The sequence below is a fragment of the Lissotriton vulgaris genome, unplaced genomic scaffold (genome assembly GCF_964263255.1).
Source record: "Lissotriton vulgaris unplaced genomic scaffold, aLisVul1.2 SCAFFOLD_300, whole genome shotgun sequence".
Taxonomy (NCBI): domain Eukaryota; kingdom Metazoa; phylum Chordata; class Amphibia; order Caudata; family Salamandridae; genus Lissotriton; species Lissotriton vulgaris.
This window is the reverse complement of record NW_028250131.1, coordinates 1596164-1740342: the sequence shown is the minus strand read 5'-3', so window position 1 is coordinate 1740342 and position 144179 is coordinate 1596164. Positions and strand designations below refer to the sequence as shown.

Sequence of the window (144179 nt, the reverse complement as noted above, 5' to 3'; positions counted from 1 at the left end):
TCCCAGGCCGGGATCGCACATGGCAGTGGCCAGGAGGATCTTGGCCCCACCCGCGCATGTGGCGGATCACCCGGGAGGCCCTGGACACATTGCGGCCTCTGGGATTGACTGCCACATTTCGGCTCTGTAGTGCCGCCTGGAGAGAGAGGCACGGAGGTTAAGCCGGGTGAGGAGAGCGGGGAAGAAACGAGCGCTGTGGCCTGTGGTGGAGTCTTCTGGTGTGGGCGAAGAGACGGCTCGTTGCAGCAGTTCCCCCATACGTAGGGCTGCAGGAGGGGATCAGCAGCGCAGCCTCGCAGCTGGGATCGGCGGCACAGCCGCGCCGCGTGGGGTGGGACTGGGTGCTCCGCAATCACGCCCGCAAAACACAAGCACCCCCCCCCCCCCCCCCCCCGGCACACCAACATCAGCGGTTAATCAGGCCACAGGGCCCTGGAAATTGGTGGTTGCTGTGCTGTGATCAGTGGGGGCACGCGGCCTGGGATATGCTTGGGCCCCCTCCATCACCTCATAAGCATACTAATATTGGCGGTTTGTCGGACCGTGCACACATTGCGGGGGCCCCTAGCGGACTCGAGCCCCAGGGGTGACTCAGCAGCCCTTGTCCGCAGCGACCCTCATAGGCACCAAACGGGCATTCAGATTGGACTGTGTGGCTTGCCCCGAAGAAGCGCTTCGTGTTTGTGCCTGGCCCAGCTCTTCCCAGGTCTGCGAGAGGACCCATGGGCAGCTATGACAAAGGACAAGGGTGACAGCGGCTCGACCAAGCATGGGCCCATTGACAAATTCACCGGTCTGGGAGCGGCGGCTGGTGCTGCCAGGGGGGTCATTCTGAGGCTGTTCCGGACAACTCAGCCCTCATGGCGGCTATCACAAAATCCAGGGAAATGCTGGATGCTAAAATCCAGGCAGTAGGGTCGGATGTTGTGCTGCTGTGACAGGACTTACGTAATGCAGTGTCCCGTATCACTGAAACTGAGACTCGCATCTCGGAAGGGGAAGACGAAGTCACGATTCTAAAGCAGAAAATGGCGAATATGGAGACGGCTCAGAAGAGTCTAGCACTCCGCGTCGAGGATGCAAAGGGGTGGAGCTAGCATAATAACCTGAGATTTCTGGGATTTCTGGAGGGCTGTGAAGACGGCAATGTGGAACGCTTCCTCACGCAGTGGTTGGAAAGTTGGCTCCCTCCAGAAGTTATGTCATTGTGTTGGATGTATGACGGTACAACGCGTACCGTCCCAACGCATCCCTTTACACCGCGTCCCTTAAAACGCAAGTCGTTACCATGACTTGCGTTGGGGGCGCGGATTTCGAATAGGATAATTTACTATTCTAACACCAGTCCCCATGGACCCTAGGGAAGGTGTTGGGATAGTAAATTTACTATTTTTAATCCTTTAGCGCCCTCGAGCGCAAGTCGTGGTAACGACTTGCGTTGTAAAGGCCATGCGGAGTAACATCCGCGTGGTGAAGGATGTTTCCCCATTGTGTTTTGTCGTGGAGCGGGCCCACAGAGCACTCATGCAGAGAACTCCGCCGGGGCCTTGCCCACGGCCAGTGATAGCAAAGCTCCTGAACTATCTTGACTGCGATGCCATACTGAAGCAGGCCTGGGCCAAGGACCCTCTGCTCTATGAAAATGTGCGCATTTTCATTTTTCCTGACTACATGTGGCAAGTGCAACAACAGCACCAATCGTTCATGGCCGCGAAGGCCCGCCTAAGAGACCTTAAGTTTCCATACGCCCTTTTGTTTCCTGCTCGCCTGCGGGTGGTATACCATTCCCGCACCCACTTCTTTGACACCCCCGGGGAGGTCTTCAAATTGACGGATGAAACAGTACTAGTGAGGGCCCACATGTCGCCCGGGAGAGAGCCGGATTACTCCTCCAGCGAGGTGGCCCGGAGGGAGACATTAGACGGTCGCGATCCCGGGGACGCTCCTTGTGTTGCGGGGCCTCCCCTAGGGGGGCCCTACTCCTGGGCGCCAGACATTGGAACCCTGACATCCGGGGCCGATGTAGTGCTGTGGAGTTCTCTTTGGTTCAGCGTGTATACTCATGTATAATTGTCGGGGGAATCTTAATGTGGGCTGGATCTATGCTAGTCTCGTGCTGGTCGGGGTCATGCCGAGGAACATGGGCTGTAAGTTGGGTATCCATTGGCTGGGGCGGTACTCGTTCCCCCGTTGGGAATCGGGACCTAGCCCTGCCACGACAGATACTTCAGTGTTTTGAGGTATAGGGTTGGGGGACAGTTGTTTGAGGTTCCGCGTCACACTTCCGCTATGGGTCCGTTATTCTACATACACACGTCGCCACGGTCTTCTATCGGTGCTGCAGGAAGATTCCCTCCCCTATGGCTAATGTGATTCATAGAGATTGGCTAACCCTGGGTACTCTCCACATTATAAGCTGGAACATGCGAGGAGCTCTGGACAAAATCAAACGTGGGGCTATACTTCATTAGGCAAAGAGGGCTAGGGCCGACATCCTTATGTTGCAGGAAACGCACCTCATGGGCACGAAGGCGCTCTGCTTGCAGCGTTATGGGTTTCAGAAAGTCTTTCATGCTGGGTTCACGAGGGGCTAAAGGGGAGTCGCGATTCTGGTACACCGCAGGGTCCCATACATACACGCGCAACAGTGGACTGACACACAGGGACGGTACCTGTTTATCTGGGGCAGGATTGGGGAGAACCCCCTGGTTTTAGGCTGTGTATATGCCCCCTCCCCCTTACAGTGGACTCTCGTGGAGAGGTTTCTTGCCCTATAGGCTGATCTACCCGATGCGTTCTCCGTGGTGCGTGGGGACTGGAATGATGTTATGGACTTGGCCATGAACAGATGTGGGGTTGGCCCAGGGAGTGGACATCCCACAAAATTACACTCGCTGGTGACTGCCTTGACTGGGTTGATATTTGGCGGCGTGTCCACGGTGGCAGGCGGGAGTACACATACCTCTCGGCGGTTCATATGTCTTTCTCCAGGCTTGACTAACTCTTTATTCCCAGGGCGATGGTTAGTAGAGTGGCGTTGGCTGAGATTCTACCACGCTGCCTCTCGGATCACTCCCTGGTGTCTCTTGAGCTCCATATGGGCAAGGGGCGACAACCCTTTAGGTGGCGCCTCTCGGTGTGGCAACTACAGAATGACGAGTATGAGACGCATATGAGGGAGGCTACTGCTCAATACCTAACCTCAAATGAGGGTCGGTGTCCATCACTGAGATTTTATGGGAGGCTCTGAAGCCAACTCTGCGGGGTGTAGACATATCATGGTGCGCGGAGGCCCGCAGGAATCATAAGGAAGAGTGGACTCAGGTGGAGGCCGACATAGAGACACTTGAGCCCCGGACTAAGGAGGAAGGGGGAGGACGGTATGTGAGACAACTGCTCCTAGCTCAACAGTCCTGTGCCGCTCTCCTGATGGATGAGGCTGAAGGACTGGGTTCTTTTGGACCCAGCGGTGCCAGGGCACAACACCTGAAACCTTCGTGGGTAACCTGCTCCGGCGTACAAGTCACAGAGACACGGGACACTTCCTTCGGCGTCAAAGAGTCAAGGTTTATTTGCTGCAGGGAACACAGAAGTCACAGGAAGTACATCGAGTGTAGTTCGGGGAGACTGCTTCAAATTGGTTCTGTGGATCGCTCCTTTTATACAGTTTTTACCCATAGGCTAACATTATACACAAAAGTTTACAACCCGGTTCCCACATTTAGCTCCCAGAGGGGTCGCTTTGGTCACTTTGAAACACACAAGGTCCGGAACATAATTGCGGAAACATTTGGCGGTTCCCAACTGTAAAAACCCATCTTCCCACCATTAGCAAATTCCAATCAGCAGTAAAGTAGATCGAAATAGGAACGAAGACAGGTGCAGAGGAAGACGGAGACAGTGGGGAGATCGGAAAGGGTGTAAAAGGGGAGGTATCGAGAAACACGAGATACAGGCATCAAAGGGACGTGCCTAATGAGATGCACGGCTGAGACAATAAGCCCGTGCGGCAAGATGGGCCTCGAGCGGCGCCATCTGCCTTACAGCAGCAACCCCCTCGTCATAAAGACACTTTCAAAGAACATGTGTCTTCCGCCAATATCTTGGGAGTCCCAGGGTCGCGAAGCGGACAGCGTCCGTTCGCTGGCTACTTGAGGGCAAGAGACAAAATGGATGCCGTATCTAAGATGGAACCCGTGGGTACAGATGAAAAACCCACATAACAAACGAACGGTTTAAGTTAGCACAGCGAAACTGCGCACACTTACTAAACTCGTCATTTGCGGTTCATAGATACCAGACTCGACCATATTCGTGCGAGTCGAAAACACCACTTACAATTGTCACGGAACCTCAGACGCTCCTTTTGCCCTCATGTAGGCAAGCACTAGTCGGAATCATATTCGATATTCATCAGACCATCGAGATGTTGTTGTAGCATAGCTCTGTCCAACCGAGTCCCCTTGGTAACAGATGGTTGTCTCATACACGTTGTAGCACAGAGGCCACATAAGGCAGGACCACACTGCACGCAAAGGCAACACGTGAACAGGAACACTACCACAACCCCGATGATCATCAGAATCTTCCAACCCCAAGTCGACATCAGGCCCCAAAACCACCCAAGTAGCGTCCAATCCCCTACATCCACGTGTATGGATTCGGAGATCTTATGCAACTTCGAGATGGCTTGATAGACAGTAGGAGCATTATCTGGAATGAAAATGCAGCAGCTCGAATGGATCACCTTACATACCCCACCGCGATCTGCTAAGACGACATCTAAAACCATACGGTTTTGTAACGTCATAAGTCTCTCCGCCTGAAGTTCTGTGGTGATATTACCAAGGGCACTGGCAGTAATATTAGCTGTCGATTCTACCACTCGAGTCAACTGTCTCAGGTTCCTACTATTAACCATAGGTCCCCAAAACGGGAGGAAACCCTTGAAAAAGTCTCCTGCCTCTTGACCGGCAGTATCCTCTTCGCTAATTACGCCTCGTACAACTCTAGTCTTATGATAATCGGCATCTACAGTGAACGTCGGAGGCAACAGATTTGCAATGAAACATGAGCCCATGAAGTCTGCGGGCAACCATGTGTATGCACGATCATAACAGATAAAGTAGGTACCCTTGGCGGCCAGAAACACAGGGGACGAGAACATTGGCAGAACGTAACTTTCAGTGCAAGCACTTGCTCCAAGTGGGGCGTGCGAGCCACGACCCATAAGACAAAGATTACCAGTGTGGGGTACGACCCATATTGGAGGCGAGCTTTTAAGCTGCTTTTCACTAGTGAACATACTATATTCCCCTCTGCTTAGTACCCTATAGGCTTGTACCTCTTCTTTAGGGATAAGAAAAGGATCATGGATCTCATCTTCCATATCCTCTATTGCCATCGATAGCAGCCTCTGATACGAGGCAGGACCAGAGTAGGGGGAACGTTGTTCTTGAGTGGGGTGGAAACCCAGTGCGCTTCGAAACATTGTTTGGAATGCTCGAGCTGACCCTTGGGAACTATACGGTAATACCAGATATGGAATTCCCTTACCCGTAGTATGTGGCATCAACCCACACACCCAACAATTAGTAGTGTTAACCACTAACTGATGGTGATGGAGGAGCTGAATAAAGGAATTGTTGCGGAATTCTACACGTCTAGCCTGCTCGTGTTCCGGTAACATGTGAAAGGAATGAGGAGAAACAGTAGAAGTAAGGTTAGGGTAAGGAGTAGGAGTAGGGGTAGGAAGTAAAAAGTAAGACATAGTGTAATACACCCCACCCGTCAAAAATGCAGAAGCAGTCAGAAACAACACAAACAATTGAAATATAAAACATTTGGTACGACTGAGTTGCTGCAGCTTGACTCTATACGCCTGAGCTCCTTCCAAATCATTCAGCTTCGAAAATGCCATTCCCTACGACCGTCCGCAACGTTTCTTGACGCACTTCGTTCTGTGCAGCAATAGTCAATCCCCAGGAGTTCCTAGGAACCGACGGCCTTTAACCTAGCGTCAAGACCTACTGTCCAGAAGGAAGTACGCGCGCGGCCCTACGGCCCTCAATACACAATATGTATATATATTAGCACAATTTTTCTCAGCTGTGGAAGGAAAAAGATACAAGGAAGAAGCTTGATATATGTACAAAAAATTCTCAATGATACGAATGTTCAAAATTGATCATGGGAAACGAGGATATTGCAGTTGTCAATTTTAGCAAAGCAAGAAAATTTTATTTGTCCTTAGTGTGAGATCGCAAAGAATATCGATGTTTCCCGGGACGTGTCTGCTCGTCGAACAAAGGATCCGTTGAAGAGACAGCGTCCTGCTGATCAGTTGGTTGATCTGGTCTTGAGTCTTTTGCTGACAAGTGTTCAACGGTGGCTTTCTGCTGCGCTGAGGGTTCTCCAACAAGCTGTGCGTCGCTAAAAGGTACAAACGCCGGCAATGTTTCTGTTTCTGTTGACGCAATGCCTTTCCTTACCCACGGGTCTGCCGACAAAGGAATAGGGACTCGCTTACAATGGGTAGCATGTACCCAATTTTTCCGCCCCTCAAGACGAACGGCAGTCCTCGTGGCCAGGAGCACCTGGTAAGGTCCGGTGAATCGGGGGTCCAGATTGGTCTTGCGTGAGAAGTTACGAGTAACCACCCAGTCTCCGGGCTGGAGCTGGTGGCCTGGACCCTCCGTCTGCGTCGGCAAGGCGTCGTAAACCTGTTGATGAATTAACCTCAGTTTAGCAGTCAAGTCATGTAAGTAGTCAATCAACATCGGATACTCAAGATCAGAGAATATTCCTGGCCTAGGAACCCCCCACACATTCGCAGGACGGCCGAACACTATCTCATAGGGACTAAGCCCTATTCGGGAGTGTACAGTCGCCCTAGTTGACAGTAATGCTAGAGGCAAAGCATCAGGCCACGAAAGTCCAGTCGTAGCCTGAATCTTCGCTAGTTTTAGTTTAAGGGTGCCATTGTACCCCTCAACCAAACCAGCTGACTGAGGATGATTGGCGCTATGGAATTTTTGATTAATTCCAAGGCCCTTACACACATTCTTCATCACACTTCCAACAAACTCACTTCCGTTATCTGACCACACGACTCTAGGCATTCCATACCGAGGAAAGTATTCCTTCAGTAGGATTTTCGCAGTAGACAAAGCAGTATTGTCTTTGAGGGGATAGGCCTCGATCCATCGGGAGAATGCGCAAACCACAACCAAAACGTATTTCAGGTTATTGCATCGCTCCATATGGATGAAGTCCAATTGGATCACCTCAAAGGGATACGAAGGAGGAGCAAAACTGCCAGGGGGAGTTGGGGTTCCTTTGCCAGGATTGTACATTATACACACCATACAATTCTTCACCAGACGTTCAGCACACTTTGTAATGCCATTATTCTTCCACACATCAGCCAGCAACTTGCAAATGCCTTTCGCGCTAATATGTGCTAACCCATGTGCCATTGTCACAACGGCCAGCACATACGCGTCCGGTAACATCCATCTTTTCTGATCCGACAAATCAATCCAGCAACCATTCGCATCCAACTTTCCCGTACTTTCTTTCCACTTCATCTTTTCAGTGTCGGTGGCCTCATTCTGAATTGCTTTCACGCTCTCTATGGTATTTTCACACATACTTGATTCTGCAGGCCACCTAACCGAACTCGCCACGTACATTCGAGTGCTAAGGTTCCGGGCAGTCTCCTTAGCAATCTCATCTGCAAACGCATTACCACGACCAACATCATCCGTCACTTTACGATGCGCACTACACTTAACAATTGCAACTTGTGCAGGCAAAGTCAATGCATCCAAAAGATCGTTCACAAGCTGGCCATGCTGTATTTTCGTGCCATGCAACGTCAAGAAACCACGTTCTCGCCACAATCGTCCGAAACTATGCGCTACACCGAAAGCGTACTGGCTATCGGTGTACACATTCACACGTTTACCTTTTGCTAATACACATGCTCTAGTGAGAGCAATCAGCTCTGCAGCTTGGGCAGAATTCTGATTCAATCTTGCAGTCTCAACAACAGTATTCAACGTTACAACAGCATAAGCAGTAGTCACATCGCCATTCGGCAACTTAAAACATGACCCATCCACATACAGAGTGCCATCCGAGTCTTCCAATGGGGTGTTTTTAAGGTCCACACGACCTTTTGTTTCCTCTTCTGTCCGCAAGTAACAGTCATGTTCTACTACTTCATCTGACTCTGCACTAATTGGTAACAAAGTTGCCGGATTTAGGACATTACAACGTTTTATCTGAATGTGGCTTGCCAAGAGCGTCAATTCGTACCCAGATAACCTCGCACTCGTCAAGTGCTGAGTTTTCGTGCGATTCAAAAGAGTATCGACTGCATGCGGAACCATCACCGTAAGCATATTATCCATGACCAATCCTGCTGATTGTCGGATGGAGACCGCAGCTGCCGCAGTTGCTCTCAAACAACTCGGCAATGCTCTAGCTACTGGGTCTAAGGTCGAGGAAAAATATGCACATGGACGTTGCTTACCACCAAAAGGTTGCGTTAAGACACTCAAAGCACAACCTTCCCTCTCGTGAACATATAACGTGAACGGTTTGCTGTAATCAGGGGTACCTAACACAGGAGCCGAACACAATGAATCACGTAATTCAGAAAAACTTTTCTGACATTCTTCCGTCCATGGTAAAGGAGTTGAAACATCCTTGCACGTAAGAGCCACCAATGGTTTCGCTAGCAATGAAAAATTAGGAATCCACTGCCTGCAGTACGACGTGATACCTAGAAAGGCACGCACATCTCTTTGGGTTTGTGGCACAGCCATGCGCGCAATTGCTGCAATTCTCTCTGGGGTCAATCTCCTTCCCTCCTTTGACAATAAGTGACCTAGATAGGTAACTTCTTGACAACAATATTGGAGTTTAGAAGGTGACACCTTGTGATTTAACTCACAGAGATGTTGCAGCAACGACACTGTAGCAATTTTGCAAATGTCCTGAGTATCGGCAGCCACCAATAGGTCGTCGACGTATTGGATTAAAGCCGCACCAACCGGCAACCTAAACGCATCCAGTTGACCCTTCAAGGCTTGACTGTAAATTGATGGACTTTCACAGTAGCCCTGAGGAGCGCGTTTGAACCGGAAGCTACGTCCACCAAGAGAGAAACCGAAAAGGTCCCTACTCTCTTCGGCAATCGGGATGCTGAAAAATGCATTTTTCAAATCAATCACTGAAAACCATGAAGCAGTAGCTGGAATCAGAGTCAGTAGCGCCGTGATGTCAGGCACAACAGGGAATTGAGGAACCACAATTTTATTCACCTCCCGTAAATCGATAACAAAACGATAAACAGGCGGTTTGGTAGGATCAGTACGTTTAAGAATGGGCAGTACAGGGCTATTGCACACGTTTCCCCGAGTTTCTTCAATGACATCTTTCTCGATCAAGTCATAGATGATCGCTAACAAAGCTCGTTCACCATCAAGGGAGATACGATATTGGGGAATACGTGGCAATCGCACATTAGACTTCAACTGAACAACATAAGGGGAGATATCAAGTAGGCCCACATCATTTGGACCCGTCGCCCACAAAGACGCAGGAAGAGAATCCAATTCCGGTGGAAGCTTATCGAGGGACAAATACATGGGAGAGACTACCCTCTCTCCTAACGTAAGCTTTACACCCGCAGGAGAACAATACAAAGTTGCATACAAACGTTTAAGCAAATCCAGACCCAAAAGATTTTCGCCACAACCAGTGGTCAAAATCAACGGAGCTTCAAGCTCACGAGGCCCAATTTTAAGGGGCAAAGGGCGCGAAACTGGATTGCTAACGGGGGCGCCAGAGAATCCAACGGAAACATTTGTTAAGCCAGACAAAGGTGCGCCAGGGAGTTTCGAATGCATGATAGAACTTTTCGCTGCACCAGTGTCCAACAGAAAAGGCTCAACGACGCCCGATGTAGCAACTGCGACGTAAGGCCCTCTCTGATCAACCGGAACTGATACCACTCCCTCTCCTTGTCTTTGGCTGTCCTAGTAATTACTATCGTCAGTTCCCTGATCGACGTAATAATCGTCTACATTGTACTGCGCAGATCGTCCTTGCGATGATCCACGTTGATCGAAACAGGTATTAGAATTTGATGAATGGTCAGAGCGATCATTCTGAGCACCACGACCTCTACCACGTGATGCGTGCTGCGAACCACCACGGCCTCCTTTAGACGAGTTACCACAAGTACGTTCATTTAAAGCAGGACAATTGAATTTAATGTGTCCCTCCTGTCTACAATAAGCACATTGATTGTACCCTAATAAAGATCTTTGGAAAGAGGAATCATTACGCGGCTGCGATCGATTCGATTGCGACTGCGATCTATTCTGCTGAGGCGCATTCTGATTAGAACGCGGCGGATACGCTTGTTGTAACAACACTTTAGTTTTCAGCTCTTTCGTTTTTTTATCAGCACGGTCGTTTTCTTCTTTCTCTCTATTCTCGTAATATTGTGCCGTAGCCAATATCTGAGCTGAGGTAGAAACGGCCCACGCACTTTCTGAATTCTTCAATTTGTTGCTCAAATCGGGCAACAAGTTCGACACGAATTTATCCACAAACAACCTCTGTCCACCCTCAGTACCCATATCCTGTCCACTATGATCAATGAATGCTTCCTCGAACCTCGTAAAGAAGTCGGAAACACTCTCATCTTTCTTCTGCTTGCAAGCGGACAGCTTGTCCCAATTTACCCTCATAGCTGGCATAAGCGTTTTCATTAATGTTATTATCCGCTGAGGAAGATCAGTAATCAATTGATCGGGTTTAGTAGCAGCCACTTGTCCAGCGTCTGCCGCTGTAATGGCAGCCCAATCACCACCTAATTCATTTGCGTGGTCTTGGTGACGAATCTTAGCCCATACCGGTTGCGGTACGACGTTGCCAAACAACATGTCGATATCGGCAAGATTCATTACCGTAGCATCTACGAGCTGCGATAATTCCTTATAATACCCAGTAGGATTTTTACGAGGATCGGGCAAAGATTGTTTCACCTGAAGCACTTCCGATCGTTTCCATGGGAGGTGTATCCACACTCTCTGGAAATGTGCCGCTACTGGCTGGGCACCAGTATTATCAGCTGGTATCCAAACCGGCGGAACTTCACGCATAGGATATTGGCCAGACTCGTCTTGTTGTTCAATGTCCTCAACAAACAATGCATGAGGAATAGGAGCGGGACGAAGAGATAGCAACCGCTCAATAGCACGTCGGACATTAGTATCGACTATCAGTCCAGTTGCGAACTGAAGCCGAAGTTCAGACAGGGCGGTCAGCACCTCGTCAGGCGCATCGGCCACTATCAGATCATGAAGGAACTTGCACATTTCGTCAAACACATATCTCTGAGTTGGTATGTTGAATTGATTAAACGTTTCGAGGACAACACGAGGTGGATTTCTAAGAGGGTTTACCATCCAACCCATCGCCATATTATATAGCGCAACACGTTCTCTGCTACCAGGAAGCTGACTACGTCTCTGAGGACCATCAGAACCAGCGGACCCAAAAACAGGTCCGAGCGACTGAAAGAAGTTTGTCGCAAGGGGAGAATTACGATTACGAGTAGAAGGAGAAGAGTAAGACACAGGACTAACAAGAGAAGGAGTAGAGACAGTAGCAACAGCAGGGGTTAACAACACAGGAGCAGTAGCGGGAGCAGGAGTATGTGGAAGCGGAGGAGCAGTAGGAATAGAAACAGTCAAAGGAGCAGGAACAGTCGGAAGAGCGGGTGCAGGTTGAGGAACTGGTGGAGGAATAATAGGTGGAAGAACAGGTACGGCAGGGACCACAGGAGCTGCGGTACCCTGTACGTACGGAGGTGGCGACTTCATAAGATAGGACATTAAAGGATCCTCAACTGTCTCTTCCTTTTTATCCGACTCCGTAGGCAAAGCAGGATAGCATTTATCTATGGACATACGTTGTAATCTCTCAAACACTTCCTTATCCTTATCCTCCTTATCACGCTGAAACTGCTCAGCTTTCTTCACTATAGTAGCAACATTATCTCGCTGACTACGTTTATTCTGTCTGATTTCTTTCTGTCGGGCTTCTTTGCGCCACAACCGAAAGGCATCAAACATGGCCGGCCTTGATTTACGTTCGAACAACTTTATTTCTAAATTATCTAAGATCGACGCCTCGAAGCTACCGTGAGGTGGCCAACGAAGATCGCCGTCTTTCTTTGTATATTTAATCCAATAATCGTTAAAAGCAATCGGGCCTAGCCCATGTTTGCTATATAAGTCATAAGTAGGAGTTCCAACCGGAGGTATCGGACATGAGTCCTCCAGCAGGGAATCCGCACCACAAGGTCTGAAACAACTGAACAAAGTACTACGACCAGGCATCTTGCACACTAGCCGAGTTTCACAAACTTCAAGGGTTACGGGATTTACCAAGTCCCAGCAAAGAACAAAACCCTCGGTTTTTGGCGGCTGCAGTCGTCAAACAATACAACAACAAAGTACGCTAGCAAAGTGTCACCGACAAAAACACTCACACAGCGTGTACAACAAAGACACTCGCTAAAGTGTCAACAACCAAGAACTCTGGGAGCGACCCACAAATACTTAACTCAAAGATCAATGGCGTCCTCAGGAAGGCCCGTCAATCGTCTCGCTATACCAAGGTCTACGCCAGGCGCCAAAACAGGTCTACAGTCAGGGCAGCAGTCCGTCGCAGCCGTCAGGAGGCGGGAATCTTCGCGGGAAAAGTCTTCGGGCCACTTATTTCGACAACAGGATCGATGAAGCGGAGTGCACCTTCCCTCGGAGATTTCACACGAAGTTCCTCACGATCGTCGGGCTTGGACCGGTACCACTGATGCAGCCCCACGTTGGGCGCCAACTGAAGGACTGGGTTCTTTTGGACCCAGCGGTGCCAGGGCACAACACCTGAAACCTTCGTGGGTAACCTGCTCCGGCGTACAAGTCACAGAGACACGGGACACTTCCTTCGGCGTCAAAGAGTCAAGGTTTATTTGCTGCAGGGAACACAGAAGTCACAGGAAGTACATCGAGTGTAGTTCGGGGAGACTGCTTCAAATTGGTTCTGTGGATCGCTCCTTTTATACAGTTTTTACCCATAGGCTAACATTATACACAAAAGTTTACAACCCGGTTCCCACATTTAGCTCCCAGAGGGGTCGCTTTGGTCACTTTGAAACACACAAGGTCCGGAACATAATTGCGGAAACATTTGGCGGTTCCCAACTGTAAAAACCCATCTTCCCACCATTAGCAAATTCCAATCAGCAGTAAAGTAGATCGAAATAGGAACGAAGACAGGTGCAGAGGAAGACGGAGACAGTGGGGAGATCGGAAAGGGTGTAAAAGGGGAGGTATCGAGAAACACGAGATACAGGCATCAAAGGGACGTGCCTAATGAGATGCACGGCTGAGACAATAAGCCCGTGCGGCAAGATGGGCCTCGAGCGGCGCCATCTGCCTTACAGCAGCAACCCCCTCGTCATAAAGACACTTTCAAAGAACATGTGTCTTCCGCCAATATCTTGGGAGTCCCAGGGTCGCGAAGCGGACAGCGTCCGTTCGCTGGCTACTTGAGGGCAAGAGACAAAATGGATGCCGTATCTAAGATGGAACCCGTGGGTACAGATGAAAAACCCACATAACAAACGAACGGTTTAAGTTAGCACAGCGAAACTGCGCACACTTACTAAACTCGTCATTTGCGGTTCATAGATACCAGACTCGACCATATTCGTGCGAGTCGAAAACACCACTTACAATTGTCACGGAACCTCAAGGCCCGCCAAGTTTGGCTAGCGACGCGCAGCAGGATATATCAATGGGGGACAAGTCTGGCAAGATGCTTCATCGACTTTGTCAGGGCAACTTTCACTCCCAGGCGCTTCCGGGTATTCTAGATGAAGTGGGAACACCAATTACTGACCCTACCGCTGTAGCAGAGAGCTTCGCTTTGTATATGCCCCCCGAGAATGTTTGCCAGCGTCCACCGTTGATACATTCTTAGCTGATCTACTGCCCTAAGCGGTGTCGGATGAGGTGCGTAACCAATTGGAGCTACCCCTGACTGACGAGGAGCTGGGCATGGTCCTGGGGGAGCTCAATTCCGGGAAGGCGAATGGGTTCCCGAGTGAATTCTTCAGTTGCTATAATACACAGCTGGCCCCCTATTATCGAGCGGTGGTAGAGGAGGCCCGGGAAAAGGGCCTGCTCCACCTGGAGGCTAAAATCTTGGCCAATGTGTTGGCCAATCGCCTCCTGCCTCACATCTTGACGCTTAAACACCCTGATCAGGCAGGGTTCATGCCCTAGAGGATGACCAGGCATAATATAAGGTGGGCACATGTGGCGTTATTAGCTGTTCGACAGACAGGGGAATCAGCGGCACTTCTTTTGGCCGACATGGACAGGGCATTTAATTCCCTAAGTTGGGTATATTCATTTGCATTACTGTGCAGAATTAACCTTGGCCCACATTTCCTTTCTTACCTAATGCTTCTATATACTGATCTGATGGCGACGGTATGGGTGGCAGGTGTGGTCTCTTCCACCTTCTCTATTCAGAGGGGCACACGGCAGGGATGCCCCCAGTCTCCATATTTATTCGCCCTAGCCATGGAGCCGTTGGCGGCATGGGAGCGCATTGATGCTCAGGTCTGGGGTTTCGAGTGGACTCCGGGTCTGTTCGACAGGATCGCACTATATGCAGATGATGTCCTGTTTTTCCTTACTGCTTTGGAAAAGGCGGGGCAGCGACTCCTGCAGGTCATGCAGATCTTTGGAGAGACGTCGGGATTATATATGAACCCCCACAAATCTACACTCTGGGTTCTGGGAGCTCGATCGAGGGTGGGCGACTGGGTGAGCACGATCCAGTAGGCTGTTGGGGGTCTGAAATACTTAGGGGTGTTCCTCTCGGACGTGCCAGCCATTTCCTGGGAGCGGAACCTGGCCCCGGCATGGGAGTTAGTCCGTGCTGATCCTAAGTCCTGGGCGCGTATACCCTTGACATTATACAGCAGATCAGCAATTTTCAAGATGGTGGCGCTTCCTCGGCTGCTTTACCAGCTACAGAATCACCCATACCCGATCCCGCCCAGATGTTTCCGGCTGGTGATTTCTGTGCTTGGGCAGTTTCTGTGGGAGGGTGGCAAAGTGTGTGTGGCTCTACGAACATGCTTTCTATCCACCTATTGTGGAGGACTTGCGTCCTCAGACATTATCTTGTATTACCAAGCCTCACACCTCCTTGTTCTCAATAAACAGAAGAGACCCGGCATAGGCACTGGAATGACGACTCATGGGGTCCAATACACTGCATACTATCTTGTACCGTCAGCCACGCGTGTGGTATTCCTGATCTGGAGACAGGCACTGCGCCGCATGGGTTGGTGGGATACCCTGACTAGGGAGACCCCCCTTTGGAACAATGGGTACCTGCCCGAGCTGGCGGCCTTGCATGGGACGATATTGGGATTTCAACTCTGGGGGATGTTATGAGGGGCATGACACTCAAGTAATTCCGGGACCTACAGAGGGAATTTCTTATGCCCCAGTCACAATTCTACTGATACCTCCAGTTTCGCCATGCTCTATCCCCTAGGCTTGGACTTTTGCATGGGGATAGAACAGCCTGTTTTTGTATCCAGGGGATGTCCACGTAAACATTGCGAAATATCGAAAAGATGGGCGGATTATCGGGTCTGTGGCAGGAGCCGCCAACTGTTGTTGAGGCTCATCCAATGGGATAATTTCTGATGTACGCAGGGATGTGGTGGTGCAGGGCGGGGGGGGATACGGGGAGGTGTGTGCTATTGTGCTAAGACTCTGTTGTTCTGTGTAAAGGCTATGGCCAGGACTATGCGGACTCTGTGCGGCTTCAGGGAAGGGAGAGGGAGGGTGGGGGGGGGACTTTGTTGCATTACTTTGTTTACTTTCATTATGTATCTTGATGTCGCTCACAAAAGTTTTGAGTAAGGCGGAGGTGGGTGGGAAGTGAGTTCCAGGTCTTGGCAGCCAGGAAGGAGAAGGATCTGCCCCCATGGTGGATTTTCGGATGCGCGTACAGGGGAGCGCAGCAACAGGTTTACTAACAGTTGCGTTTCTGAGAATAAAAGACCAGTACATCTTAGAGTCTGCCCTGGATGAGATACAACCTGCACTAGCGAGGAAACTGTGTATTCAGTTTAGACATGAGGTTCTCCCGCTGCGCGCTTTCTCTCCAAATGGGCATGTACACTCTCTCCAGGTTGTCCGGCCTGTAACAATGCAGTGGAGTCGGAGCTGCATGTATTCTTTTTCTGCCATGGCTAAAGAAAATCCAGAAGCCGTCGGCTGGTCCAAATATGTAGAAACCTCGGGACCAAACACTATGTAGAGGCTTTTAGATTGCTGAAATACAAAACTCTATCCCCAATTGTATTTGCGATGTCACGGTTCCTACTAGCTATGTGGTGTATGCGCAAGTCACTTCCGAAAATTAGTGCACAGGATTAAGCTGACAAGACTCTCTTTTTCTATTTTTAATCGGGCTCTCTCTATATTTCTTAAAGTAATTTTTATATGTGATTTTAAAGAGTGCTTTTTAATGTTTTATTATTCTGAGATGTATCAGATCTATTTCTGTGTATTAACTGTATATTTAATTTATAACGCACTACGTCCCCCCCCCCTGCCCCATACTGGCCAGACTCCTGAACTATAGAGACAGAGACCTAATTTTGCAAACGGCCAGGGTGGCACCTCCAATACGGCTTGAAAACTCAGAAGTCAGCTTCTTTCCGGACTTCACCCAAGTGGTACAAAGACAGCGTAGATCATTCTTGAGATCAAGAAGCGTCTGAGAGACAGAGGCCTAAAGTACGCCATGTTGTTCCCGGCGCAGCTTCGAGTGGAGGCCAGGGGACAGGCTAGGTTTTTGAAACTCAGGAGGACGCTGCTGATTGGCTGGACGGATGGAAGGATCCGGCAGAACAGGGTTCCCAACGTGATTAGGAGGGACAGAGGCTCTGCTGATCGACTTTGGGATCATTGGGTTCCGTCCCGGGTGTCTCCCAGTTGTACTCCATATGTGGAACGGGACAAACAGGAGAACAAATGTAACCGAATGGTACAGGGTATCCATTTCATAATCACCATGGGAGGGGGGGGGGAGAGATGAAAGAGAGTCTACCCCCGATTTTCTTCAGTTAGTCTTCGTTAAAGGGCGACAGGCACTCTGCAGAGTTGGTAACAGGGGCAGTTTGGAGCCCTGGGTGCCGGGGAGTAGGGAGTCGGGCAGTTGGGCGGGGTTCATGTTTAGTATTTGTTTTTAAGGAATCATCCAGGCACCGCAATCCAGCGACTTAAACACGTAGGTGATACGTGAATGTCAGGAATGGCGCAATGGGATAAAGGGTTCAGAATGATGAGCTGGAATGTTAACGGCTTAGGGGACAAACTAAAGAGAACGGTGGTGCTACAACACATCAGAGGACACGCCCCTGACATAGTACTCCTACAGGAGACACACTTGGTGGGTAATTCCTACAAGGCCCTCAACAGGTGGGGGTATAACCTGGCAGCACACGTGGGCTTCACCTCAGGATCGAGAGGCAGGGGCATACTATTGAGAAACTCCTTTCCCCTCACGATCAAATTGACATGAGTGGACATGGGGGGAGATACGCAGGCATCACGGGCCAATGGGAGGGGAAAGTGCTCATGTCGGTCTACTTACCGCCAGCCCTCCAGGAACTAGCATTCAAGGACCTAGGATCTATGTTGATAACGATCCCGGAGGGACTGTTGATAGTGGGAGGGGACCTGAACGCATTGGTAGATGGCACACAAGACAGACACCCGTTTAGAAGACTTCGCCCATCTAACAGCTGGTTGCCTAACTTTTTGGGGGCGCTGGGGCTACAGGACGCATGGCGCTCACTTCACCCAAGCACCACCCAGTACACTTTTCATTCAGCTGCCCACAACTCACAATCCAGATTGAACTACATGTTGGTCCCCCCTGACCAGATAAAATATGTCCAAGAGGTCAAACACAAGGTGAGAGGCATATCTGATCATTCCCTGTTGTGGATGCAACTAGTGGTGGGCCAACAGAGAGTGGGTAGAGTGGCACCCATCAACCCCTGGCAGCTCCGTAACCCAGTGGTTCATAAAGCGGTCCATGCCTCCATCAAGCACTACTTGAGAATGAGGGATCGGTAAGTTCATACCAGACACTGTGGGAGGCGTTTAAGACTCCCAAATAGCCGGGGTGAGGAAGGAAAGGGTCAAGGAGGTGGAAGCACTAGAGACGGAAATCTGCAGACTAGAGGAAGAACAGGCGGATCGACCTAACCCAGACACCGTACACACCTTTCAATTAAAACAGGATAGCTACAGGGCCCTGGTAACTGATCGGGCCAAAGATCTGGGGAGAGACACGTTGGGCAGAATCTACGATCAAGGAGACAAAGCCGGGAAACTACTTGCTTGGCTCGAGAAACAAAAACTGGCAAATAGACTGGTTTCAGAGCTAATAGATAAAGACGAACACATAATTACAGACCCCCAAGACATAGCAAACACATTTGCCCTACACTTCTAGGAGATATATGCTTCCCACAACCCATACTCAATGCCAGACTCTATTGCCCTTCTACGAGATGTAACACTTCCTAAACTCTCAGAGTCAGAGCTTGAGTATCTGGAGGGGGCCCTCACACCAGATGAGGTAGTGTTAGCAATCAGAGGTTTCAACTCAGGGAAAGCGTCGGAGCCCAACGGGCTACCGATAGAACTCTATAAACTTGGGTCAGATATTGTTGTTCCCCCACCTCTGCAATATGTTCAAGGAGTGTAGGGAAATAGGGGAACTGCCAAGGGACCAAAGACTAGCCACTCTGGTGATGATCCACAAAGAAGGTAAAAGCCGGACAGATTGCTCCTCCTATAGGCCGATCTCCCTATTAAACGCCGAACCAAAGATCCTAGCAAAACTCCTTCCTAATAGGTTAATTAAGGTCATCAATTACATCGTACACCCAGATCAATCGGGCTTCATGCCTCAGCGCAACACGGCGCTGAATTTGCGCAGTGTACACGGTGCAATGGGGCGGGCGACTACAATCCAAGAAGGGGCGGTCCTGGTCTCGCTGGACGCCTCTATGGCGTTCGACATGCTTGAATGGAAATACCTATTTGCAGTGCTAGAGAAAATGGGGTTTGGACCCCAATTCATCCAGTGGGTATGACTCCTTTACACAAAACCACTAGCCCAGATAGTGGTAAACAATAAAAAATCTGACGTGTTTGAACTAGGCAGAGGCACGAGGCAGGGTTGCCCGCTCTCCCCCTCCTGTTCGCCTTAGCCCTGGAGCCCCTGGCATCTTGGATACGGGGGGATCCGATGATCCGCGGATTCAGATGGGCATCATCCTGGGAGGACCGCATCTCACTCTATGCGGAGGACATACTGCTGGTCCTAACTTCCCCGAAGGTCTCGCTCACAGCAGTACTTGACATCTTTGCCACCTTTGGCAGATACTCAGGGTACACCATAAATTGGCTCAAGTCAGTTCTATATGCCCTCAAGGGACCCCTCACAGGCTTACCCAGGGGCTGCCCGATACAAATCAGCACTCAAAGCTTCAAATACCTTGGTCGCTCCCCTGTGATTGGTATCGTTGTGCTTTCATTGCCTGCATTCTGCCTCGCCTGCCGCTTTTTACTTTGCTGATTTCAAACGCGCCGCTTTTGCTCTGTTTAGATTTCATTATATTGTACCTGTGTAACTTTGTCAGTGTTAGCGCGTTAGCCCCCAGCGCTCCGCTGCCATTTTGTTTGTTGTTGTGCTGCTCTTTGTAAACCCGCCCCGCCTCCCAGCTGAGCCGCCCTCGCCCCTCCCCCTCCACTATCCATATATGACAGTTGCTCCCGCGCACAGCGTTCACGCGCAGCGTCCGCGCCCAACCCGCGCCGAAGGTGCGCCAAAGGTAAGCCCGTCTACGCCCGTCCGCGCCTGGACCGCGCCCAGCGCCAGACCCCCTGCCCCTCGCGCTGCCCAGCCCTCCCGCATCACCTACGATGCCGCCACCCTCCTAGCCCTCAACCCCGGTCGCGCCCCCAACTGCGTCCAAGCCGCTCCTGGACACACCCATGGACCTTTCTCCTGCTACTCCTGCAAATTCAGCGGCACCGACAACATCTCCGCTACGACCACACCACAGATTCCCGACCCCAACCACCTACAATGCATCCTTCTCAACACCCGCTCGGTGCACAGGCACGCCATTGACCTATGGAACCTACTAGACACCATCTCTCCAGACGTCGCCTTCCTAACGGAAACATGGATGAACGCTTCCTCCGCCCCAGACATCACCATTGCCATCCTTGAAGATTATAAGATCACACGCAAGGACCGTACCAGCCACACAGGAGGAGGCATCGCTATCGTCCATAAGAAATCAATCCACATCTCAACCAGCTCTGACACCAACCTCGCCAACTCCGAACACCTTCACTTCCAAATACACATCGACCCCAAGACCACACTCAGAGGCACCCTCCTCTACAGACCACCAGGACCCCGCGCAAAATTCAGTGAAGACATCACAGACTTCATCACTCCACACGCGCTCCCCTCCAAAGACTACATCCTTCTGGGAGACCTCAACTTTCACCTCGAAAAGATCAACGACCGCAACACCACCACCCTCTTGGACAACCTCGCCAACCTCGGACTTAAACAACTAGTCACTTCCCCCACCCACATCGCAGGTCACACACTCGACCCCATCTTCACCTCCAGCAATCATGTCTCCTTCAGCCACACTACGGATCTCCTCTGGACTGACCACAGCTGCGTTCACTTCACCTACAACAAGCCAAAACCCACTAACCACCTCCAACCAACTCTGCAAAGAAACTGGAACAAGATCACCACCGACCAGATCTCCGCATCGCTCCTTCTAAACACCCCAGCCCACTCTTCTAACCCAAACCAAGCCGCCGCCAACCTCTCCCTATGGCTATCCAACACCGCCGACACCTTAGCACCACTGAAAATACGTCAAAGCAAACCTGGCAGCAAGAAGGCCTCATGGTTCAACGATGATCTTAAGAAGTCCAAGAAACTCTGCCGCTCCCTTGAAAAGGCCTGGAAAAAATACCCAACCACTAGCACCAAGGACGCCTTCAAAAACGCCACCCGCACTCACCACCAACTAATCCGAAAGGCCAAGAAAACAGCATTCAAGATCGACTTGACAACAACGCCCACAACAGCAAGGAACTTTTCAACATCGTCAAGGAATTTTTCAACCCCTCAGCCAACTCCAACGACATCACCCCCTCTCAAGCCCTCTGCGACTCCCTAGCCTCATTCTTCCACAACAAGATTGCAGACATCCACAACAGCTTCGACAACCAACCCGGAGACCAACCCACCCAACCATTTGCTGAACACTCTCCCCCTGTGAACACCCTCAACGACTGGAACCCAATCTCTACTGAGGACACAATCCGCCTGATGAATTCCATCCACTCAGGTTCCCCCACAGACCCATGTCCTCATCACATCTTCAACAAAGCAGACTCCGTCATAGCACCGCACCTCCGAGACGTCATCAACTGCTCCTTCAACTCCGCCACCTTCCCGGAAAGCTGGAAACACGCTGAACTCACCGCCCTTCTGAAAAAACCCACAGCGGACCCCACCGAACTCAAAAATTACCGCCCCATTTCGCTCCTTCCATTCCCGGCCAAAGTCATCGAGAAAGCCGTCAACAACCAGCTCGCCGCTTTCCTCGAAGCCAACAAATCCCTCGACTCCTCACAGTCCGGCTTCCGAGCAAAACACAGCACTGAGACCGCCCTCATCGCAGCAACAGACGACATTCGAACTCTATTGGACAATGGAGACACAGTCGCCCTCATCCTCCTCGACCTCTCGGCAGCATTCGACACAGTTTGCCACAGCACCCTGTTACAACGCCTCAATAACATCGGAATACAAGGAAAAGCACTTGAATGGATCACCTCGTTCCTCACCGGAAGAACCCAGAGAGTCCGCCTCCCACCATTCAAGTCCGAGGCCACTGAAGTCATCTGTGGCGTACCTCAAGGATCCTCACTCAGCCCCACCCTCTTCAACGTTTACATGAGCCCCCTCGCGGCCATCGCCCGCCAACACAACCTCAACATCATCTCTTACGCGGATGACACTCAACTAATCCTTTCTCTCACCAATGACCCCAGCACCGCCAAAACTAACCTACACGAAGGAATGAAAGAAGTTGCCGAATGGATGAAAGAAAGCCGTCTGAAACTGAACTCAGACAAAACAGAAGTCCTCATCTTAGGTACATCCCCCTCTGCATGGGACGACTCTTGGTGGCCGGAAGCCCTTGGAAAAGCACCCATCCCGACAGACCACGCACGGAACCTAGGCGTCATCCTGGATTCTTCACTCTCAATGAACAGACAAGTCAGCGCCGTTTCCTCATCCTGCTTCAACATTCTTCGTATGCTCAGAAAAACATTTCGCTGGATCCCCACCGAAACAAGGAAAACAGTCACCCATGCTCTAGTCACGAGCCGACTGGACTACGGAAATACCCTCTACGCAGGTACGTCCGCTAAACTCCAGAAGAAACTCCAACGAATCCAAAACGCCTCAGCCAGGATCATATTAGACATCCCGCGCAACGAACACATCTCTGGTCACCTGAAAGACCTCCACTGGCTACCCGTCAATAAGAGAATCACCTTCCGACTGCTAACCCACGCACACAAATCACTCTACGACATCGGACCAGAATGCCTCAACTCACGACTATCCTTCTACACCACTCCTGCAAACTTCGCTCTTCCAGCCAAGCCCTCGCCACTGTACCTCGCATCAACAAGACCACCATGGGAGGCAGATCCTTCTCATACCTGGCTGCTAAAACATGGAACTCACTCCCCGCTTACCTTCGCCTCACCCAGAACCACCTAGCATTCAGAAAGCAACTTAAAACGTGGATATTTGACAAGTAATCCTCCTCCCATTTCTAAGCGCCTTGAGACCCTCTGGGTAGGTAGTGCGCTATATAAATTATCTGACTTGACTTGACTTGACACCAACCCTGCGGAAAGATTCACGAGGAATCTGCTCCCACCTCTGCTGCGACTTAAAAGAGACTCTGAGTGCTGGTTGCAACTCCCACTCTCACTGCAAGGTAGAGCCTCCCTGTTCAAAATGATGTCCCTGCCCTGATTCCTATATATCCTACAAAACTCGCTAGATTTGGTTCCCACCAGCTATTTTAAGGAGATCGAAACCCTACAACGGCGTCTGCTATGGAATGGGAAACCGCGCATCGCGCTATCCAAACTCAACCTCACCTGGTACGACGGAGGGATTGCTCTCCCTGATCTCATAAAGTACTATTGGGCTGCCCATCTGGTAGCTATCAACCATGGCACATATAGGCAAACTGGTGACCCGGACTATTCAATGGATCGCTGGATACTACCGGGAAGGAACTATAACCAGGCGTTTTATTCAAAGACCGGGGGGGCACCTTCTAACCGGGCCGACTATTAGTACTGGTGTGGAGAGAAGCCTCCAGGAGCATGGGATGGGACAATAAAGTAACCCTTGCAACACCACTGTGGGACTTCCAAAGACTGGGGAACCTATGGTCCACTAAAGGCTTTGACAAATGGGACCTCATAAGCATCTCGAAAGTAGGCGACCTATGGGTGAAAGGGGAGGTCAAGTCATTTTCCACGTTACAACGAGAGTATGAGCTTGCCACCGCAGAACATTTTAGGTACATGCAAGTCCGCCATGCCCTGTACTCATGTCTTCAGAGGGGAGATGCCCCTCCTGACACGGCACCCCTCGAAGATAGGCTCCTTGATGGATACTTACCGACAAAGGCAATCTCGCTCACATACAAAAAGCTTGTGAATCACACAGGAGACCCCTTAGTGAAATTGCGAGAAAAATGGGAAGGGGCGGCATAATTCTAAATGATGAGGACTGGGTGACGGCACTGTCTTCGCCACGAGAGGTAGCCATCGCAGCAAAGTTGAGGCTAGTACAACTTAAAATATTGCACCACATCGATATCACGGGACCTGGGCTGGTGCTCATGGGTAGGGCAGCTGATGGTAAATGCAGAAGGGGTTGTGGAGGCGAAGGTAGGTTGCTTCATATACTATGGGGCTGCCCGTACGTCAATACATGAGACTCTGAGAGAAGTGTTAAATCAGATACTCCCCCTGGAGATGTCTCCTGAACATGTGGGAACCGACAGATCTGAACAACAATCGTGTCACCTGGGTTACATTGGGGCTTATGATCTCTAAACGTAACATAGCCCAGAAGTTGGGGGCAGCGCGGACACCGGCTGTGATTGGAAAAAGGATATGGACTGGTGCATGTTTCGTGAGAAATATGTCTATATGCCCAGGGGATGTCCCAGGAAGTGGTCCAGAATCTGGGAGGGCTGGAATGAATATAGGGGGATATCTGTACCCCGCCGCTGGTGCCAGCTCAAGATGAACCGTTGTAGATATGACATGTATCACCAATAACTACATTGGGTATTTGTAAACGTCAGAACACCTTGATTCAGATAAGCAAGGCCATTGTACTATGTATACTGCCTAGTGGTTGATTCCTATGATTAATAAAAAGAATTCAAACAAAAAAACTGCACTACGTATGTGTTGTTATGTACCGTGCTTATTTATTGGGGTGCTGGATAACTTGCAATAGTAATATAGGACCCTGGGGCCTTGAGTTTAGGCCCTGGTGGATGCTTGTATGTATTATCATTTTTATGCACTTGCGTTTTTATGGTCTAATGACCACAATAAAGTATTTGAATGGAATTGAATATCAAGTTTCTACTAATTAACCAAATGTTTCACCAACGTTCTGTGTTTCTTGCCTGAAGATATATTGCTCATAATAAAATATTTGGCATTGGATTGAATTTTATATTGAGCCCCTCTTTGATTTGATGGTAAGAAGCCTCTTTAGTTTGTAGAATTTTCCTTGTCCGTTGCTTCACTCCTTCACCTGCAAGGTTCTTGAGGTATTCGATTATCCTTTTGTTATCTACTTCTTCCAGTGCATTAATGAAAACGTTTCAATGCAGGCAGTCCACAATGCGCCAATATTGTTTCTTGGCTGTATGAAATGGAAGCGGTGGTTTTAGGAATGCATATGCTGTTCAGTGTAACCTGGGACTGCCGGATAAACTAATAATAAGCATTGAGGTTGGAGGTCGACGGATATGGAACCAAGATGATGAAAATCACACAAGTACCAGTCAAAATGACAATGTATGGTTGTGGTTACCAAACAATTTAAATGGACACACACAAGAAAAGACTGACAAGCTTCCTTTTTTTTTGTTCAAAATATTTATTTTCACAGTAGTACAGTGAACACAGCTTGGTGCCTACAACCATTGGGGCCGGCAGCATTTTAAAGCATCTTCAAACTCGTCGTACACAGCCGTTTTGCTGACATCCCTGAGGCTCAGCGGAGGTTCAGCCCTCCTAACATTCGAGGATCTACATAACATGCAATGTAATAGTTTCTTTGAGTCACTTCCACTGTAACTAACTTATGATCTCAACAACCCCATAGTAACCTCCCTTACCCTGTCCTCCTGATATTTCAAATTTCCTACTGATGCTACCTGCCCACCTATCAATCTCCATACGTGCACTGTAAACTTCCTGTATATGTCAGTGTATAGTCCTCTGCCCTCACAGTTAACTGGGTCAATTTGGCCATTCCCCCCGCGATCACCCTGCCCCCCCCCCAATTTGTGTACTTTGTTTTTAAATAGCGTTCTGTAGGTCTGCGTCCCTGGATTGCAACCACCTTGCAAACAGCTCCCATATATCTACCGGTCTAGATCTTACTGGTGTTAGTTCCCAATAATTCGTCAGCTGATCTCTGCAGTACACGGCTGCATGTAGCCATCCCGCTATCGTGGGGGGACGGTGTTTCTTCCAGTGCATAGCCAACTACATTTTGCCAGCAACAGCAACACCGCAAGCTTTTTGGTGTTTCCGCTACAAAGCCCAACAATGCAATCAATGGGGTCAGGTGTAATTGTGTCTCAGTTATCTCTCCAATGTGCCTGCCAACCTCCTCCCAATAATTCGCAATCGGCACGCACATCCAGGCTAGATTGAGGAACGTAGCCTCCTGCACCCCACATCTCCAGCATCTCGTGGCAGCCTGTAAACTCATTCGGTGTAGCTGTATCGGTGTTCTGTATATCCAGTTTAAAAACTTGAAGTGTATAAGTCGCCAGCTGTAATTTGGTGATAAATGTTCTAGTTGCGAGCAACAAAATTGCCACTGTTTTTCGGTTATAGTGGTCTCTGTGTCAGCCTACCACTGCCCTTTAGATGTACTCGTAGTGATAGGGGACGAATTCTGGGTGGTACTATATATACGAGTTATCAATTTGTGAGGAGATGCATTAGATAGTACGTCTTCTAGTGCTGCCTGAGTGGGGGGCGCCTGCGGAAAGCTTTCATATGTGGCTCTACTTGCTGCCCTTAGTTGATAATAAAGCAGCATGTCTGATGCCGATGGTGTCTGAATATAGCCCCCCCCTTCGACAAGTCATGTGCCTTTGCTCTTAGTAAGGTGGCTCGGTCAGTTAGCGGCGCCAATAGTGGGTTGTCTCCCAGCGGCATTGATGGTGCGTACAGTTCGCTATAACCTGCCCTTTTAGCTATGTTTCTCCAGGCCCATCTCGTTACTTCTACTGTGTTAATTTCATCATGAGGCCTCTTGTATGGCTGGTATACCGCCGTGCCGTAGGCGCAACTCTGTCAAGTTCTATCGCTACATGTGGTTGGTATGGGGTAGGACGTTGCCAAAAATGGAGGTATTCTGCCTGTGCTCTATATGCATAAAGCTCAAATTCCGAGGACGCCAGACCCCCCTGAGCAAATGGCAATGTCAACAAGTTCCATGATACCCTGAGTAGTCTACCCGCCCAGATTAGCTCGATGTTATTGGTATGCAGCCTTTTAAAAAAGTGTACATTTAGCGGCATCGGAATGTTTACAAAGAGGTATAGGAGTTTGGGGAGTATTATCATTTTCGTTATAGCTATGCGGCCCGTTAATGACAGTAGGAGCCCCTTCCAACACCGGACTCTTCTTTCAATCCAGTCCATCACCTTCCCATAGTTAGCCAACCATATCCCCTGTATGGACCTACGCATCCATATGCCGAGATACCTTGTAGTGCCTTCCGCACATTGAATGGATAATTCCGTCTCACAGGGGGTAGTGCCGTCAGTGAGTGGTAACATTACCAACTTCTCCCAGTTTATCCGTATTCCCGTTAAGCCTCCAAATCGCACCAGTTCTCTCATAATTACATCAAGGTTTTCACTTGGGTTCACAAGATATATCGTCGTATCATCAGCGTACATAGAAATTAGTAAGCCCTGAGACGTAAACCCTATGCTTCGTTGGGTGTGATGTTGGCGGAGTCTGGCAGCCAGTGGCTCAGTGGCGATCGCAAATAATAGTGGCGAGAGTGGGCCCCCCTGACGTGTCCCTCTCGTGATATCAAACGAGCCAGACATTCACCCATTCACCTTTACGCCTGCCATCGGGTTGCAGTAAATTACATGTATCTGCTTTACAAACGCAGGGCTGAACCCTAACTGGGGCAACAGAGTGAAAAGATACTTCCACTCCAGTGAGTCGAACGCTTTGGTTGCGTCCAGAAAAGCAGCCACTGCCTTCACATGGGGGGCCAGGTAGTGCAATAAACCAAATATAGTTCGTAAGTTGTGCGCCATTGACCGGCCTGGGATAAAACCAGATTGATTTGGCAACGCTATTTGTGGCAGCATCGGCTGTAGTCTGTTTGCACGCAATTTGGCGTATATTTTGGAATCTATATTAATCAATGATAGTGGCCTGTAGAAATTCGGTCTAGTGGGGTCTTTGCCAGGTTTCAATATCGTAAATATTGTGGCTTCCCTAAGGGTGGATGGCAGCACACCTGTTTCCATTGCTTCCATATATACCCGCAATAGATGCGGGGCCAGTATCTCTGCGTATTCCTTATAAAAGGCTGCTGTCAATCAGACTGCCCCAGGGGATTTATCTGCTGGCATTCCACTTATCACCTGCCTCACATCTTCAACTGTTATCAGTAAATCCATATATTCCCGGGCTCCCCTATTAAACCATGCTATTGCCACTGTTTCAAGGTATTCTACAATGGTGGAGTGGGCGGGATTCATCTGCGAAGTGTACAGTTGTTTATAGAATGTGGTCATTACGTGCAATATGTCGCTGGGCATTCTTTACCTCACCACTCTCCGTCTGCAGCTCAGTGATATAGTTAACTCCTCTTGGGCCTCCTAGCAGACAAGCCAAGGTTTTGTCTGCCCTTTCTCCCTCACCATATCGTCTCACGTGTGTATATTTACACATGTACGCGGTTTCTCGTTCTGCCTCTGTCTGATATTCTGTTAGTTTGGTTCTCAAGTGAGCGAGGGCGCCGGGAGACGGGGCTTGTCGGATTGATCTCTCAGTTTCGCCTATGTCGCGTCTAGCCTATGCATTGTGTTGCGTATGTCCCTAAGTACACCTGTTTTAAGTGCCATACAGTTCCCTCTGATAACCACTTTAAACTCCTCCCGCAGGGTACCCCGGAGAATCTACTGTTCCCTCGTTCAGTGTGAAGTATTCGTGTATTTTCTCTCTTGGCTCCTCACGAAAAACCTGATCTAGGAGCGCTCTTGAAAGGGAAATGCCAGCTAAAGGGTTGGCGATATGGTGTTGGTATTTGCAGTGTTATCAGTGTGGGTGTATGATCAGACAGTTTGGGGGCAATGTACAGCATCCAGTAACCATGCGTGTATGTCTCTTGACGCAAGCCAGAAATCCAGTCTAGACCAGGCATTACGATGATACGTCATGCATGTGCCTTCCCCATCTGTCGGATGTAACCTTCTCCAGACGTCCACTAAACAGTGTTCTTCTATAAGTCACAACAGAACTTCAGTTGCTTTCAGGTGATGTTCCCGCAGTGCTCCCTGCCTGTCCACACCCAGTGACAGTACCAGGTTAAAGTAATCTCCCCATAGGATCGCCTTGTCGCCTAAAATCCTTATCTTTTGTCCCAGCTCGTTAAAGAAAAGGGGATCGCCTGTGTTTGGCCCATAGGTATTTATCATCACTACTGGGGTGTTATACAGTGTGCCTTGTAATAATATATACCTCCCTTCTCTGTCAATATATTTGTGATGTGTCCACCACTGTAGCCCTCTGCGAATCAGTATCACTACCCCCCTTGAATAATTTGAATACCCAGCTTCCACCACCTCCCCCATCTTGTGTGTTTAAGTGCAGTAACTGCTGTAGTCGTCAGATGGGTCTCTTGCAGCAGGCATATGTCTTTTTCGTGACTTACTAAATATGAGTGGATCAGCCTGACCTTTCTACAGTCTTTCAGACCCCGCACATTCCAGGAGAGGCATTTTAACACCGACATATGAAACCCGTAATTTCAATATCTAAGCAACAGGGGGCATGCATCATACATTTGTGTTCCATTAGCAGTGACAGTTGTCTATGCAGGAGGAAATTGTCGAACGTTACCCCCGTACTCCCCCCCCAACCCACACCAACCCCCCCCAAACAGGTTGTGTAGTACCCTCCCCCTTTCCCCAAAACTGGAAACAAATGGTCCACAGTAGTGAACACACGGGAATCATCCCAGTGGGGTGCATGAGTGTGCCGGCAATACTCCCCTGTATTCATGACAGGGTTGCTGGTGTAGCACATGCATCCACGGTCCTAATATGTACACTATTGTATACAATGATTATCGACCATCAGGGAACCTATATTGTACAATAGTGTCCCAGCCATTCTGCCGATCTTCCAATTCTACCTTTGTTATCAACACCCCGCCACTGCATAACCTTTGCCCCAGAGTTCAGGACTCAATACTTATCTACGTGATCTGCTCCAGTTGTCCGCTCTCAGTCGTTATCGCTCATACAGTCTGCAGGCAGCTAGTCCCTTCCTGTTGCTTGTGGTCTTTTGCCATTTGCTTAGCATACTGTAGCGCTGCTTTTGCGTCTGTAAAAAAGGAGGGTTTCCCTTTCCAAATACTAATTCCCCCATGGACCTCCCATCTGGACCCGTCAACCCAGATTTACCTTTGCTTAATGCTTTCCTTCCCATCTCAACCGAGAAGCTGTTGGATACTCTCAACCGGGTGAAGAGCGGCTCACCAGACGATCCAGTCCCCATGAGCAAACTCAAATTAGTAGTACCCATTATAGCCCCCCACCTCTCGACGCTGATAAATGCCTCGCTCACCAGCGGCATAGTTCCCATCAGCTGGAAAAACGCGGTAGTCCGCGCACTCATAAAAAAACCGCATCTGGACCCCCTGGACCCCTCAAACTTCAGACCCATTTCCCTTCTTCCGGGCATTAATAAAGTGGCGGAGAGAATCGTCAATGAACAACTCTCAACATTCCTGGAATCTAACGGTCTTCTCCGTCGCTCACAGACAGGATTTAGACCTGGACAAGGTACTGACACCGCCCTTCTGGCAGTGATAGAGGAGGCAAGGTCTATTCTAGACGCAGGAGGATCAGTGGCAGTGATCCTCCTCGACCTGAGCGCTGCCTTCGACACGGTGGACCACACCATTCTCTTACACCGTCTCCAAAAAACGGGCATCTCAGACCTAGCTTTGGCTTGGTTAAAATCATACTTGGAAAATAGGACTTTCAAAGTAGCCGACACCCATGGCCAATCCAAATCCCTCCCCTTGAACTGTGGAGTTCCTCAGGGCTCCTCCCTGAGCCCCACACTTTTTAATGTATACATGGCCCCCCTGGATGACGTCGTCACTCCATTCGGCATCAATGCGGTCATGTATGCGGACGACACACAACTAGTCGTCTCCATCAACCAAGCAGACCAATCAATGGACAAACTAGTTTCTTGTCTAAACAACATCTCCATCTGGATGGGCGACTCCAGGCTTAAACTCAATGGAGAGAAATCCGAAGTCATGCTTTTGGGCAACCCAAACAAACTACCCTCAACCCTCGCCTGGCCAGCCAGAATGGGCACCCCTCCCACGCCAAAACAAGAAATAAAAAGTCTTGGCTTTTGGCTGGACCAGGAGCTCAACCTCAGAACCCAAGCAAGAAAGACGGCCGGAACCTGCTTCGGGCTCATACGAACAACCCGCAAGATCCTCCCGCTCATTCCCCCCCAGTCTAGAAAAATTCTGTTGCAGGGTCTGATTTTGTCAAGACTGGACTACGGAAATGCCCTATATCTAGGTGCACCCATAGCGACCATAAAGAAACTGCAGCACACTCAAAATGCTGCAGCAAGACTACTTACGGGAACAAAATCAAGATGCTCAGCCAGACCCTCCCTCAAGGCCCTTCACTGGCTGCCCATCCAAGAACGTATCTCCTTCAAAGCCTTGTGCATCTCCCACAAGATCTTACAAGGCAAGGGCCCACCAATCCTGAGACCCCTGGTTAAGCGCCATAAATCCTCCAGAGAACTGAGATCAGACACCCTGTTTTTAGCAGACATTCCCAGAATAAGAAAGGCTTGCGCCGGCGGTCGCAGCTTCTCTTACAACGCCGCTAAACTCTGGAACAGTCTTCCCCTTAACATACGAAAAGAAAACAATCTCCTCGCATTTCGCAGACTGCTAAAAACCTGGTTGTTCCCCAAATAATTCCACCTACTAGAGGTATGTCAAGCTTTATGTTAGCGCTGGGACGCCCAATGGGTAGCTACGCGCTTTAGAAATCCCAAAATCAAATCAAATCGGTCCCTGGACTCTCAGTTCTGCAGGGTAAATTAAAGAGTATTAGTACCAATTTGTTGGAAGATCTTCCTGGCCGGTACAAATTCCCTCCGTGCCGCCTGAACCTGCAATGTGAAGTCTGGGTATAGCGGGATGTTGTTGCCTTGGTATTGTATTTCTCCTCTATCCCTTGCCTTTCGCAAAATAGTGTCTCGCAACCTGTAGTTTAACACGCGCGCCACGATGGGCCGTGCCGGCGCTCCTGGTCTTGGTGGTGGTCCCAGTGTGCGATGTGCACGTTCTATAAGAAACATAGGAGATAGATCTTGTCCAAATAAGTCCTTCATCATCAACTCTATATATTGCTCCATAATTTGAATGTCCGTAGATTCCACAATCCCTGTAATTCGTACGTTGTTGTGCCTAGACCTGGCTTCCAAATCCTCATTCTTCTGTTGTATCGCATACAAGACTCCGTCCATACTTCCAATCTTCTTGTCCATTTCCGTTTGGCCCTCTTCCATTTCAGTGACCCTTGTATCTAACACGCTCACACGGCTCTTCTGCTTGTCCATCCTTTGTGTGATCCTGTCCATCCTGTCCGCCAATGAGTCCATCTTAGTGTCAAGGCCCTGTAGGTTGGATTTGAGATCCCGAAACATTTCACGGATGTCTTCGTCCGGAGGTTGCTGCGACGCGGTGTCCCCCGTTTGGTCTTGATGGCTAATATCTGTATCCATTCCCTTAGCTTTTCTTTTAGCAAATAAAATCTTTGGTTGTCTAGTGTCCGGCTGTCCCATCTTGCTGTTTCAGCTCTGTGATGTATCTACGTCACCAAAAAACTAGCTTCTACATAATGATCCAGTCGAAGCACTCTTCTATGTGCACTGACCCGGATCTGCAGCAGGACACAGCTCACTCCATGTCACGACTCCCAAGGGCCGTATCTTGTCATATGCCTCTAATGGATGTTTCCGCTGCCTCCGTAGGCTGCCCACTTGTCACTTCTGCGAAGTCCAATGTGGAAGCTCTGCATCTGTATATTTATTTCCAGTGTACTTCTGTACGCCGCGAGGTGTTGTAGCCTGGACAGTTGTCGCGTCCTAGAGTGCTTCTCCAGGTGAGCAGCCCGCAATCCGGCTCTCTACCACTATGCTGCTTTCTCTACACAGTGTTCTGCACTGCCGCCTCCGCCTCCCTGTCACAACCGCAGGACGAGTGCGTAACTGTCCTCTCTGGCCCCTTCTCAATGCCTCAAAGTTACAGGAATGGCTCACGCACTCCATCACCTTCCGCTGGAGTCACCCACTTCTCTCTGTGCGGAGGCTTCCTAGTCCTGCCTTCAAAACTCCGTGCCTCCCAGGTTGCAAATCGCCCTCCAGTGCTCCCCGCTGTACTCCTCCTCAACCACCGAGTTTGGTCCAAAGGTGCTGCCACCAATAGCCAATATTCTACCCCCGGTGGCCATCTATCATTCAAAACACTTATGGGGGTATCACCAACATCAAATGTTCTATCTCCGGTGACCTTCTGTTGTACCAAATGCTCAGGAGGGTGTTTCCCACAGCCAATATTTTACCCCCGGTCTCCTTCTGCCGTCCCAAACACTCAGGTGGGGGTGTTCAGTGTCCTGACTGCCGGTAGGGGGCGCTGCACACCGCCAGTGCCCAAAATAACTCAAAATGGCGGCCCCCACTCCTCCACTGTCTCCCGGAGCACTTCCCCCTCTCACGCCTATCCCGGCAGCTCACCTCTACTCAGCCGGGGCCGCCTAGGCGCCTTCGATCACAATCTTGCGGCTCCAGCGGCGGTCTCTCCAGTCAGCACTGCCTCCGATATGCCTTCAATTAGCGGGTCTCACTAGGAGCCGATCCAGTCTCCTGGTCTCCGGCGTCTCCCTCCAGCAGCGCCACCAGCCCCCACCTTCCAATGCTCTGATGCGCCCTCTCACAGATGCGCCGTCTCGTCACCACACGGGCGGCATAGGAATCCAGTCCCCGGCCTCAAGCAAGCACAGCGTATCCATGCCCCACAGCGATGCGCAAGTCAGGCAGTCTTCGTTCGCCCGTTTCTCCCGGCAGTCGGGTCACCAATTACTACTGGGCAGGTCCCGAGACTGTTCACAGCTGGTGGACCTCATTTGCATTTGCATGTGTTCTTACGGATGGCGGAGCCGCTCTACAATGCGGCCATTCCGCTGCTCGGCCAAGCCACGCCCCCCCCAAGCTTCCTTTTTAGCAACAGCTCCACTATCGTCTCGTGGAACATAACCAGTTTAAAATTTGATAAAATATCTTGGTTGCTAGGTTTCCAACCTTCAATAGTATGCCTACAGGAAACTTGGTTAGTCGATAATTTTGACCAGAAAAAAACGACTTCGTCTTCAGACGAGGACATGCAAAGGGAGGCCTTGCTATCCTGTTATCAGAAGAATTAAGCTGGGACCAAGAAATAATTCCCCTAACTAGCCCTAATGTACAATGACTTAACCTAAAGCACTTAGATACAAATGCTCGTACTAAGTCATATGGCTGAGATACCCGCCACCCCCTCTCAACACAATCCCCAAATGAGGGAAACCGGAAACAGTTCTTGAAGTTTTTGGAAGTGGGAGGGAGTGACCCTCCCGGCCGTATTTATTAAAACAAAAAATTAAAACATTTAAACATTAATGTACAATTTCATACCACACTGCGATGTTTGGCTAACCTTAACAGATTCTCTAATACAGAGGTTCTCCTAGCCGATCTAACATCCTACAAAACATTTACTTGAAATATTGAAATTGTACATCCTAACGTTTAAGGGCCAACGGCAAGGTCGTAACCGGTGTCAAGATCCCTAACCAGACATACCCCGCCCACTTGGGAGGGGCGACAGCACTGAGGCGTACGCACGTGCAACTACTACAATTTCCCTTGTCTTGACGGGGGCACTTATCAACTCGACGCCATTTAAAGGTCGTTCGAAGACTCGTGTGAGGTATCTAGAAGGTATCGTAGACCTCCCCCCAACCCCACACAACTTACCGCATCTGCCGTCGCAGATGGCCCTGGCCCCGGGAAATTCCCCTTTAGGGGGCTGTAACCCCTCCTACATAGGAAGGGGCCTTGACCGCCTTTCCTCTTCTTCCGGCGACCCATCCTTAGAAGGGACCGCCTCCCCGTTGAGGGGCCAAAGGCCACCTCCCCCGAGCCTTCCCATCCGTGTTGGGTGACGCCCACTCATAGGGATCTTCCAATTAGTGCTCACCGATCATGACCTTACCGCCTACCGACTGAAATAAATACGACAAGTGCTAACTAAACGAAACTACATTGGCCACTATGACCGAAAAACCTGTGTCTAAATGGACTTTAAATCCGACATTCTTTAATCATCAACTTGTAACATTACACCAATCTTTATTACACATCAAATATCAACATAACACCAAAACAACCTGAAAACGAAATAGATTAACTGATCAACTTTCTTAAAACAACTAGCTGTCCTCAGGGGCTGGTGGGTGGGTCAAAATTGGCTCTTCGTTCCGTCTCGAGCTCACGTGCAGCGGGGAGGTGCAGCTTCAGAGCACAGGAACAAGAGGATGTCTTCTGGTCTTGCGTCTCTTTTTATCCATCTTCAGGGCGGGCGTAAACCCGCCCCTGCCTGCCCCGAGGGCGTGGCCGGCGGCGTCCGTGTCTAGGCCAGCCCACTCAAGGGCGGGAAAAAAGCGCGCCCCGGCTACGCCGCTTCGGGCATACCAGCCGAGACGCGCCTCCCGCCCAAAATGGCTTCCCGGGGGGATCGAGGCACTCTGCCATACGTTCGGGGGGACCGAGTGGTCGCCCCTTTCCATATGGCTGAGATACCCGCCACCCCCTCTCAACACAATCCCCAAATGAGGGAAACCGGAAACAGTTCTTGAAGTTTTTGGAAGTGGGAGGGAGTGACCCTCCCGGCCGTATTTATTAAAACAAAAAATTAAAACATTTAAACATTAATGTACAATTTCATACCACACTGCGATGTTTGGCTAACCTTAACAGATTCTCTAATACAGAGGTTCTCCTAGCCGATCTAACATCCTACAAAACATTTACTTGAAATATTGAAATTGTACATCCTAACGTTTAAGGGCCAACGGCAAGGTCGTAACCGGTGTCAAGATCCCTAACCAGACATACCCCGCCCACTTGGGAGGGGCGACAGCACTGAGGCGTACTCACGTGCAACTACTACAATTTCCCTTGTCTTGACGGGGGCACTTATCAACTCGACGCCATTTAAAGGTCGTTCGAAGACTCGTGTGAGGTATCTAGAAGGTATCGTAGACCTCCCCCCAACCCCACACAACTTACCGCATCTGCCGTCGCAGATGGCCCTGGCCCCGGGAAATTCCCCTGGAGGGGGCTGTAACCCCTCCTACACAGGAAGGGGCCTTGACCGCCTTTCCTCTTCTTCCGGCGACCCATCCTTAGAAGGGACCGCCTCCCCGTTGAGGCCCCAAAGGCCACCTCCCCCGAGCGTTCCCATCCGTGTTGGGTGACGCCCACTCATAGGGATCTTCCAATTAGTGCTCACCGATCATGACCTTACCGCCACAGGCCGGATAGTTGACCGGCTATCCGGACCCCCCAAAAAACTCCTACCTAAAGGTCATGTTTCAAAGATTTCAACCATGCTAAGAGGTCCCCTAAGAACAACTCATTCCCCACCCAAGACAAATGCACACCATCCCCCGAATACATCCTGTCATCATTAATACAGCTATGAGAAATAGAATGCAATGTCCTGGAACGGAACAACCTATTCACTTTATTATTAAGTTTTCTAACAGAGTGATTCAAAGCAGGTATAGAGATAGCCCCCCGCCACACCTTTCGTGGAATCAAATGGGACCATGCAATTGTGCACCCCGGAACTCTCCTCGCCAACCAACTTACAGTGGAAAGCATTGCCTCCAGGAGTAGTCGTCTACCGATGGTGACCAAATCATTGCCCCCAACATGCACTATTACTATAGACGGCGGTGACCTTGTCCGCCCTAACAAACCCTCAAAGAATGCTTGAAACTGGTCAATACAGAGACCGCCCCTTCCGTAGAAGGACATCCTGTACCCGTATTCCCCAGCTACGTGAATCATGTCACCTGCTTTGAATACGTCCGCGGCACGCCTCACGTATGAGTGGCCCACGACCCACACCTCCTTTTTCACAGCCGGTGATGTCTGACCGCTGGCCCGGTGTAGGGTCGACTGCATAGTCCGCCCCGCCTCGTAGGCTTGCGTAACTGAAACCAAACAAAAAACAAGAAGCGTGAGTACAAAGTACTTAATTACAGCTTCACAACATGTGCAACCGCACATATCTTTTATAACAATTGGAGGACCAACGCCCCATTCGTTTCACTTGCTCAACATCAAGACCCCTAGCTGTAGCTTCCGTAGCAGCCCCTATCCGAAAGGAATGGGTCCCAAATTCGCCCGGGTTCAAGCCCGCAGCGGCAACTGACATCGCAAGCACCCGCTGAAACTGAAATTTCGTCAGTGGGGTGGCGTCTGCGTGTCTTAACAACGTCCCCCCCCATGATGCCACCCTTCGTGCTAGGTAATCCTCTAAACACTTTACCGGACATATGGAGGACCCAGGAATCCTGCGTACGACGACGCAGTCACCCATCCCATCTTGGTCAGTCTTAGACCTAACAAAGGAGACAGTCATCGTTTCTCCCCTGATCTGAACATGTTCCCGGCACAAACCCCCCGCCACATCCAGTTTGTTCCTTGCAACTAGTTCGCTTACTCGCATTGCTCCGTGAAATGCTAGCGTAAACGCGGCTCGGAACAGTACTGCCTCAAACTGAGATGAACATGTGGCAGGAAGTGTAGCCAACAACTGGGACAATCTATCCAAACCTATCGGGCGCCTGACATCTACTCTGAGACCCTCAAGGCGTTGCCACCCACGCAGCGCTTTCTGTACAACGAAAGACGCTGTTGGGTCCTGGATAGCGTGTGCTCTGGCAATAAAGGAAATGGCAGCACGATGCCTCTGGGCCGTAGCCACCGATTTCCCAGCCTTACGTAAGGACATCAGGAAATTCACCACCCATTCCTCATGCCCCCAAAGTTGCTCTCTATCACTCCCCAAAAAGGCTAAATAGGCCCGAAACGCCCCTTCATATGCCATCCTCGTCCTTGGTGCTAGACTCTCTCCCACGAGGTGACGAAGTTCGGGGCACCGAGAGACCAGAGAGCTTCGGTAAAGGGTGCCGGCTCCGGGTCCGCTGAGGGAAGGAAACCCGAAAAGGCCTGCATTTGAAAACGAGACAGTGCGTCAGCTGCCTGATTCATCACCCCTGGCACATGTTTTGCTCTGAATAGCACGTTCAATTGCATACATAGTAACACAATTTCTTTAAGCAGTCTTAAGATCAGTTTACAACGTGCTGCCTGACTATTGATGCACTCGACCACAGTCATATTGTCCGACCAAAATATGACCGAGTGATTTTTGAACCCATCGGGCCATGTTCTCAAGGCCACCAAGATGGGAAACAGTTCGAGGAAAGCAATATTACTCGTCAGACCCCTCTCATGCCACCAAGTCGGCCATCTTTGTGCCGACCATTTCGTGCCGAAAATGGCGCCAAAACCTATGCTTCCCGCAGAATCTGTCCATAGCCCCAGCTCCTCAGAAGACACGGCTGGTTTATTCCAGACGATTCTACCATTGAAATCCGCCAAGAATGCTAACCAAATACGCATGTCCTGGCGGATCTCGGCCGATAGTCTCGTGCGATGATGGCCTTCTTTAAGGCCGACCATCGCTTGGGCAATTGAACGGGAAAAGGGGCGGGCCATTGGTATTACCCTCAGGGCAAAATTCAACTGTCCCACCACCTGCTGTAATTGTTGCAGCGCAACTTTTGATGCATTTATACACAGTTGCAGCGCAGCCCTGAACTTCAACACTTTCTCGGCTGGCAAACGGAAACACCCCTCAATGGAGTCCAACTCGATCCCCAGAAACTCGAGGCAAGTCGTAGGACCCACTGTTTTACCCGGCGCCAATGGCACACCTAACTGTTTCATCAATACACAAAATTCGGCCAAGGCCCGGCCACATTCAAGACCCCCAGCTGCCCCAAGGAATAAGAAATCATCAAGGTAGTGCATTACATCTTGGAAACCCGTTTTCTTTGTGAAAACCCATTGAAGAAAAGTACTGAATTTCTCGAAATAAGCACAGGATATAGAACACCCCATTGGCATACACCTATCCATGTAATAACAACCCTGAAACATGAAACCTAGGAGACGCTGGTCGTCTGGGTGTACCGGGAGCAATCGGAACGCTGACTCGATATCTGATTTCGCCATCAGCGCCCCGGGCCCTAGGCGATTCAAAATGGCTACGGCCTCATCGAAGGATGCGTACCGCACCGAACACACTTCTGGATCGATTGCCTCATTTACGGAAAGACCTCGTGGGGCTGATAAATTATGAATTAGTCGGAACTCTCCAGGGTCTTTCTTGGGGACCACCCCTAAGGGAGAACAAACAAAATTCTGCACTGGGGGTAAACTAAACGGGCCAGCGACCCGACCTCGAGTCACCTCTTTTCGGATCTTATCCCGTACTACGGTTGTATGCTGTAAGACAGAAAGTTGGTTTTTACACTTATCCACACCCTGAAAGTCCCCTACCGGGATGCGGAAACCATACGAAAAACCGTTCCGCAGCACCCCAGCAGAAGTACGATCCGGGTAATCACTGAGCCAAGGGATCATTGCCAGGGTATCAATGGGAGTGGGTAAAGGCGCCCCTCGGACTATATTAGACCTGTTTGGCACCTCCTCTCCCCCCGTTATCACCCGTTCTGGCTCTGCACGAGGTCTCAGGATGGGACGACCCACAACTACTACATTCATGTTTGAATTTACACGATCCCTGTGGTCTCGTACATTTTCCTCTGTTGTAATTAAAACAGAAACCCTTCCTTCCGGTATTGCCGGTAGGTTTCGAGTGATCCTCGGCCCCCGAACCTGATCGAAAGGGCGTCCCCGCATATTGTCGGGAGGATTCACCCACATTACTTCCTACCAACGGCATTTTTAACATCCCTGACTCCTTCATTTTATCCCAGGTCAAGGCATCATAACAATCCCAGGTTAAACTTGCATTATGCTCCTTTTCCTTTCTGAACATATTATCGTAACAAAACCAATGATTACCCTGGTGCGATGTCGAGTACCCCATGATTCGTGATTGGTAGATTGGGAACTCGGAAAGTAACTCAGGCCTACGTTCCCCCAGGATTGATGTAAAGATTCCCCAGGCATTGCCCCAATTGGCGATATTCTCATTCACTTTAAAGGCGGCCATCTTTGCGCGCCAAACACTCGGATGCATGAGGTCCTTCTGACTCTTTACATGCTCCACCTCATAATGATCCACAAGTAACGAAAAAATGTTCACATACTCCCCCGCCCAAATCTTCTCCTTAATTGCCAAAGGGACATGTTGCCCCAACTTTTCTCTCCGAGAGGGTGTTGACTCATCCCTCGCGATCGGCAATGGCCGCTTACCTGCACCTGACGCTGCCTCTGTGGTCGCAACCGTCCCTGGTGTCTTGTCCCCCACTTCAGCCGGCACGGGCACCTTGGCTGCTTCCCGTTTCTCACGCAATTGCTTAAACAGCTCCTGCGCTTCGACAGCCGTGGCGCCCTCGTTACCTTTTCCCAACCACGCTGCCAATTGTGCTGCCAACTCGGGCGGCATATCATCCTCGGACACGGGGGTGATCGGATTCCCCTCCTCTGGCACGGGAGTTGGAGCCTCGAGCGGAGCACTGGGACCGGGGATCTCCTCTCCCATTGCCCCCCTCCTGGGCCTCTTGTTTTTCCCTCCCGGGACTGCTCCCGCCAAAGGACGTTTCGGACCCCTTTCCTCATTCTTGTCCACCCGCTTCTTCAGCTCGGACATCTCTTTCATGATAAAACGCAGCATCTGATCGGTATTCATGCGCTTTTCAACCTTCTTCGGCATTCTCCAACAAAGTAACTGAAAAACAAACAAGAACGATTAAAACGCTCAAAATTGGCTCTTCGTTCCGTCTCGAGCTCACGTGCAGCGGGGAGGTGCAGCTTCAGAGCACAGGAACAAGAGGATGTCTTCTGGTCTTGCGTCTCTTTTTATCCATCTTCAGGGCGGGCGTAAACCCGCCCCTGCCTGCCCCGAGGGCGTGGCCGGCGGCGTCCGTGTCTAGGCCAGCCCACTCAAGGGCGGGGAAAAAGCGCGCCCCGGCTACGCCGCTTCGGGCATACCAGCCGAGACGCGCCTCCCGCCCAAAATGGCTTCCCGGGGGGATCGAGGCACTCTGCCATACGTTCGGGGGGACCGAGTGGTCGCCCCTTTCCAATATTTCTGTTTAACATTTTTGTTCCTCCTGGGTTTGAACACGATACAATACTCTTAAACATATTCTCCAAATAAATATTACCCTAGGTTCAAAAGAGAATGCACAGATACTCCTAACAGGTGAATTTAATGCAAAAATATCTAATTCTTTACTGCATGCATTTTGGAATTCCGTCCTGCTCTATCCCAGTGGCAGTTTTACCAGACCATATCTAAACTAATAACGGAAGGAAAATCATATTGGAACGAATCAATGAAATCAACAGAATAATTTTAAAGGGAAGAACGAGAGATGTGCCAGGTTCATATATGCGGAAGGGTCCATCAGGGCTATCTAGACTATATTATCAGCAGTTATGACTTTTTCAATACATTTTTCAGTTTATCAACACAATCTGTCCAAAGCAGTGACCACACAATACTTCGTCTGGAAATAGACCTCCATCTTCAGCCATTTTCTACATGGTCTCTATCACATGGTAGGGGAGAGGTATTAATCAAACAAAAGCCAGCCCGAATATTTTGGAATAGCCAGAATCAGAAGCAATTAATAGGATAATTGAGTTTCGGTCGCTTGAGCAAACCAAGAAGTGAGCCAATCCTATCTCCTAGTTTGAAAGTACTAAAATCTTGATATCGAGTACTATGCAGAGGAAGTCTCTTCCCATTAAAAGTAGTCCCTTAAAAAAGAAAGACTGTATGTTTGGGAACCAGGCAAAAATCGTACGCCTATGCTAAGAGAAGTGGTACGATTTGGGGGTCTTTCAGGGCTAAAGGTTAACTGGGATAAGTCCATCATTTTTCCACTTACCCCATCCACGTCGCCACCAGTATTGGAATCCCCCTTACGATAGACGACAGAAGCAGAACGATATTTGGGAATACAGATTCATACAGATCCAGCAATATTCATACTTGAGAACTACGGTAAGGCAATACAAATGTTAGAAGAAGATGTGAACCACTGGGTCGAACTACCACTCTCTCTCATTGGGCCCATAGGTCTTATGAAAATGGTAGTCCTCCCTAGATTTCTGTTTCTGAACATACCTATTCTCCTGCCTAAAGCTATTTTTGCGACATTATGCAGTTTTCTGACAAAATGAGCATGGGCGGGAAAGCAGCCAAAGGTTCGGTGGGAGGTCCTCACTCTACCTTATGACATGGGGGGTCTTAATGCGCCAGAACTAGAATTGTACTATAAAGTGGTGCAAAGCTCCTTCGCCTACTACTGGATTCATGGCCCACACGATCTGCCTAATCCATGGTTGGAGATCGACGCAGCACACCCCCACACACTCCCACAGAAACTTTCAAGGCTCCAACCCGCCAAATTGGAGTCTTTGATCTACTGAACACTACATCACATGCACGGTGGAGCTTGTGAGATAAACAAGGAGCACACTCTTGTATTCCCACATGTTAAACTGGAGCGGTGCACTTGGCTTTCGTTAGTACCAGTAACAAATATGAGAACTGTCCTGCAAACGCAAGGGGTAACAGAGATGGGAGATATTTTTTCACAAAGGAAAGTTTTGGAATTAGAGGAATATCCCTGAGCAAGGCACCCGCCATCAGCCCTGACTCGATATCACTGCCATGAATTGAGAGAACTATTAGGACAAGACTTGCAAGAGCCACTAGACATGCCGGCACGTTCTGCCCTGAAACAGAAGAAGCCCCAGACAAGTTAGTAAGAGGGCTCTATGCTTACGCACAAGCAGGCAGAGACCCAGTGTGACTAAAGCATTCATTCAAGCAAGCTTTATTCGACAAGTGTCATAAAAGCATAAGATACATAGAATGTATGTCAAATGTTAAAACCCTTAAAATACATAATATCTAAAGTGCAATTCATCTTAAAATTCGGCATAAAGTTCATAATAGCTAAAATATACAATATACCACAAAATACCACAGAAGCACAATATGGCCAAATGACCCCTTCAACATTTTACTCCTAATAGTCCAAGACCACCCTAGGAACTTTGCCACTGCTACATATACAGGAGGGTTAGTACTTGTGCAAATAATTCTAGTAGCTGCCATACCACTCCTGGTACCCAATAGTTTACACATTGGGCGCAGCCATGCCCTGCGTGGGGCAGAATACGCAGGGCACCCAAACAGCATGTGGCCGATTGACTCCAAGGGGGCCGGACAACAGGGACAAGATGCCTTTCCACCATTTGACCACCTAGATGTGAATGCTCTGATTGGTAAACTACCAATTCTAAGCTGGAAATAGAGCTTTCTATCCAGTGGTTTGGTTATGTCATCCCAGAATGTTTCTAAAATATTCTCATCTTTGAAATCCCGGAAGATCCCTATGAGCGAGAGTGGAGCAGTAGTCCTAAAAGCTTTCGAAGCCACTAACTCCCAGTACATACCCTTTAAGACCTTCTTCGGTGGAAACCTAGCGTTGAGTGGATCCTCCCACAGCTCTTGCATTCCTAACTCTGCCAGGATCCCACCAACGCCCGATAACCACTTGATTTTGTGAAAGGTGTCACTCTTAATTATATCCATGAGTCCTGCAGCAAATATTCTTAGTTAAGGGGTTGACCATAGGCGCCTCCAGTACAATATTGGTCGCAGGTTAGCAATAAGTTCAATTGGTCTCATTCCTAAATCATAAACCAGGATGCACAGGGGTACTCGGGGGTCGATTAATAAGAATGTATAGGAACCTATTTTCAGATACATCATTTTACCTAAATTCTCAAAGCCCCAGATCTCTACGCTGTAAAGGGCTGAGCTAATCACCTTTGCGTCGTAAACACATAGAGCAGGGGCAACTGGTTTTCTTAATGACTTAGCATGCTCTAAGCTCAAGGCTCCAGCCAGTTGGCGATGCTTGAGCGTTGCCAACTCAACCTGTTGCTTCCATCGCAAATCATGTTGAATACTAACACCCAAAAAGTTAAAAGCCTTGACTTGCTCAAGGGGTAATTCATTCATGAATATATTGCCCTTATATGATTTATGTTGATTAAAAGACATAAATTTGGATTTTAAAACATTTACTTCTAGACCTCGGTTGGTGCAAACATTTTCAAAAATACCTAGAGCTTTTTGCAACCCACTCGGGGTCTTAGCAATAATTAGACAATCGTCAGCAAACATTAAAATGGGTACTTTCGCACCTGCTAGAGTTGGGGCATCAACATTAGCTTCAATCAGTAGTTTGGCCGCATCATTAATGTATAGAGAAAACAGGGTTGGTGCTAGCACACAGCCTTGTCGCACCCCTCTTTCTACTGGAAACTGACTGGTAACGCTTCCAGGAGAACCCCATCTTTACTGCGCATAATTATGCTCATGGAGTCTCATAATTAGCGAAAGAAGGGCACGAGGCATACCCATATCATGTAGAACAGACAACAGGATCGAGCGTGGAACAAGATCAAAGGCTGCCCTTAGATCAATAAAGGCAGCATATAAACTACCCCCACCTAATTGCACAGTCTTCCAATGAAGCATTGCAAAATGCAATATTTGGTCGACTGTGCTAATATAGGCTCTAAATCCTGCTTGAAGGTGGGATAAAATATTCTGCTCGCGCTCCCATTCCTGCACTTTGTTCAAGATCTTTTGCATGGTATCAATCAGACTGATTGGGCGGTAATTACCGGGGAGTGACTTATCCCCCTTCTTAAAAACTGGTATAATTTCCACACCATTCCACGATTCGGGTATAGGTGTTCCCTTTGCTATTAGATTTGCCAACAATAATATATACCTCCCCCAAGATTCTCTATCATGCAAAAAGTTATCAGCTGGTACGCCGTCTATACCTGGCACCCTACCAGGTACCACAGAAGCTAAGGCGCAATTTATATCCCCAATATTGAATTGATCTTCCGAAAAGGGTGTGCGTATAACCTCTACACTTGTACTTGGGTCCACACTTTTTGCATATTGCGGCTTAAAATAAGCCACCCACTCTTCTTGGGCTACCCAGTTTTGTGGCTTTTCAGGTCGGCCCTCACAACACCACTTAAGTATATTCCAAAAACATTTGGAATCCTTGGGGGCGCTAGCTTCCTTGAGCTCTTGCCACCTCTTCTCATCCCAGGCTCGCTTTGATTTGGATATTACACTTCTATAGGCTGCCCTTGCAAGGCGTACAGCATTACTAGATCCAAACTTTATGGCCTGACCCAAATCATGACGTGCTTGCCTACATTCTTTGGAATACCAGCGTGGAGAGCGGTTAGTTTGTGCCTTATTCACCCTGCATGGTCTAATAAACAAACCCTTTAATTTGTCAAACAATGTTTCGTGTGTCCTAGTACCAGATTCTAAATCTAAGTCCGTACCACCACTACTGGCATGTACCTCCAACTCCCTTGTTGCTTGCTCTAGCTTGCTTGAAATAAAATCTATATGCTCCTGGCATTCTAGCAATTTTGCCCATTTTATGTGGCGCATATAATTCGCAAGAACTATATTTGGGGGAGACACTTCATTCGATCCCCTGGCAGCCGTAGGCGCCTTCCAATAAGACAAGAACATACATAGAGGATTGTGATCGCTCTCCAACCGATCAACAACCATCATATCCTCTATGTATTCCCACATTCCAAGACTCACTAAAATGAAGTCAATTCTACTTTCCCGTAGGCCGCTCTTGAAAGTAGTAGCACCCAGCTTATCCTGCGATGTCCTGCCATTGGTTGCCCTCAACCCCTTATTCATGCAAATTGAATTAATCTGAATTGTCGTCTCAGTCCACCTCTTTACAGGCTCCAATTCTAATTTAGGAACTCCCCACTGCTTATCTTCTTCATCTGTGAGGTTCCAGTCGCCACTTAACAACGGTTCAAAAGTCGTATTAAAATCCCCTGCTACAATTATATATGATTGCGTGGAGTATCTTTTGCCCTCTGTACTCCTTGCATATACATTGTAGATATCTACAGGTTTAGCCGGTCTATACTTAAGGGTAACAATCTGTATATCCCTGTGGTTTGAGGGGAGCACCTTTACACTAACTTCTAAGTCCTGCCTAATCCAGATAACTAAACCCCTTAAAGGTCGCCCTCTTTCGCCCTTTTTCGCGGGTATGATAACATTTTAAAAACCCGGGAAATACTGTACTTCAAGTAGCCAGGTTTCTTGGAATAGACAGATATTATACAGATTAATAAACGAGGCCCATTCCGGGGTTTGAATCTTCGTGTTCAATCCTGCGACGTAGACTGAACCAAATTTCTCAAGGCCATCAGGGAGGTTAGGGTTCATATTTAAATTTGGGCCTACTAGGACGCGGCCTGACATGGGGTTATCTTGATCTTCCAACAACCACGAGGTTACTGGTGTGCAAAGAATGCCTGGATTAAGATCTACATGCAGGCTCGGACTTTCCGCTACGATAGAGACTGAGAGGTCTGATTGGTCACCTTTATCTGGTAGTCAATCATTAGACTCTAAGCCCGAACAGCCTTGTTCACTTTCGAGTGCTCGCTTTCCTGTTTCAGCCAGGCAATGTTGGGGGTAGAAGATCTCATTTGTATGGCAGAATAATCTGGGGAGCAACTTCTAAATTTCAACAGTATTAAATTCTCTGCCATATTTTCCTTTTTAAAAACTAGTTCAATACAGTTGGTTTTGCCCCCTTGGGTAGAAAGCCTTTGTGCCCTAACAATATCATCTCTTATCACTAATCGACAACCCCTGGTGTGCCTAATCCAATGAATAGACTTATTAATTAGAGATTCACTTGATTCTCGATCCCTGCCAGGGCCCAATTTTGGAACATTCACCAAATAAACTTTCGGTGTTTCATTCATATCGGCATGGTGTTGTTGTTTACCTCTGTCCATTGTAGGAATGTTATTGTTAATTTGTTTGGACATGCTAGCTTGGTCACGATGTCTACCGCTCAGTTTGGAATCACCACTTCTTTCCCTTAGCTGTGTTTCCCCTAACGTTGCAATTGGTTGTTTGCCAACATTAGTGCAAGGGACTTGCGACAACCCTGTCCTTGCCCTAGCTGCTTCGCTATACAAAGCACCAGACTGGATCAAAACACTATCTCTGCTTGGGCGAGACACGAGGCGTTGAGTTGCCACATTGCCCTGATCTATAGGCATACCCTTTGTTTTCTTATTTGCTATGCAAGTAGAAGAGGGACTCCGCCTAATATGGTTTTATTTACTGAAGCGGTAAGGCTTTCGATCTCAACCAGTTTACATAATTGTTTGACCACAATGGTCAGGGCAGTGCTGTCTTCCTTAGTGGGAACGAGAAAGTCAAGAAGTCCCCCCAGTGTTGATTCACTAGCTCCTTGGGCAACAACAATCTCGCATGTACTGGGTAGGGCTCCTTCACCATCAATCGTAGAACTACAGCTATCAGTATTTGCTAGGGCTGAAAACCTATTTTTACAAATAATAATTGGATCAACCACAAGGGGGCATATTGCTCTATGTTCTATACCAGAATTACTGATCTCATTTCCCCCCTCAGCAGTCCCTTGATCTAGAACTCTGTCACCTTGTTTTCTCCCTAGGAACATGTCAGGGACCACTATTGGGCCTTGTTTAATCCCCCCCCTTAGTACTTCCACGGGGCTCTTACATCCACTTTCTGGCTTCTGATTAGGGAGGTGGTTGGTTGTAAGTTGTGCTCCACATTCCTCGATTAGCTCGTCAATACGGTCCATAACACAGTTCCCCCTGCATGCGTTGCTACTTTCTTAGACTTTTTTGACTTCTTCCCCTTTGTCAGTACACTTGGGCCCTCACCCCCTCCCTCCATACATTTTCTCTTCCCCATTACTTAAGTTCTCGTGCTATTAAGGCACTCTTACAATGTCAACAGTACCTTCTTGAGGCGATAACAATTCGGGTGGCCCAGCCCAGCCTCCGACGGCCCCCGACGGCCACAGACGCTCGCCCTTTGCCCGGGCTTAGCCCGGCGCCAGCCCGCACGCGTCCTGCGCAGCGGGAGGGACCACAGGCTTATGTCCTTCTGATGGCTAGGGGGAGGGGCAAGCTGTCCTCCGGTGTGCCCACTGCCTTCTGGGCCTCGCAGTTCCCAGCTGGAGCCTTCTGCAGTCGCGAGCGTCTCCCGCGGTGCGGGAGACGCAAGAGGTCTATGTAGCCCCCGGTGGTTAGGGGGAGGGGTAAGCTGTCGTCCGGTGTGCCCACTGCTTTCTGGGCCTCGAAGTTCCCAGCTTGAGCCTTCTGCTGTCGCGAGCGTCTCCCACGGTGCGGGAGACGCGAGAGGTCTATGTAGCCCCCCGGTGGCTCTATGGTCTATGTAGCCCCCCGGTGGCTAGGGGGAGGGGCAAGCTGTCCTCCGGTGTGCCCACTGACTTCTGGGCCTCGCAGTTCCCAGCTGGAGCCTTCTGCTGTCGCGAGCGTCTCCCATGGAGCGGGAGACGCGAGAGTTCTATGTAGCCCCCGGTGGCTAGGGGGAGGGGCAAGCTGTCCTCCGGTGTGCCCACTGCCTTCTGGGCCTCGCAGTTCCCAGCTGGAGCCTTCTGCAGTCGCGAGCGTGTGACTAAAGCAAGATCGGACTAGCCGAGAGACTTGGGTAGGCCCATAGAAAATAAGGTATGGCAGTCCTGCTGCGCTAGAACTAAGGAGGGATCTGTAAATGGGGACACCAGTTGATACACTTTAAGTACATAAACCGTGTGTATTATACGCTGGAAAGATTGTACCAATATGGCCGACGGGAATCTGCAAACTGCCTGCAATGCAGTGAGCAGGAAGAAGGGTTTATACATGCTGCTTGGTACTGTCCAGCGATACTTCAATTCTGGGAGGGAGTTTTCTCACACAGCCGACGCACCCCACGAACGCACCAACGCCCCCCACCACCACCCTCCACGCCTGGACACCGATCAACACCGAAGACATCATCCGCACGATGAACGCCATCCACTCCGGAACACCTACTGACCCCTGCCCTCACCACGTCTTCAACAAGGCCGACTCCATCATCGCACCCCATCTCCGGGACATCACCAACTCCTCCTTCAACACCGCCACCTTCCCAGAGAGCTGGAAGCACGCCGAACTCAGCGCCATACTGAAGAAACCATCAGCGGACCCCACCGACCTCAAGAACTACCGCCCCATCTCGCTCCTGCCGTTTCCTGCCAAAGTCATCGAGAAGACAGTCAACAGACAGCTGGCCGCCTTCCTTGAGACAAATGGATCCCTCGACCACTCACAGTCCGGCTTCCGGGCCAACCACAGCACTGAGACCACCCTCATCGCAGCCAACGACGACATCCGAGCCCTGCTCGACAACGGGGAAACAGCGGCTCTCATCCTCCTGGACCTCTCCGCGGCGTTCGACACGGTCTGCCACCGCACCCTAGTACAGCGTCTGCACAACATCGGAATCCAGGAGAAGGCACTGGAGTGGATCATCTCCTTCCACGCCGGATGAACCCAGAGAGTCCGCCTCCCCCCGTTCAGATCAGAGGCCACCGAAGTCATCTGCGGCGTACTTCAAGGATCCTCACTCAGCCCCACGCGGTTCAACATCTACATGAGCCCCCTCGCGGCCATCGCACGCCAACACAACCTCAACATCATCCCCTACGCCGAAGACACCCAGCTGATTCTCTCCCTCACCAACGACCCAGCCACCGCCAGAGCCAACCTACACGAAGGGGTGAAAGACGTAGCCGAGTGGATGACGAACAGCCGCCTGAAACTGAACTCAGATAAGACGGAAGTCCTCATCCTGGGATCATCACCCTCCACCTGGGATGACTCCTGGTGGCCCCCTGCCCTCGGCAACGCACCCAAACCAACGGACCACGCACAAAACCTGGGCTTCATCCTGGACTCCTCCCTCTCGATGACCAGACAAGTCAACGCCGTCTCCTCGTCATGCTTCAACATCCTACGCATGCTACGGAAGATCTTCCGGTGGATCCCCACCGAAACCAGTAAGACGGTCACCCAGGCCCTCGTCACCAGCCGACTGGACTATGGGAACACCCTTTATGCCGGAACCACAGCCAAACTCCAGAAAAGACTCCAGCGCATCCAGAACGCCTCAGCACGACTCATCATGGACATCCCCGACACAGCCACATCTCCGGACACCTGAGAGACCTGCACTGGCTCCCTGTCAGCAAAAGAATCACATTCCGACTCCTCACCCACGCACACCAAGCCCTCCACAACTAAGGCCCCAGATACCTAAACGACCGCCTGACCTTCTACACTCCCACCCGCCAGCTACGATCGACCACCTACGCCCTAGCCGCCGTTCCGCGCATCCGAAGAGCCACAAGTGGAGGAAGATCCTTCTCCTACCTGGCTGCCAAGACGTGGAACTCCCTCCCCATCCACCTCCGCCTGACACCAAACCACCTCTCCTTCAGGAAGCAACTCAAGACCTGGCTTTTCGAGCAGTAGAGGACCACCCAAGCGCCTTGAGACCCTCCGGGTGAGTAGCGCGCTACATAAATGCTTTGATTGATTGATTGAGTTTTCCAGGCATTGACGGCTAGAACAGCCTCACTATACAGATGGAACCAATGCTAGCTTTATTGGGATACGATAAGGACCTAGGAAAATCAGTCAGGAAGCTAGTAGCTATTGGACTACTATTAGCGGCACTCGGACATGGCACACTGTAATGAGTAGTTGGACACTTTTAATGAGCTTCAGTCTGTGCAGAACCGCCCTGGGGACTACTGGGCCCTTTATAAGGCATACTTAGTGGACAAAGGCAAAAATGCCGAGGAGGAAGGGCACACAGAGGGGCGATGCTGGACACAGAATACTAAAAGAGGATTGCAGGCTGCAGCGTGGTGGGCTATGGAATGGGGTTGTGGTAACACCAGACCCCTGCAAAGGACGAACGAATGTATGCAGTTGAAGAATGTACCAACGACAGGTCCTCTGGGGCAGATGTGTGGGGATAGGTCTATCGAATGAATGTCAGCAGCAGAAAGGTATACTGAAGAGCGCCACTTACCACTGAATGCTTTGTACTACTTTCAGTATCATACAAGAACTATGTTGTGCAGTGGGACTATGAGGTGGTCAAATGTGCACGTGTGATCTTTAAAATGTTAATAAAAAAAGAATTAAAATAAAAAAACAGCAGAGAGGAGTTGGACAAGAAAAGAAAGGAATCCCCTGAGAGTGTGAAAGATTTTTCTGGACTATACAGCTATTTCTGATATTTCAGGAATTACCTTAAATAAATGGAAGATCCAAACTACCTGCTTGTGGAACGGTGGAGGATGAGTGGAGCCTGCAACCTGCAACCTGCAACCAATTCTCAATTGCATTTTGTATTCGTTGGACTGGTAATGGTGAGCCGCAGCACAGTGAACATGAAATGCAAAGTGCAAAGTGCTAGAGAAAGAAAGTGCTTGTAGCTGCTAAACAAAAAGGTTTAGGCGATCCTCTAAACCAAAACGTTTGTTGATCCTCAGTTACAACTGACACACACACATCGTTGTTCTTGTGTCTTAGTAAGCATGTAAGGTAGCGCAGATGGTTAAGGCATCCACTGCGGACATCTGCAGCATGCAGAGCACAGGCTTGAAGCCTTTTAAGATGCAACACGTCCTCGACCCTTCTTTTGTGAAGCCGTTCCCTCCCTATGACGGGGAATGCTATACAACATGTGGAGTCGGGTATTATGGACATAAGGTGTGGATATTATTAAAAGGGTTGATGCGTGTGTGTGTCTGTTTTGTATTTCCAAAACGCTTGCAGGTATAATCCTATGTGCTGTTCGTCCCTCTAAAATCTAACTTTGCCATTGCATTTAGGAAGCAAACTGTGTTGTTAAATGAAACATACGGGAAACTTATTTTAGGCAGAATGAAGTCCTGCATGAACCAAGAAGAGGTAGACGAAGGGTTCCTGCTGCTCAGGCGTCGGCAGTGCAGTGACTCGTAATAATGATCATTTTATCTGAGCATGATCCTGAGAGATCGACTCTCCTTCTAAAGCATACAGCCCTCCATCAGTGCTAGCAGGAACGTCCAGCTCCGGTTTATGCATATTTGTGGAAAGACCAGGATGCCATGAGCTCAGGTGCAAGCAAAGAAAATCACCTATTTGACTGTTGTTGGGCTGCTAATATACAGTAATTTACAAGGTTCAACTGGCCCCTCACAGACCCGTGCCCCGTGCCACTGCACCTGCTGCACCAATGGTAAAGCGCACAGAAGCATGAAGAGTCACCAAGCACCAGCAGGAGTGTGTGATGAATGGACCAAGAACAGCAGGAGCATCTGCCGTCCGCTGGTAAAACACGAACATGGACTTAAAACAAAATATTATCTCCAAGCCTAAGACTGAAAGAGACATCTGTAATCAGCAGGAGCACAAATAAATGAATGCTTGCTGTGATTAATTTGTTTTAAAAAAAAAACCTGTGCCAGTGCTCATGCCACCGCTTTTGCTGCACACGTGCAAAGCTGGCGCTGCACCATTAGTGTAGTGCCCTATTGGCTAGTTTTGCTGCTGGGGGAGTAAATCATTAGGGGCCACTTGTACAAAGCATTTTTGCAGACGGAAACGTCCAACCGCAAAAATGCTTTTACAAATGTACCGAATACAAATTGTGATTCAGTAACACGCTACCTACTTGCAATTAGTGTTTGCGATTTAGTATTTAAAAGGGGCGTGTTTACGGCATTTCTTCCAACTACTGAATCTGAATGGGCTGTATGAAAGTTTTGCGGCAGAATTAAGGTCAAGTTTTACTGACTCCTTGAAGGAGGTGGTAACCCATTTGCAAATAGGTAGGGGTCCTTTGAAGAATGGAAAACAAATATTTTTGAGAGCAGGCGGCTGTCCCACGGACCCCACTGTCTACTCTTAAAAAAATAAAATAAAAAGCTTATTCTTTTTCTTTTTAAATGCATTCCATTATCCTTTAAGGAAAACAGGCTACATTAAAAAATAATAAACAGACTGCTTTATTAAAAAACAATCATAGACATTGTGGTCTGCTGACCTCAGCAGGTTGCCATCTCTGTGATGGTTGTGATTCCTAATGGGTCTCAAATTGCAACTTACCACACTAAAATGCATGAGGTAAGTCTATTTCAATCTCGCTAGCAATCGCTAATGAAACTCAAAAGAGTTGCTTTCATACATTAGGAATTCCGATTTCCAAATTGCGACTCATAGAGAATTGCAAATAGGAAATCGGTATTCCTGATGCTAGTACATCCTGCCCTAAGTCTTGTTGTATTTTGCATTCTTCGAATGAGATAAGCAAAAAAGAACTGGGATGAAAAAAGAAATTAAAAAAGTCAGTCTGGACACAGTACTTACTTCTTACAAGAGGTAAATCAAGTTATACCTGGCGGCACTCATAGATAAGGGGCTGCTCAGTGGGTTAGCTGCTTTGCAGTTGGTTGCGGCAGCACTCTTCACTACCGAAGCCTGAGCGCTGCAGAGCTTACAGAGTGACAAAAAAATAAAGCCCTAAAGGAGGGTATCTTAAATGCACAGAATGCGGACTCGAACCCATTGTAATGCAAGATACAGCAGCATTTATTGAGGAAAAGAGGTCTACATACACCTGCAATAACCACAGTTCAACTACTAACTCTTAAACATATGTGATAAAAGGTATGATGGGAAGAGAAAAGAGCCCATGTTTCTTTCTGCAGCTCCAACGGTGATCATGCACCACAAAGAGCGAGCAGCACCTGGGCTGAAGATGGAAGCAAGTCCAATCCGAGAGGCGAGTAGGGACTTTGGCATCTGTGAATAGGGGTCTGTGCTGAGAGCCCTAGCTGTGAGCTAAAAGTTGTTGTGACGTGTAAGTAGTAGTTCAGTGTGTGTTTTGTAAGACGGTGTGATAGCGTTGCGGCTGTGCCCTCATGTAATGGCATGAGCAAGGTGGTAAATGAATCCTATATTCGGTTGGTACAATAGAATCAACTCGCAGTGAGAAACGCTCTGGACATTTATAAAGAAATAACACAAGGATGTGATTGGTTACCGATAATATCTCCTTACATTCTTGTACGGTGCTCGCAATCACGGTTCACAGGTGACCAGAGCTGCAATTACAGAGCCCAGGTGTAGTCCGGGAAAATGACTCATCTTAATGATGCTGCCTCACTGGGGGCACATATGACTTGGCATGCTTGCGGCAGGGTAAGAAATGACTTCTCTAAATAAGTTTAACACAGGCATACCATTATGCACTGAGTGCCTGCCTTTTGAACACTTTTAGCTGGGACTTAAACATCAGTATGCCGTACATCATGCCCTTAAATCCCGAACAATGCTAATTAGTGCATGGCCTTTTAAAATAAATTAATCCGCAAGGCACGGATCATACCCGGACAGCCACTTCAGCCTGTAAAGCCCTGCAACCTCTCTCAGAAACTAGTGCAGCAAACAGCATGCGAAGAAGAAACATGCTGCACAACTTGTGACCCTCGGCAATCCGATACACTGCAGTTTAAGAGGCACACTGCAAAGTTCTCCCCTCTTCCACGGTGGTATGTTGCTACGCCCAAGATCTGCTCTCTGTGCTCCTTCACGCAAGAGATCTTTTTTTCCACGCTGCTCACTTTTTAAAAGCAAGAGCTGCAAATGGTGCCTCAGTGATGTTTGAAGTGTATGCGCTTCGCAATGGAGTTTGCGCACTCAGGGTTATTACACTAAATGCACGCTTCCTACAGGAAACACTGGCCAATAGGAATGTATGACTATAAGGCCTCGCTAAGTTAAAACATTCCAGTAAAACTTACTTTGGGGTAACCAGGACATAAGATTGTTACAATGAAAATGGATCTAGTTTGTATTTATTGGTGTTGTAGAAACGTTAATTTTGAGTGAAGTTCCTGGCATAAACTGTGCAGTGATAGGGTTCAGTTTAGTGTGTATTATTTGGTGCCGTTGCATATGTGCCTTACCATTAAAGCTCTTCCCACACACTGTGCAGTGATAAGGCTCTTTCCTGTGTGTGCACTTTGATGCCATACTTGGCCCTTCTTTCTGAGAAAAGAGCTTGGAAGACACTTTGCAGTGATAAGGTTTCTCTCCAGTGTATTTGGTGTTACGAGACTTCACTTTTGATTTAAGCTCTTCTCGCACACAGTACAGTGAAAAGGCTTCTCTCATGTGTGTACGCTTTGATGCCGTACAAGGGATCCCTTATCAGCAAAGCACTTGGAACACACTGTGCAGTAATAAGGCCGCTCTCCGGTGTGTACGCTTTGATGCCGTACAAGGCCTCCCTTATAAGCAAAGCCCTTGGCACACACAGTACAGTGATGAGGCCTCTCTCCTGTGTGTACAATTTGATGCCGTACAAGGGTCGACTTATCAGCAAAGCGCTTGGAACACACAGTGCAGTGATAAAGCTTCTCTCCTGTGTGTGTTCTTTGATGCAGTACAAGGTTTGTCTTCTGAGAAAAGGTTTTGGAACACACAGTGCAATGATGAGGCCTCTCTCCTGTGTGGGTTCTTTGATGCCGTACAAGGGTTGACTTATGAGAAAAGCGCTTTGAACACACAGTGCAGTGATAAAGTCTCTCTCCGGTGTGTATTAGTTGGTGCTTTAGTAGATTTGCCTTTTGACTGAAGCTCTTCTCACACATGGTGCAGTGATAAGGCTTTTCTCCTGTGTGTACACTTTGATGCCGTACAAGGCTGATCTTATGAGCAAAGTGCTTGGAACACACTGTGCAGTGATAAGGCCTCTCTCCAGTGTGTGTTCTTTGATGCTGTAAAACATTTCCCTTTTGAGTGAAACACTTTTTACACTTTTCGCAGGGATATGGCCTGAGGCTGGTGTGTCCTTTTTTGTGCCTCACAAGAAGTGTCTCATTGATAAATCCTTTGTCACACACATTACAAGCAAAGCGTCTCTCCCTCATGTGCATTCTGCGCCGTTTCTTTAAGTAGATATTTTGATTAAAATTCATCTTGCCTCCGGAACCTTTATGGCTTTCTTTACCATTCATACTTTCTAGATGTGATTGTTGTTCTGCAAAATATAAAAAACATTGAATATTACATGAAGAAAATATTTCTTGAAAAAGCTGCATTGGTATAATATGGAGAAGTGAACAGTTACAATTAAGGGAAAAAATGTATGTTCTAGGAAAAAGAGTCACACTTCCCTTTGAGACACAAATGGTGGCTAGTCCTCCTACATAAAGTGCGTTGACCGAGTCCTGCAGCAGGAGCATGCTGGGAAATCAAGTGATTCACAAGGACCACTGTTCGACACAGGCTTTCTGGTTGGCAAGGGTAGGCACCTAAGCCAGGCAGAATCCACCACTGTAGTCAGGGTAAGCCAGATACACACTGATAGTTTGGCGCAGAGCAGTCAGGCTAGTTTAAAGATGCAATGTGCAGAGCATTTGTGCAACACACTAGAGCAGCAACACAGTGAGTAAACCACAAAAGGGAATCCACGCAGGATTATGTAAAAATAAATTCTATATTGTAAATCAAACAAGACCAAAATGACTTAAATCACACCGTTCGTGCAAATAATGCAGGTTTGACAGAGAAAAACACAAATTACTATGAAAACATAGGTCACATCGCACCTGCGCTCCTATTACACTTCATATGGTAACTGTAGTGAACGTGGTTGACGCGATTGCATTTAGAAACCAAACGTACAGCGCAGGAGCACCTACTAAACGCTAAACAGTAATTGACCTTGAGTCTTCCAGCAGTTCTCCTCTATGAACAGCCCTGCACCATTCTTGCGGTCATCTCCAGAGCAGAGACAATGCTGAACAAGAAATGCCCCTCACGCTCTTGCGAATTTGGAGCCCGCCGGGGCCGCTTGAATCGCGTCTCTTTGTCCAAGGGAAACCAAGCCACCCGTGAAGGAGAGTAGGGCGGCTTTACCACTCTTCTGGACCCAACCCGCCTCACAGTACCTTTGTGGGTGCAGAGTCACTGTCCTCAGGTCATCTGTAACTTGCTAACAATGTTGTCATGTCTCGGGAGTGGGACCCGACGTTGAGAGCTTTGTGCAGTATACACGTTAAAACCAGAGGGCGAGGCTGGCTGGAATGAGCCTCAAAATGCTGGCCCGCCACATGTTGCATAACAACGTGTTGTCGAAACGCCTGCCTTGAAGGCTTTGTGCAGCTCCTGTAGCTCTGCAGCCTTAGACGCTGCACTGTACCACCTCAGAGCAGCATAAGTCTTCAGGGGGCTGTTCCTCGGGTCTCAAGGCCAGAGGGGCCACACTAGTTTGTTGTTAGTGGCATCTGACGGTGGAGATATCTTTCCAGACTCCGGGGGGGAGGTTCACAATCCAATTCAGCTGCAGTGAGCACGCTGGCTCAAGGACGTGTTTGTTTCTCTGGTAATGCCTCCAAGCGAAACAACGCTGTTCTCGCTGGAGAAAAACGCTCACCACATGCTGGTTTGTAAAAGATGGAGCACTTCCTTAGAATGCACAAAGGCACTCCCCTGGTCAGGGCGCTGCACTGTAGGCCCATGCTGCACGGTTCTGTAATGCACAAAGTTTTACCTTGGTGCAGAAGGGAGCAGGAGCACTGGGGACATGCTAGACCTTCTAAAATGGGCTCACCCAGCAGAGGTTTCAGAGAAAAGAGGCCACAAGGTCTTTGATGGCCCTGAGATCTCAGGAAAACGGGAGCAAACAAACAACCCTTGGAGAGCACTTCGGGGAACAAAAGGAGGTGGCAGGCTGCAGACAGCACATACTGTTAGGTTGTAAATTGGCAGTCCCTCCTGCAGCAGCAGGTCAACACAAGGCAGTTAGTCGAAATGGGTGGTTGCTCCTGGCAGCACAGCAGTCCTCGTGGCAATGAGCGGATTGTAGAGCCAACAGTGTCTGGCTACAAGTCCCAAGCAGCGTCTAAAAACATGGGATCAGAGCTCCAGTGCATATACTCAAAAATGTATTTGATGAACGGGTGACTTCAAAGGAACCCTCAGAAGTGTGGCACAGTCCCTTGCAGCCTATTCCTGGCTCCAGACGATCATTAGGGCGTAAATCAGCCTTTTGAGTGAGGGCAGGACACAACCTATTCAAATGTAAGTGTGAATCACCTCTCTCCCAGCCCAAGAAGACTATCAGCCTGCAGATGAATGCAGATGTATCCCCTGTCACACCCTTCCCCTCCCATTGGGAAAGCTTGGTTGTCATGACTCTTCCAAACATGATAGTTGCAGGGGTTTCCTCTGTGGTCGAGTGAGGGGGTCAAACAGTAACCTCAAAGAATAGTGTTCAAAACACCTTTGAGGTCGAGCTTCCCCAATGTAGAATGCTGAACAGCTTTATTTAGAGTACTCATGAGGCGTTATACCAGAACATTGGCCTGGGGGCAAAGGGGAGTGCTTTTTTTGATTCTTTATATTGAGGTGATTTAGAACTTTTTTGAATTCTCGACTATTAACTATTAAAAGGTTGGTTGTAGTCAGATTTTAAGATTGCAGGTACAAGTCATGTCACAAAGATGCCATCTAGTTTTTGAATAACCCTGCTTGTTAGAAATAGGATCTCTGGTTGGCTAAGGCTTGCGCCAAAGCCAGGCAGAGACCACTATTCTAGTCAGGGCAAGGGAGTTACACACCAAGATAACCCCTGCTCACACAAGCAGTCAGGCTTATCCCAGAGGCAGTGTGTAAAGCGTTTGCGCAACACACACACACACACAGCAGCAACATACTAGGCACACCACAAAAAGGAACTCCACACAAGGTTATATATAAAAATAGACTTTGTATTACCAAAAACACATTAGATCATAATCACACATATACACTGTGCCAACTGGCACTGGGCAGTATTTACAGGGGATTATTTACACATGACAGGGCCACGGGCCACTGTCAGAATCAGCACTTAGTAGAAATAGTAGATGTAGCACATAGAATAACTGTAGCATAAAATAACAATTGTTAACGACCACCAGTAACCACTGGTGACAGGTAGGAACACACTACGCAATACTAATCATCCTAGGCATAGATCACGCAGGGAAACATAAACTGACTAGCATAAAATATACCAGGCATAACAACCTCCTAGTCATGAAAACACAGTTAGAGGTATAACGTAGGATGCATAAATACATTACACATAAATCACATTAGGCAATTATCATCATGAACACAGTAGGCAACCACCTTGCGCAAGATTCCCAGAGGATACTGACCCCAGGCCAACTGGCCTTCCATGGCCTTCATAGCGCGGGGATACCTTTGGGTCACCAGGCGCTGTAGAAATCGCTAAAATAAAAATAAAATAAAAAATGGGGCTCAAACGCTCTTTGACCCAAAAGTCAGGGCTGGCTGCACACGCAACCAAAAGCAACAACGCAAGAGAACAAGCCTAAACGTAGCAGCTGCCCACTACTTCCTGGGCAACTGTAGAATCACCAAGAGGGGCACGGGCATTCACTGCGTCCCCTGTAGAAGAACTGCACCATGTTGCAGCTGCCCTCTGTCACACGGGGCAGCTGGGGGAATTAGGCCAACCAACCAGCACTGCTACTACCATGCCTCTGGGCCCTCACTCTGGGGCTTCTCTGATAACTTGGCCCCTGATAGAGCCACGTTCAGGCTCTAGGAATAGCCAAATTTGCCCCGTGTTGTAGCGGCCCGCAACTGCGGCGCCGCTGTCAGCCTCCAGTCAAAAAATGGCACAACTATGCGGGTGGGCCCCGCTCGGGGAACTCTTCCACCAATATGCCCCCACCAGTTGGAGCGCCCTGGCTCTGCAATTGGGAGATGCCCCCCTCCTGGGGGCAGTAGTAAAGTGCAGCTATGGTCCCTTCCCAGCCCTCCCTCACCGGGATTTAGCTGGACTCCTCTGGCTGCTCCTTGGCCTCCGGCGCGGGGAAAGTCCTTCCCTGGGGACCCTCAAAGCTCTGGTTGGGTCCCTCCTCTTGGGACTCCTCTACTCCTTCCAGCACCACTGAGCCACCGTGAGCGCCTCCACTCACCGGGCTGTGGTAGAAACTCCCTTCACTGCGGGGGCGGGGGCTCACACAAAGGCGGGGTAGGCTTCCGATTTGACCCAGGCTCCCCGGAGCAACGTATCGTCCTTGTTTCCCCTGGGTCAGCACCGCGGAGCTCTCCTCAGCTCATGGGAGCCCCGCTCAACGTAGGCAGGCTTTCGGGAGTCCTTTCAGGCCCCGCCCTCAAGCAGGCAGTCCCGAGCAGTCCCGCCTGACTTCCTGTTGGCCGCCGCAGCCCTGGGCAGCGGTGGGGATTTCCAGGCAGCGATGCGGGGTGGGCACCCGCTTGGAAGATATCAGTAATTGCGGGTAGGCTCCCGCTTTCTCTATGCACAACGTCCCTGGCGGGGTGGGCACCCGCTAGGGGTTTTAAATTCTCGGCAAAGTCTCTAGCGGGAAGGGCACCCGCTAGGGATAAAATAAATGGCAAATATGCAGGGGAATGTCATACGGTACAGCTTCGCGTGGCAGGCCCTCAGCCAGGGCATAAGTCCAGCGCTCTGCCCAGAAATGAATACAGCTCTTCTCCTTCTGTAGAAAGTAAAGCGCTCACAGGTGCTGTAGAACAAAGTCCCAGGAAAGTCTTTCAGCTTGAAAGGGGGGCAAAGGCTGGGGCCAAGGGCCAGCTCACAGGGCTCTCCAGCAGGGAGGCAGTCCCCAGTGGCGGTACCTCCTGGCACCCAGCAGCAGCAGGCCCCCCTCCAGTTAGGAACAGCAGAGAGAACATTTTACATGGGGCCACAGCCCCTTTTTATACACTACTTCCCTTTGTCTAAAGCTGTAGGGCAAGGGGAGAACCAGTTACAACTGGTTCTGGAGCACTTTTTATTGCTCAGCCCTCTCCCTATTCACAGGACAGGCTAGGGACATCAGACGCACCACAGGGGGCGGAGCCAGCATGGTGGAGGGCAGGCATAGCCCTATTCAGGTCCCAGGTGCAACTCCTCCCTCCCATCTACATGCAGATCTCCCTATTCACCACCGGTCAGACCCATCCTGGCTCCTGGAGCCAAGCACACCAGCCAGCTCCTGTCAATCACAAGACAGACAGTCAATTCACATTCACTGCACACAGACATGCCAACTTCTAGAAGTGGCACTTCTCCACTAGACACAATAAATCTGTGCACACCATTGCACAGCATTTAATCTCACGAGTTTGTACATACCAAAATCACCCCTGCACTCCTCTCACATCAGGAACTACCATAGACACACATATCCCCCATGCATTCCTATGGGAGGGCAGGCAAATCTCACCACACGCACTCAAGATTGCACACGCACTTTACATTGGGACGCAATGTTAAAGTGTGCAGAAGCCAAAAACAACTAACATCAGGTCACATTTAAAAGCAAAAAGTTTAGGGGTGAACTTGCCAGAAGTGCCAAGTCCAACACTGCTCATGTGTAGCGGATGAAAGTTCTTCTACCAATGCAAAATGGGAGTATTGATCAACAATAACTAGAAGATAATGTCCATTATCCAGAGGGCCATATAAAATCAATAGCAATTCTCTCCCAAGCATGATGGGGCAATTCTGACACAATCAAAGGTTGCTGACTAACTTGAGATGAAAGACAGTTGCATATGTGACAAGTCTTCAATTATTTTTTGACCCTTTCGTCAAGATACGGAAACCAGACTCGATCACGGAGAGCTCTCTTAGTGGCAACTATTCCTCGATCTCCTTCTTGGGCAAATTCAACTACTTGTTGTCAGAGACTTTGGTGAATAACAATCTGTGTACCTTACAGAATGAGGCCTTCCTGCGCTACTGAAAGTTCATTTCTTACATTTCTGAACTCCATATACTCGCTGTCATTAGTGAGAGGTTTAGAATACTGGTTCCACAACTTTTAATCTTGACATGCCACTACCTTGGCTCGTGGCAGTGGCAATTCGCTCTAAAGACATGGCAGTTGGTGTACTCGATTTCACAATAAATTGGATGTGATCCTCCACTGTCTTACATGGGGTACCAGGGCATAATCAGCCAGTTTCTGATCTTTCCCTGGACGATGAAGAATCGTTTAGTTGTAATTCTTGTGACCTCAAACCCCAGTGCTCAATTCTAGGAGGAATTTTTGCTCTGGGATTGCCAAATACCATCAACAGTGCTTGGTGATCAGCCACTAATGTGAAGGGCTTTCCATACACAAACACATGGAAATAATTCACAATGCCAAACCAGTGCCAAGCCTTCTTTCTCAGGGTGCGAGTATGCACGTTCAGTTTGTGACTGGTTCTTATTGGCATGTACCACGATATGTCTCCAGGCATTTGGCGGTCCGTTGTGCTGTGCAAGGATTGCGCTTAACCCTACAGGGCTAGCATCAACTACAACCTCTGTACGGAGTTTGGGATCAAAGTCGGGTGTTTCAATGGCGCTCTCAATGGTTTGCTTGATTTTTTGGACGCACTGTTGGCCTTCTGCAAGTTCCTGAAAACCCATCTCTTCAAGGCATCGCTCTAACATTGCTGTTCCTCTGCGCTCGGCCCATAAGCGCTAGGAGGCCTCAGGGTAGCTTTGCGCTATATAAACTTAAATGCATTCATTCATTAATTCTTCTCACACTCATGTGACCAATGAAAAGACACATACTTTTTGGTTAGTTCTCGTGCAATGACCATAGCAAAGTCTTGTATGTATCTAGAACAGTAATGGACCGTTCCAAGAATTAATCGTAAAACGCAATGGAGTTGCTATTTTATGTCACAAAGCTCTCTCTCTTTCTATGATTGCTCAAGAGTCAGATACTGAAGGCCGATGGACTTACGTTAAACTCTCCATTAAGAATGTTCCAATTTCTCTTCTAAATGTTTATGCCCCTACCACTGGAGATCCCACTTTTTGGCATTCATTTTCCCAGCACGTCACCAGATTCATTGATGATAATTTCATTTTAGCGGGAGACTGCAATCAGCCCTTAGATCCCTTCTTAGACAGAAACTCCAAAGCACATTTCATTCCTAACAAACCTCACAAATTTTTCTCCCAAACCATTTCCCAACATAAACTCACTGATGCTTGGCGTCTTTGTAACCCAAGTCTCCAAGAATTTACCTTCTACTCCCCATGTCATCACTCCCAATCTCGAATCGATTACATTTTTGTTACCCACAATATTGCCCAGACTCTCTCTTACGCAGAAATAGGTCCAATCTTACTTTCTGACCATGCCCCTACATTAGTTCAATTGGACCTTTTGCCCAAATCAACAGGCCCGAAACGCTGGCGTTTTAACAATTCTCTTCTCCTGGACCCCAAATTTACTACCGCCTTCACCTCCTTCTCCCATGAATTCTTTGCCCTAAACGATAACTCTCCTGTTCCCAAACACACTATTTGGGATGCTTTTAAAGCGGCAGCGAGGGACTTTATCATTGGCTTTGTTGCTAAAAAACGTAGAGCTGCTCGAGAAGCTACTAGAACCATCCTCCTAGACATTAAGAAATTGGAGCATTCTTATTTTACCTCCCGCTCACAGCAAACTCTAACCGCCCTTATCAACGCTAAGATGAAATTTAACAAAAAATCCACAGATGATGCATCATTGTATTTATTAAAGTCTAGTGCCAAGTTTTATGGGGGCAAAAACAAAGCTGGCAAAATCCTGGCTAATTATCTGAAGGTGAAGCACAACAAACTAAACATTGAATCTATCTACGATACTGACTTGAACCTTAAACACACAGACGCAGACATTCTCACTACATTCTCCACTTTCTATGAGACCTTATATTCTTCTGAAACTCACCCATCTTCCCACTCACTGGACACATTTTTTTCCACTATACAAAAACCATCACATTTTCCACTTGACCTTTCTCAATTGGAACGCGATATATCCCAACAAGAATTACTTAAAGCACTTCAAACACTCCAAAAAGACAAAGCCCCTGGGCCTGACGGCTTCACTTTAGAATTCTTTCTCCACTTCTCAAAGCTTCTTATACCCAGACTCCACTCTCTTATTGGCACTTTCCTCTCCTTGGGTTCTTCCTCGGGCTCCTTCTCAGACGCCCATATCTGCCTCATACCCAAGGAGGGGAAGGATCCTCAATATTGCAAAAATTACAGGCCGATTTCTCTGGTCAATATTGATTACAAAATTTTCGCAAAATCTCTTGCAGTACGACTCGACCTTCTCCTCCCAGACTTATTGGGTGAAGAACAGTCCGGCTTTGTCAAAGGCCGATTTATCACTGACAACACCAGACTCCTATTTAACATTCTCTCTAAATCCCGCCCTTCACCTCACCCTCTTGCGGCCATTGCTTTGGACGCTGAAAAGGCGTTTGATAGGGTTGAGTGGACTTACTTGTTTCATACCCTCCAATGGTTTGGTTTTGGTCCTCTTTTCATATCTTTAATTTCACTGCTTTACTCTAACCCACGCGCAGCGGTTTGCGCCAATGGTCAAATCTCTTCATTTTTTGATTTAAAAAGAGGCGTTCGTCAAGGATGTCCCTTATCCCCCTTTCTTTTTAACTTGGCTTTAGAACCCTTCCACTCCAAGCTTCGCCAAAACCCCTCCATCCATGGGTACCAATTATCGGATTCCCACATCAAATTAGCTGCTTATGCGGATGACATTCTGTTATTTGTTTCCAACCCCTCTCTCTCCATTCCTGCTTTTCTTACCGAAGTCCATACTTACTCCCAAATCTCTGGTTATAAACTTAATAATGACAAATGCGAGATCCTCCCTTTAACCAAATTTACCTTTAAACCAGATTTTGCCGCCTCCAACTTCACATGGAAACCTTCCCATATCAAGTACCTTGGAATGCATGTTGCCCCCACCATCCCGGATACCGTTTCCCTGTGTATGTCCAAATGTGTTCAAAAATTGACAGATCTCACGTCCAAATGGCATCACCTTTACCTCTCCTGGTGGGGTCGCCTAGACACTATAAAAATGATGCTATCCCCTATTGTTTTATACACGCTCTCTAATATTCCGGTCCCCATCCCATCCAAATTTTTCAAACAGATTAACTCCATTCTAGTCTCCTTTCTCTGGAACAAAAAGAAACCACGAATGTCCTTGGCGCGCTTGATTCGCCCTAAATCAGAGGGTGGGGTTAACTTCCCTGATTTCCCAGCCTATCACAAGGCATTGCAATTGAGACAAGCCTCTTTTTGGCTCCAAGATCCTGATACCCCATGTCCATTATGGGCCAAACTCGAACGCCTTCTTCTATCTCCCTTCTCTTTTTCCGAATACCTTTCCTTCTCTCGCAAACCCGCATCTGTTTCTACTCCGATTCATAAGTTTACCACAAAAATACTCCTCTCTTCCTCTCATCCACCCCCCACCACTATTGACGATTTCCTATCCTCCCCCATATGGCATAACACTTCCTTGCTCATCCGGGACAGACCCTTTTTCTGGAAATCTTGGCATACTCGAGGTCTGCAATGGATTTCCCAACTTTTCTCTAACTCCTCTTTTTTATCTTTTCATGAACTTCGCATCCTTTATGACTTACCCGCCTCCTCTGCACGTCAATATCAATCCCTTAAAAACACGGTTTTATTGAAATACGGTCTCCTCACTCAACCCAACCCTTCTTCTCCCCCATCCACTCTCACCTCCTCACTCCACTTCTTCTTACGCACTGCACCAAGAGCTACCGCTATTTATAAATACCTTCACGCCAGTGAGACTCCAAGACCTAAATCCAAAGTCGAGGAGTCCTGGGAGCATGATTTGTCTGTCTCTTGGTCAGTTCCCTTCTGGGACAAAATCTGGACCAAACTCCGCAAATCTTCAAGGGCAGCAACACTCACTCAGACTTTATTTTTTATTTATAACAGACTCCTCTTCACACCTTTTGACCTGCACAAACGCTTTCCTAATACTCCTCACACATGCTGGTCTTGCTCATCTCCACAAGCTGATTTACTCCACATGTTATTTTTATGTACTCACGTTCGTAGTTTTTGGTTGCAGGTTTGGGCTCAAATTAATGTGATTTTTAACACTTCTATCCCTTTCTCCCACACACATATTTTTATGGGTAGCCTTTCCCCTTGCTGGGATGCTGTTGACTTGAAACCCCAAATTGTTGACCTTTTACTTGCTGCTGCTTTCCAACAATTAACAGTTAACTGGAAGGATTTCTCCAAAATTTCTTTCAAAGCATGGTGGTTTAATGTATGTCATAACCACAGGCTTGATACCACTCATGTTTTCCCGGCATGTCTGGCTGTCAAACGCATGGACTTATGGACTCCAGTTACACTTTATTTGGACTCTTGCAGTAAACGTTTGTTTCATCCTCTACCTCCACAACAAGAGGTTCCCAAACCCCCTTAATCGCCCGATACATTCCATTTCTCCTTCAATATATTATTTTCTCAAATTTTCTCAATGTTTTTATGATTGCCATATTTTATGTTCATGTATTTTTCCTATATCTCTTCTTCATTTTTCAATTTGCACCCAGATTTCTTTTTTATTGCTTAAGAGTCTTTAACTTTGTATCCCATTGTATTCTGTTTTGACACCTGATTTTCTCTTTTTATTACTACCAAATAAAATTCTTTTGAACTTAAAAAGAATTAATCGTAAGATAGAAATGCCTTGTGGGGGATTTGCAGTAGACAATGCTTGTACTCTAGATGGATCAAGTTTCATACCCCATCACAAAAGACATGGCTGAAGAAATTCAAGCTTTTCTTGTGGAATTCACATTTGTCAGCATTCAGAGTTAAGGCTGCATCATTCAGCAAACGACATACTTGCATGAGAGTTTTGTAATGCTCTTTCTGTGCAGCCCCACGATACCAATATATCACTACAGTTAAATGCATTTACTACAGGCTATATGATAAGTCAAATGACGTCTTGGAAAAGTTCTGCAGCAGAGGATAAACCAAAACTCAATCGCTTGTAGCAAAACAAACCAATATGCATAGAAAAGGTTGCAACGTATCTGGATTTTTCTTCAAGTTCCAATTGGTAAGTTCCTTTATTGAGGTTGTGTCGAGAGAAGAACTCTGCGCCATTCAATTGAGTTATTATATCAGCAATGTGCGGACTGTGAGGTTTCTCTCGCTCAGGTGCCTTGTAGGCCTGACACATGTCAACACTTATGTCTACAGGTCCTTCAATGTCTCTTTTAGCGCACAGTTAGAATGGGAGAAAGCCAATGTGTCGGACCAATGGAGCGTTCAATGATGTCATGTATAAGTAAAAAATGAAGTTCCTTTTCAACAGCTTTTGCAAGAGAAATACAACTCATCTGTGTCTTTGATTGCAATTCTCATTTATGTGTAACTGTTACATTCTCTGTATTTACATTTGCATTTGTGCTTAGTTCTACTATCCTTTCCATGCTTCATTCCATAGAATGTTAGAGTGTTGCCTGGTTGCACTTGTTGCCGGGCGATAGTTTGAAGGTTAATTTGGAGAGAGGCGTTGGAGTTGGATGTACCTGCCTGCGCTCTCTGGTCTGCTGTGTAGCTTCTCCACAATAAACTTGAAGTTAACTCTACTGAGTCTGCTAGTCAAATACTACACTAACTTTCCTTGTTTGACTTGTCCCGACCCATGAAATAATGAAGGAAATTGACTTACAATTTCACGATGAGCATTTATATTGTGGTTCACCCATATGGACTTGGCTCTTCAAAGGGTATCCTTCAGGATCACAACAGTGTTCTTCTTGTTCTATCTGGTGGTGGTGACTTAACAGCTGCATTTTTAATCCCTATGTCATTGTAACAATTGTGTAAGATACTTTCTATATCCTCTTGCAGCCTTGAAAAAGTCTCTATGACGAAACACGTGACGGCTGCCTGTCTGTAATGGATTTTACGTCTCAGACACAAGAAAGGTGAATAATTGTGGAAACAATAAATCACAACAAACATCTCTGATCTTGCAGTACTTCTTTACGGGCGTTAAGGCATGGCCATTGCACTTCGCTGAGTGCTTCAAGTATTCCTCTGATCATTTGGAAGCGAGGTGTTGGCAGGATAGGCCTCTTTGACTTAACGAGGGGGAGCAGCTGTCACTTATCACAGTTGCATATCACAAAGGCTCTGCATGAGCACTCTCACAAAGGAGTTATCACCGGTCTTTTGTGACACCACACAAGCTGGACCCAGGGCAAGGAGGAAGCGGATGCCTGACACGTCAAGGCGGTGGAAGCCTCAAGAAACTCCTACTAGTGGGCGCCAGGTATAAATATTGGACTCCAGACACAAAAGAATAAATGAGGTCCCAGTGCCACCTCCTGTCCCTTCTAATACTTCATGCCAGTAAAAACAACTCTCAACAAAGTCCCACAAAATTATAGTGTCAGAGACAATTTACATCAATGACACCTAGTGACCCCTCCTAACATATCTCACCATTAAAATGAACTACCAACGAAGTTCCACAATGCTAAAGTGCAAGATTTTATCTTGCATGTATACTGTGTCTTTATATCTACACTGATATTCTAAGCCTACATGGGGATTGTTTTTCCTATCTTATTCCAATACTATCTCGTGCATATACTGTTATCTCAAGTTGATGCTGCTTCCTATCCTACCATGTACCTATAGCAGTGACCCATCCTTTGTGATGTCTACTAGTCTATGGTGATATTGATATACTACCTATGGTGTGGGTGTATAACGTGTATATATGCCCTCGAATATAAAGGACGTTTCTGCAGACTGACCAATAAACTCCATCACAACCTCCAGCTCCTAGATACCATGGCCAAGAACCCAGTGACATCAACAGGCCCACTGGCGCTTTTCAGCATTCAAGGCCCCCTTTTCCTCAAAGGGATCCTACCAGATCGCCTTGGTGACCTTTTTCACACGCCTCTGAAACTCGCATCCCAATCTTCCAAAGAAGTGCCCACCAACCGTCCATTGAAAGGGCCCAATGTTACAATCAGGCGGCCATCTTGGCTGTCGGAGGCTGCCTCTTGACCACTATGAACACCTCTGAATGCTTCTCCTGAAGTCTAACTTTGGTTATCCCCAGAAACAACTTCGGGAGCGTGGAACGATACTCCCCCAAGTTATTTCTGCAAAACCTCTCCAAACACGCTGCTAAAAAGTACAACCATAAAATGCTTAAAGAACACCCAGAGACACTAATACCAGACATCTTCTACAATCCAACACACAGAAGTCTTAAAATGGACTGCATCTTCTACACTACGAAACCCGCCAAAAGGAGAGAAAACGTCATTCCAACACTTTCATGTAACTAATGCTACCAATGTCCCTTATGGATCTAAACAAACTATATCCCTATCCCAGAACTTTAGCTGAGATCTGTCCATAACTATATACAGCAATGGAAACATCCTAATCCAAGCCACTGAACAAAATTATCTATTTTCCACTTTACGGCTCTCTGCGCCGCCATGCCATTCGCTCCCACCACCACCCCTCCACCCTCTCACATGCACGCCCTCCTCTACTAGCTGATCCTTCTACTCCCAAACCCCCTCGCACTGCCCCCAACTCTACCTCCCCTACAGCGTCTCTGATCCCCAGATGCACTGAAGCTTCTGTTTCGATACCAAAACTACTTGCCCCCTCTGCATGGCTCACCTCCACTGCCCAGCTTGACTCATCTATCCCACCAGAATCCTCACAGTCCACCAACCACAGCAGGCTGGATACTACATTAGCCCAGGAGCGGCCTGTGCAGGTAAGAGCAGTGGGGGGCCAGGGGAATGCGACAGACGACGACAAGGGAAAATTAAATAAATCATTTCCTCCCTCATTAACGTCTATTGAACCCCCACCCGGCCCCACCGCTCTTACCTGCACGGGCCGCTCCTGCATTACCTCTGCCCCAAACTCTGCCGAGCTCCATCGCACTCCACTTCCTACCACTGACCCAACGGCCACTCAACTGATCCCTACAACAGCCCAGCTTGAACTCACAATCAACACTATTCTGGATGAAATCTCATCACTACGTAAGAACGTAAAGATTACCTACTTCCTGCCCCAGCTTCATGCATCTATAGCGAACACTGATCCTGCCACAAACATACACTCTGATCCCCTATCCTTTACCCCTAGACAAACTATCCCCTATATCCATCACCAACTCAAACATAAATGCACCACAACTGAGATCACATAACGGGAAGCTGAAATGCTGAGCAACACGTATGACAATGCCCCGAGCAAGCCTTGTTGCCGCCAGATCCCGGTCATCCTTGGCACGAGTAGAAACCTGAACACCACTCGCCCTCCCAGGCGGCCTACCCAATTAACAACCATCCAACCCTGTCAGCCTGGTCTAAGATCACTACCTACGTGTTGCTGCATGCTACTACACTGTCAGTCAGCAGTCAAGCATGCCACTCAAATAGCTGAAACCATCCTAGGACACAAAATTGACTTCTGCTTTCCAACTGAAACCCGGATGAACGACCACTCATCCTGAAGCTGCACTTGAACAATGCAGATGATCCAACAGTACGAGCCCTATTCACCATCCTGGAAGCGAACAATCTCACCCAACACTGCAATAAACAAACTCATACCAAGGGCTCTACCCTTGATGCAATCATCTCTGAGCAGAACACCTTATCGCTCCGTTCTATCCTAACCACCGACTGGACTCACCTCCACCTAATTCTTTTCAATCTCAATGCCATCCAACCAAAGGCCCACCCCCAAAATACCCGGTACAAGCACTGGGCGAGCAACATAGATTGAATCTTCCAGGCAGAGTTAGAAGCATTAGTCAGTTCCCAAATTCTAAGTTGATGACCTCACCGCCCAATACAACACAAAAATGGCAGAACTCCTTGACACAGTCACTACTTTGAAACTCAAGAAATCACGAAGTATCCCTTCTAGATCTTGGTTTAAGAAAGACCTTAACAAAGAGGCAACATCTCCGATAGGCTGAAAGAAACTAAAGACAACATAAAAGAGAAGATAACAAATCAAACCAGGGAAGAATGTAGTATGAGTAGGCTTGTAAGTTGTCAGATTTCTGGGAAAACGGTTGAGGCTACTGGATTTAGCTGGGACAGAGCTCCGTATGGAAGGTACTTGTACGGCAAAGCTGCGTCCACCTGATCTGGTCTTCTGTAATTCCGGAATAGCAAGTAAATTCAAGTGAGATCATGAGTTTTGACGGTTGTACGCATCTCCACCTGGTGTGCAATGAAGTGAGGGGCCAGACCTCAATCAATCAATCAGCGTTTTGAGAGCGTGCTACTCACCTGTGAGGGTCTCATGGTGCTGGGGGGAGGGGGAGGGTGTGAGCAGCTCTGTTGGGGTCATTCGAAGAGCCAGGTCGTGAGGTCCTTTCTCAATTAGTGCAGGTCAGGCTTTGTCGAAGGTGAAGGGGTGGGGGGCTGAGGCAGAGGGTCTTAGAGTGGATTTGCTATTTCAATATAGGTGTGACGTGTGCCCACCTCAGAAGGTGATATAGTAAACAAGCTGCGTCGCTGTGAATAACTTGTAGTCTATGAATGGTGTAATTGGAGAATCTTAAATATACCTAGTTGGCATAATACGAACCAGATAGGGCTACGGCCACCACTATTGCTTTTCTTGCCTAAAGTGGGAGCAGTGGAGTTATTTTCTTGAGATGTTTCATTATAAATATGCATTTAAACCCTGCTGCTGGTTGTTGTTATCTAATATCACTCCCAGACTTTTAGCAGTAGGTTTAGGCTTCGGTAACAATCTCATTTTTGTTGGCGAGTTACATTGGTTCCCATGATTGGTCTTATTCTTTAGAATTACAATCTCAGTTTTGTCCATATTCAGTTTTAGTCGATTCAACCTCAGTAATCATCAAATTGCATATTTTGAAACTGGAGTGGTGACGCTGACATTCTGCCTAACTAAATTAACAACTCAGAGTCTGTGCAGTTATAAAGTCTGTAACCTCTTGAAGACAGTTCTTTCACCAGTAGGTCAACTCATAAATTATAGAGAATAATCATCTCTGGGGTACCCCCACACTCTACGGCTGTTCCACCTGCAGTAGGTTTGCCAAATCAACTGCCCAATAGCAATCAGCTAGGAAGGATTTAATCCATTCCAGGGCGGAATCCTGACAGCCAGCTTCTTCTAAATGGTCGACCGACATGTGATTGTCGACCTTCGCAAAAGGCGGCCAACACAAATAAAAGCACGAGAGCAGAGATTATTTCTAGATTATCATCCCATCTTAAATTATCAACTAAAGATAGGATTACCGATTCCCTGCATAGGACGAAAACCTGCTCGGAAGGGATGGAGAAAGTGTGTGGACTGAAGGTGATTGCACTTCTATTAAGCAGTGTGAGATTGTAGTATTTTTGCAGGTTAAGGGAGCAGCGATATTCGCCTATAATTCTAGAGTATATCCAGGACGTCTCACTTCTTTTTCAGTAACAGAAGCACTACAGCATTTTAAAATCATTTTTAAAGCATTTTACCTTCCAAATCCCATCCGCTAACAAGAAAACTTTCTCGCAACAAATCAAGCTGAAACTATGGATAAGAGACACAAAGAACATCAACTGGAATAAACTTGCCTCCCAATGTGAGAATGCTCTTACCCCCCCTCCCAATAACATGGCAGGCGTCAATGCCCTCACTGGTTTCTATAATTCCACAATGATCAAAGTTTTCGACCAAGCCGTTCCCCCAAAACTCAAAAGAATTCTGGACGAATATAAAAACCCATGGTTCAGTGGAGCCCGGAATGATGAGAGACGCAAACTCAGATCAACGGAACCGAAATGGAGGCAACATCCCTACCGCCTCCATCTTAAACTACTCCGGAAAGCCAGAAAATCATACAATAAAAGTATTCTAAAATCAAAAAAAGACTTCTTCAAATCAGAAATAGAGAATGTCAAAAATAGACCAAAAAAACTTGTTGAAATTCTGAAACAACAATCAAACAAATTGGCCGAATCCTCACTCTTAACATCGACTTCACAGCTGAGTAGTGAAGAATTTTTCTCATTCTTCGCAGCAAAAACAAATTTTCTCCAACGCGAACTTAGTACGGCGGCAATCAACTCAGCCACCCCAAAGATCATTCAAGCCACTAACCCGGTACAACATATGCTAACTCTGTCCAAAAATAACTCTCACTGGTCTACTTTCAAACTTTACGAGCTCAATGACATTACCAAAATTCTAGCGACTACCAAACTCAACAACCACTTCAATAACCCCGTCTCATCAAATTGCCTAACCCACATCTACCATATCATCTCCCCTCTCTGGACCAAAAACATCAACGCCTCGCTAACACAAGGTCACATCCTGGACTGCCTAAAAACTGGCCAAGTCACCCCACCCCTATCCTAAAAAAAACGACAGCTAACACCTCCGACCCCAGCAACTTCCGACCAATAACCAACATTCCCATGCTAACAAAAGTCTTGGAAAAATGTGTTCAGCAACAACTGAACCAACACTTCACAAACTTCATTCTACTGAACTTCACAAATCGGGTTTCAGACCTGGCCATAGCACAAAAACAGCCATACTGCATATAGTAGACAATGCCCTCCTAGCTCTTGACTGCAATTAAACCTGCCTGCTAGTCCTGCTCGACCTCTCATCAGCCTTCGATACGGTCAATCACGACAAACTTCTAAGAAAACTAGATAACAGGATGGGTTTTTCTGGCACAGTCCTTCTATGGTTCAAATCCTTTCTGGAAAACAGAACGCAATCGTTGATGACCGACAATATTCTTTCTCTCTCCTCACCTAACCTACTAGGTGTACCACAAGGCTCTACCCTAGCCCCCACACTATTCAACTTATATGTCGAATCACTTACCGCTCTACTACAGCAGGTGAACATCTCCTACCACATGTGTGCAGACGACACTCAACTTTACATTAAGATCACCTCCATTGAAGAGATCCAATGGTTAACGACCAACTTCCTCAAGCTAAACTCACAAAAAAATGCATTTCTTTTAATCCCCCCCCTAATAACTCCCGGCAAACAAAGGAATGGACCAAAATGATCACTGCTCTGAACTGCACGCCAACGTTGGTGGACTCCACAATATCACTTGGAATCACAAGGGATAAGAACCTTAACTTGCAAACTCACATCAACTTGATGGCTAAAAATGCCCACTTTCACCTCAGCTACCTCAGAAAAATGAAGCCATTCATCGAGAACCCGGACCTCAAAACTGCAGTCCAGTCATTAGTCATATTGAGGCTGGAGTACGGATGTTTCTACCCTCTCAGGGCTTCCCAAAATCTCTACCCCCCCTCTAAACGCCTGCCTTAACGCCAGTGAGTGTTTGATTGATTCAGATGCTCCGTCCATCACCACCCCCTTTTGTACCGCTTTTGGCCGCCATAAGTGTGGCAGGGTATACTCAGACGTGAGTCCCTTGCTCACTTTGCCACTGGATTCAAGCAAGCCGGGCTGAAGACGGCTGGAGTGCCAGAAACCAGTCCTCGGAAGCTTGTTTCCGGTCCAGGGAAGACATGGCTTGGCGGTTCGGGCTGGACTGTTCCCATGAGGCACAGGGTCAGACTGATTTGCATATAGCCATGTCTGAACTGGGGTGGCAGAGTGGGCTAAAGAACGGTGATGGATTAAACCCAGATCTTTTGACTGGGTGTGAGTGTTTGATTGATTCACGGGAAACCTTTCAAATAGCCAAGAAACTTCTCAAAGTGCCGGAGCCCCCTCCCCTGGTAGAACCCTCAACCACCCGTTGTAATGAACTTGCAGAATTCTTTAACCTGAAAATCATTAACATCATCAAATCCCTTCCCCCAACCACTTTGGACATTTACTCCGACTCCTCCACTGCTGATCAGCCCTCCTACCCACAAATAGCTACTGCTGGTCAGCTGTCAGTTTTCACTCCCCTGACAACTGACACTATTCTTCCCATACTCAACTCTATCAAAAGTGGTTGCCCTACTGACCCCGCTTCACTTAACATCCTGAAACTAGTTGCGCCCACCATTCTCCCCTATCTGACCAAATTAATCAACAGCTCACTCACCCTTGGCATTGTCCCCACTAGCTAGAAAAAAGCATTGGTGAAAGCACTGATCAAAAAACCACACCTAGACCCACTAGAACTAAGCAACTATAGGCCGATCTCCCTGCTCCCAGGCATTAGCAAAATAGCCGAGAAGCACGTCAACCACAGCCTATCCCATCATCTTGAAACCAATGGACTACTGGAACCCTCTCAAACGGGATTCAGGCCGGGCCAGAGCACAGAGACTGCAATACTGGCGGTGGTCGAAGAGGCAAGGAAAATCATGGATACAGGAGGATCAGTGGCAGTGATCCTCCTGGACCTAAGCGCTGCCTTCGACACCGTCAACCACTCAATACTGGTACGCAGGCTCAGTGACCTTGGTATTGCAGGAACGGCCCTGGCATGGCTTAAATCCTTCCTTGAGAATAGATCCTTCCAGGTGGCAGATGGCAACTTCACATCTAAGCCCACGGCCATCAGTTGCGGGGTCCCTCAGGGATCATCCCTGAGCCCGACCCTTTTTAATGTTTATATGTCCCCCCTTGAGAAAGTCGTCGCCCCTTTTGGGATCAAGCTTCTAACCTACGCCAACGACACTCAACTAGTGGTATCCTTAAGCCAGCACGACCATTCCCTCCCCAACCTCCAAACCTGTCTTATCGAAATAACAAAGTGGATGAATCTTTCCCACCTCAAGCTGAACAACGATAAAACAGAGATAATGATTCTAGGCAATAAATCCCTCTATCATTCTACATCTCTATGGCCATCCGCCCTGGGTCCTCCCCCCACTCCGAAACAAGAAATTAAGAGCCTGGGTATATGGCTAGACGAAGGCCTCAATTTCTCGGCCCAGGCAAGAAAAACGGCGGGAACTTGCCACGGCCTCCTACGATCAGCAAGGAAAATCCTACCCCTACTCCCGGCACAATCCCGCAAACTCCTAGTTCATGGCCTGGTGCTGTCCCGTCTGGACTACGGGAATGCCCTGTATCTGGGGGCCCCCAAAAAAGTACTGTCAAAACTCCAGACAGTACAAAACGCCGCAGCCCGAATCCTCACAGGTACCCATCGCCGCTGTTCAGCCAAACCCGCTCTGAACGCCTTCCCCGTCCAGGAAAGAATACAATTCAAGGCTCTCTGCACCACCTACAAAATTCTGCACGGTAAGGCTCCCCCAATACTACAAAACCTCATCTCACCTCACACCACCACAAGAACGCTTCGATCCTCCAACTGCAATCTAGCCTCCGTACCTAGAATTAATAAAGCTCGCTCCGGTGGTCGACTGTTCTCCTACAATGCTTCCAAACTATGGAACACTCTACCCCCAAACCTCAGAGCCCAACCCAACCTTCTCTCATTCCGCAGAGCACTTAAAACATGGTTATTCCCGTGAGATTCACCCTCAGCTGATTCTTGTCACTTAGCGCTGGGACGCTCACAGGCAGCCATGCGCTCTACAAATCAGTAATAAATAAACAAATAAATTCAGATGCTCCGTCCATCACCACCCCCTTTTGTACCGCTTTTGGCCGCCATAAGTGTGGCAGGGTATACTCAGACGTGAGTCCCTTGCTCACTTTGCCACTGGATTCAAGCAAGCCGTGCTGAAGACGGCTGGAATGCCAGAAACCGGTCCTCGGAAGCTTGTTTCCGGTCAAGGGAAGACATGGCTTGGCGGTTCGGGCTGGACTGTTCCCATGAGGCACAGGGTCAGACTGATTTGCATATAGCCATGTCTGAACTGGGGTGGCAGAGTGGGCTAAAGAACGGTGATGGATTAAACCCAGATCTTTTGACTGGGTGTGAGTGTTTGATTGATTCAGATGCTCCGTCCATCACCACCCCCTTTTGTAACGCTTTTGGCCGCCATAAGTGTGGCAGGGTATACTCAGACGTAAGTCCCTTGCTCACTTTGCCACTGGATTCAAGCAAGCCAGGCTGAAGACGGCTGGAATGCCAGAAACCGGTCCTCGGAAGCTTGTTTCCGGTCCAGGGAAGACATGGCTTGGCGGTTCGGGCTGGACTGTTCCCATGAGGCACAGGGTCAGACTGATTTGCATATAGCCATGTCTGAACTGGGGTGGCAGAGTGGGCTAAAGAACGGTGATGGATTAAACCCAGATCTTTTGACTGGGTGTGAGTATTTGATTCAGATGCTCCGTCCATCACCACCCCCTTTTGTACCGCTTTTGGCCGCCATAAGTGTGGCAGGGTATACTCAGACATAAGTCCCTTGCTCACTTTGCCACTGGATTCAAGCAAGCCAGGCTGAAGACGGCTGGAATGCTAGAAATCGGTCCTCGGAAGCTTGTTTCCGGTCCAGGGAAGACATGGCTTGGCGGTTCGGGCTGGACTGTTCCCATGAGGCACAGGGTCAGACTGATTTGCATATAGCCATGTCTGAACTGGGGTGGCAGAGTGGGCTAAAGAACGGTGATGGATTAAACCCAGATCTTTTGACTGGGTGTGAGTGTTTGATTGATTCAGATGCTCCGTCCATCACCACCCCCTTTTGTAACGCTTTTGGCCGCCATAAGTGTGGCAGGGTATACTCAGACGTAAGTCCCTTGCTCACTTTGCCACTGGATTCAAGCAAGCCAGGCTGAAGACGGCTGGAATGCCAGAAACCGGTCCTCGGAAGCTTGTTTCCGGTCCAGGGAAGACATGGCTTGGCGGTTCGGGCTGGACTGTTCCCATGAGGCACAGGGTCAGACTGATTTGCATATAGCCATGTTTGAACTGGGGTGGCAGAGTGGGCTAAAGAACGGTGATGGATTAAACCCAGATCTTTTGACTGGGTGTGAGTATTTGATTCAGATGCTCCGTCCATCACCACCCCCTTTTGTACCGCTTTTGGCCGCCATAAGTGTGGCAGGGTATACTCAGACATAAGTCCCTTGCTCACTTTGCCACTGGATTCAAGCAAGCCAGGCTGAAGACGGCTGGAATGCTAGAAATCGGTCCTCGGAAGCTTGTTTCCGGTCCAGGGAAGACATGGCTTGGCGGTTCGGGCTGGACTGTTCCCATGAGGCACAGGGTCAGACTGATTTGCATATAGCCATGTCTGAACTGGGGTGGCAGAGTGGGCTAAAGAACGGTGATGGATTAAACCCAGATCTTTTGACTGGGTGTGAGTATTTGATTCAGATGCTCCGTCCATCACCACCCCCTTTTGTACCGCTTTTGGCCGCCATAAGTGTGGCAGGGTATACTCAGACATAAGTCCCTTGCTCACTTTGCCACTGGATTCAAGCAAGCCAGGCTGAAGACGGCTGGAATGCTAGAAATCGGTCCTCGGAAGCTTGTTTCCGGTCCAGGGAAGACATGGCTTGGCGGTTCGGGCTGGACTGTTCCCATGAGGCACAGGGTCAGACTGATTTGCATATAGCCATGTCTGAACTGGGGTGGCAGAGTGGGCTAAAGAATGGTGATGGATTAAACCCAGATCTTTTGACTGGGTGTGAGTGTTTGATTGATTCAGATGCTCCGTCCATCACCACCCCCTTTTGTACTGCCTTAACACCACAGCAAGACTCATAACTGGATCTAGGAAATTTGACCACATATCGCCACACCTGAAGGCACTCAACTGGCCACCTTATGAAGCTCGTATTTACTTAAAGATGGCTTGCATCACTCACAAGGCGTTACACCACAACACCCCCAGTACCTAGCACAAAAACATACTTTATCTGGAGGAAACAGACATTCTAGGAGCGCAGATATTCTACTCCTGAAACCCTCGCGGTTCAACAAGACTAAAACCTCCAACAGAGCTGTTTCTGGAGTGGGGCCAAGAATTTGCAAGTCGCAAAATTATTCTTGATAAGCAAATTCCTCCATTAAAATCCGCACAAACACCACACCAGCTTACAACCTCAATCTTGCCTATCCTCTCCGTCCACTGATATTTCAAAGCTAAGAAGTGAACAATCTCGAATGGATTCTTATTGCTCAGAACAATTCTCTACTCTGCTTTTATCCCCCATACTCTGTTATGCTATGTTGTTACTTTGTATGTGTTGTTTTTGTATACCATGTTTTTATTAAATGTGCTATTCATACCTTGCTCACCATGTAAAGCGCTCTGATACCCTACCTTGGGTCTGGTCGCGCTATAGAAAACTCTAAAAATAAATAAAACGCACTTGGAACGATAGCTTGAGCTACTGATTTGCTGAAAAGACTCTGCAGAGGATTGCTGAGGTCAGAGATTTTATGACTCCTGACGGCCAAGTGTCAGATGGTGAGCGGATTTGACCTTGATCATAAATTATGGAGCTTGTTTATTACTTCAAAAAAGGATAGGGTTCTTTTCAGACTCACCTTCAGAATTACTGCGGCTGTAATGGTTTACACTATCTTTAAAGCAACCTCGAGGAGATGTTGGACGGAGAGCTGAAACTTTGCAGACACTCACCCCCAGTCTCACATCTGGGTTGAATTCATCATCTTTCTTTAGCTCACTCTGCCACCCCAGTTCAGACCCAGCCACATGCAAATCAGTGGAGACCCTGTTCCTCATGGGACCAGTCCAGCCTAAACTGCCGAGCCAGGTCTTCCCTGGACTGGAAACAAGCAGCCTGGGACCGGTTTCAGGGTAACACCCCTCATCGGCCAGGCTAGCTTGAATCCGGTGGCAAAGTGAGCAAGGGACCCACGTCTGGGCATACCCTGCCAACTTAGGGCCAATACGACAACCACAAGGAGATGATGGACGGAGAGCTGAAACTTTTCAGACACTCACTCCCTAGTCACAGATCTGGATTGAATCCATCATTGTTCTTTAGCTTGGGTTGGGACCGGGACCAAAGTTCGAGCAGGAGAAGTTTGGTAGCTTCCCGGATCGTCCAGGAGCAGTGGAGCAGAAGATGAAGGAGGCCATTCGACAAGCCACTGCACAGCGGGACTTACAGGTAAGTCCGGTGGTTCTCCTTCGAAGGAGGAGGTCGTAAGGGCCTGTGAACTTCAGGAGCAGGACTAGTTGGTCGCTGCTGGGTCCGGGTGCAGAGCAAAGATGTCAGCCAGGTGCCGTGCATCTTGAGGTCCTCTCAGTCAGGATCAGACAACTTGGAGAGGCGATCTCAACACAGTTGGGCCACTCAGGAAGTGGGTCTCGGGTGTCTTGACGTCCCTTGACGGGTGCTTGCTTCTGGTACTTCAGGAGTCCAGAGTGGACTCCTCTTCTCTCGGTTTGTCGTTGGTGGTCCGGTACCCCGACGATTGGTGCGCCACGGCTGCGATAGGTCCTGGAGCTTCCAAACTGGTAGGGAGGCAGATTGCGTTGAGGTCGTCAGGGAGTAGCAGGTTAATCAACCGGGCACATGGGATCAGTGCCTGCGGTGTGCAGGAGAGCGATACTTTCACTCAAAGGTAGCTTCAGGGCGCTTTCTCTCAGGCTGGAGGTGCTCCAGGGTTCTTGGAGTCCTTTCAGGTTTCCGGACGATACAGCAGCAGCAATTATAGAGTCCTTATGACAGCAGGCAGGGTTTGGTGCCTTTTTCTTCTGCAGCAGGGCTGCAGTACTCGATTGGCGGGTCTTCTTTGCCGTGGTCTTCTCTTGCCCGTTGAATCGGCTGTTCAGGTCTCGGGGTTCCACCTAAATACTGAATTGAGGGGATGTACAAGGGGAGGCAGGTGGTAGCCAATGGGCTACTTATGTTTAGAGTGTCTAAACTCGCTAGTGACCACTTCCGCTGGGTAGCGGTGCTACTGTAGCCTCGATAGGAGGTTTTCTCACCATCTCAAGATGGTGGAATTTCAGGAGAGGGATTCACCCAGCCTGCCCTGCCCTAAAGGTGGTGTAGGCTACGCGGGGACCCTCCTCCTCACCTAACTAATTTCCCACCAAAAGTGGAGGAAAGAGGGTCTGGCCTCAGTCACTATCTGGAGGTTTCCTGGTTGGATTTCAAAGGCGGCATTGCCTTTGAAGCTTCCCACCCAGGAAGACCATCCTGTCCTGGAGGTGGTGTGACGCACCTCCGCCTAGAGCAGACTTTGTTCCTGGCCTCTGCGAGCGCTGGCTCTCACCCCATGTCAGAAACGTGTGTGATGGTGGCAGACTGGCAAAAACAAGTCGGGAGCCGCACCAGTGTTTGGTAGGTTTTCAGGGGTTCCTGTAAAAGGGTCTCTTGTCTGAATCCATTATTAAATCCACCACTGGCATTGGTCCCAAACATCTTTTTTACAGAATTTTATATAGCGCAAACTTGACCCGAATCGGGTATCAGAGCGCTTTATATAGCACCCGTTACGTTACATGAGGACACACATTTATTGTTGTTAGGCACGGGGAGATTGAGTGATTTGCCCAGAATCACAGGATGTTCAGCGTCATTGCAGAGAATTGAACCCAGTTCCCCAGATTCGAAGTGGACCGTCCTAGCCGTTAGGCCAACTCCCCTTCTTAGAAATCAATGGAGACATCATGGAGCTAGGATAATCGTTTTGACAGGCATCCACCACATCTACTCTTTATGGCGTCCCTGTTCAATTACAACATCCCCAAATAGGCTGGACATTTATTTATTTATAAAGTTTTATATAGAGCAAACAAGATCCCGAAGGATATCAGAGCGCTTTACAATAGGTTGGAAGAGAGGACAAACATGAAATGTACACAGCATTTGTAAAAAATAAAAACGATAAATAGTAAACAGTGGTACATGTATAGAGTATAGTATTATGCAGAAGAAACAATCTGTGACTGTTAGTTGTGCCATGGAGATAGAAACATCAAGACACGCAGCCTGCAATGGCAGAGTGCAGAGCCTTGGTGAGGGGTCCCTGGGGTGGCACAGTCAGTGCTGCAGCCCCAGAAGACCCTCTTCAGTACCCATGGCCTAGGCACCAGGGGTACCTTAATATTAGGAATTTACAGGGGCTACTGAAGTGGTGCCAATCGTGGTACAGTTTTAGGGAACGAGATCTGGCACCGGGGACCTAGTTAGCAGGAACCTAGTGCACAGTACAAAACTACATCAGAAATCAGCGAAAACGTTGGGGCCAACCATGTCAAAAGAGGCACTTTCCCACACTTGCAAACTTGTGTATCCTTAATGGACATTGATAGGGTTTCAGACCAAGCACCAGGTCTCTGAAAATCACAAATGTCCACCAGGGTCGAAGGCCAATTGAATGGTTTCGCAGTCATTTGTCCAAGGTTTGCAGACCTCATGGGCCACAATGTAGCTCCCTTGCTCACTTTGCCACTGGATTCAAGCTAGCCTGGCTGATGACGGCTGATTAGCCGGAAACCGGTCCCAGAATGCTTGTTTCCGGTCCAGGGAAGACATGGCTTGGCAGTTCGGGCTGGACTGGGCCCACAGGGTCAGACTGATTTGCATTTGGCCATGTCTGAACCAGGGGGTGGAGTGTGATAAAGAATGATGCTGGATTAAACCCAGATCAGTTGACTGGGGGTGAGTGTTTGATTTGCTCAAGCGCTCAGTCCATTATCCCTTTTAGTATCACAATGTGGAACCCAGCTTCTGTCTTAAAATCAGCAATTTGTTTTTCAGTTTTAACATTGGGCTGCTCCTGTGTCAGGAAGAGACAGGATGGCACCACATCTCCTTAAGACTTTAGTATTGTTTCACGATGGGGGGAACAAGTCCCTTCAACCTATAATGGTTCGATTTGTAGCCAACCAATCAGGGAGCTTCAGGTCAGAGGATCCAACTTTGGGTTTATGTATCCGAAATGGACAGGAGAAAAAGCTCCTTAATCCAATCGGATTTAATATATTTTTACATTTGGTCCTCGAGTCCAGATTCACTGACCATTTCTAGGCTAAAGATCCAGCTAGCGTGGAAGAGGTGTGGCGCAGCGGCCAGGGTGCCTGACTTCGGACCACAGGGTTCACGGTTTGATCCCCTGCTCCGGGGGCAGGTTAGCCCAGCACCATGTGACTCTGGGCAATAGCTTGCCTAATCTTCCAGAGGGCCCCCAGCGCCGGGACACCTCCGTCGGAGGTAGCTGTGCGCTTTACAAATGCTGGCATTTTACATTTACATTTTTAATTTAATTGACTAGTGTCTTGATTTGAAGCCCACAAAAAACACACTTTTCAAATGCTCAACTTCACAAACATAACTGATGGATTTGTATCAAATGAATCAAAGGCCCTTCCATGAGTAATGTTTGTTGTAATTTCATTCAGCCTTTTTTCTGTAGATCTATTAATAACTTTTTCAATGGGAATTAAATGGAAAATGGCACTTGGCCACCCACTTGACAGACATGCATAAAACTAGCCAAGCCACACCCAAATAGCTTTGTGCAGAGTCAATGAACTGTGCCAAAGTTATTATATGTTCATATATTTATATTACATGGGATTCTGTAATCCCTGTATAAGAGGCAGTCTCATGGGGCCAGATGTACGACTGCTATTTGCGGTCGCAAAGGGGATTTTGGCCCCTTTGCGACCGCAAAATAGGTCTGCCCATTGTACTAACCTATTTCGCGAGCCGCTAATGAATTAGCAACTCGCAAAATGGGGTTAGCGACTCCCTATTAGGAAGGGCCGTGCCAAGAGCATTTCTTCCTAATAGCGAGTCTAAAACCTATGTCTGAATGTTGTGCGACCGCAATTGCGGTTGCAAAACATTCGCAGTTTATCACCCTTCTCAGAAGGGTGGCAAAGCACTCGCAAACGGGTAGGGGTCCCCAAGGGACTCCTTCCCCTTTGTGAATGGAAGCCCAAATATTTTTTAAGGGCAGGCAGTGGTCCCAGGGACTACTGCCTGCCCTTAAAAAATTAAACTGAAAAGCTTAATCTTTCTTTTTTAAATGCATCCCGTTTTCCTTTAAGGAAAGCGGGCTGCATTTTTTTATAAACTGCTTTATTGACAAAGCAGTCCCAGACATGGTGGTCTGCTGATCCCAGCAGGCCACCATCCCTGGGAGAGCCAGCCATTCCCAATGGGGTCGCAAATTGCGACAGCCTCATTAATATTCATGAGGCATGCAATTTGCGACCCCACTGGGAAGCGCAAACATTGTCTGAGACAATGTTGTATATTGGGATTTGCGACTCGCAATTAATCGCAATTTGCGAGTCGCAAATCCCAATGATCGTACATCTGGCCCTAATTTCTTTATAAACAGCAACTTGTGACGCAGCGAGTCGCTGATTAAAAAGAAAAGACATCAGAACCCGACTATTATAAGTTATTACCGTTGAGTTCTGAGGTCAATGCCTGCTGGAAGAGCCAGCAGCCAGGGTGAATGGCAGGTCAGGTCATGAAACATGTTAGAAATGGGGGTCTACTTGGCAATGGCTGGCGCGAATGTCCAAATAGGGACCCTTCTTCCTAAGTCAGGGCAAGTGGCCTACCCCCTTTGACAACCGCTGCTCAACCCTGTGGTAACGTAGCACGAGCAGTTAGGCCTATCGCAGAGGCAGTGTGTGAAGCATTTATGACCATGCACAATAAGGCAGTAACGAAACCACAAAAGGACATAACTCAAGTAGGTATAGAAAAATAATATCTGTATCTAAGGTTTAACTCAAGGCTCTCAAAGCGTTTTAACTAGCTACAATGCACGTAAACCAGTAGGGACTCAAAAAGGCAATAACGTATTCACCAGACGTGACACTGACTGAGTTCAAGGCCGGGGCCTACGCGACCCGTTGCGATCCAGATACCTGCCGTTAAAAGAGGAAACAGCACGCAGATTCTCAAAGAAGCGGACACGGTGACAGGCGAACTTCCAGCGACCACAAGTCTTGGCGGCAGGGGTCCGCAGTGTGCACCCACAATGATTCGGGCACTCGGGGACAAGCGGGCTCTCAGCGGCAGCAGCACGCAGCTGCGGTGGCCCCGGCTGGTGGTGGCGATAACTCTCGTCTTGCAGCTCTGTGGTGGGCTCACAGGGGCAGCAGCTCTCTCCTAGCTGCGGCGGCCCACGAGACGATAGCGACAATCCTCGACAATGGTGAACAAGATGCGGGCACACAGCGGCGTCAGCTCTCCCTTCGCTGCGACGGCCCACAGGACAAATCACGATGAGGCAACGTTAGCAAAGGTGCGGGTGCTCAGCGGCAGCAGCTCTCTGTTAGCTGCGGCGGTCCACAGGACAGATCCCAATGATGCAAAGTTGGCAAAAGTGAGGGCACTCAGCGGCAGCAGCTTTCTCTTAGCTGCAGTGGCCCACAGGACAGATCTCAATGATGCAAAGTTGGCAAAAATGCGGGCACTCAGCGGCAGCAGCTCGCTCTTCGCAGCGGCAGACCACAGGACGAAACACAATGATGCAAAGTTGGCAAAGGTGCGGGCACTCAGCGGCAGCAGCTCCCTCTTAGCTGCGTCAGCCTACAGGACAAATCACGATGATGCAAAGTTGGCGAAGGTGCGGGCCCGCAGCGGCTCTCTCTTAGCTGCGGCGGCCCACAGGACAGATCACAATGATGCAAAGTTGGCAAAGGTGTGGGCACTCAGCGGCAGCAGCTCTCTCTTAGCTGCGGCGGCCCACAGGATGAAGGATGGTCTCGACCAGGCTGGCACAATGGTGGGCACACAGATTCATCGAAGGTTCCGGAGGTTCAAATTCAGGCAAGCTCTCAGCTGCGACAGCTCTCTCTTAGCTGCAACGGTCACACAGATTCAGCAAAGGTTCCCAGTCCGCGTTCCTCACAGTAGAACTAGCGAATCCGGATTGCTTGACGGAGGCCTCACCTGCAAGCAGAATTCCTCACACTGGAATTCCGATGGCTGATGGGGTGAAGTCTAATGTTCCTGAGACTTCGGTAGGAGGCTCTCTTGATTCAGGCCCTCGGGTAGTTTCTTCAGCAAGCTTGGTGAAAGTTTCAAAAGTCCTTTCCTCTGTTCACTCGGACAGAGTTTCATATTGACATCCTGAAGGAACACACCTGGACAAGGTTCCAGCGCAGCGTTTTATACCAAAAAAGTATTTGTTCTCTAAAGCCACAAATCACTAAATCCAGTCAGAACCAGTTTGGTGGGGTCAGTGCGCACTTGGTTTACGAGACGACATCCTGCTCTTTCAGAATGCGGGGGTCTCCTATCAGACGCCCAGTGGGGGGGTAGAGCCATCATTCACCTTGCCAGACACGGACTTGCTCAGATGGAAGAGTCACCCCTCCCCATGCTCTGAATTCCGATCTCTTTCTACATTTTCTGAGGTACTGCAGCTTTTTTTTAATGACTTGTATTAAACGGTTTCTAATATTTGAGGGCAAAAAATATCCCAAAAAATATCCCACAGGTTTTTGATGCCTTTAATTTTGCACCAGAGGCTTTATTTTTATTTTTCTTGTTTGCAAACATGTTTGCTCTTTCATATGAAAGAGCTACGCTACAAGGTTTTAAGTGGTTTGTGGGAAAGGTGATGGTGTGAACATGTATTATCCATATCCATACGCTCATGCGGCGTATGACGAGACAAAGTGCGCCTGCTGGGACACTAACTTTTGAACTGACAGCACTTTCCCACACGTGCAGCGTCTCCAGCGCGCGCTGTCACCCACTCAACTCTCTGCATCAACGACTTTACACCACAAGCACAACATCAAACAAAACTGGAGCCGGGCCTCAAGCGGGGGATGACGCGATTCAGCGGGCCTGCGGGGACACGAAATTTACAACTGAATGCACTTTCACACACGCTTACCTACGGAAGTGGAGTACATACACACTAGAGACATCTGCTAATACTTCTTACTCCGAGGTACACACAGTATCTGCACACACATGCCTAACTATTGTAACACTTCATGCTAAAAATGTTGTCTACCGCGAGATTTTAAAATAAATTTCCCTTGCCTATTACACACATTGCACACATTCTATTTCATACCCGGACAACGTCGGGAAGGCTGCTAGTATGAGATAAAGTACCACCTGGCGCACTTTATAAGATTACTGCAAGTCACCTCGGAGTCCAATAACCTTATAAAGTAACTCTGCCTTCGTCCTCGTTCCTCTATATAGTTATGGAACTCCTCGCTGACATGCAATATCCTTATCATGTGTGGCCGGAGGTACTTTATCCCTAAAATATTTGCACTGAATAAGGTTAGAGTGAAATTATAGTTGGTTTTGTTATAACACAAGGGTAAAGTGCATTTATAGTTAAAAATTAAAACTGAACAAACCACTGCAATATGCAATTTATAGTTAGAACCACAATAGTTCAAGTTCAAGTTCTGGCATTTGTATAGCGCACTACTCACCCAGAGGGTCTCAAGGCGCTAGGGGAGGGGTTCATTATTTGTCGAAAAGCCAGGTTTTAAGTTCTTTTCTGAAGGAGAAGTGGTTCTGAGTGAGGCGGAGGTGGGTGGGGAGTGAGTTCCAGGTCTTGGCAGCCAGGAAGGAGAAGGATCTGCCACCCATGGTGGATTTCCGGATGTGCGGGACTGCGGCGAGGGCAAGATTGGATGATCTTAGTTGGCGGGTGGGTTTGTAGAAGGACAGTCGAGTGTTGAGGTATTCGGGTCCTAGATTGTAGAGGGCTTTGTGTGCGTGGGTGAGAAGGCGGAAAGTAATTCTTTTGTTGACGGGAAGCCAGTGGAGATCTTTTAGATGTCCGGTGATGTGATCTTGTCGCGGGATGTCTAAAATGAGTCTCGCTGACACGTTTTGGATGCGCTGGAGTTTTTTCTGTCATTTTGCTGTGATTCCGGCGTAAAGTGTGTTACCATAATCCAGTCGACTCGTGACCAGTGCGTGGGTGACAGTCTTTCTAGTCTCGAGGGGGATCCAGCGGAAGATCTTTTTGAGAATGCGAAGTACGTTGAAGCAGGAGGACGAGACAGCGTTGACTTGTCTGGACATCGAGAGAGAGGAGTCTAGGATGAAGCCCAGGTTACGTGCATGGTCTGTGGGTGTGGGTGCTGCGCCCAATGCGGAAGGCCACCAGGAGTCGTCCCAAGCTGAGAGGGAAGATCCTAGGATGAGTACTTCCGTTTTGTCTGAGTTGAGTTTTAGGCGGCTATGTTTCATCCATTCAGCTACTTCTTTCATGCCTTCGTGAAGATTGGTTTTGGCGGTGTTGGGGTCTTTGGTGAGGGAGAGGATTAACTGGGTGTCGTCGGCGTAAGAGATGATGTTGAGGTTGTGTTGACGCGCGATGGAGGCGAGAGGACTCGTGTAGACGTTGAAGAGGGTGGGACTGAGTGAGGATCCTTGAGGAACGCCGCAGATGACTTCGGTGGCATCTGAGTAGAATGGGGGAAGTCGGACTCTTTGAGTTCTCCCGGCGAGGAATGAGATGATCCAGTCCAAGGCTTTTCCTTGTATGCCGATGTTGCTGAGGCAATGAATGAGGGTGCTGTGGCAGACTGTGTCGAAAGCGGCGGATAGGTCGAGTAGGATGAGGGCCACTGTTTCTCCGTTGTCCAGTAGTGTTCGGATGTCGTCGGTCGCTGCAATGAGGGCGGTTTCACTGCTGTGTTTGGCTCGAAATCCAGATTGAGATGGGTCAAGGGAGTTGTTGGATTCAAGCAAGGCGGCGAGCTGGCTGTTGACGGCTTTCTCGATGACTTTGGCCGGGAAAGGGAGGAGGGATATGGGTCGGTAGTTTTTAAGTTCAGAAGGGTCTGCTGTGGGTTTCTTCAGTAGGGCGCTGAGTTCTGCGTGTTTCCAGCTTTCTGGAAAGGTGGCAGAGTTGAACGAGCAGTTGATGACATCACGGAGATGGGGTGCGATGATGGAGTCAGCTTTGTTGAAGATGTGGTGGGGGCAGGGGTCAGTGGGCGAGCCAGAGTGGATTGAGTTCATGAGGTGAATGGTGTCTACAGTGGTAATTGGATTCCAGGCGCTGAGGAAGTTAGTTGGCGGAGAAGGATCTGAGGGGGGTGTGGAGGGGTGAACGCTGGAAGAGTTCTCGAAGCTGTTGTGGATGTCGGCAATTTCTTTGTAGAAGAAGGAGGATAACGCGTCGCAAAGGTCTTGGGAGGGAGTGATGTCGTTAGATGCTGCGGTGGGGTTGGTGAATACTTTGACGATGTTGAAGAGTTCCTTGCTGTTATGAGTGTTGTTGTCGAGACGATCCTTGAATGCTGATTTCTTAGCGGATCGAATCAGTTGGTGGTGTTTGCGGGTGGCTGTCTTGAGGGAGGCCATGTTGTCTGAGGTTGAGTTTTTTCTCCATATCTTCTCCAGGGTGCGGCATAGCTTCTTAGATTTTTTAAGGTCATCGTTGAACCAGGGAGCCTTTTTGCTGTGTGACTTGAACTGGTGCTTTTTCAGGGGTGCTAATTCGTCAGCACTGTGGGTGATCCATTGCTTGAGTTTAGTGGCCGCTTGGTTTGGGTCCATTGAGAAGGTGGGGGGGTTTTGGTTGAGTGATGTGAGGAGTTGGTCGGAGGTGATTTTGTTCCAGTTTCTCTGAGGAATAGGTTGAGGGCGATTGTGGGTTAGGGAGGTTTTGTAGCTGAAGTGAACACAGCTGTGGTCCGTCCAGTGGAGAGTTGTGGTGCGATCGAAGGAGATGTGCTTGCTGGAGGTGAAGATAGGGTCGAGCGTGTGTCCGGCTACATGGGTGGGGGTGTCTACAAGTTGTTTGAGTCCGAGATTAGCCAGGTTGTCCAGAAGGGTGTTGGTGTTGCTGTCGTGTTTGTTTTCAAGGTGGAAGTTGAGGTCTCCTAGAAGAATGTAGTTCTCGGAGGCTAGGGCGTGTAGGCTGACGAAGTCCGTGATGTCATCGCTGAATTGGGTGCGGGTACCTGGAGGCCTGTAGATGAGGGTGCCTCTCAGTGTGGTCCTGGGGTCGGTGTGGATCTGAAAGTAGAGATGTTCGGCGGTTGCAAGATTGTCGTCAAACTGGTTGTGATTTTGATGGTGTTCCTATGGACGATGGCAATGCCTCCTCCTGTTTGATTGGTGCGGTCTTTGCAGATAATCTTGTAAGTATCCTGTATGGCTATGGCGATGTCGGGAGCTGATGATGTGTTCATCCATGTTTCGGTGAGGAAGGCGATGTCAGGTGACGCAGTGTCGATTAGGTCCCAGAGTTCTGTTGCGTGTCTGTGGACCGAGCGGGTGTTGAGCAGGATGCACTTTAGGCAGTTTGAGTCGGAGATGTGTTTGGAGGACGTGGAATTGGTGAAGGTCCTAAAGCCGTTAAACTTGCAGGAAAGGCAGGCGAAAGGGCCGTGAGTACGTCCAGGAGTAGCTTCGCAGCAAAATGGTGTACGTCCAGGATTGAAGACAAGGAGAGTAGCGGCGTCATATGTGATTTTAGTGGGTTGGGAGCGGGGGGGACCAGGGGGTCTGGAGCTGGGCGCGGTCCAGGCGGGACGGGCATAGACGGGCTTACTTTTGGCGCACCTTCGGTGCGCATGGGGCGCGCTCGCTGCACGCGAACTCTGCTCGCAGATACATCTGTCATATGTGGATGGTGGGAGGGGGGAGGGGCGAGGGAGGGACAGCTGTGAGGCCGAGGGCGGAGTGTAGGTCCGGGCAGTGAGGCACAACAACACACGTGAAGATGGCTGCTGGCAATAAACCAAAGTAAACCAAACTGGATTGGGGCAATACTCCGCTATGCGATCAAACATTCAACGGAAATTAAATAAATTAAGGCACAATGCAGCGGTAAGCACACACAAATCAGCGTGTTCGGGTCAATTAATTAGATAGTTCGATTTGGCAGCGCGGGTAAATAGGAGCGTCAAAGTTCTATATTGCGAGCAATGCGAGGAGGCTGCAATCACATCAAAATACAAGCGCAACGATGAAAAGTATCAAAGTAAAAAATTAGCAGCAATGCGGGGAGGCAGCAATCAGAGTCAATTTCAAGAGCTACGATACCACTGCAGTCGGGGTGAGGAGCTGCGTGGGGGAGCGACCGCCTCTGGAAGGATCAGGACGGTCACAGAGGAAATGGCGGAGGGTCGGGCCAGGAGATTCAGTGGGAGGGAGGGACAGCTGTGAGGCCGAGGGCGGGGTGTAGGTCCGGGCAGGGAGGCACAACAGCACACGTGAAGACGGTGTGCAAACCCTAACTCAGCATGTTACGTGTGATGATGCAATGACATTTTTCATAGTTAAAGAGTTTGCTAAAGGCAGGATGCTGCTGTAGGGAGATCATCGCTACTTTTATCTTCCCTTAAAATCATTCATAGCACACTTGGGGCTGAGCTAGAATTCGGGAGGGTGAACTCACAAGTCAGATACAGCGAATCACGTAGTGTATCTGTCTTTCACAACAAGGCCGTGTGCACTCTTGGAGAACCCTGCAGTGGCAAGAACATCCCTAGTCAGCCCTGCTGTTGAGGCCGAATACAGACTAGGATTTTTATATCAGGAACTGGAGACGACTGCATCTTACCCAATGTAACTGTGCAACCTCTCTAGACTGCGCATGTCTGCTATTCTCAATGAACACCACATCACTTGTATCCGACTATTGTGATTCTGCCCAGTAATTCCTCCCATGAATTGCGCTATTTCCAGTTCCTCAGCCTGGAATAGGGACAGACAAGGAAGGACGAGAGCTACTGGCGTATTTGTCTCATGCAGAGTCCCATTACCAGGCCTGTTTCTGCACAGGAAGGATGCAGTCCTGTGTGGAAACAGAGAAGAATGCAGGGACACATCTGCACCCAGTGTACACTGGGGGTCAGTATCGCTCAGTGGGTTCCACCCAAACCCAAATGATCGCCTCAGAGACTTTCTAAAATCTGCTAATATGCATTCTCAAGAGGTTACATGCGTTAGTATGCCCTCCGCGTGTCCATGTATAGCGAAACACATACCTGGGGTGGCTTTGGACGGAAATAAATGTGACTGTGTTGGTCCTGTCTCCATTGAGTCTGAGGGGGCGTCTTCATCTGCAGTAATTGTGTCCAGTTCTAGGCATGATGGGGGCACAGGCAGACCCCGCTCTTCAGGACAGAGCAGTTCTGCCTTGCAGTTCTGATGTTGATGCTGTGATTCAGGGTGCAGTAGCTTGTTGTTCTGATCTGAACCCCATGCATCAGTACAGGCTGGTTCTAGCTTGTAGTTCTGATTTGAATCCTGCTCCTCTGGGTGTAGTGGTTCCACCGTGTTCTGATCTGTTTTTTGTGCTTCAGGAAGCACTGATTCTCTCTCTCGATCTAGTGCCGCAGAGTGCAGTGGTTCCACTGTGTTGTTCTGATCTGAACCCGGTGCATCTGCCCAGGTCTGTTCTAGCTTGTCGTTCTGATCTGGTTCCTGTGCTTCAGGGCGCATTGATTCTAGCTCGTAGTTCACGTTTGGATCCTGCGCATAAGGAAGTTCCTGCTTCAAGCATAGGTGTTGCTGTAGGCACTGGGTTTGTTGTGACCCCAACTCATGAAAGGACAACAGCCCAGACTCTAAGTGTTCGTCTGATGACATCCCATCAGGTGACACGGGTTGTAGGCTGCGGTTCTCCTGGGGATCTTGGAAATCAAAACACATCAATTCTTCCTTCAAGGGATCATCAGGTCCGTTCCCATCTGGCAGCGCGGGTTGTATACAGTGGTTTTGCTGTGGTTCGTGTCCTTCAGGAAATAGTGGGTGTGGGCAGAGGTTCTGTTGCTGGTCCCAGCTTTTACTAGACAATGAGGATGATTCTTGCTTCAGGGGCTCATCTGGCTCCCTCTCTTCTGCGAACGCTGACTGTACGCTCTGGTCTTCCTCTGGTGCCTGGCCAAGAACAAATTCTGAGTGAAGACACAGGTTCGCCTCCAGTGATCTGCCTGGAGAATCTGTCTGAGGGCATCTGGATAGAGTACAATCCTGCTGAGGTCCATTTCCATCTGGAAACCCAGGTTGCATGCACTTGTCTCGCTGTGACTCGTGTACATTTGGAAATCCAGGCTGCATGCACTCTTCCTGCTGCAACTCGTGTACATCTGGAAACCCAGGCTGCATATGCTGGTGTCGCTTCGACTCGTGTACATCTGGAAACCCAGGTTGCAAGCACTGGTCCTCCTGTGGGTAACGTCGATCTGGAAACATTGGCTTTAGACAAAGGTTTGGCTCCTCTGGACGCCCTTGAACATCGGTCGGAGAAGAGAGCGTACACTCCTGCTTTGGTGCATGCCCATCATAACACACTGTCTGAAGACACAAGCTCGGATCCCCTGGCCTGTCCAGTTGAGGTGTCACAGGAGACCGGCTAACAGTACAATCTCTAATGCTCGCCGGACAGACCATCTCCAAAGACACTGCACCATTATCTAGGTAACCTTGATCCTTTTCTATCCAGATTTTCTTAATCAGCCCAGTGACTTTAGAAGGTATGTCTTCCACAGTATTCAGCAAATTATCCAGTTTGGCTTCCAACTCCTCCAGCATGGATAGAAGGATAATGTGAGGCAGGTTCTCCGAAAGAGGTTCCAGGTCCTGGTCCCTCTGAGCATCATTTCGGGATCTTGAAGCTGAGACGTCATGAAGAGGATAAGATGGGACTGTGGCTCTTACGGATTCACGTGAACACTCCGCTGTCACTTTCTTTCCTGGAGCCCGTCTTCTCCCCATTCCGGTAAATTGATGTTCAAGTCTCAATGTCTGCAGAGGAGAGGAAAAGAGAAAACACAACACGTTATCACAGGACAGTTAGGTCAAAATCCTCCTTCCTGTCTCACCAACCCCAGTGTGATCAGAGAACATCGCTCATTTCTAAAACCAGAAAAAAATGAATCATTAAAATGTCACAATACCCGCAACATAGTTTATATATTATGAAAGGCACGGATTTGAAATGTTTCCAACACTATGTCTGTTCCTTGGTCTGCTCAAATTGTACACTGTGCCACCACAAAAACTGGACACTGTAACAGCCTTACAGCAATCGAAGGTTTATAATATCCTGGCAGACAAGACTGCGCTAACATCCTCACTTGCACTGTACAGCTCTCTTTTGCAATATTCAGGTCAGTGACTGAAGCACGCGCCAACACATCAAACCTCTACAGAATCTACAAAACGTGTGTTATTTCATTACATATTTAGAGAGCATGTTCAACCTGGGGTTTCTTGGAACTGAATCAGAGACACATAAAAGAGGAGACAACTAATCAGACCAGGGAAGAATAGGTTTGTGCGTTGTCAGATTTCTGGGAAAACACTTGAAGTTAGATTCAAATGGATTTAGCTGGGAGAGAGATTCGAATGGAAGGAGCTTGTACCAAAGCTGCGTCCACCTGATCTGATCCTCTGTAATTTTGGAATAGAAAGTAAATTCAAGTGAGGAGATCTCTGGTTTTGTACGGGTGTATGCATTTCCACCTGGTTTGCAATGAAGTGAGGGGCTAGACCTCTCGACCCTTTAGGGCTGAGGCAGAGGGTCTTAGAGTGGATATGCTAGTTCAATATAGGTGTGGCGTGTGCCCACCTCTGAAGATGATGTAGTAAACAAGCTGCTTCGCTGTGAATAACTTGTAGTCTATGAATGGTGATACTGGGCATTCTTACATATACTCGGTTGATATAATGCGATCTAGATAGGACTGCGGCCACCACTATTGCTTTTCTTGCCTTAAGTAGGAGGAGTGGGGTTATTCTCTTAAGTAGTTTCAGTATAAATCTGTATTTAGATCCTACTGCTCCAGCAGCTGGGTCTTGCTAAGATTGCTATTGATTATCACTCAGAGGCTTTTAGCTGTGGGTTTAGGCTCCGGTAACAATCTCATTTTTGTTGGAGAGTAAAGTTGGTTCCAAAGACTGGTCTTATTCTTTTGAATTACAATCTCAGTTTTTTCAATATCCAGTTTTAGCTGATTCAACCTCATGAAGTAATCATCAAATTGCATCATATTTTGAACCTGGAGTTGTGAGGCGGACATTCCATTGATATGAATTATCTGAGAGCCGGTGTAGTTATAAAGCCTGGAACCTCTTGAAGACAGTTTTCTGACCAATAGTTTTTGCAGGTTAAGGGAGCAGAGGTATTGGCCTATAATTCTTGGTTATATCCGGGACTTCTCCCTGGTTTTTCAGTATCGTGAGCTCTACAGCATTTTGAAACAAGCTTGGAGCGACAGCTTGAGCTGCTGAATTGATGAAAACGCTCTGCAGGGGACTGCTCAAGACCTCTCTTTTCGACTAAGACGCAGCACCCTCAGCGCCCAGATACCCTTGGGGTACGCTTTATAAATGCTGATTGATTGTTGAGGTCAGAGATTCTATGACTGCCGGAGGGCAAGGGTCAGTTGGTGACCCGGATTTGACCTTGATCACACATTCATGAAGCCTGTTTATTTCTTCAAACAAGGATAAGGAGAGTAGAGTTCTTATCAGACTCAACTTCAGAATTATTACTGCTGTATTTGTTTATACTATCTATAAAGAATGTTTTTGTCAAGTATTTAGATTGTCACAGAATGCCTCGACAGGGGTCAGGGAAGTTCTCATTTCATCTGGGGGCGACAAATCATTCAGGATATCAAAAAACCATTTTTATTATTTGTCTATTAAGAGGACTTTGCAAGGAATGGGTTTGCCTTTATATTCCTCAAGCTCAATTTAAAATGTGATTTTGCTCTCTTCATCTTCCCTTTCCCGCCAGTGTCGACGCAATGCAGGTTTCGCCTCCTTTAACTCTGGCTTGTACCAGGGCTCTGGTCTGGTGCGGTTTATAACACGCTGTTGAATTTGAGGGGTGTTGGTCACTAGGATGTCCGAACCACAGAGTGGGATATTTTTCTTTGGAGAGAATGTCTTCAATTGATGGGAAGAGGGGGGAGGGGTTTGAAAGTGTTGATAACACTGGCTCTGTATTAATGTATCGCCATGTGTGTATGGTTTCATTTCCTGCTTGTGGATCAAGTTAGAAAGATCTACCGGAATACAAACGCTGATCAAATACTGATTGGACCGTAGGCAAGGAGGGATGATTATATTCAGTCATTTCGAATTATACGCCCAGATAAGATCTAAGGGATTTCATTTTTTGTGATCCGAGCATGTAATGTGTTGGTGTAAATTCAACATCATTAAATCAGCAAATTCATTATCTTTAGGGACCGAGTTGTCGTCATCAACTCGAAACTTGAGAAAGTGAAGCAGATCTACCCCTTCAGTTTGAGTAATTTGTTTCAGGGATGTGTGGATCCACTGGTGAATAATTGCTGCTTTCTCACCTCCTTTCTCTGAGCTTGTTCTCTTTTGGTCATCTTCAGGTATGGCTTCTGGAGATATGGAGTAGATTCCTCTGACAACCAGGTTTCAGTTACGAACAGGATATCCGGCTTAGGAGATTCTAATAATTTGATATTTCCACCTTATCTTTGCCTAGGGAGGGTGGGTTTAGTAAAGCGCTTTTAACGATTTCTCAATCTGAGGATGTTGAAGAGTCTTATTGTTTGTTGGTCCAAACTGAGGTCTGTTGAGTACCAGATTACTCTATATGTGTGGCTAGCATACACGCCATTTGCCTCTAAAAAAGAGGCAAACATGGGGGAGATACTAAAATCTGTGTACCTGAAAGACTTTAGATCTTATGCTAAATATGCGAAATATTGAGTATACTACCTGACTTCTGGTCCCAGCAGTGGCGGCCAGGGGTGCCTGGGAGCAGACAGGCTTGTCTTTGGCAAAATGCTTGCAACACACACGCCAAATGTTTGCAACAAACACGCACACAAATAAATTGCTCTTTAAAAAGTCCATTCAATTGTGTACTCACAGATGTGACACAAACTCCAACTCTCACTCGCACAGCCTCACACGTCATTTATAAATCGAATTCATGTAACAAACCAGATATTTCTTAACCACATCTTCAATGCTGCACAATTACACAGGCATTGTGCTCTCCAGTGCACACACTCACGTGAAACAGCGCCAGAATGCCCTTTGGGTGACAGATCAGCGCTATATAAATATGCCAAATAAATAAATAAATAAACACACACGTGAAACACAATTCATCCCCAGGCACAAAGACCTACACACTGGAAATAAGTCATCAAACGGATCAGTTGCTTACACGCTCATATATAATGTATCCACCCAAGACGACCAATCACAAACCAGCACATACACACAGTCTCGCACACACAAATCACTTCCATACATTTTGTAGTGAAAGGTTAGACTTCGTCCAAGTCATTCACGGGCATCACCTACTCCCAGAGAACTACACACAGGGTGGGCACAGATCTGCACAATCACATGTAACACCTCAAATAATCACGGCTCACTATTCACACAAAGTTCTTGCAGTCTCTTCAACAGAGCTGAGACATCCCAGAGTCTCTGAGACAACACCCAATGTGGAATGCTGCCGGAGGAGTTGGAAGGTGTCAGTGTCTCAGGAGGAAGCAGATCTGTGGGTGGAGTATTCTGTAAGAAATAAACTCCTCCTTTCTATCACCGCCATGGACACGCGATACTTCATATATTAGGGACGCACGGAAATATGGAAAAATGTGCAAGGCTTCACTATCGCATTGTGAGAGTACTGAGGATCTGTGAATTTTATGTAAAAAACCCTTGAATCAGGTGATAATACGGAGAAACGTTGTCACTTCTTCAAACACTCCACACATTGCATGTGCACTGCACTTTACAGCACAAACACAACCTGCCCTGCACTTCACAGCACAAACACAACCTGCCCTGCACTTTACAGCACAAACAATCAATCAATCAATCAATACATTTATAGAGCGCGCTATTCACCCGTGAGGGTCTCAAGGCGCTGAAGGGAGGGAGGGTGTCGCAACTGCTTGAAGAGCCAGGTCTTGAGGTGTTTTCTGAAGGTGAGATGGACCTGGGTCAGTCGTAGGTGCACGGGGAGGGAGTTCCATGTTTTGGCTACCAGGTAGGAGAAGGATCTTCCTCCGGTGGTGGTTCTGCGAATTCGTGGGCCGGTGGCGAGGGCGAGGATGGCGGAGCGGAGCTGGCGGGTGGGGTTGTAGAACGAGAGGCAGTTGTTGAGGTATTCGGGCCCTTGTCATGTAGTGCTTTGTGTGCGTGGGTGAGGAGCCTGAACCTGATCCTCTTGCAGACGGGGAGCCAGTGCATGTCTTTCAGGTGGGCGGATATGTGGCTGTGGCGAGGGATGTCGAGGATGAGTCGTGCGGAGGCATTCTGTATGCGTTGAAGTCGTGTCTGAAGTTTGGCTGTGGTTCCTGCGTATAGGGCGTTTCCGTAGGTGTTGAAGCAAGATGACGAGACGGCGTTGACTTGTTTGGTCATCGTGAGGGAGGAGTCCAGGATGAATCCCAGGTTGCGTGCATGGTTCGTGGGTGTTGGCGCTGAGCCCAGTGCTGTGGGCCACCAGGAGTCATCCCAGGCGGATGTGGATTGTCCGAGGATGAGGACCTCCGTTTTGTCTGAGTTCAGCTTCAGGCGACTGAGCTTCATCCATACTGCGACGTCTTTCATTCCTTCATGGAGGTTGGTTTTGGCGGTGTCTGGGTCTTTGGTGAGGGGAGTATCAGTTGGGTGTCATCGGCGTAGGAGATGATGTTGATGTCGTGTTTGCGTGCTATGGCGGCGAGGGGGCTCATGTAGATATTGAAGAGGGTAGGGCTGAGCGAGGAGCCTTGGGGTACTCCGCAGATGATCTTGGTGGCCGCTGATCGGAAGGGAGGGAGCCGAATTCTCTGGGTTCTGTCGGAGAGGAACGAGGTGATCCAGTCCAGGGCCTTTCCTTGGATCCAAGTGTTGTGGAGGCGGGTTGTTAGGGTGCGGTGGCAGACAGTGTCAAAGGCTGCCGAGAGATCTAGGAGGATGAGGGGGGTTGTTTCTCCATTGTCCATCAGGGTCCTGATGTCGTCCGTGGCTGCGATGAGGGTGGTCTCGGTGCTGTGGTTGGCTCGAAATCCGGACTGGGACGGGTCGACCGAGTTGTTTGCCTCGAGGAAAGCTGTCAGCTGTTTATTGACGGTCTTCTCGAGGACTTTAGCCGGGAAGGGAAGGAGAGAGATGGAGCGGAAGTTCTTGAGGTCTTTGGGGTCCGTTGTGGGTTTCTTCAGAAGGGCGTTGATTTCTGCGTGCTTCCAGCACTCAGGGAAGGTGGCTGACTTGAAGGAGTTGTTTATGATGTACCAGTGGTGGGGTGCGATGATGCTGTCGGCTTTGTTGAAGATATGATGGGGGCAAGGGTCGGAGGGGGAGCCAGAGTGGATGGTGTTCATGACGTGGGTAGTGTCTTCCGTGCTGATGGGGGTCCAGGTGCGGAGGGTGGTGGTGGGGGTCGATGCTTCGGTGGCTGGAGGCAGAGTCTGGGGTCCGAAGCTGTCGTGTATATCTGCGATCCTGCGGTGGAAGAACGTGGCTAGGGAGTTGCAGAGGTATTGCGATGGGGTGATGTCGTTGTTGCAGGCGCTCGGGTTGGAGAGCTCGTTGACGCTGCTGAAGAGTTCTTTGCTGTTGTTGGTGTTGTTGTCTAGCCCCTCTTTGAATGATGCTCTTTTGGTGGTGCGGATCAGATGGTGGTGTTCGCGAGTTGCGTTCTTGAGGGCTGTCAGGTTTTCTGTTGTCCGTTCGTGGCACCAGGTTTTTTCAAGTGTTCGGCAGGATTTCTTTGAGTCTTTGAGGGTGTCTGTGAACCATGAGGTTTTCATGTAGCCGGTCTTGCCTGGGGGGTTCTTCAGTGGAGCGAGGTCGTTGGCGAAGTTGGTGATCCACTGTGCGAGGTTGTGGGCTGCGTCGTTGGTGTCAGCGGTGTCAGCTGGCGGGTTCTGGCATAGTGATGAGAGGAGCTGGTCTGTGGTGATTTTGCTCCAGCATCTACGGGGGATTTGTTGCGTGCGGTGGTGTGAAGTATTCTTTTTGAAGGTGAAGTGGAGGCATCTGTGGTCGGTCCAGTGTAGTCCGGTGGAGCGGCTGAAGGAGACAAGGTTGCTGGGGGAGAAGATGGGGTCGAGCGTGTGGCCAGCGAGGTGGGTGGGGGTGTTCACCAGTTGTTTGAGTCAGAGGGTGGCGAGGTTGTCGAGCAGGGTGGTGGTGTTGTTGTTCTTCAGGTGGAAGTTCAGGTCCCCTAGGAGGATGCATTCAGGTGAGGCCAGGGCGTGTGGGCTGATGAAGTCGGTGATGGTTTCTCTGAATTGTGTGCGCGGGCCCGGGAGTCTGAGTAGGAGAGTAGCGTCTGCAATCCTATGATCACCCCAGATTTTTGCTTTTTGCTTCACTGGTTTACGACTTCCCTGGCTGTGGGCCTGCTAATCAGACCCACAGCCTAGCTGTTCTATCACTAAATTGACATGTGTACCTTAGGTGCATTTACCAATTGGTACTGGGCCACCTTATCAGACCCTGTAACTCAGGGCATAGGTGTACCCAGGGCCTACCAGGGGCTGCAGCATGTATTATGCCACCCCTGGCTGGCCATCTAAATCTGACACAACTGGCTGCACGACAGCTGGGGCAAGGTGGTGTAATCACCCTTTGCTTTAGATATAGTATACCTATATCTAACCCTAAAATGGACACATAGATTCCTATCAGTCACTCCTATGGCAGGCCTTGACAATCCTGAAGGCAGAGTGCTTGGAATCATGTGAGATGGTGCTCTGGCATGAGCTGAGCCCGTTTGCAGCTTGTGGAACCAAGTCCTAATAGCTGTTCCATGATAACGTATACCATATACTCTTAAGTGCATTATAATCCTTGCGGTTATATGCCAACTCTGGTATCGCTTTATCAAAACATGTCGAGTAAGGTGTCATACAAATTGGAATACTAACCCCTCGCCAATTCTGGCGACGGGGTTAGCATTCCACCCTTCTAGAGGGACACGACATGTATGTAACTGTGAACCCCGGTTAAAGTTAACTCAAGCCTCAGCATCACAAAATGGATGCTGCCACCACAGACACAAGTCTGACCTCCTGCTGCTGGGAGTCCTTCCAGCGAGGGAGGCTTGGACAAAGGGTTTCCTGTCAGGGGCGGTGCTAGCACCATCCCAGACAGGGTTTTGTGTATCCTGGGTAGGCAGGGCTTTAGAGGAAGGTGACTGCAAGTGGCACCCCGGTGCTCACTATGCATAGGCCGGCTAGAACCAGTTCCAGGGGCACACCAGCCCCTGACCTGGGGAAAGTCCGGCATGGGAGAGGAGTGTAACCACCCCCCTTCCTGGTCCCACCCATGGGAAGGACCTAGTCGCGTGCCAGCCCCTTTTCCTAGTATAAAGATAGGAGCGGGCCCCCTTCCAAATTAGATCATCTTTGAATCCTGAAACTACTTTCCACGAAAGGAACTCAAGACTTCTTCTCAAGATTTCTCCCTTGTGACTAAGGAGTAGTCACCCTGCACCCGAAGGCACCATCTAAGAACACTGCGGTTTGCTGCACGTCCTTCCTCCGGAATCCGACTGACCAGCACGACGAGACCCGGCTTCCCTGGCACCTCTGACCTCTACCTACATCATCAGCCCAGCTGAGATCCGTGGGTGTGACGAGACCTCGAGGGACCGGCCATCTTCAGAACTGCACAACGCTTATCCAGCATGACCGCCGAGGGATCCTCGAGTGAGTTCTTTGGGGTTCGAGAAGCCCTAACCCTGAGCAGTTCCAGCACCGAAGACCAGCCCCCCAGGATTCACCAGATCTGCGTGGGGCCCCTCTGCTCTTTGCTGCTCACCGCGTTGTCCGGCTACTTGCCTGCTGGCTTGTGGCCCTAGAGAAAAGGACAGGAGTTTAGACACTAGACACCTGAGTAAGATAGTGCCCCCCTTTAAACAAGGGGATGATATCCACAAATAGATACCTGCTTTGGAGAGGGCCTGCACTGTCCAGTGAGTCCCCCAGAGTCAGTGGGCAGCTGTCTTGTGGCTCTCCTTTGAAGGCAAAGGTAGAGATACGCTCCTCACTACTAGAGCTGAGGATGCTAACAATTACCAAGTCCTGAAAAATACACTGATAGATGGGTTTGGCCTAACCACTGAGCAGTACAGGTTGCTGTTCAGAGATACCCAGAAAACTCAGTCTCAGGATTGGTCTGATTTTGTGGATTGTGCCACTAAGGCTTTGGAGGGCTGGTTGCTGGGCAGTAAGGTTACTGATTATACAGGATTGTACAATCTGATCATGAGGGAACAGATTTTAAACAATTGTCAGAACCAGTTGTTGCATCAGCACCTTGTTGACTCAGATCTGACCTCTCCCCAAGAATTGGGAAAGAAGGCAGACAGATGGGTCAGAACAAGGGTTAAGCAGAACCAGGGCCAGAACCAGGGTGGTCAGAAGAAAGCAGACCAGAAGGGTAGTAATACCAAGGGTGAACAAAATGACCAGAAGTCTTCGACAGGCCCCCAACAAACCAAAGAGGGTGGGGGTCAGGCTTCCCGGAAGAAGAAGACTCGAGAAGGCCAGTCTAAAAGGTGGTGCCAGTACTGTAAAGGTAAAACTCACTGGTTTAGTGAGTGCACCAAGAAAGGAGGGCAAACTCCTACCACTACAGCCCCTAAGGCAACTGCACCCCCTATTACAGCCAGTAGTGGTAGTGCACCTCCCAATGGATTAGTTGGGTTAACCTTGGGTTCTGAGGGGTATGACAACTTAGTTGGCACACTCACTCAGGCTGTCCTTGTCTGTACAGGGGATGTGGATATATCCCCTGATGCCAGTCCCAATACTTTGGGCAAATACAGACAGACACCTTTTATCAATGGAAAGATGGCTCAGGCCTACAGGGACACTTGTGCCAGTGTCACAATGGTGACACCTAACTTTGTGGACCCTGGACAGATCATGCTAGGACCAGAGTACCTAGTGACCAATGCCAGCAATGCCACTACCCACCATAGTATGGCAATTGTTGATTTCTCCTGGGGAGGGGTAAGTGGCCAAAAGAAGATTGTTGTTAGTTCAGACCTCCCAGTTGAATGTTTGTTGGGCAATGATTTGGATTCATCCCTATGGTCAGAAGTGGAGCAGACGACTCACATGGAAATGTTAGGCTTACCAGCACATGTGCTTGCTGTGACTAGGTCACAGGCCAGAAGATGCCCCACTGAACAGGTGCTGGATCCTGGAACAATGGACCAGACACCTTCCAAGAAGAAGAGCAGTAGGGTTAAGGCATTGCCTTCCCCCTTGCCCCAGGTTGTGGATCAAGTCTCAGAGGAGGCTGACCTCAAAGAGCTGAGGGAAACTGAGCCTAAAGAACTTGAACCTGATCAGGTTGAGTTTCTGGGTTCAGGGGGACCCTCCAGAGAAGACCTGGGGAAGGCACAGTTAGACTGCCCTTCCCTTGAACCCCTCAGACAGCAGGCTGCTGCTGAGGCTGCAGGGAACGCCACAGGTGCCCACAGGGTATACTGGGAAGATGGACTCCTGTACTCTGAGACAAGAGACCCCAAACCTGGTGCAACCAGGAGGCTGGTCATCCCCTTGTCTCTGAGAGGTTTCCTTCTCACCTTGGCCCATGAGATTCCCCTTGCAGGACACTTAGGCCAGAATAAGACTTGGGACAGAATTGTCTCACACTTTCACTGGCCTCACATGAATGAAGATACCAAGGAGTTTTGTCGCTCCTGTGTCACTTGCCAAGCCAGTGGCAAGTCAGGTGGCACAACAAAGGCCCCCCTTATACCAATGCCAGTGGTGGGGGTACCCTTTGAAAGAGTGGGGATTGACATTGTTGGTCCAATGGAACCCCAGACAGCATCAGGGCACAAGTTTATACTGGTGGTGGTGGACCATGCCACCAGGTATCCTGAAGCTATTCCCCTTAGGACCACTACAGCACCTGTTGTGGCAAGAGCCCTAGTTGGAGTGTTCTCCAGAGTGGGCTTCCCTAAGGAGGTTGTCTCTGACAGAGGTGCAAACTTCATGTCAGGATATTTGACTGCTATGTGGAAGGAATGTGGTGTCAACTACAAGTTCACCACACCCTATCATCCACAATGCAATGGGCTTGTTGAAAGGTTCAACAGGACCCTAAAAGGGATGATTCATGGACTACCTGAAAAGCTCAGGCGTAGATGGGATGTCCTGATACCCTGCCTTTTGTTTGCTTACAGAGAGGTCCCACAGAAGGGGTTTGGCTTCAGCCCTTTTGAACTTCTGTATGGGCATCCTGTAAGAGGACCCCTGTGTTTGGTGAAGGAAGGATGGGAGAGACCTCTCAAAAAGCCTGCAACCAACATAGTGGACTATGTACTTGGTCTCCGCTCCAGGATGGCTGAGTATATGGAAAAGGCTTCTAACCCTTGAGGCAAGCCAAGAACTCCAAAAAGCTTGACATGACCAAAAGGCTGTCCTGACTGTGTACAAGCCTGGACAGAAGGTGTGGGTGTTGGAGCCAGTGGCCCCAGCAGCACTCAAAGACAAATGGTCTGGGCCCCACACAATCCTTGAGCAAAAGGGAGAGGTCACCTACTTGGTGGACCTTGGAACTCCCAGGAGCCCCCACAGGGTGCTCCATGTGAATAGGCTCAAAGCATATGTTGACAGGAAGAACATGAGCTTGCTCATGGCCACAGATGAGGGACAGGAGGAGGAGAGTGACCCTCTCCCAGACCTGCTCACTCAGAATCCTGATGATGGATCAGTAGATGGTGTTGTCTTTTGTGGCAGCCTCTCTGACCATCAACAGAAGGATTGCAAACAAGTTCTTCAATCTTTCAGACATATGTTCTCTCTGACACCCAGTCAAACCAATTGGTGTACCCATGAGGTTGACACTGGTGACATCCTGCCAGTCAAGAGTAAAATCTACAGGCAGCCTGATCATGTTAGAGACTGCATTAAGACAGAAGTGCAGAAAATGTTGGAGCTGGGAGTCATTGAGCCCTCAGATAGCCCTTGGGCTAGTCCAGTAGTTCTAGTGCCAAAGCCTCACACCCAGGGTGGTAAGAAAGAGATGAGGTTTTGCATAGACTACAGAGGCCTCTATGCAGTCACTAAGACTGATGCCCACCCAATACCAAGGGCAGATGAACTTATAGATAGATTGGCTTCTGCCAACTACTTAAGCACATTTGACCTGACAGCTCGGTATTGGCAAATCAGGTTAGCTGAGGATGCCAAGCCCAAGACAGCATTTTCTACCCCTGGTGGGCATTATCAATTTGTGGTAATGCCCTTTGGTTTGAAAAATGCACCTGCCACCTTCCAAAGGCTGTTGAATCAAGTTCTCACTGGGCTGGATGACTTCTGTGCAGCATATCTTGATGATATAGCTGTCTTTAGTTCCACCTGGGAGGATCACCTGGTCCACCTGCGGAAAGTGTTAGAGGCACTGCAAGTAGCAGGTCTCACTATCAAGGCCACAAAGTGCCAGATAGGGCAGACACAGGTTGTATACCTGAGCCACCTTGTAGGTGGAGGCCAGGTTCGGCCACTGGAGAGCAAGATACAGTCCATCAAGGACTGGGCTCCTCCAACCACCGAGATGTTGCCCCAATCCTTGATCCAGCGACTTCGACAGCAGATACCTTCGTGGGACAGCTCGCACCTCCATCCTGGTCGCCGACAACGCCTCCTGGTCCGTGAGACTGCAGAGCCCAGCGCCGCCCACTCACCTGGTCGAGGTGACTCCATCCGGTTCATCCTGGTGCCCATCTAATAACTGGCTAGTGATTCAGAACTTGGTCGTCTCTGCTTACAGGTATCCTCCATCACCGATCCAGGCTTGGATCCCTTCAAATCTCTTCACTGGTCGCCTGCCAGCAACTTCTTCTTTCAGGCTCCATAGACTGCAACGAGGATTCCCGACGTCTTTTCAGACCTATGCAGCCGCAGCCCCTGGGCTAGGTAACCTAAGCATTTCGGTGCTCCAGCATAGCCTCACTATCCAAGGGTCCAGATCCTTTTTCGTTTCAGCTCTACCTAGTCGGATTCGTCCGATAACACTAACTTTGTAATTCCTAGCAACCATAGACTTTGTCCCGCATCCCGCGTGAGAGTGCACACTCTGCACCCGATCCCCCTAGGCCTCCTGCTAGTAATCTGAAGGTTCAGTAGTCCAGTCCTAGTGATCCTAAAGTCTATTAGAGTAATACTTACCTGCTAGTAATTTCGCATTCCACTTTTAGAGTATATGGTTTTTCGTGCCCCTCGGGCATTTGTGTAAATTGTGCAAACTTAAAGTATTTTCGTAAGAGCTTTGTATTGTGCTTAGCACCCTGTCCTCATAAAGAGTCCAGGGTTGTTGTGTTCTAAATAAATAACTGTTTATTTTCATAACAACTTGTGTGGTGTCCTTTCACTTGGTGTTCAAGGGGTATATGTGATGGTATACCAGCTGGCTTAACACACCCTCTAGAGTCTCGCCTAAAGACTGCTCTTGTCCATGCTACTAGGATAGCTGGTCTACGGTTGACTTACAACCAATCATCAATAAGGGTTGTTTGGACTGATACAAAGTGCTCACTAGAATAGTGAACATTATATATCAGGCCAACTTCTCACAGTCTGTACATGAGCGTTCCTCTGAGGGTGGTCTTGGGGTCGGTGTGGATCTGGAAGTGTTGGTGTTCGGCGGTGGAGAGTGTGTCTTCGGCGTTGGTTGTGATGTTGATGTTGATGGTGTCCCTGTAGATGATGGCGATTCCTCCTCCTGTTTGGTTGATGCGGTCCTTCCGGGTGATCCCTTAGCCTTCTGGGATGGCTATGGCGATGTCAGGGGCCGAGGAAGCGTTCATCCATGTCTCTGTGAGGAAGGCGATGTCTGGTGCTGTTCTGTCGAGAGGTCCCAGAGTTTGACGGCGTGCTTGTGGACACAACCTGCTCTGCACTTTACAGCACAAACACAACCTGCCCTGCACTTTACAGCACAAACACAAACTCCGGAGTGTTTAAGGATTACTCTATGTATAAGATTTTATACTGGAATGGTGTGTTTCCAGTACAAATCCTATGCTAGACAGCACACACACCTCTGGCCTATGGTGTAAAGGTTTTGTGTGGCACTAGGTAGACTGTGTACTAGTGCTGGGGTAGTGAGCAGCAGGGTGATGTATTTCATAAATCTGGCTCAGCGCGTCTCTCTCCCCCATCGCACATCACAGTGCTGCACCTAACTGCTGAACTATGTTGCACTAAAAAATAATAAATCTGCTCCGTAAAGTGCATGCGTGGTCTGCCAGCCTCAACCCTCACACTCTCTTGTGCACGCGTGGTGTGCCCGGATTTAACCCTCACATTCTCCTGTGCATGCTTGGTTTGCCCATACAAAAGGGGATGATGGACGGAGCGTTTGAGCAAATCAAACACTCACCCCCAGTCAACTGATCTGGGTTCAATCCATCACCATTCTTTAGCTCACTCTGCCACCCCAGTTCAGACATGGCCATATGCAAATCAGTCTGACCCTAGTGTTCTTCTAATCAGCATCATTTGTACCGGGACTCCATTGCTTTTTCATTGCCATCTCGTGTCAAACACTTCCACACGACCCACCTGGTCATTTCTGCTGATGCCTGAGGAAATTCTAACTGACACGACAAAAACCATCTTGCAGCCTGCATTTCTGCCCAGGAACTGTCAAACACACAACCCCCTGTTCTTTGCAGTTCAACTAGAAGCCACAAGACACTCACACCCTGAGTAAATAATTTGTTTTTCCATTTCCTGCTCCCAGCCTGGTAAACATCCTTGACACTGTGATCAGGTTATCTGGACAATGGTCTGACTGCTGGACCTTCATCAGGGTGATTAAACAATGACTTGAAAGACCGGGCTTTGATCAAGACAATTGAACAATGACCTGAAAGGACTGAGCCTTGATCAAAGCCGAGTGAACAATGATTTGTGTACCAAGCCTTGACCAGGTCACCATCTACAAATGTCGTCTGGATCTGGTTATCAACTGCAAACACTGCCCTGTTTAAACATTGAACTAACAGCCAACAGACTGGGATGAAAAAGTATAAAAGGCTTGTAAGCTACAGAGTGAAGTAGCAGCCTCCTGGGTTTTGTCTCTGACTTGCTTGGGACTCTGTTCCATAGCCCGGGCTATTGAATAAATCTGGGTTCCTCCAGCAGACGAAGGCTCCTGTGTCTCCTTTTACTAAGTATGGAAGGTATGGAAGACTTGGGCGGTTCCCCCGCCGCCGAGACCAATTAAGTGGGTTATTCCGGTTCTTCAAATGGCGCCTGAACAGGGACTCCACGAGCACAAAGTTCAGGCCCGGTGGATGTGAGGGGGTGCACGGAGAGACTCCTACGGAGGTACCCTAGCCGAGGGATTCTTGCAATCCGGTAAGCCGAACCCCTCCCCCTCTGTTCCTCCCCACCCGATCTGGGCCACTTGACCGCGTTCTCGCTGGTGTCCCCTAGCAAATAATTTCTGGAGCAGGACACAGCCCTACGTCTGCAGAAGAGAAATACCCCTGTAAGGTAAGGGTGGACAGATCACCCACCAAGTCTGTATGATTCTGTTATTGGCTTTCGCAAAAGCCAAGCTGTTATTTAGTTTTTCCCAAGCCAAGCAAGCGAGGTGAATTTAAAATACCGGCTGGTGTCTGTTCTGTATGATTCTGCTCTTATTGACTTTTGCAAAAGCCAAGCAAGCGAGGTGAGTTTTAAATCCCGCTGGTGTCTGTTATCTGTTTTATGATAAACCAAGAAAAGTACCAATATTGCCACGTTATTTGAATACTGGATCTCGGGTGATCTCTCGAATGACTGAATTAAGCAGTAATTCTCAATGAACCATGTTTCAGACTGAATCGGTTTCGTTTTATTTTTAACTTAGATGCATGTATCAGTTCAATATGCAATTTTTTGTTTTTTTGATTCAGGGAACATTTCTTTAGTTCCACAATGAGCACAGATTTGAAACAAATAACAATACGTAAAAACAATAATTAGACAGCAAAATCACAACTAACACTCGTCATTCATACCACACAAAACAATCAAGATATAATACAATTATTTACAATCTATACAATGTCACCATTGAAGTACAGACGAAGCATTGGAAATCAGTAAGTACACAATGTTATTATTTTCTGAAATGATCAAAGGTTCCTAATGCTGAATAGAAGAGGTCTACGCGTTTCGATTACCCCTGGTTGTGGGGAAATCTCATCAGGACCGTGTGCCTGTGAATGGAGAACGAGATTCGGTCAGAAGGGGGGACAAAACCAACTTCCTCACAACGCTACAGTGGGAGAAGAGAAAACTAATCATACCTCTCAGTAGCTGGCTTTGCTTTTGTGGTTATCACTGTTGGTAAAAAATGAGGTGGAATTTAAACCTCTAAAGTGAAAGCGCCAGAAGCAATTATTCAATCTCAACAAGAACATTCACTCGTGTCTACTTACATCGTGTTACGCCTACTGCGGCTGTTTGTTGAACTGGAAAAGGGTCGGGTTGATGCGGGTAGCTGGGGGGTAGAGGAAATGGTTTTAAACTTTTGGGGGGAGCAACTCGGTTTCTTTTGTTATTGTTTAAGACAAGGAGACTTACTGTTATTTGTTAAGCGCAGGGAGTTCACATGTATCACTGTTTAGGTTGGGCGGATCAATCGCGTGCTCCGGTTTTCCTGTAAGTAAAGTGGAGCAGGTATCAGGTATCCAGATTAATTGTCAAGATCGCCTAGCTTGCGATGGTTAACTGGCTTGTGTAAGCGTTTTACCTATAAGCGTCGTGTCCGCTGTCTTAGTCGGGGGGTCTGCGCTCATCGATCTCTGTTCAGTTAGTCCAGTGACCGGCACCTTGCAGTCGGTAGCTTAGCTCTCGCGTTCGGTTGGGTTTAAACTCACTTCCTGGTTACCCGGGGATTATGGGGATTGTGGTTCTTTTGCCCGTTATCATGGAGACGGGCTGCGTTTGGAGTCTAAAGTGTATGGGGCCGTAGGTCTCGGTCTCTATGGGAAACAGCAGTCTGAATCTCGGTCTTTTCATTATCATCAGCCTCTTAAAGGCGGTAAAGCTCGGAGAGTTCATTAAGACCGTTTATAGCAGAGTTAAATTTAACTATTAGCATTGCTTCCGTGTGTGACAGTTTCTCTTCCATGTCACCACCTCTGGGGTCTTTCTCAATTTTAGCAATTACTGTCCATCTTAACTCGTCAACGGTATGTTTGTGATTGATCCAATGGTTAACCAGTGGGGCCGTTAACACATTCTTTTTAATGCGTGATTTGTGCTGGGTAATGCGACATCTCACCTCTTGACTTGTTTTTCCGATGTAAATTTTATCGCAGGGGCATTTGATTCCATATACGACGAACTTGGATTTACAATTTGTAAATTTGTCATGTTTCCACGATATCTGTTTGTGCTGGAACAGATTTCCTTCCTCAGTACTGGCACAGCAGATACAAGAGCCACATCTATGATGACCTTGGATCGGTGGTAATCCAAGCATGGTACTGATTGTTGGTATGCTCGGTTTGACTGCTGCTCGAACTAGGTGATTGGCTACGCTTTGGTCCTTTTTGAAGGCAAATAATGGTTTATCTTTAAGTGTCTCATCGATGTTTTCCACTAGATGCCAATTTTGTAGAATTGTTTTTTTGAAATCATTTGAATTTGGGCAGAATGTAGAGACACAAACCATCCTATTTTGGGGTGGTTTGACCTTATTTGTTAAAAGTGTATCTCGGGGGATCCACCATACTCTTTTCATCGTTCTTCGGAGAAGTTTTATAGGGTAGCCTCTTTGGGAGAGTTTTTCAGTCAGGTTAGCAGCATGTAGCATATATGCGTCCTTGAAAGAGCAGTTTCTCTTGATCCGCAGGTATTGTGAAAAAGGAAGATTCTCTTTTAGATTCCGTGGGTGGCTGCTGTTAAAGTGCAGTGCCTTGTTTCTGTCCGTCAGTTTTTTGTACAGTGTTGTGACCAGACCATCATCTGTCGGGTACACTTCGACATCGAGAAATGCCATTTTAATTTTGGAATAGTTAATGGTGAATTTGATCTCCTCCGTTCTCGCATTTAACCAGTGGTAAAATTCCTTCAATTCTTCTTCCGTCCCTTTCCATGTCATAAAAACATCGTCGATATATCGACTCCAACTTGTGATCTTTTCTATGAATGGGTTTGACTGGTACACAAACTTTTCTTCAAATAACGCCATAAAAAGTATGGCTAACTCCGGTGCAAAGGGGCAACCCATGGCTCCCCCACTTATTTGAAAAAAGAAGTCTCCGTTGAAGTTGAAGAAGTTCTTCTTTAATGCCAGTGTGGCTAATTGTAGAATGAATTCAGTTGGTACTCTGTTAGGTCTTGGTCGTTGGTCTAGAAAAAACTGTATTGCATCCAGTCCATCACTCTGGGGGATTTGGGTATACAGTGAGCATACATCCATCGTGACTAGGAAGTCTTCATTTTGGTTAAATGGGATAGTTGGTAGTTTGTTCATAAAATCAGTTGTATCTCTAAGAAAAGATTTAACTTCTGTCATAAAAGGTTTCAGAAAAAAGTCTACAAACTTAGACACTGGTTCGAATAGTGACTCGCATCCCGAGACTATTGGTCTGCCGGGGGGATTTTGTTCATCTTTGTGGATCTTGGGCAAGACGTAAAACAAAGGTATTCGTGGGGTGTTGCATTTCAGGTATTCGAATTCTTTTTTGCCTATTATGCCTTCTGCTAAACCTTTTTCCAGAATTGGGTTGAGTTGTTGTTGTAATTCTGCGGTCGGATTGTGATTTATTTTCCTATAGCATTTGACATTATCCAGTTGACTCATTACTTCTTTTTTGTAGTTTTCAATGTCCCAAATTACAATGGCGCCACCCTTATCCGCCTGTTTTATTACGATTGAAGTGTCTTTTTTGAGGTTTTCTAAGGCGCGTTTTTCATCATGGGTGATGTTAAATTTGGTCCAATTTTTTCTTTCTTCCATTTTACTTAATGCTGATATGATGGTTTTTTCAAAAATGACGGTTTCTTTCGCAATTTTGTTTGATGGTGGGCAAAATTTTGATTTTCTCTTCAGTCCGGTAACCTCTAATGGTTGATTTACTGGTGTTTGGGCGAAGAAGGATTTTAGTTTGATTTTGCGGCAAAATTCCAGGGCCTCCATTTTTAGTTTAACAAAGTTGGTGTGTCTCCTGGGGACAAAGGAAAGACCTTTTTCAAGTATGCTTCTCTCTGATGATGTGAGAATTTTGTTTGACAGGTTAAAGATCGGGGAAACTACCAGTTCTTGTAGTTCCGTCTCCGTGTCGACATTTCCCATGGCTGGTTGTACCGTGGGCGCGTTCGGTTTTCCGGTTGGCCTCTTCCTAAAAAAGGACCCGCAGAGGGTCCTGGTTGTTGTTGGAAGGCTCCTCTTTTGTTCCCACCTCTCCTTTGGTTGTAGCAGTCACTGTCACTATTGCTTGATGCCGATGAGGTGTCTGAGAAGGAAATAAACTTATTGTTTGAACGTCCTTGATATTCCCCTAGGTATCTTCTTGACTCAACTCTGGAGTAAAAATCAGTTTGTAGGTAGGGATATGTTCTTTCGAAGTTAAAGTTTTTCTTGCTCCCCCCAAAAGTTTAAAACCATTTCCTCTACCCCCCAGCTACCCGCATCAACCCGACCCTTTTCCAGTTCAACAAACAGCCGCAGTAGGCGTAACACGATGTAAGTAGACACGAGTGAATGTTCTTGTTGAGATTGAATAATTGCTTCTGGCGCTTTCACTTTAGAGGTTTAAATTCCACCTCATTTTTTACCAACAGTGATAACCACAAAAGCAAAGCCAGCTACTGAGAGGTATGATTAGTTTTCTCTTCTCCCACTGTAGCGTTGTGAGGAAGTTGGTTTTGTCCCCCCTTCTGACCGAATCTCGTTCTCTATTCACAGGCACACGGTCCTGATGAGATTTCCCCACAACCAGGGGTAATCGAAACGCGTAGACCTCTTCTATTCAGCATTAGGAACCTTTGATCATTTCAGAAAATAATAACATTGTGTACTTACTGATTTCCAATGCTTCGTCTGTACTTCAATGGTGACATTGTATAGATTGTAAATAATTGTATTATATCTTGATTGTTTTGTGTGGTATGAATGACGAGTGTTAGTTGTGATTTTGCTGTCTAATTATTGTTTTTACGTATTGTTATTTGTTTCAAATCTGTGCTCATTGTGGAACTAAAGAAATGTTCCCTGAATCAAAAAAACAAAAAATTGCATATTGAACTGATACATGCATCTAAGTTAAAAATAAAACGAAACCGATTCAGTCTGAAACATGGTTCATTGAGAATTACTGCTTAATTCAGTCATTCGAGAGATCACCCGAGATCCAGTATTCAAATAACGTGGCAATATTGGTACTTTTCTTGGTTTATCATTGTTCTGGTGAGGCTTGTCCTTATTGCCAGTAAGTCCAGACCCTGTATATGGTGTTAATACTTTTGCAGAAGCCGTTCTGCGAGGTCCTTCTTAGGCCCCACTTGGAGGGACTGACTTTGTTCTGACCAAAGCTCAGTGTTGTTGCATGTTGTTTTGAGTTTAGTTTTGAGTGAATTTTTGTTTGAGTTACAAGTGATACTTAGCACAGTATGTCTGAAGATCAAACATTTGCCTATAATGAGGAACACATAAAAAACCTTTTGGCAAAACCCCCTCCCTTCGCTTCAGCTACATTAAGCACAACTGCCAAAAACCAAAACGAGACAGAGAAACTCTTGAGACTTAAAAAGAAACAAATTCGCACAGACCTACATGGTCATTATCTCCTCCAGCATCTGCGAGCTGGCACAATACCAGGAGGACTACAGATTAAAAATATCCCCGTGATATTCACCGACGACCCTATCTACAAGAAAGGATACAGCTTTATAGAGACCAAGTGCAGCCGAGACCTCATGGTCTTAACGGTCGAGACGGCACAAAGAATCTCGTTGCAACAGTTAGAAGAGATTAAAACACTGGAAAGTGAGATACAAGCCAACCCACTCATCACGGACGCAAAAACATTATTGGAAAAAGTTGAAAAGGACATTTTAGAATTTAAGGATTATACAATTAATCAAAAAGAAAATCAGTTCCAAAAAGACAAGAAAAACTTTAACTTCGAAAGAACATATCCCTACCTACAAACTGATTTTTACTCCAGAGTTGAGTCAAGAAGATACCTAGGGGAATATCAAGGACGTTCAAACAATAAGTTTATTTCCTTCTCAGACACCTCATCGGCATCAAGCAATAGTGACAGTGACGGCTACAACCAAAGGAGAGGTGGGAACAAAAGAGGAGCCTTCCAACAACAACCAGGACCCTCTGCGGGTCCTTTTTTAGGAAGAGGCCAACCGGAAAACCGAGCGCGCCCACGGTACAACCAGCCATGGGAAATGTCGACACGGAGACGGAACTACAAGAACTGGTAGTTTCCCCGATCTTTAACCTGTCAAACAAAATTCTCACATTATCAGAGAGAAGCATACTTGAAAAAGGTCTTTCCTTTGTCCCCAGGAGACACACCAACTTTGTTAAACTAAAAATGGAGGCCCTGGAATTTTGCCGCAAAATCAAACTAAAATCCTTCTTCGCCCAAACACCAGTAAATCAACCATTAGAGGTTACCGGACTGAAGAGAAAATCAAAATTTTGCCCACCATCAAACAAAATTGCGAAAGAAACCGTCATTTTTGAAAAAACCATCATATCAGCATTAAGTAAAATGGAAGAAAGAAAAAATTGGACCAAATTTAACATCACCCATGATGAAAAACGCGCCTTAGAAAACCTCAAAAAAGACACTTCAATCGTAATAAAACAGGCGGATAAGGGTGGCGCCATTGTAATTTGGGACATTGAAAACTACAAAAAAGAAGTAATGAGTCAACTGGATAATGTCAAATGCTATAGGAAAATAAATCACAATCCGACCGCAGAATTACAACAACAACTCAACCCAATTCTGGAAAAAGGTTTAGCAGAAGGCATAATAGGCAAAAAAGAATTCGAATACCTGAAATGCAACACCCCACGAATACCTTTGTTTTACGTCTTGCCCAAGATCCACAAAGATGAACAAAATCCCCCCGGCAGACCAATAGTCTCGGGATGCGAGTCACTATTCGAACCAGTGTCTAAGTTTGTAGACTTTTTTCTGAAACCTTTTATGACAGAAGTTAAATCTTTTCTTAGAGATACAACTGATTTTATGAACAAACTACCAACTATCCCATTTAACCAAAATGAAGACTTCCTAGTCACGATGGATGTATGCTCACTGTATACCCAAATCCCCCAGAGTGATGGACTGGATGCAATACAGTTTTTTCTAGACCAACGACCAAGACCTAACAGAGTACCAACTGAATTCATTCTACAATTAGCCACACTGGCATTAAAGAAGAACTTCTTCAACTTCAACGGAGACTTCTTTTTTCAAATAAGTGGGGTAGCCATGGGTTGCCCCTTTGCACCGGAGTTAGCCATACTTTTTATGGCGTTATTTGAAAAAAAGTTTGTGTACCAGTCAAACCCATTCATAGAAAAGATCACAAGTTGGAGTCGATATATCGACGATGTTTTTATGACATGGAAAGGGACGGAAGAAGAATTGAAGGAATTTCACCACTGGTTAAATGCGAGAACGGAGGAGATCAAATTCACCATTAACTATTCCAAAATTAAAATGGCATTTCTCGATGTCGAAGTGTACCCGACAGATGATGGTCTGGTCACAACACTGTACAAAAAACTGACGGACAGAAACAAGGCACTGCACTTTAACAGCAGCCACCCACGGAATCTAAAAGAGAATCTTCCTTTTTCACAATACCTGCGGATCAAGAGAAACTGCTCTTTCAAGGACGCATATATGCTACATGCTGCTAACCTGACTGAAAAACTCTCCCAAAGAGGCTACCCTATAAAACTTCTCCGAAGAACGATGAAAAGAGTATGGTGGATCCCCCGAGATACACTTTTAACAAATAAGGTCAAACCACCCCAAAATAGGATGGTTTGTGTCTCTACATTCTGCCCAAATTCAAATGATTTCAAAAAAACAATTCTACAAAATTGGCATCTAGTGGAAAACATCGATGAGACACTTAAAGATAAACCATTATTTGCCTTCAAAAAGGACCAAAGCGTAGCCAATCACCTAGTTCGAGCAGCAGTCAAACCGAGCATACCAACAATCAGTACCATGCTTGGATTACCACCGATCCAAGGTCATCATAGATGTGGCTCTTGTATCTGCTGTGCCAGTACTGAGGAAGGAAATCTGTTCCAGCACAAACAGATATCGTGGAAACATGACAAATTTACAAATTGTAAATCCAAGTTCGTCGTATATGGAATCAAATGCCCCTGCGATAAAATTTACATCGGAAAAACAAGTCAAGAGGTGAGATGTCGCATTACCCAGCACAAATCACGCATTAAAAAGAATGTGTTAACGGCCCCACTGGTTAACCATTGGATCAATCACAAACATACCGTTGACGAGTTAAGATGGACAGTAATTGCTAAAATTGAGAAAGACCCCAGAGGTGGTGACATGGAAGAGAAACTGTCACACACGGAAGCAATGCTAATAGTTAAATTTAACTCTGCTATAAACGGTCTTAATGAACTCTCCGAGCTTTACCGCCTTGAAGAGGCTGATGATAATGAAAAGACCGAGATTCAGACTGCTGTTTCCCATAGAGACCGAGACCTACGGCCCCATACACTTTAGACTCCAAACGCAGCCCGTCTCCATGATAACGGGCAAAAGAACCACAATCCCCATAATCCCCGGGTAACCAGGAAGTGAGTTTAAACCCAACCGAACGCGAGAGCTAAGCTACCGACTGCAAGGTGCCGGTCACTGGACTAACTGAACAGAGATCGATGAGCGCAGACCCCCCGACTAAGACAGCGGACACGACGCTTATAGGTAAAACGCTTACACAAGCCAGTTAACCATCGCAAGCTAGGCGATCTTGAGAATTAATCTGGATACCTGATACCTGCTCCACTTTACTTACAGGAAAACCGGAGCACGCGATTGATCCGCCCAACCTAAACAGTGATACATGTGAACTCCCTGCGCTTAACAAATAACAGTAAGTCTCCTTGTCTTAAACAATAACAAAAGAAACCGAGTTGCTCCCCCCAAAAGTTTAAAACCATTTCCTCTACCCCCCAGCTACCCGCATCAACCCGACCCTTTTCCAGTTCAACAAACAGCCGCAGTAGGCGTAACACGATGTAAGTAGACACGAGTGAATGTTCTTGTTGAGATTGAATAATTGCTTCTGGCGCTTTCACTTTAGAGGTTTAAATTCCACCTCATTTTTTACCAACAGTGATAACCACAAAAGCAAAGCCAGCTACTGAGAGGTATGATTAGTTTTCTCTTCTCCCACTGTAGCGTTGTGAGGAAGTTGGTTTTGTCCCCCCTTCTGACCGAATCTCGTTCTCCATTCACAGGCACACGGTCCTGATGAGATTTCCCCACAACCAGGGGTAATCGAAACGCGTAGACCTCTTCTATTCAGCATTAGGAACCTTTGATCATTTCAGAAAATAATAACATTGTGTACTTACTGATTTCCAATGCTTCGTCTGTACTTCAATGGTGACATTGTATAGATTGTAAATAATTGTATTATATCTTGATTGTTTTGTGTGGTATGAATGACGAGTGTTAGTTGTGATTTTGCTGTCTAATTATTGTTTTTACGTATTGTTATTTGTTTCAAATCTGTGCTCATTGTGGAACTAAAGAAATGTTCCCTGAATCAAAAAAACAAAAAATTGCATATTGAACTGATACATGCATCTAAGTTAAAAATAAAACGAAACCGATTCAGTCTGAAACATGGTTCATTGAGAATTACTGCTTAATTCAGTCATTCGAGAGATCACCCGAGATCCAGTATTCAAATAACGTGGCAATATTGGTACTTTTCTTGGTTTATCATTATTCTGGTGAGGCTTGTCCTTATTGCCAGTAAGCCCAGACCCTGTATATGGTGTTATCTGTTTTAAGCATGCTAGTCAGTAGTAAGTTCAAGAAATTATGTTGTTGTATGTGTACACAGGACTCCCAGCTGGAGGTGGCTTGTCCGCTTCCTCCAGAAGGGACCCCTGGCCATACGATGTATGTTAAACATGGCCCTTCTGCCATAATGTTTTCCTCATTCTGGGTCAAATATACGAAACAAAGTGAAGCGGAATTACAGTGGCCACTTTATGGCTCCTTTAATTCCCAAGTTCTCACCAACTTAGAGGAACAATTAATGAAAAGACAAACAAACCCGTCTATGTTTGAATCTGTCCGATTTTGGAGGAAAGAGAAAGAGCAGAGAGCTAGAAAGCAGAAGGCTCAAGAAAGAAAACAGGAACGTATGTCAATGGCCGACCACGCCACAGAAAATTTACAAAATCAAATGACAAAGTCAGTAGAAATAGCCGATAGGGAGCATGGGGCCCGGGTACAAAAATGTTATCCAGCTCGTGAGGAGAAAGGAAAGGGCCATATGTAAGGGGGAGAAGAAGGTGATTCTTTGCTTGATACCATGCTAGAAATCCCTCCTGCATATGCCCCAATGTACCCTGCCCTGACACCTCACACCCCGCATGTCCCCCGCCACAGCCAACTCCTGCCCCCATTGCCCCTCTTACTGTTCTCCCTGTCACACCATCCCTCCCGACTTTTCCTACAACACAGACCACGCCCGCTAACCCTGTTCTCGCTGCGGGAATGACAACAAGTCTACATCCGCTCAACCCCTGTGGCTTTACCCCTACACGCTGTTTCCTTCTTCCCCGTGATCTACAGTTAAGCAGGATTTATAAAAATTGAGAATTCCCCCCGACTAGCCTCCTTGCGCTCTGCAGTCAGCTTTTCATTCCTTCAAGAAAATGACCTACAGAGGCAACAGTGTGAATGTTGGATAAATAACGGGAATATTTATGCCTTTAAAGAAATATGGTCCACCTTTTCCCAGTGGACGATTATGGAACAGACCACCTGGGCTGAATACATGTGTACCCTGGTCATGCAAAGATTTGAGAATGTGCTTATGCAGATACCCACCAGATTAATGGACCTTAGGTCGCAAATAAAAAGAGGCGATGTTCAGGGAGAGGGGATGTTTGGCGCTATGTCTGCTTTAATGGCTTACCGTGATATGGCCGTTTTTCCCAACACCCCTAGAGAAACAGCTATGCCAATGAGAGAGGCGGCCCCTGTCTTTGTTAACGCACTTACAGATGCCCAATATAATGGTCCAGGGGCTGTTGAGGCACACTGGCGCAGAATTTGGGTTCATGTTCCTTGGAAAAGGTCAGAAGAAATGCAGTTAAAAGGACAATTACCAGATCCCCGGAGGAATCCAGCTGCCTTTTACAGAGAATTAGGTCAGATTATATCTGCTGGTACTCTTGTTCTTGAGGATATAGATTTACTTTTTGGTACAGTTGTCCCCACTGAGATTTGGGACACAATTCGACATACTGACCATAAAGTGGTGTTGGGAGGTAATGGGCTGAACTAGAGGCTATGGAAGAAGCAAGGGTAGGGAGGACTAAACCAGAAGCTGCCATCCTGACTTTGCCCGGTAAAATAATGACGTTTATGAAAACACTTTTACCGGAAACTGTCATTAACTGGGATAAAATAAATGCCTGTAGGCAGCGAAAAGATGAGAATGTGGCTGACTTCTATACCCGTTTTGAGACAGAATACAAGGGACACAGTGGTTTGGATCCCCGGACCCCAGGTTCTGGCCCAGTATTTGTCGATAAGTTTGTCAGCAACTTGCTTCCTGAGATCTCCGCCAGGCTTAAGAAAGTTGAAAGTACGTGGTCCGCACAAACTATGACTGGTATCTTGGCTATGGCACAATATCACGAGAATAGGGAGAATGAGGATAGAAACAAAGAAAATAAGAAGGTTAGGGATCTTAAGACTAAGGCACTTCTGCAGCAGGCTTACCCTCCCAGACCTCAACCCCAACCCCCTCCAAGGGCTCGCCAGTCTACCCCCTCCAGCCCTCAACGTACGGGAGCACTCCAAACGGATCAGTGTGCTTATTGTAAGGGGTACTGTCATTGGATACATGAGTGTCCTGTGTTAGCTGAAAACATCCAAACAGGGAAGACTCGGCCTCGCGTTCCCAGGGAGGGGAGGCCGAACAGGGACCATGGCCCACCCCATTCACAGGATAAAGAGCGCAGACCCAGGGATGACGCTCCCATCTGGCAGCGCCCATCCAATAAGTATGATGGGTACAAAGCAACACCCACTTATTACAATGATGACTATGATGAAGTTGATGAGACAGGGTCCTACCAAGCATAGGACAGCCAGGAAAGGGGTATTACCAGAGTGCAAATTCCAGTGGATCAAAGGGGCCCGTATGTTCAAATGTCAGTTATGGGGAACAATCAGAATCTTCTTTTGGATACTGGGGCCACCAGGTCTTCTATTGCCAGTCCCGGAGGCACCCCTTTCTGGCAATATGAATGTCTCCGTGGGTTTTGCAGGCAAATCTCTGACCAGCCCTGTCTCTGAACCCCTCCCTCTCGATATTGGCCCTGCACATGTTGACGCTCCCTTGGTCCTTACTACAAGTTGCAGTGAAAACCTGTTAGGCATGGATTTACTGAAAGCTCGGTATGCGACCATATTATGTAGTCCCCAAGGTAAATCCCTAACTATTTCCTCCCCCTGCAGCTTCCTATATGTATCTGTCTGGTCCCCTCCCACCAGAATTGCAGTCTTTACCTTCCTCTCTCTGGGCATCATCAGACACTGATTTTGGGTGTCTCAACATATCCCCTCATGTGGTAGGCATCCAGCCAGGTGCACTTCTCCCCCGCCTCCGGCAGTATCGACTTCCCGCGGAAGTAGAAAAGGCCCTTTTAACAATAATATCTGAATTAATGGACAAGGGCGTAGTGGATGAGACACGTGGCAATATCTGTAAAAGTCCCATTATTCCCGTTCTTAAAAAGACCAATGGAGATGCTCTCTCCCCTAAAATATACAGATTTGCAATTGACCATAGAGCCCTTAACAAAATAACAATCTCCCAATATCCTGTTGTCCCAGACATTACAGCCCTCTAAACGATGGTCCCTTCTGATGCAACACACTTCTCTGTCATAGACCTGAAGAATGCTTTTTTCAGCATTCCTATACATCCTGACAGCAGACTTTTTTTGGTTTCTCCCTTGGTGGGCGGAGCTTTAGATTCTGCCGCGACCCTTAAGGTTTCACCGAGAGCCCCAGTATCTATAGTCAAGCCCTAAAAAGTCAACTAGATTCCTTGGAACTCCCTGATAATGCCACACTATTACAATATGTAGATGACCTCCTCATTGCTGCAATTTCTGCCCCAGCATGTAAAGAAGCTACTCTCTGTTGTTACGCCACCTTGCCACCATAATCACAAAGTCTCTTTGAAAAAGCTTCAGTTTCAGTACACTGTATGCAGAAGGATCATGTCTCAGAGGGCCAGATGGTAACACCTCAGCTGCCTACGCTCTCAAGCCATTAGGGCGAGTAGTAGAAACAGCTCAGATTCCACAGTGCTCTGCTCAAGCAGCAGAATTAGTGACCCTCAATAGAGCTTGTGAGTTAAGCAAAGGGATTACAGTAAATATTTATACTGACAGCCAATATTCCTTTGGGGTAGCCCACAACTTCGGGAGGTTGTGGAAAGAAAGGAATTTCCTTACTTCCCATGGGACCAAAATTCAACATGGCCCCCTAAGTCACCGACAGTTAGACTCCCTGACACTCCCCAGAAAGGTGGCCATTATAAAATGTAAGGCCCATAAGAAAGTGACAGATGATGTTGGGAAAGGCAATGCCCTGGCTGACCAGACGGCCAGACAAACAGCTCTTAGAAAAAGGGAAGGAATGAATGTAGGAGGTCCTGCTAGGTGGGTGGCAGACAGGGGCATGGTTGAAAACACAGTACAGAGTGTGATTGATATTCAGTCCCATACTACTAATATGTTTGTACAGCATTGGGTATAAAAACTGATTATCTGTACAGTCTAACTAATACTTTTCGTACTCTTTACAGAAGCAGTCCCAACGTTTGTCCCATTCAGCGATGCCAGACTGCATTCTACATCTACGGAAGCAGAGAGTGACAGCATACTGAAAGGAAGGGTGGAACCCTCCCTTAACTCTGCTCAACACCAAGAACAATTGTTTTGCGCCACCGAGGGAAGGCTTGCCCTTGACTACGCCAAGTACCTACAAGCTGTAAGGCTGTGATCTTCCCCGGCTGAGAGTAGTGCTGGTGTGTCAGACTGAGGTAAGCCATAAGGGCCCTTGGCACCTGCACCCAGTGAAGCAACCACCAATCACAGACAGCCGCTAGCGGTCCCTGGATTAGCACAATGGCCCCCGTCTAAAACACCCGAATCTAGAAACAAGATGTCAGCCTACGACATAGGAAATGCTTCATGGTCACCGTGGTGTTGCTGTTTGTCTCCCTCATCCTGTATATCCTTGGTTGGCTGTTACTAATCTACCATCCTGTTACCTCTCCAACTCCTACCCCAACTCCTGCAGAACACCAGTATTACATGTTACCAGCCCACGAATGACCACGCCGTGCAGAATTCTTCAACAACACCTTCATCCAAATGTTGCATCATCACCAGCTGATCATGAACACTTCCAACTGCTGGGTGTGTGGACTGATGCCGCATTCCATGATACACCCTGTCCCATTCTTTCCCTACCCCTTTTCCATCTCTGGGTCTTGTCTTGCATGGTGGATGTTGATGCAGGAGGCCTACACTGTCAATGGTACTGCCAATTCTACCCTTGGAACATTTTGGGATGAATTCTGGCAGAACAGATCCGGCCATGTCAATGCTCCTTTTTGCCCGACAGCTCATCCACAGCTCTACTACCACCAGATGAACTCGGTGAGATGTAGTATTCAACTCAACTAATCGACGAACATTTTCCAGATTCCGCACAAGAAGGATACTCCTGATGAACGAGACACTGTGAATGTCATAAATGTGCAAGGCCGTGTCTGGATCCATGGCCTAGGGACTAAGAAAGTTGGTACCAGTACGTGAGATATCACAAAAACTTTAAACTCTACATCTCCTCCAAAGCTGGTGGCATCCCACAACACCTATTTCATCTGTGGCACTGCCGCCTACACTTGGCTCCCTATAACTGGTCTGGTACCTGCTATCTAGCCTTCCTCCTTCCACCAACGTATTCTACCCATGGAGGTTACCACCTGTCAATGAAGGGCGCTCTGCGCCGCTCACGTAGGGGCATCATATCAGCCGAGGATACAGCAGGCCAGGAAACCGGGGACTTCTTTAAAGGTTTCCTTCCTTTCTGGGGCACCATGGCCAACAGTCGGGCTGTACGAGGACTGACCAGGGTCCTTGAAGCCACCATCACAGTAACAGCTGGTGCCCTCTCCAATATCACAACACACAAGATGATGGAAGGGATGTTGCACGTTGGCAAAACATTCACTCCCAGTCACAGATCTGGGTTTAATCCATCGTTTTTCTGCTCAACAAGCCACCCCAGTTCAGACATGTCCATATGCAAATCAGTCTTGACCCTGTGCCTCATGAGAACAGTCAGCCCGAACTGCCAAGCCATGTCTTCCCTGGATCAGAATCAAGCATCCTAGGACCGGTTTCTGGCTATCAGCCATCTTCAGCCAGGATAGCTTGACTCCAGTGGCTTAGTGAGCACGGGACCCAGGTCTGGGCATACTCTTCCCACATAGGGTGAACAGCAAAACACACAAGATGATGGACGGAATGTTGCACAATAGCAAAACATTCACCCCCAGTCACAGATCTGGGTTTAATCCATCGTTTTTCTGCTCACCAAGCCACCCCAGTTCAGACATGGCCATATGCAAATCAGTCTTGACCCTGTGCCTCATGGGAACAGTCCAGCCCGATCTGCCAAGCCATGTCTTCCCTGGATCAGAATCAAGCATCCTAGGACCGGTTTCTGGCTATCAGCCGTCTTCAGCCAGGATAGCTTGACTCCAGTGGCTTAGTGAGCACGGCACCCACGTCTGGGCATACCCTTCCCACATAGGGTGAACAGCAAAACACACAAGATGATGGACGGCATGTTGCACAATGGCAAAACATTCACCCCCAGTCACAGATCCCAGGATGCTTGTTTCCAGTCCAGGAAAGACATGGCTTGGCAGTTTGGGCTGGACTGTTCCCATGAGGCACAGAGTCAGACTGATTTGCATATGGCCATGTCTAAACTGGGATGGCAGAGTGAGCTAAAGAATGGTGATGGATTAAACCCAGATCAGTTGACTGGGGGTGAGTGTTTGATTTGCTCAGACGCTCCGTCCATCATACCCTTTTGTATCGCTTTGTTCGCCTTAAGTTGGCAGGGTATGCTCAGATGTGAGTGTAGGAGAGTAGCGTCTGATTCCTAGTGTCACCCCCACTTTTTGCTATGATTTTCTGGTTTTTCTACTTTATTGTGGCTGTAGGCCTGCTAATCAGACCCACAGCCCAGCTGTTCCCTTTCTCTAAATTGATACCATGTACTTTAGGTACATACCTAATTGGGAATTGGGTCATCTTTCTGAGCCCCTGTATAGCTTACCATAGGTACCCAGGGCACAGGTGCATCCAAGGCCTACCAGGGGCTGCAGCATGTATTATGCCACCCCTGGCTGGACATCCAAACTGACACCACAGGCTGATCACTCAGCTTGGGCAAAGTGGTGTAATCACCCATTGCTTAGATATAGTATACCTATATCTACCCTTATATATAGACACATATATACCTATAAGTCACTCCTAAGCATGCCTTAACAATCCTGGAGGCAGAGTGCTTGGTTTAATGTGAGAGGGTGCTCTAGCATGAGCTGAGCCCTTCTGCAGTTTTCGGAACCATGTCCTTATAGCTGTTCTATAATATAGCCATACCATATACTCTTAAGTGCATTATGAACCTCGCGGTTAATGCTAACTTTGGTTTGGCTTTATCAAAACATGTCGTGTAAGGTGTCAAACACTTTGGAATACTATCACCCCCCCCCCCTCACCAGTCCTGGCAGCGGGGGTAGCATTCCACCCATCTACCCATCTAGAGGGAGAAGACAAATAGTTACTGCTTTACCCGGTTAAAAGCTAAACAGAGCCTCAGCATCACAAAATGGATGCTGCTGCCACAGACACGAGTCTGACCTCCTGCAGCTGGACGAAACTCCGGCAATGGAGGCCTGGACAATAGGTTTCCTGTTGAGGGAGATGCTAGCACCTCCCCAGACAGCCTGTAGTGTATTGGGGCAGGGTGGGTTGAATGGAAAGATGCTTTTCAAGAAACTGCCTGGGGCACACAAGGTGCTCCATGCATAGCCTGCTTCAAACCAGTTGCTGGGGCCCTCCAGCCCCGCTCTAGCGTAAAACTGGACAAAGGGAAAGGGGTGTAACCACCCCCTTCTCAGGGTCCACCCATAGGAGGGACCTAGCAGGTAATCCAGCCCCTTAGTTTAGTATAAAGATAGGAGCTGTGTCTAGAGACATTAGATTATCCTGGACTGAAACTCTGAAATGAAACTCTTGGACCTTCGACGTTCTATTCTGACTAGAAGACTGAAGGCATCTCCCTTGTGGTCAAGGAGTGACCACCCTTGGCAAACAGGCACCAACAGTAACTTTCCGGGTTTTCTTTGTCAACGATCCTGCCGGAACCTGAAGACTCAGCGACTCAGGAACTGGACTTCCAGACTTCTCCGACTCCGATCCACATCCACAGCAGAGCTGAGACCCGTGGCGGACACGAGAGACGTGGGACTGGACATCCTGGACTACCTGCACTTTGCTAACTGTGCAATGACCGAGGCACCTTCGAAGTTGTGCATTCGGGATTGAGAAGCCCCAGACCCGAGCGCCATTTGCACTGAAACTCAGCCTTTCACACTCCACGAGTGCCGCGTGGGGCCTGCTCTTGCATTTCAGCTCGACCCGTCTTCCCGTTGCTAGCCCGTTGGCTAGTTAGCCCTCTGAAGACTTTTCTTTGAAACTAAAATGCTTGCCTGGTTGCTCCGGGCTTGCTCCAGCTTCCCTGCAAAGGAGAAGCTCCCCAGACCTTGCTGGTCTGACCTGAAGCCAATCTTCCCTTCCTGCATGGATTGCGTTTGCCACGGCTTTTGAGTCCAATCCAGATACCGACACCGCAGTCAACTAGATCCTTCATGGGATAGCTCAAATCCAGCTCCTGGTCATCGCCGACGCCTCCTGGTCCTCATGGCTGCAGAGACAAGCTTCACCTCTTCACCTGATTGCATCTCGACATCGCCTGGTTCCTTCCTGGTTCCTTCCTGGTCACTGGCTAGTGACCCAGACTCTGTCCCCTCTGCTATCAGGTTCTTCACATAATCGATCCACACTTGGATCCACCTGGACACTTTCCTCCTGCTCGCCTGCAGCACTTCTTTGCAGCTCTCCATAAGAAACAGCGACGGAACCCGACACGAAAGAACACCTATGCACCCGGCTTCCCTGGGTGAGGTAACTCGAGTACTCCGGTGCTCCCGTGGGTGTAGACTCTCGAAGTGTCCTAGTTTAAAAGGGTTTTACCGTAGTCCATCCGGAGGTGTCCTTAATCTACTACTTTGTAACTTTTATGTTCCCATTATAACTCTATGGTAACTCATGACTGTGTTTTGACACTGCACGCGTCTCCCGTGGGCCTCCTACTTCGAATCCCTTGGTTGTCCAGTGTAGCCCTAGCGATTCCCTAGGCCTATTTACCATTCCTGAAGTGGTCCTTATACCACTTATTTAGTATATGGTTCGTGAGGCCCCAAGGGCAGAACTGTATTTGTGCAACTTATAGTATGCTTAATGAGTAACTTGTAATGTACTTCGATCTCTGAGCTCATAAAGAGTGCAGAGGGGTTGTGTTAGTAATAAATACATATATATTTGATATATACCTTGTGTGGTGTCCTTTCATTTGGTATTCATGGGATTATAATTGGTACAACAGCTTGCTTCACATGCTCTCTGAGGTTTTAGCCTAAGATGCTGGTCCATGCTTCCACTAGGATAGTTTGTCTATAAGGTTGACTTTACAACCACTATCAATAAGGGTCGTTTAGACTGGCGCAAGGTGCTCACTAGAATAGTGGACATCATATACCAGGCTAAACTCTCACATTGGTGTGCAGCGGATGGGATAAGATCTTGTTATTGCTTTACCATATAATCTTAAAATATCATTTGAAAGATCACATTAAGGTACCTAGAGGCACATATAAATCAAGTCTTATAATACTTAAGTTCTACTGAACTTAGCTGTTGTAGAGCAAATGGCTTAGCACACCCTGACTACAACTCCTAGAGAAGTTTAGTAGATAACACTAAGTGTAGGTAGCTGCACACACCACACCTCACTAGAAAACGTCCTTGAGAGGAGAGCCTAGTGGGTCTCTCCCCGTAGAAGTTGAACCTCCCAGGGCACCTTCTAGATTCTAGATATGATACAATCACTTTTAATGAACTTTAAGTGCCTCCTCTTCTGTCACCGAATTGTCTGGGACAGGTCACCGACATACCTAAAGGATCTAGTCAGCCGATATGAACCTACTAGGACCCTCCGTTCGGAGGGTGCCGGATTGCTGACAGTCCCCAGGATTAGGAAGGCTAGAATGGGTGGACGCTCCTTTGCGCTCCAAGCAGCTCAACAATGGAACAAACTTCCCCCTGCTCTGAGACTGGAGAGCAGTGAATTGCGGTTTAGGGCTATGCTTAAAACACATCTATACACTGCATAGATCCTGGGCTTCTATGCTGTTTCAATGATAGCTTCAGCGCGGGGACACGCCGAGATGGCGTTACTGAGCGCTCTATAAGCTCTTTATTATTATTATTATTATTAGAAGTTTGTGTTCACTAAGGAGACGGAGACAAGGACAGAGTCCAACCCTAAGACACCTAATAGATCTCTTAGTGGAGCATGATGCTGAGAAGGCAGAAACCCCAGATCAGACAGGTAGTGGAGGGGGGGCATCCCTCAACAGAAGACTCCAGGGATGACCATCCAGGGGGTGCTGAGGATGAAGATGATGCTGATCAGGTTCATGTTGAAGAACTGAACCAGATCAACCTAAGGCTACATGGGGCTGGAGAAGAGAGAATCCAAGCCAGACCCTCAAGAAGACTCAACACTGAGCACAGAAGGAGGACATACCTTTCCAGTGAATCCAACCACTCTGGTGTCAGATGCCTCAGCTCTCAAGAGAATGACTTCCCCTGAGAGAAAAGAACATAAAGCAAGGATGAGAGAATCAAAGCTTAGGACCAAGAGGCAAGGAATTGCCCTTGAGGAAGAGACCCTGGCTCTTGAGAGAGAGAGAAAATTGTGTGGACTAGAGTCCACTGGTGGCAGCATAATTTCTAGAGATAGGGTATGGTCTCATGACCATAAAAACCTAAATAAGATTGTCCCTCCCTACAAGAGTGGGGATGACATCCACAAATGGATAACTGCTTTGGAGAGGGCCTGCAAAGTACAGCAGGTACCCCAGAGTCAGTGGGCCGCTATACTATGGCTCTCCTTTTCAGATAAAGGCAGAGATAAGCTTCTCACGGTTAGTGATGAGGATGCTGACAACTACACTGTCCTGAAGAGTGCTCTGATCGATGGGTTTGGCTTAACCACTGAGCAGAACAGGTTGCTGTTCAGAGAAACACAGAAGACACAGACTCAGGACTGGACTGACTTTGTAGAGTGTGCCACTAAGGCTCTGGAAGGCTGGTTACTGGGCAGTAAGGTCAAAGACTATACAGGATTGTATAGTTTGATTATGAGAGAACACATTCTTAATAATTGTCAGAACCAGTTGTTACATCAATACCTGATTGACTCTGATCTGACCTCTCCCCAAGAATTGGGAATGAAGGCAGACCAATGGGTCAGAACCAGGGTGAGGCAGAAGGTACAGAACCAAGGTGGTGATCAGAAGAAGCAAGACCAAAAGGTTGGGGAGAAAGCAAAAGAGCAGAAGTCTTCGCCAGGTCCCCAAAAAGCTTCTAATGAGTGAGGTTCCAAGACATCCAAGAGGAAAGAAGGTCCAAAGAAACCATGGTGCAATTTTTGTAAAAGTAATACTCACTGGTTCAGTAATTGCACCAAGAAGGAGACAGCTCCAGCCACCATTGCCCCTAAGGCAACTGTTCCCCTTAGTTCAGCTAATAGTGATGGTTCTCAACAGAAGGGTGTAGTAGGGTTAACCCTGAGAACTTAAGTGGATTCTGGCCTAGTCAGAATACTTACTCAGGCTGTTCTTGTCTGTGATGTGGACATGGCTAAGTCCTCTACTGTGAGCCCCAGTAACCTGGGCAAGTACAGACAGACTCCTTTGATTAATAATAAAGTGGCTCAGGTCTACAGGGACACATGTGCCAGTGTCACCATGGTGACGCCTAACTTTTTGGACCCTGGACAGATCATACTAGGTGACAATTACCTGGTGACCAATGCAAGCAATGTCACTACCACCCATAGTATGGCAATTGTTAATTTCTCCTGGGGAGGGGTAACTGGCCTCAAACGGGTTGTTGTTAGTTCAGACCTCCCTGTAGAATGTCTGCTTGGCAATGATCTAGAATCTTCAGTCTGGTCTGAAGTGGAGTATAGGACTCATGCAGAGATGCTGGGTATATCAGCACATGTCCTTGCTGTGACCAGGTCACAGGCCAAAAAGTGCAAAACTGAACAGGCCCTGGATCCTGAAACTATGGACCAGTTGCCTACCAAGAGAAAGAGCAGTAGGGTTAAGGCAGTGCCTTCCCCCTTGCCTCAGAATGAGGATCAGTCTTCCCAGGGAGTTGGCTGTGAGACCCAAGAAGGAACTGTCCTAGAAGAACTTGAGCCTGATCAGGTTGAGTTTCTTGGGACAGGGGGACCTTCCAGGGCAGACCTGAGGCAGGCGCAATTGGACTGCCCCTCTCTTGAACCCCTCAGACAGGAAGCTGCTGCTGAAGCTGCTGGGAAAGCTATAGGTACCCATAGAGTGTATTGGGATGAAGGGCTCCTGTATTCTGAGGGTAGAGACCCCAAGCCTGGTGCTTCCAGGAGGTTGGTCATACCTTTGGCATTCAGGGGCTTCCTTCTTACCTTAGCCCAGAGGTCTTCAAACTTTTGGATGCCGAGACCCCCCTGTCAACATTTCGAGGCATAAGGACCCCCTCCTGACAAAAATGTCTAAACCTGTAGGCAGGGCTACTAGAATTATGAGGCAGGTGAGGACCAAATTACGGGACAAACTTGACTAAATTGTGTGGGAAGAAAATGTAAGTGATGGTATGTGATGCCGCGTATTTTGGGATAGCATTACTTCATTATTTTTACATTTTTTACACACAGTAACACTGAGGAAGGATTTCACCGCATCAGTACCCGTTTATAACCAAAACACAGCAATTAACTTCAGAAAGATTTCTAGTCAACTTTTGTGAAGGGCCTTCCACTCCGCACGAATAGGTGCTGCCACATTAGAAGCTCATCTGACCCTGGCCAGAAGAAGCAGGGGTCCCTAAAAAAACTGGCGGTTTTGTGCAGCGTTAAGCAGTTTACCCATGCAGCTTTCCTCTCACCCCATCCCTTCCATTCCTCTCTCCTCTCCTAACCCTAGATCTCTCCCTCACTTTGCAGGCCATTTTCTTTCACCCCTTTTTACAACTTCTGAACTCTCCCCATTCAACCTCTCACTACACCTTTAATCACCTCTTGTTATTCTGTCTTTTCACTGCCCTCATCTTTAACAGTCTCTCGCATTTATCTCATGGCCTCTCTGGCCCGTCACCTCCTGTGCCCCTCAGCACTTCTCATTCACCTCATCTCTCCATTCAAACTTTTGTCTATTTGTATCTTACACCTCTCCAGTCCCCCCATTCAACTTTCATATCTCCTCTTTGTTCTAACAGAAGTCCTCACCTTTGGCTCACACTCACTTCTTGCGTGTCCACACTTCTCTTCGGCAATTCACATTTCTACTCATCCCTTACCTCTTCAATCGAATTGTCTCACTCCCTTGCTGTCCTCTCTCATCATCTCATCTCTCCTCATGGAGCATACGGGTCGGACCCGTATGCTCCTTTCGGCCTCCGCCACTCTGCTTATTGTTCCATAATTCAAGAAGGCATGAGTTGTCTGTCTCACTTTTTGATGCAGGCCGCGTCCACCACCACCACATCCACCACCACCACATCCAATACCACCACATCCACCACCACCACCACGTCCACCACCACGTCCACCACGAGGCCTCACTCTTATCTATCTGTCACCCTCAATCTATCTGTCGCCCCCACTCTATCTATCTGTCGCCCTCACTCTATCTATCACCCTATCTATCTATCGCCTACAAGCTATCTATCTGTCACCCTCACTCTATCTATCCGTCGCCCTCACTCTATCGCCCTCACGCCATCAATCTATTGCCCTCACCCTATCTATATATCGCCCTACCTCTATCTATCGCCCTCCCTCTATCTATATATCGCATCACCACTGCATCACTCAGCAACACCACAGCATCACTCAGGGGCACCACAACATCACTATGCGCTACCACAGCATCACTGAACACCACAGCATCACTCGTCGCCACCACATCACTCAGCGCTACCACATCACTCAGCGCCACCACAGCATCAATCTGTGCAACCATTCAACAACAACTGGTTCAAATATGTTCTCTGAATGTTTCAAGCTTTATTACAAATGTCACAAAAAGATGTTAATATTTCACTTCTGTTCTTGGATTTTCGTCACAATAAAATACACTGAACATAATCTTCACAAAAGTCATTTACAATTATAAATTACAATAGCTTTTATTTAAGTATTAATTATTTTAAAATAAAAGCCATTGTTATTTGTGATATCAATACATCTAAGTTATGGAAATAAAACACATATTGCATTACAAATGCTATAGGTGTCATATTTGCGAAAGTTAAAACTATTGGTATTGTAAATGACAAAGCTATTAATTTCGCTATTTTAAAAACCAACACATAAATAAAAAATGTGTCATTTACAATACCAATAGCTCAAACTTTTCTAATGCGAGACCTATTGCATTGCAAATGCTTGTTCTTTTGGCAACCCTACTTTATATTCCTTTTCATTTAATGCATTCTCACTCTACAGCAGTAATTGTAAAATTCAAATGTAAGGAACAGGCAGAGTGGGGGCACAGGGGGTACTGGACCCAGGAAAAAACGAAGCCTCTGTAACCAGTTTACAAAGGCATGTAAATATGCAAATGGTCTTTAAAGACCTGTGAAAAACTTGGGCGGCAGGAGATGACTCCAGACACTGCCCAGCCGAGCCCACAGCTCGAGTTATACTGCAGCAGCAGCCAGGCTGAAAGACACACGAGGGAGGAGGGGGGCTGAAGGCCTTGGGCCTGGGCAGAAGTATGACTGTAAAGGCGCGACCCCCTTTGCATCGCTCCACGGCCCCCCTGGGGGTCGCGCCCCACAGTTTGAAGACCCCTGCCTTAGCCCATGATATTCCCTTAGCAGGACATCTTGGCCAGAACAAGACTTGGGACAGGCTTGCCCCTCACTTTCACTGGCCCCACATGTCAGAGGAGACTAAGGAGTTTTGTCGCTCCTGTGTCACCTGCCAAGCCAGTGGCAAATCAGGTGGCACCACAAAGGCCCCCGTTATACCACTACCTGTGGTGGGGGTTCCCTTTGAAAGAGTTGGGATAGACATTGTTTGACCAGTGGATCCTCAAACAGCCTCTGGGCACAGGTTTATTCTGGTGGTAGTGGATCATGCCACCAGATACCCAGAAGCTATTCGCCTAAGGACCACAACAGCACCTGTTGTGGCAAGAGCCCTCCTGGGAGTTTTCTAAAGAGTGGGTTTTCTGAGGGAGGTTGTCTCAGACAGAGGTGCAAACTTTATGTCTGGATACTTGACTGCTATGTGGAAAGAGTGTGGCGTGAACTACAAGTTCACCACACCCTACCACCACAATGCAATGGTCTGGTGGGGAGATTCAACAAGACTTTTCTTTGAAACTACAATGCTTGCCTGGTTGCTCCGGGCTTGCTCCAGCTTCCCTGCAAAGGAGAAGCTGCCAATCTTCCCTTCCTGCGTGGATTGCGTTTGCCAAGGCTTGTTGGGTCCAATCCAGATACCGACACCGCAGTCAACTAGAAACTCTGTGGGACAGCTCGAATCCAGCTCCTGGTCGTCGTCGACGCCTCCTGGTCCTCGTGGCTGCAGAGACAAGCTTCACCTCTTCACCTGATTGCATCTCGATATCACCTGGTTCCTTCCTGGTCCCTTCCTGGTCACTGGCAAGTGACCCAGACTCTGACCCCTCTGCTTTCATGTTCTTCACACTTTTCTCCTGGTCGCCTGCAGCACTTCTTTGCAGCTCTCCATAGGAAACAGTGACGAAACCCGAAACGAAAGAACACCTATGCACCCGGCTTCCCTGGGTGAGGTAACTCGAGTACTCCGGTGCTCCCTTGGGTGTTGACTCTCGAAGTGTCCTACTTTAAAAGGGTTTTACCGTAGTCCACCCAGAAGTGTCCTTAATCTACTACTTTGTAACTTTGACGTTCCCATTATAACTCTATGGTAACTCGCGACTGTGTTTAGACACTGCACGCGTCTCCCGTGGGCCTCCTACTTCCAATCCCTTTGTTGTCCAGTGTGACCCCAGCGATTCTCTAGGCCCTAGGCCAATTCACCATTCCTGAAGTGGTCCTTATACCACTTATTTAGTATATGGTTCATGAAGGCCATAGGACAGAACTGTATTTGTGTAACTGCTTAATGAATAACTTGTAATGTACTTCGATCTCTGACCTCATGAAGAGTGCAGAGGGGTTGTGTTAGTAATACATACATATATATATATATATATATATGATATATACCTTGTGTGGTGTCCTTTCATTTGGTATTCAAGGGATTATAATTGGTAAAACAGCTTGCTTCACATGCTCTCTGAGGTTTTAGCCTAAGACTGCTGGTCCATGCTAACACTAGGATAGCTTGTTTATAAGGTTGACTTTACATACAACCACCTTCAATAAGAGTCTTTTAGACTGGTGCAAGGTGCCCACTAGAAAAGTGGACATCATATGCCAGGCTAACTTCTCACAGTGAGTTCCTTGCTCACTTTGCCACTGGATTCAAGATAGCCTGGCTGATGAGGATTATGAATCCGAAATCGGTCCCAGGATACTTGTTTCTGGTCCAGGAAAGACATGGATTGGCAGTTCGGGCTGGACTGTTCCCATGAGGCACAGGATCAGATTGATTTGCATATGGCCATGTCTGAACTGGGGTGGGAGAGTGAGCTAAAGAATGGTGATGCATTAAACCCAGATCAGTTGACTGGGGGTGAGTGTTTGATTTGCTCAGATGCTCCGTCCATCATCCCCTTTTGTATTGCTTGGTCTGCCAGCCTCAACCCTCACATTCTCTTGCGCATGCATGGTGTGTGTGAGAAGTTGGCCTGATATATGATGCTCACTAGTTCTAGTGATCACCTTGTATCAGTCCAAACAACCCTTATGGTGATTGGTTGTAAAGTCAACCTTATAGACCAGCTATCCTAGTAGCGTGGACAAAAGCAGTCTTTAGGCTAAACTCTTTTGGCATGTGAAGCCAGCTGTTTTACCACATATAAAACCTTGAATACCAAGTGAAAGGACACCACACAGGTTGTTATGAAAATAAACAAGTATTTATTAACTAACATACACCTCTGAACTCTTTATGAGGTCAGAGGGCTAAGCACATGACAAACTCTTAGGAAAAATACGTTTAAGTTGCACGATTTACAATGGTGCCCTAGGGGCACGACAAACCATATACTAAGTAAGTGGAATGTGCAAGTCAATCAAAGGAATGGAGCTGTCCAGAGGCTGTAAGATCGCTGGGACCACGCTATACTAACTTGAGGTAGGTAATAGGAGGCCCACGGAAAGCGTGTGCAGAGTGTGAACTAACACGCGAGATGCGTACAGACATCTATGGACAGTACAGTTTAAAGGAAAGGTGAATACGGATGTCCCTGACTAGATAGGACTAAAACCACTGTGGAACTGGACACTAGGAGAGTCAAGCTACCCTTGAGCACCGAAATGCTCGTGTTACCTCACCCACAGGCTGCGGGTGCATAGGTGCCACGTTGTGTCGGGTTCCGGCGTTGAAGTCTATGGAGCCTGGAGGAAAAGATGCTGCAGGCGGTCAGGAGGAAGATGTCCGGTGTGATCCAAGGGTGGATCAGTGAAGAGAAGAACCTGAAAGCAGAGGGGACAATGTTCAAAGTCACTAGCCAGTGACTGGAGTGGAACCAGGAGTGGAACCAGGTGTCGTCGTCGCGATCAGGTGAAGGTGGATGCTTGTCTCTGCAGCCACGTGGACCAGGTGGTGTCTTCGACGACCAGGATGGGGGCACGAGCTGTCCCACGCAGGCTCTCGCTGTTGGCGGTGTCGTCTCCGGATTCGGGTTCAACAGGCCTTGGTAAAGGCAACCCACGCTGTGAGTGGAATCGGCGTCTGGAGTGGACCAGGAGGGTCCGGGGTGCTCCTCTTTTGGAAGGGTGCAAGGGACAGTCTGGAGCAACCAGACCAGCAGCAAAGTTGTCGGAGTTCGTCGTCTAGGAGGTCACAAGCCAGCCGGCAAGTGACCAGATAACGCGTCGAGCAGCAAACAGGCAGAAGGGCCCCACGCAGATCTCGTGGATGCTGGAGGGCTGATCTTCGATGCAGGAGCTGCTCGGGGTCGGGGCTTCTCAGTCCCCAAAGCACTTGGACGAGGATGCCTCTGAAGTCGTGCTGGAGCGAAGTGCTGCTTCTTTCAAGATGGCCGGTCCCACGTGTCTCGTCGCACCCACGGGTCTCAGCTGTGCTGCAGATGGGGGTAGAGGTCGGAGAGGTCTGGGAGTCCGGGTCTCGTCAGGCTCTGAAGTCTGGATCCTTGCAGGAAGACGACAAAGGGAAGCCGCTGTACGCTGATGGTGCCTGCTTGTGCAGGGTGGATACTCCTTGCCCACAAGGGAGATTTTCTTCAGTCTTCTGTGGAGCAGAACGTCGAAGTCCAGAGTTTCTTCTTGTAAAGTTGATTAGGATAATCTAATTTGGAATGGGACCAGCTCCTACCTTTATTCGGCTAAAGGGGGCTGCACTACGACTAGGTCCCTCCTCTGGGTGGGACCAGGAAGGGGGGTGGTTACACCCCCTTTCCTTTGTCCGGTGTTGCACCAGCTCTGGGGCTGTAGTGCCCCAGGAACTGGTTCTGACCGGTGTATGCACAGGGACACCTTGTGTGCCCCAGGCATGTCTCATTCCTTTGAGCCCTGTCCTACCTAATACACAAAATCCTGTCTGGGGTGGTGCTAGCACCTCCCAAGGCAGGAAACCCTTTGTCCAAGCCTCCCTCGCTGGAAGGACTCCCAGCAGCAGGAGGTCAGACTTGTGTCTGTGGTGGCAGCATCCATTTTGTGATGCTGAGGCTCGAGTTAACTTTAACCGGGGTTCACAGTTACATACATGTCGTGTCCCTCTAGAAGGGTGGAATGCTAACCCCGTCGCCAGAATTGGCAAGGGGTTAGTATTCCAATTCGTATGACACCTTACTCGACATGTTTTGATAATGCTATGCCAAAGTTAGCATTTGACTGCGAGGGTCATAATGCACTTAAGAATATATGGTATAGCGTTATCATGGAACAGCTATTAGGACTTGGTTCCGCAAGCTGCAAACGGGCTCAGCTCATGCCAGAGCACCATCTCACATGATTCCAAGCACTCTGCCTTCAGGATTGATAAGGCCTGCCATAGGAGTGACTGATAGGAATATATGTGTCCATTTTAGGGTTAGATATAGAGATACTATATCTAAAGCAAAGGGTGATTACACCACCTTGCCCCAGCTGTCGTGCAGCCAGTTGTGTCTGTTTAGATGGCCAGCCAGGGGTGGCATAATACATGCTTCAGCCCCTGGTAGGCCCTGGGTACACCTATGCCCTGGATACCTAAGGTATGCTGTACAGGGACTGATAAGGTGGCCCAGTACCAATTGGTATGTACCTAAGGTACATGGAATCCATTTTACAGAGAGAGCAGTGGGCCTGGGGTCCTGAATAACAGGGCCCCAGGTCAATTAAGTCGAAAAACCAGAAAAACACCAGGCAAAAAGTTGGGGGCAGCCATAGTCAGATATCCACCTTCCTACAGTGTGCTCAGACTCAACCCTCACATTCTCTTGTTCACGCTTGGTGTGCTTAGACTCAACCCTCACATTCTCTTGTGCACTCTTGGTCTGCTCAGACTCAACCCTCACATTCAACTGTGTATGCGTGGTCTGCCCAGCCTCAACCCTCACATTCTCTTGTGCATGCTTGATTTGTGCAGCCTCAACCCTCACATTCTCTTGTGCATGCTTGATCCGTGCAGCCTCAACCCTCACATTCTCCTCTGTATGCGTGGTCTACCCAGCCTCACCTCAGAGTTGAGTTCTGTGTGATTATAAGAGAAACCACGTCATCTGTAATTCTACGTGCTTGGTCATCAGCATTAATGATTGAATGTGTTTTACACCAAGCGCGTAGAATTACATATGACGTGGTTAAACTTATAATCACAGTGAACTTTCGCCAGCACTTATTTGGTTGGAAATGACAATGTGCCGCACATGACAATGCGGAGTTAATGCTTTTTGCAACGGCAGGTAAAAAACTCAAGAAAAATGTTTAGGTTCACAGCAATGACCTAATGTTTAATTTACATACTGCATGATGATTTTAATGCAATGTCTCACGATGTATCTCCCAACATTGACTAAACAAGTCTGTTTTTCCAGCTCCAAGGACGTTCAAACCCCTTGAATCTGTTGTCACTGTCTATTACGTAGAGGTGTATCACATGATATTGTATAAACACTGTGATTTGCATTGCACTCGTACTCGTGAACCAGGAGGTTGCCTCCGAAACGCGCCGAGTGACTTGGATTAAAATAAAAACACACTGAAAAGGAATACTTGTGGCCCTGGCATCGTTTGTGGGAAACCAGCGAAACGATTGTTGTGGAGATTTGGGGTTTGCGACCCCGCCAAGGCCCGCCACTGAAAGCGGCTCGGATTTAGCTGTAGGTTTACACATATATAGAAGTTGAGATGGACAAGGCGAGGGAAGAGAAATAAAGAGAAAGGTATTCGATTTTCACAAATGCGATGGCGAAAATCCTGAGATCCGTGCTTTGAATTTCTATGCTGCAGCAGGAATGCCTATTGTGAAAGGGGATATATTTGTAATTACAAACATTTATATACACTTTCAAGTGCTTTATGTATAAGTCTTTTTATTGCAATATTGTGCACTAGTCCACTAAACGTAGAACACATAACCAATAACAGGATTTCCTGCAATAGGAGTAAGACGCTGACTGGACAGCCACATAACACCTTTTTGCAAGAAAAAATATAGACTCAATCGCAAAAAGAAATATCTTTATCAATGTCTGTTCAAGCTTCTTTGATAGTACTTGGCTGGTGGACTCTAGTCAGCTTGGGCTTTAGATGCTGTTGCCGGCCACGGGTTCTGAAGGCTTAACACGATTAAATATTTTTGGGGCATCACACGGACTTCAATGACCCTAAAAGCAGTAATACATTCAAGTGTATTCCAAATAGGGAGCCCCAAATATGTGTTGCCCGGGCCCCACAAATCATTAGAATATCAACGAATTAGAAGGCAGCTTCATATGCTAGTTATGAATAAAACAACCACCTTACTTTAGGGAACAAAGTCCGGATATCAAAGGGTTCAATGTACAGAACTGTGGACAAAGGTGCTTAATAAAGACATGTATTCCGAGAGAAGAAACTAATATTGTTCTGTAAAAATATGCTTTTGTTTCCTCCTTGTATCAAGGAACAGGAGCATAAACCTGTCAACCGTGTTGGCATTGGGGTGAAGTGTAATAAGAACAAGGAGTATCCCAACTTATAACAAGGTCACAATGTCACCCCCTTGCACAGTACAACTCAAGTCCTGAATTTCAGCAAGGATACATAGCATTCTGGCACACGTAGCTTGGATCTAAACACTGTTAATATGGGTGTTTAAATATCATAATGCACTGTTCTTTAAAGAGCCATGGCTAAATGAAGGGATTCATATATAACAGTGGGCCATGTCGTCTCACAATTAAACATTACACATACACCTGCAGGCTGCATCCCCTGATGATGTTGTGAGGTCAGTACACCTGCAGGCTGTGCCCCCTGATGATAATGTGAGGTCAGTACACCTGCCCCCTGCACCCCCCCCCCCCTGATAATGGTGTGAGGTCAGTACACCTGCCCCCTCTCCTCCCTGATTGTGGTGTGAGGTCAGTATACCTGCCCCCCTGCACTCCTGATGATGGTGTGAGGTCAGTACACCTCCCCCTGCACCCCCTGATGATGGTGGAGGTGAGTACACCTGCCCCCTGCACTCCTGGTGGTGGTGTGAGGTCAGTACACCTTCCCCCTCTCCCCTGATGATGGCGAGAGGTCAGTACACCCCCAGGCTGAACCCCCTGATGACGGAGTGAGGTCAGTACACCTGCCCCCTGCACTCCCCTGATGATTGTGTGAGGCCGGTACACCTGCAGGCTGCACCCCCCAATGATGGTGTGAAGTCAGTACACCTGCCCCCTGATGATGGTGTGAGGTCAGTAAACCTTCCCCCTGCACCCCCTGATAATGGTGTGAGGTCAGTACACCTGCCCCTGCATCCCCTGATGATGGTGTGAGGTCAGTACACCTGCCCCCTGCACTCCTAATGATGGTGTGAGGTCAGTACACCCACCCTCCCCCCTGATGATGGCGTGAGGTCAGTACACCCCCAGGCTGAACCCCCTGATGATGGTGTGAGGTCAGTACATCTGCCCCCTGCACTTCCCTGATGATGGTGTGAGGCCAGTACACCTGCAGGCTGCACCCCCCAATGATGGTGTGAGGTCAGTACACCTGCCCCCTGATGATGGTGTGAGGTCAGTACACCTTCCCCCTGCACCCCCTGATGATGGTGTGAGGTCAGTACACCTGTCCCCTGCACCCCCTGATAATGGCGTGAGGTCAGTACACCTGCCCCCTGCATCCCCTGATGATGGTGTGAGGTCAGTACACCTGCCCTCTGCACTCCTGATGATGGTGTGAGATCAGTACTCCCCAGGCTGCACCCCTGATGATGGTGTGAGGTCAGTACTCCCCAGGCTGTACCCCTGAAGATGGTGTGAGGTCAGTACACCTTCCCCCTGCACCCCCTGGTGATGGTGTGAAGTCAGTACACCTGCCCCCTGCACCCCCTGATGATGGTGTGAGGTCAGTACACCTGCCCTCTGCACCCCCTGATGATGGAGTGAGGCCAGTACACCTGCAGGGTGCACCCCCAATGATGGTGTGAGATGAGTACACCTGCCCCCTGCGCCCCTGATGATGGTGTGAGGTCAGTACACCTGCCCCCTGCACCCCCTGATGATGGTGTGAGGTCAGTACACCTGCCACCTGCATCCCCTGATGATGGTGTGAGGTCAGTACACCTGCCCCCTGCACTCCTGATGATGGTGTGAGGTCAGTACACCTTCCCCCTGCTGATGGTGTGAGGTCAGTACGCCTGTCCCCCTCCCCCTGATGCTGGTGTGAGGTCAGTACACCTGCCCCATCCCCCCTGATGATGGTGTGAGGTCAGTACACCTGCCCCATCCCCCCTGATGATGCTGTGAGGTCAGTACACCTGCCCCCTGCGCCCCCTGATGATGGTGTGAAGTCAGTACACCTGCCCCCAGCACCCCCTGATGATGGTGTGAGGTCAGTACACCTTCCCCCTGCATACCTTGATGATGGTGTGAGGTCAGTACACCTGCCCCCTGCACCCCCTGATGATGGTGTGAGGACAGTTCAGCTGCCCCCCGCGCCCCCCGATGATGGTGTGAGGGCAGTACACCTTCCCCCTGCACCCCTGATGATGGTGTGATGTCAGTACACCTTCCCCCTGTACGCCCTGATGATGGTGTGAGGTCAGTACACCTGTCCCCCTCCCCCCTGATGATGGTGTGAGGTCAGTACACCTGCCCCCCTGATGATGGTGTGAGATCAGTACACCTGCCCACTGCACCCCCTGATGACGGTGTGAGGTAAGTACACCCCCAGGCTGTATTCACACCTCTTAGGTTGTACGATGGCTGTGAGAGGCTCACTTACCCCTGCAGTGTCTACAATTGAAACTGAAGGTAACTGCAGCCAAGGCTCCTCCTTCCACGGGACAGACAGGCAGACCCTCAGGATTCCTCCTTCCACTGGACAGACAGACAGAACCTCAGGGCTCCTCCTTCCTCTGGACAGAGAGACAGATCCTCAGGGCTCCTCCTTCCACTGGACAGACAGACAGACCCTCAGGGCTCCTCCCCCCTGGACAGACAGACAGACCATCAAGGCCACTCTCCTCTGCAGGAGGCTGGGGCTCGCTGCTGGTGCTGACTCTACCCTTCGTGACCCGGACACTATCATACTCACAAGCCTGAGGAGAGCTCGGCAACATCCGGTACAGACGCTGACTCTGCCGACACTGACCCGAAAGCAGACATTATTGAGAGGGAGCGGGGCGGGGCTTATGGTATCCTGAGAGGCTTCATTCAGCCTCCGCTGCTCGTGCTGACGCTGCCTTCATTGACCCGGACACTGTTCACCTCTCAGGCCTGAGGAGAGCTCCATCGGCTCCGTTTCTTCTGCCGACTCTGCCCCGGGTGACCCGGAAGTGAAACTGTTCTTTAGTTTCCAACAGCGAAGGAGAAGAGAAGAGACCCCTGAGAGGAGAGAGGATGAGACTGAGAGGAGGGCAGACTGGGGGCGAGAGGGGGGAGAGGAGGGAGGAGGAGGGAGGAGGAAGGGGTGAGGGGGGAGAGGAAGGGGTGAAAGGGGAGAGGAAGGGGGGAGAGGAAGGGGTGAGGGGGAGGGGGCAGAGGGGGGAGAAGGAGAGCAAGGGAGAGAGGAAGACTGAGATGGGGGAGGGGGCGAGAGGGAACGGAGAGAGAGGGTGAGACTGAGAGGAGGGGCAGAGGGGGGGTGAGGTGGGGAGAGGAGGAGGAAGAGGAAGAGGGGGGAGAAGGAGAGGAGGGGGGAGGCGGGAGAAGGAGGGGCAGAGAGGGGGCGAGGGGTGAAGAGAGAGTGTGAGACTGAGAGGGGGGGGCGAGGGGCAGAGAGGGGGTGAGAGGGGGCGAGGGGGTGAAGAGAGAGTGTGAGACAGAGGGGGGCGAGGGGCAGAGAGAGGGTGAGAGGGGGCGAGGGGCAGAGAGGGGGTGAGGAACAGAGAGGGGGCACATGGGGCAGAGAGGGGGGCGAGGGGGATGAGAGGGGGGAGAGGCGCAGAGAGGGGGGTAAGAGGGGGCGAGGGGCAAAAAAACAAAAATTGTACTCTAGTTCCCCCCCAGTCATTAGCAACACCCCGAAACCATCCAGGGCATGTTCAATTCCAAATTCCCCCTTATCTACCATATCATCTGTTCTACTGGCCCAGATCGAACTTCTTGTCAAATCCTTAATATCCCCACTGGTAAAGAGAATCATGGTAATAGGGGATAAGGTCACTAGTATAGAAGAGACAATGAAAGAGAACACAAAACTCTTAAAAAGATTGGTAGGATCAAAGCAGGTAGAACCTCTAGTCACTACTGATGTTCCCAAAATTTTGGCACAAAGCACTACTGCCCCATCCCAGTTAGTTGCCCCAGTTAGTTGCCCCAAAAACGCCAATAATATTAAATACTCGGTACACAACACCAAATTTGGTAGTACCGCAGAGCACAGTCAATAGTGTAGGGCCGATAAATGCTCCCACGCCCTTAGAGGGGACTTTTCCCAACCATGGCTATATGCAAAGAAAGTTTACCTATATTGACCTACCGCCGGAGGCCGCTCCATTTGTGTGCATTCTCTCAGGCATGCCCGAACTAACTACTGGTAAGATTGAACGACAAGCGGAATTGGCAAATAAGGTATCTTTCTGGCTAACCAAGAACCGGCCCCTTCCACCAAACATCGAAGGAAAAATTTTAAACATTAGAAGGGTGAAGTGGTTGGGACCTCTACCTAAAGATATAGTGGGTGACCTGATCATTGTAAACTTTAGGGATCCCCGCGTTGTCCCATATCTGCAAGGCTGGCAGCCACAAATAGGAGACAGCCCTATAGTTACTAGGGAACTGAGAGACTTCTATCCTAGAACCGTATACTTGCCCCCTGTAAGTTTAAACATAGAAAAGAACCACTGTAGAGGCAATAGAGGCCATATACCCACCAAATTTAACATACCCATCAGTAATTATTTTTTCTGAATGGCCTGTTAATAATGACTTGAAGCCTGGGGTTGGTCTTTACTTGAATAAGTTTTTACGAACTTTGGACTCCCGTACATTCTGAAGCCCATTTGTAACACCCATGAATTTATTGTCTACACTAGGAGTACTGCGGAGGAGACAGTATTAAGTGTGGAAAAGCCTCCATGAATAGATTGTTTTCACCAAGAGACATTGAGGGTTGCATATTTTTTATAACGAATGAGGTTTTTATTTATTTTTCTTCCTTTTGGTGTATTAACTTTATTATTCTTTGATACAGTATTTCCCTTTTTATTATGTATTGTAATGAATGTATTTTAAATTTTGTACTGTGCTTTTAAGGTTGCTTTGTTTCAACCGAATAAAGCTTATTGACTGACTGAGCTAGAGGTTGGGAGGGTGAACTCACGAGTGACACATAACCAATCACTTTGTGTATCTGTCTACCATGAGGTGGTGTGCACTCCTGGAGAACCCTGCAGTGGCAACAACATCCCTGGTCGGCCCTACTGTTGAGGCTGAATTCAGACTAGGATTTTTCTATCAGGAACTGGAGATGACTGCATCTTACTCAATGTAACTGTGCAACTGGAAACACAGTTCCCTCTCTGGACTGCGCATGTCTGCTATTCTCAATGAACACCACATCACTTGCATCTGACTATTAAGTGTGATTCCGGCCAGTAATTCCTTCCATGAATAGCGCTATTTCGAGTTCATCAGCCTGACGGGAGCTACTGGCCTCCTTGTCTCATGCAGAGTCCCATAACCAGGTATGTTCCTGCACAG

The 144179-nt window shown here is 48.1% G+C and overlaps 1 protein-coding gene across 1 annotated transcript; it reads right to left on the bottom strand.

The window, feature by feature from the left end:
* Positions 1 to 33247: 33247 nt before the first annotated feature.
* Positions 33248 to 141453, bottom strand: LOC147663356 (uncharacterized). The gene is given in 4 exon segments (XM_086950502.1): positions 33248 to 33373; positions 55202 to 56277; positions 91965 to 93726; positions 141259 to 141453. Coding segments are annotated over 3 exon segments (2934 nt in total). The 5' UTR covers positions 93697 to 93726; positions 141259 to 141453.
* Positions 141454 to 144179: the final 2726 nt, after the last annotated feature.